This window comes from Solanum stenotomum, chromosome 11 (assembly GCF_019186545.1).
Source record: "Solanum stenotomum isolate F172 chromosome 11, ASM1918654v1, whole genome shotgun sequence".
Taxonomy (NCBI): Eukaryota; Viridiplantae; Streptophyta; class Magnoliopsida; order Solanales; family Solanaceae; genus Solanum; species Solanum stenotomum.
The window spans coordinates 40,968,197-41,096,403 of record NC_064292.1 but is presented as its reverse complement, the minus strand read 5'-3'; the positions used below and the strand labels follow the sequence as shown (position 1 = coordinate 41,096,403).

At 32.9% G+C, this 128,207-nt stretch overlaps 8 protein-coding genes across 10 annotated transcripts in view; 2 read left to right on the top strand and 6 right to left on the bottom strand.

Moving 5' to 3' along the window:
- Positions 1-13,234, bottom strand: part of LOC125844928 (tRNA nucleotidyltransferase cca2) — a 20,908-nt gene extending 7,674 nt beyond the window's left edge. Inside the window, 9 exon segments of the mRNA XM_049524295.1 lie at positions 4,119-4,246; positions 4,396-4,505; positions 7,195-7,293; positions 7,401-7,450; positions 7,908-7,960; positions 8,639-8,709; positions 8,712-8,743; positions 10,688-10,818; positions 12,871-13,234. Coding sequence (XP_049380252.1) covers positions 4,119-4,246; positions 4,396-4,505; positions 7,195-7,293; positions 7,401-7,450; positions 7,908-7,960; positions 8,639-8,709; positions 8,712-8,743; positions 10,688-10,818; positions 12,871-13,221 — 1,025 coding nt within the window. The 5' untranslated portion in view covers positions 13,222-13,234.
- Positions 13,235-24,865: 11,631 nt separating this feature from the next.
- Positions 24,866-25,705, top strand: LOC125845924 (uncharacterized). The gene is made up of 3 exons (XM_049525410.1): positions 24,866-24,935; positions 25,028-25,135; positions 25,229-25,705. Exons 1-3 carry the CDS (start codon positions 24,888-24,890, stop codon positions 25,703-25,705), a joined length of 633 nt encoding a protein of 210 aa, XP_049381367.1. The 5' UTR covers positions 24,866-24,887.
- An 8,918-nt stretch (positions 25,706-34,623) lies between these two features.
- LOC125845300 (pectinesterase inhibitor 4-like) lies at positions 34,624-35,364 on the bottom strand. Its single transcript, XM_049524785.1, has one exon. The coding sequence runs from the start codon at positions 35,298-35,300 to the stop codon at positions 34,710-34,712; it is 591 nt and encodes a 196-aa protein (XP_049380742.1). The 5' UTR covers positions 35,301-35,364; the 3' UTR covers positions 34,624-34,709.
- Positions 35,365-62,888: 27,524 nt separating this feature from the next.
- On the top strand, positions 62,889-70,725 carry LOC125845409 (protein disulfide-isomerase 5-2-like). Its single transcript, XM_049524908.1, has 5 exons — positions 62,889-63,199; positions 64,895-64,998; positions 68,359-68,729; positions 69,028-69,335; positions 70,306-70,725. The coding sequence occupies exons 1-5, from the start codon at positions 62,987-62,989 to the stop codon at positions 70,603-70,605; spliced, it is 1,296 nt and encodes a 431-aa protein (XP_049380865.1). The 5' UTR covers positions 62,889-62,986; the 3' UTR covers positions 70,606-70,725.
- A 2,264-nt stretch (positions 70,726-72,989) lies between these two features.
- LOC125844403 (receptor homology region, transmembrane domain- and RING domain-containing protein 2-like) lies at positions 72,990-85,073 on the bottom strand. Its single transcript, XM_049523719.1, has 4 exons — positions 84,588-85,073; positions 80,494-80,727; positions 78,069-78,473; positions 72,990-74,098 (listed from the first exon to the last, which is right to left on the bottom strand). Exons 1-4 carry the CDS (start codon positions 84,712-84,714, stop codon positions 73,527-73,529), a joined length of 1,338 nt encoding a protein of 445 aa, XP_049379676.1. The 5' UTR covers positions 84,715-85,073; the 3' UTR covers positions 72,990-73,526.
- A 4,815-nt stretch (positions 85,074-89,888) lies between these two features.
- LOC125844916 (long chain base biosynthesis protein 1-like) lies at positions 89,889-96,437 on the bottom strand. Its single transcript, XM_049524281.1, has 13 exons — positions 96,229-96,437; positions 95,346-95,484; positions 95,169-95,263; positions 93,816-93,907; positions 92,913-93,006; positions 92,742-92,814; positions 92,497-92,629; positions 91,650-91,824; positions 90,907-91,047; positions 90,732-90,827; positions 90,449-90,590; positions 90,211-90,338; positions 89,889-90,111 (listed from the first exon to the last, which is right to left on the bottom strand). Exons 2-13 carry the CDS (start codon positions 95,458-95,460, stop codon positions 89,935-89,937), a joined length of 1,461 nt encoding a protein of 486 aa, XP_049380238.1. The 5' UTR covers positions 95,461-95,484; positions 96,229-96,437; the 3' UTR covers positions 89,889-89,934.
- A 4,993-nt stretch (positions 96,438-101,430) lies between these two features.
- On the bottom strand, positions 101,431-114,775 carry LOC125844603 (uncharacterized). Of its 2 annotated transcripts, none has more exons than XM_049523918.1 (13): positions 114,233-114,775; positions 111,906-111,983; positions 110,709-110,866; positions 109,924-109,999; positions 109,009-109,076; positions 105,332-105,587; positions 104,972-105,076; positions 104,748-104,854; positions 104,586-104,639; positions 104,397-104,480; positions 104,097-104,260; positions 102,830-102,979; positions 101,431-101,840 (listed from the first exon to the last, which is right to left on the bottom strand). In XM_049523918.1, exons 1-12 carry the CDS (start codon positions 114,561-114,563, stop codon positions 102,832-102,834), a joined length of 1,629 nt encoding a protein of 542 aa, XP_049379875.1. In that variant the 5' UTR covers positions 114,564-114,775; the 3' UTR covers positions 101,431-101,840; positions 102,830-102,831. The 2 variants fall into 2 exon arrangements, with proteins under 2 accessions (XP_049379875.1, XP_049379876.1); XM_049523919.1 differs by having other exon boundaries at positions 104,972-105,073; positions 114,233-114,731.
- Positions 114,776-120,500: 5,725 nt separating this feature from the next.
- Positions 120,501-125,499, bottom strand: LOC125845289 (protein WHAT'S THIS FACTOR 9, mitochondrial). 2 transcript variants are annotated; one of them, XM_049524773.1, is made up of 4 exons: positions 123,697-125,499; positions 121,779-121,832; positions 121,006-121,148; positions 120,501-120,885 (listed from the first exon to the last, which is right to left on the bottom strand). In XM_049524773.1, exon 1 carries the CDS (start codon positions 125,403-125,405, stop codon positions 124,161-124,163), a length of 1,245 nt encoding a protein of 414 aa, XP_049380730.1. In that variant the 5' UTR covers positions 125,406-125,499; the 3' UTR covers positions 120,501-120,885; positions 121,006-121,148; positions 121,779-121,832; positions 123,697-124,160. The 2 variants fall into 2 exon arrangements, with proteins under 2 accessions (XP_049380730.1, XP_049380729.1); XM_049524772.1 differs by lacking the exon at positions 121,779-121,832.
- Between the last annotated feature and the right edge of the window lie 2,708 nt (positions 125,500-128,207).

Below are 128,207 nucleotides of genomic sequence, written 5' to 3'. Positions count from 1 at the left end.
ACTCGTGCCACATTTTCACGTGGTACTGAGGGTCGTTCAGAGTCTATTTTTTCATTAGTTCATTCTGATGTTTGGGGTCCTAGTAGAGTCAGTTCCACCTTAGGATTTCGTTATTTTGTTAGTTTCATTGATGATTATTCGAGATGTACTTGGGTTTTCTTAATGAAAGATCGTTCTGAGTTATTTTCTATATTCAAAAGTTTCTTTGCTGAAATAAAAAATCAGTTTGGTGTTTCTATTCGTACTTTTCGTAGTGATAATGCCTTAGAATACTTATCATCCCAGTTTCAGGAGTTTATGTCTCACCAAGGAATTATTCACCAAACATCTTGCCCATACACTCCTCAACAAAATGGTGTAGCGGAAAGAAAGAATAGACATCTCATTGAGACTGCTCGCACTCTCCTCATTGAATCCCATGTTCCGTTGCGTTTTTGGGGTGATGCAGTCCTTTCATCTTGCTATTTAATTAATAGAATGCCCTCATCTTCTATTTCGAATCAGGTTCCACATTCCATACTATATCCACAGTCACATCTCTATTCTATCCCTCCTCGTGTATTTGGGAGCACATGCTTTGTTCATAACTTAGCCCCAGGAAAAGATAAATTAGCCCCTCGTGCTCTAAAATGTGTCTTTCTTGGTTACTCTCGAGTTCAAAAAGGGTATCGTTGCTATTCACATGATCTCCGCCGATATTTTATGTCTGCCGATGTAACATTCTTTGAATCTCAACCTTACTACACATCTTCTGATCATCTTGATATCTCTGAGGTCTTACCCATACCTCAGGTCTTACCTGTATTGACTTTTGAGGGACCTACGGTATCTTCTCCATCTCCAGTTATAGTGCCACCACTCCTAACTTATCATCGACGTCCTCGTCCAACAATAGTCTCAAATGATTCATGTCATGCGCCGGACCCTGCTCCTACTGTGGCCTTGCCCCTTGCTAGCCAATCGATTGCACTTCAAAAAGGTATACGATCTACTCGAAATACTAATCCCCATTATACTTTCTTGAGTTATCATCGTTTATCTTCACCCCATTATGCCTTTGTATCATCTTTGTCCTCTATTTCCATCCCTAAGACTACAGGAAAAGCACTTTCTCATTCTGGATGGAGGCAGGCTATGATTGATGAGATGTCTGCTTTACATTCGAGTGGTACTTGGGAGCTTGTCTCCCTTCCTACAGGTAAGTCTACTGTTGGTTGTCGTTGGGTTTATGCGGTCAAAATTGGTCCAGGTGGTCAAGTCGATCGGCTTAAGGCTCGCCTTGTTGCTAAAAGGTATACTCAGATATTTGGGCTAGATTATAGTGACACTTTCGCTCTAGTGGCCAAAATAGCATCAGTCCGTCTTTTTCTATCTATGGCGGCCGTTCGTCATTGGCCTCTTCATCAGTTGGACATTAAGAATGCTTTTCTGCATGGTGATCTTGAGGAAGAAGTCTATATGGAGCAACCACCTGGTTTTGTTGCTCAGGGGGAGTCTAGAAGCCTTGTATGTCGATTGCGTCGGTCACTATATGGTCTAAAGCAGTCTCCTCGAGCTTGGTTTGGAAAGTTCAGCACAGTAATTCAGAAGTTTGGCATGACTCATAGTGGCGTTGATCACTCTGTGTTTTATCGGCATTCAGCACCAAATCTGTGTATTTATTTGGTTGTTTACGTTGATGATATTGTTATCACCGGCAATGATCAAGTTGGTATCGCTAATTTGAAGCAGTATCTCTTTCAGCATTTCCAAACTAAAGACCTTGGCAGATTGAAGTATTTTCTTGGTATTGAGGTTGCTCAGTCTAGATCAGGTATTGTTATTTCTCAACGCAAGTATGCTTTAGACATTCTTGAGGAGACAGGAATGATGGGATGTAAACCCATTGGCACTCCTATGGATCCGAATGTTAAACTCCTTCTAGGACAGGGGGAGCAACTCAGTAATCCTGAAAGGTATAGACGGTTGGTTGGAAAGTTGAATTACCTCACTGTGACTAGACCGAACATCTCTTTTCCTGTGAGTGTTGTAAGTCAGTTTATGACTTCTCCTTGTGATAGTCATTGGGATGCAGTTGTTCGTATTCTGCGATATATAAAGTCAGCTCCTGGTAAAGGACTACTCTTCGAGGATCAAGGCCATGAGCATATCACCGGATATACAGACGCTGATTAGGCAGGATCACCCTTTGATAGACGTTCTACATCCGGATATTGTGTCTTAGTTGGAGGTAATTTGGTGTCATGGAAGAGTAAGAAACAAAGTGTGGTTGCTCGATCCAGTGCAGAAGCAGAATATCGAGCAATGGCTGTAGCAACTTGTGAGCTAGTTTGGATCAAACAGTTGCTTGGAGAACTGAAGTTTGGAGAAACCGGTCATATGGAACTTGTGTGTGATAATCAAGCGGCCCTTCATATCACATCAAATCCAGTGTTTCATGAGAGGACTAAGCACATGGAGATTGATTGTCACTTTGTAAGAGAAAAGATACTCTTAGGAGATATTGTTACCAAATTTGTGAAGTCAAATGATCAACTTGCAGATATCTTCACCAAGTCTCTTACCGGTCCTCGTATTAATTACATTTGTAACAAGTTAGGTACATATAATTTGTATGCACCAGCTTGAGGGGGAGTGTTAGAATAGAATAGGAAAACACAATCCTACACAAACTAGGAATAGTTTATAGTCTCCTATTTGGTAAGGAATTGTATTATATAGTGTCTATAAATAGGGTTCTCTATGTAATTATTAGAACAACAATTCAATAATATTTTTCCCATATATATTTCTCACACTTAGATGAATGATGAATGATTGGGAGATTTCTAGACAAGTTGAACTCTACAAACACCTGGAATCCTTCAACGGTTGCAACGAGTAAACTGTTTGTAGTTGACTGGTAATATAAAGGGCCTTTACATGGTGAATGCAGGATATAAGATCATGAATTTGCCAAAGCCTCAAATCTCTAACTGGCCATGGAAACATATCTAGAGGGTCAAGATACCTTACAAGGTTGCTTGTTTCACATGGTTGTTAGCCAATGAGGCTGTGTTGACATATGAATGTGCGATAAAGAGAGGAATCTCTTTATGCTCAAGGTGTTTTTTATGTGAGAATGAAGTTGAGATTGTATGCCACTTATTCCTACGTTGCAGAGTCAAAGATCAGTTGTGGAAGATTTTTATCAATCTCAGAGGTATCTTGAACAATACCGAAGTAAGAGACATAAACAATTGGAGGATCATTCCTGCATGTATATGGTGGACCATCTGGGAAGAAGGAAATGCCAGATGTTTTGAGGATAGAAGTAACACAATATAGGAGATCAAACCCAACTGTTTACTGTTATTTTATTTTGGTGTACAAAGTTCCTACTTGAAAGATGCAAAGACAATCCTAGAAGAGTTTTTGTTTCCCGTTAGAATTGCATTTTCTTTAGTTTTTGTTTTTGTCCTTTTTACTTCTCTAGTAAATTGGGATTTTCAAGAACTGGTCACTAAAACAAACTTTGTTACTTGCTCAAAAACAAAATATGATCATGTGTTTCCAACAAAACTAAAAATGAGAACACCCCAGAGATGACACTGCTAAAAGCAATTAGAAATAATCTAGCTCACCAACTAGTGGATTTAGAGCAGACAAACCATCACATAGGGGAACGTTCAGAACTTCTTCCTGTTAGGGTTTCCACATATCTAGCTCCAAGCAATCAAATCCATATTTCCATCACCAAAAGCAAACAAGATCATGTCTTACGTCTACTACCACCCTTCTCCCTAGAAAATAACGTCCAGTTTAGGCGATGCTCCTTCTATCCTACCTCTAGTACCGAGCAATCGGGTTTATCCTTCTATCCTACCTCTAGTACCGAGCAATAGGGTTTAATATTTCTCTCTCCAAGGGCAAACAAGTCATCCCTTTTACTCCTACTACACCTTCTCACTAGACAATAACATACAGTGTAAGGAACAGTGAATGAACTAGGCTTGTCGGATATTTGGTCCGTGAAGAACACAGCAATATACACATTTTCTTTGTAAGGAAAATCTCTACAAGCACACAGCTAATGATTTCTCGAAAATAAAGAAGATGTGGAAGAGAGTAAGCAATACCTATCACATCCATCAGGAATTGATGGCTCAAAATCAGAAGGAAGACTAAATACAGCTGAAAATAACTTCAAGTCAGCAATATAAGTCATTGCTTTGACTGGTTGATCGCCAGACATCATAAGATCAATCTATAAAATAAAGTGAAATGAAGATTAGAAGCAGACAACAACCTTTTGCAAGGGGCATTTACAGATTTCCTTCTACGAGACAAGACCATCTAGAGCTCCAAATTAATTTCAATCACGTAAAATTTCACTTAGAGATAAGATAAACATACTTCATGTCCTATGCGTTCTCTGCTAATTTTATCAGCAATAGCAACCCTCACATCCTCATCTGCAGCTGCCTTCTTTAGTTCTTCATCTAATATAAACCCAAACCTTGCACCTAAAATCACCAAATCATATGGAGAACATGAGTGTCATCTAGCTAACAGCACAACAAAGTTATGTCCCAACCAACTTTATTGGAACCTAAAGTGATTGAAGGAGATACAAAGAAGTTAACCATTACATTTGACTTAAGTCTACTCAAAAGACATGTACACACATAAAATATGCAACCTCTTCCGTTAGCTGGATTTGAACCAGTTCTGGGAGCAAAAGAATTGCTAACTTCGTGCTAGATCACGTTAAAGGTAATGCAAGAGTCCCCTGCAGTAGATCCAGCCCCTTTTGCTTCATTTGTTCCACTAGCACCAAAGATCAAGAATTCAAGACAAAACAAAGATTGGTTGGTACAGGTACTTCTGAGTAAAAGGAATAAGAGATCCTTTGAGGGGTAGAAAATGATAGGTTCACAGAGCAGTCTCTTGCAACCAATTCTAGACCAATAGTCGAAGCATATGGACAGGGAGCCACTTGCAGCCATGTTGATCAAAATGACTTGAGTTTAATGACTTGACCTTGGTACAGGTAGGGCTTGTTTCTGATTCTCATCAAATTTTGGTGTGCTCTTTGTAGAGAACAATATACTAGTGTAGTCTCTCTGCTGCATGTACACCGCTTGTATAGCGGAACATAAACCTATCCTTATCCAGCCAGCCATCAACACAATTTAGTTCTCTCTGTGAAATTCCTCATCTTAAGTTTTACTTCTACAAATAATTTTGAAGGGTGAGGATAGAACTCCTAAAAAAGAACTAATCCTAATTTAGATGCCCCACTTAGCTCAATCTCAAAATGTTTAGAAATATTCAATTTGCTTATGACTTTGAAGAAATACCTCCAAATCAATCATACATGTTGATTTGGGTGATAATCACATATTGAATCTAACAGTATCAAAATCCCTAATACTGTATACACCAAGACCAAATCCTTGGAGAAGATCTCAATCTTGAATTTGACTAGGATGGCTATAGTCGTTCTAATATTCGCACCTCAGCTCTATGTAGAAAGAGCTCCATCTGTCCTGTTTAAAGTTTTACCTATAACTCAATGGATTATAAATTCATGCTTGAAACTTCACAGGCTGCAAATCATCCAATATAATGTTAACAGCAGTGTTGTCAAAGGCACGTTTAAGCCCTAAAGCGAGGCTTAAAGTGTGTTGAGCACCTCACCGCGCTTAATGTGCACTTCAGTGTCGTCATCAAGGTCCTAAGACATACTCTTACTTGCCAATGAGCCTCTTCTGAAGAGGTGCCACTAAACAATTGATATTTCACTTTATTGTAATTGTTTTCATTCTCTTTGTTCATATACTTTTCACTCGTGCTTCTTCACAGTGCAGTGGCCAAGGTTCTATGGAATATGTTCTACGGCATTTTTGGCTTACACTGGGTCATGCCACAAAATGTGAAAGAAGCCTTCGCAAGTTGGAATACATGGAGTTGATAAGTCCATCAAGAAAGTCTGGCTAATGATCCCTGGAGTTATTTTTTAGTGTTTATGGACTGAAAGGAACCGTAGATGTTTTAATGGGATCTCAACTCCAAACCACTCTCTTAAAGTTAGATGTTTACTTATGCTGTTCAGTTGGGTTCATTTAACCCCTGTAAATTTACCACTAAACAATTTCTTGACTTTGTTAGCTCTAGTGCTAGTTTGAAGATTGTAAAGGAGCTAACAACTTTTATGCTCACTGTGAGCCCTTTTGTCTATTGTGTAATTCTGCATCTGTTTAATGCTTTTTTTTTTATAATAGTAACTATCTGTTTAATGCTTTTAATGCTAGTTTGAAGATGTATTTTTTTGTGAGCAACAGGCAGAGACAATCAACCATCTGTTTCTTCATTGCAAGGTGGTTAGACAACTGTGGCACTTATTTACCAGCTTCAGGGGCACAAACTGGACCATGCCACAAAGGGCAAGTCAGGCTATAGAAAGCTGGAACAATGAAGGCAGTGGCAGTATAGACCAAAGCAGATGGAGGATTGTCCCAGCAGTGATTTGGTGGACCATATGGAAGGAGAGAAATATGAGATGCTTTGAGAGTATTAGTAGTCCTTTACACAGGATTAAAATGAACTGCATAATCACATTTTGCTATTGGTGCAGTTCGGAGTATGTAGATGATCCTATAGCGGTTAGAGATANAGAGAAATATGAGATGCTTTAAGAGTAGTAGTAGTCCTTTACACAGGATTAAAATGAATTGCATAATCACTTTTTGCTATTGGTGCAGTTCGGAGTATGTAGATGATCCTATAGCGGTTAGAGATATCCTTGGTCCTTTGTAAGATGAAGTAGGATCTAGTTTAGTTTTGTTTTAAGTACACGCAACTGTATGTACCTCCATGATGTAAATTTGGGATCCCAGCCTTTAGTGCTAAAGATTAATACACAAAACTTTTACCTTTGTCAAAAAAAATAAAATTGTTGCTCATGCTTATAATTATTAGCCTTGGACTAAACATATATATTTGTATTGTATCTTCCTTTGCGCGTTTTTTCATTAAAGTCCATGCTATATTAGCACTTAAAGCCCCAATGGACCTTAGAGCTTTTATGCGTTTTTTGCTTTTCAAAACACTGGTCAACTGTAACACTCGACATCCATGCCACATATAGGATAAACAAGGCTGTCATATAAAGAGGGAGGGAGGCAAATCAGAGATCATCTAATGCATTACCAAAACGAATAGCTCGAAGAACTCTTAGGGGATCATCCAAAAAGGTCTGTTTTGGAGGTAGAGGGGTGACAATTTTTCCAGACTTCAGATCTGCAATGCCTGAGAAACATGAAATCAATTAATTAGTCAGAGACACTTGTAGTTTAACCCATCTTTATTGGTATGCTTAACTGAATCTGGGCAAAAGAAACAGAGGTCATACTAACCTCTTTCTGTAAGATCTTCAACTGATCTGTTGTTAATGTTGTAAAACAAGCTGTAAACATAATCTTTAGTGAAGGATTAACTGATTAAACAAAGAAAATCATGTTCTACCTTTTGGAAACAAAAAGCTAACTTAAAATAAAGTTGGATTAATACATTAATGCATCCAAAGGCAAGATTCTACAAACTAAATGAAATTATATGAAAACACCCTCACCCCTCTCTGAGAGAAAAAAATAAAACAAACCAAAAAGATGCAGAGAAAATGAATAAATATATTAGAAAAAAAGGAAGAAGAAAAAGAAACTAAAAGCTCCACTAGAGTTTGTGCTCTTACACTGACATGATCAAGGTGCTTTTGTTTCCTCATTTACTCTTTTTTGTTGTTTGGGACTTTGGGCTGGGATCAAGGGGAAATAAATATCAACTAAACCAAGTTGCTGCCTACAGTGTGAAGGTGTGGCAAAAATAAAAATAAGGTGCCAGAAAGTAAAGGTATAACAAAGTACCTATTAATGGTCAAATCCCTGCGATCTGCATCCTGTTTTGCTGTGCCAAATTTCTAAGGAACAACAGATGAGAAAGAGTTTAATGAAGAAACTAGCGTACACGGTACACTGAACACACACGCTTGAGTCTCGAAACTTTGACATTTTAGTTTTTTGATATAACAGTTAGGATGACAACATTAAATTAATGGAAAGGAATTTAATCATAACAGATATCAATGGTAAATATATGAAGACTTCATACTATTGCAACAATGGCTGATTAATTTCATGAATAAAGGTCCTACTTTTAAAAAAATGTTTAAAAGAAATTAGATCTTGGTAATTAAACTATTCCAACGTATTAAATAGGAGACTTTCATTGATCGTGAGCAAGCGGTGGACTGAAACTGGTAACATGATTCAGCATTCTCATTCAGTAAATAGCCACCCCAATTGTGCTCACTTAGTAACCTCATTTTCTGAGGACTAGGTCATTCTTAATTGAAAGGATGAAACTAAGCATTGCACTCTCTTAACTGAGGTCTTTGGTACCGAATGCATTAAAGGACACTCATGCAAAGGTTCTAGATTTACTTATTCCTTCCTTTTACTCCTTTTTGTTAATTTTTCATTGCTAGGTTTGGTGGAATCTACTTGGCCTTCATCCCTCGCATTTACAGTAAAAAACACAACAAATTTAAACACCAAAGAGAAAATTTACATTTGATTACCAATTCACATTTACATACCATTGTGGGAATACGACTGTTCTCACTGTAGTCTTCTGCTCTTAAGTTGACGAAATCAATCCATGCATCCTTGCTGTTTCCAAGTGCTTTGACTGATCGGGATTGCTGTAAAAATTGAAAAACAGTATTTAGTTAGTGACAAATTACTCAACAACAAAAATAAGAAAGTGGTATATCACAATCAAAATAGATAGTCGTAAGATCTTAAAGTACTCCTAATAGGATAGAACATAAAACATTTGGGAGTCATTTGGTGTGAGTATAAGGTATAATAATCCCGGGGAAAAAATGCAGGACTTTTATCCCGCATTTGGTTGGAAGTATTAGGCAGTCCTAGGATTAATCCCACCATTTAAACCTTAGTGATGGGGTAAGTTATCCCATATACAGGGTGGAATAACTTGTTCCCAACCAAATGACCCTGTATAGCTAGAAATGGGCATGGTACAGTACATATCGAATACCATATCAAAACTAATTTATACCACAATTTCAGAATTATGGTATTTGGTATTCAATAAGGTATTGGGTATTTATAATAAAAATATCGAAATACCAAATACCACACCAATAGTTACATCTAAATTCATCTATATCATAATGCTGGCAAATATATAAAATAGTATTTAATACAAAATTAATTATTTAGACATTGGAACTTTGACTACTCTATCTTGATTGAAATGTCATTTTGGGGAGATTGATTAATGAAGGAAATTGTTTGAACTTTTATTTAAATATTTCTACAAGTGTAAGGTGTATGTATGATCTAAACCAAACTTCAAATACCAAACCATATCAAATTAATTTGGTATGGTAACGGTACAGCATTTTTAAAAACCGACAAAAAATTCAATATTGTATCATACCCACCCCTACTTATAGCAGAGCAAATTATAATTTACTTCTTTTTCCTTTTTTAGCACCAAAACTAAGAACTTGCATCTTTTTAATATGTAGGAAAACCAATATCCCCCCCCCCCCCAAGTCCCAAACTCCACTCGAACGGCACAGACCTGCAAAAAGAGTTGTATTTTATGCCCAGCTACAAAAAAGAATTGTACTTCACGCCCAGATAATTTTTAGCTAGTTCTTTATTAAGACTCTTACACTATACACAAATGAGGACTACAAAAAAGTAACCCAACTGAACTAGAGTTAAACATATCTTCTCAAGTCATGGTTCAATTAATTGATACCTTATCAATAACCTCTCTACCCCACAAAGGTAGGGTTAGGTTTGCATACATCCTACCTTCCCCAGACCCCACTAGCAGGATTACATTGGGTATGTTGTTGTCATTGACAACTTGGCAATTGTTCTCAATAACACAATGCACGTCCTACACTACATTATTATTATTTTAATAACACTGGTTTTCGAGCTACCTAGCCTCCACTTCAACTATTCCATTCCCACCAGTACAAGTACAAGATAACTCTGGCCACCAAGATTTAGACAAATGGGAAGAAACCACCTAGTGTTTTATATTTTTGTTGGGATCTGAAGAATACTTATTTCCAAACTAAGAAATCTACTAGAGCAAAGAGTAGAAATAATTGTGCCTACATTAAATGAGGGACAACACAGCTTCACTTCCCACTTCAGAGAAACAAAAATTTAACCACTAGCTAGTTCATGGTTCTGCCATCTGTGCAAATAACTAGTCTTCCCAATTCATTCATAGATATAAAGTTTATTTCATTAGAAGTATTGCCTTGCAATGAGACAATATAGCCTGAATCCCCATTTTAGTGAGACAAAGAATTTACTAATATGCTTGTTCATCATTTGTCATTTGTGCCAATTACTTTCACCAGATTTACCCATCCTCCCTCGAAATCAAAGACAGACCAACTTTTACGTCTATTTGGTTGCTTAACATCTGTGATCTGCCAAAACCAAGACTGATAGTCCAATGTACCCGTGGGAGTTTTCCACCATAGATGTGGGTTTGAATAATTGATTCTCATTGTCCCCCCTTCCCTTAATGTGATAGGAAAAAATTGGAAACAGACATCTCACGAGGAAAGAATACAGGAACATACCACTGGATAACGCCAACTCCTTGGGTTTCCTCACCTGATGCTGATAAGTACTCGTTCACTTTCTCACAGAATTCTCGTCCATACATGTTGTCAAGAGCAATATCAATATCATAGCACTCTTTACCTAGAAGCTACAGTAATAGAACTCCAGATTAGCCAAAGGAAAAAAGGTCATAGAAAGACAAATCACTTATATTAAACAACAAAATCTAATTTCTTGACTATTAAATACTTTGGCCACATAAAAAGTCATCAAGATACATGTAGAAGGCAATTCTAGAAAACTTCCACAGGAAAGAAAGTTAGTAGTCAACTGAAGCACAAATCGAACTAGTTTAGGCTAATAGGTTCAGGTTACATAGTTTTGCATGTTGCTATTAACAAGATAAAAGAGGAAAAAAATCTAGAAATGGTTGTACATCCCCAATGATGTGCATTATTTCTGTTTATTTGTAAGAGCTAAATGATGTATCAAACTTCATGTTACTAGAAAAGGATACAAGGCTTATACAATGGACAGTGAATAAAAGATGATGTTGCTAGCTTTAGTATGTGAGGCACATGCATACGTATATCTATAGAATATTTCCCCAGTGTGGACTGTGGAGAAAAAAATAAAAATATTCAGATTCTTGCATCCCATCAGAAAATGACAAGAATATGTGTTTTTTTTCTTTGGGTCAATTATTTGGAACAAAAATAATTAATGCTAAATCAAACGCTCTACTATAGGTAAGTTTACAGAAAAAACATGCATTAATCAAAATTTTGTTGTCTGCCCTTTCTATACTAGTCATTAACGTTTTATATGACCTCTTATAAAGTAAGGAACACCATCAGTTCAGAAATCAAATTTGTGTGCACAAGAATTATTTCCATGGCAGTTAACCTGCTGTAACCTTCCTCCTTCATTCCAGTCTGCTATTCTTTGCTCACACAAGCAGTGTTCCATAGTTTAAGTTGAAACTAGAAAACCTAATTGATGAAAAACTTATTTGGTTGAGAGTATACACTGTCACATCTGGATATACCCCCCATGATTAAAAGAAGACAAGAAAATATGATCGTGAAAATAAAGGTTCATCAAAAGACTGCTTACTTCTCTGGTTCTCCCTATATTAAGCTTTAAACTTGTGACTAAATCTGTTCTGAGTAATTCAAAAAGCAAATGAATGGGACCTGATTCTCTTTTCAATCTATCGATGCGTTGAAGACCTCGAGTCTCACTTATCTTGTACTCTCTCCCACTTCTCTGAATAACACTTTCATGCAGTTTGTTTACTAACTTCCACATTGTGAAAATCCTCTATCCCACTTTCAGTGACCTAAGATGATTGTGAGGTCGACTTGACATCTAAACACATTTTATAGTGTCCTTTGACATAATATTTCAAATTTTAGAGCGTAGCACTCACTAAAGTTCCATGAAAATACTACTCCCTTCATGTTTCCGTACAGAAGGATTAGTGTCTCGTGTACTACCCTAGCACCAACTTGATGCTAAGTTGTTGCATTTTCGATACATAATCTACTTACCTTCTCAAGAAAAAAATGCTACTCCATCCACAAGGGTATATTTTTCTGGACACATGTATACGTGTTACATTCATTACATATATCATACTCTCTCCTTTTCACTCTCCTTTTCAATTTGATTATCTGGTTTTGACTTGATGCTGAGTTTAAGAAAATAAAGAAACTTTTGAGTCTTGTGGTCTTTAATCAATATGTGAAATATACTAAAATGTCCTTTACTCTCATGATTTTAAACATGTCATATGAAAAGTCGAAATTAAAGAGTTGTCAAAAAAGAAAAAAAGACATTCTTTTTTTTAAAGTAAGACAATCAAATTGAAACGGAAGGAGTAATTATCAGTGACAGTACAGAAAAGATGGGTGCAAAAAAAGAAATAAGAAAATATGTTAAAACCTGAAATCCTGAATAGTTAAATATTTGTGAACTAAGGTTGTGAAAGGTGTATGTGGGACGTCGAGTATTCGTATAAGTTGAAAGAGACTCTCAATGATGGAATTAAGTTTTAGCTCCACAATACATAGTAGTAATTTGATTGTAAAATTTCATAACAGTTTAGGTTGGTACAGGTAAACGAAGTCTGCAGCAAAATCTCAATAAAATTATAACAAAGAGAATCAAATGGGATAATTATGAATAGAACCAAAACCTTATCGCGAACCCAACCACCAGCAACACGAAGCTGTGTTCCCATATTATAATGCTCGACAACTTGAAGAAGACGGTTGAATATCTGCTCCTCTTTTGGCGTTAAATCAATATGGTCCTTCACTTGAACTGACAACGGCTGAAATGCTGAGCCCTCCCCCATTGTTGTAACTCCGGCGTAAAACCCTAACGCCGGCGGCAATTGTTGAACGGAGAAGATAGAAAATCTCTTGAATTTGAAGGCTGGAAGAAGGAGAGAAGAAGAAGTAGAAGGGTTTGGGAAAGTGAAGAGACGAGGGCGAGTTGTATTGAATGTTGAAAAAGCTGCTACGGCTATACTCAAAGCCTTCATTTCTTCTCTTCTTTCTAACGGACAAGTGATGACCCGCTATCATAAGCATGGGAAACGAGTCGGGTCAGCCCAACTACATTTTTCATGCCACTAGTCATTGTGACACCCCTCTATATGTGATACAATCACTCAATTAACCATCAAATTGTCTATTTTTTTCCTTTTCAAAAGTCATTTTACTCTTACCTATTTTTATCTTAAGATAAATTGATATGGCAAGTTTTTTTTATTTATTTATATTTAAAAAAGAAATAGTTAAAGTCAAAACAGGAATATAAAGAGATATGTAGTTTCAAATAAGAGTTACGTAACTAAGCAAATATCTATTAGTGAATTACTTAACACGTTATAATTTGTAGTTAGTGTTCCATTCGGATGGCTATGAATGTCTAGCTCACACTCCCTCCATTTGTATCCAACTATGACTCTCCTCTCTCTTGCCTTTCTTCCTTTACATACAAATTAACATTCTCTCTCATCTTACACCGTACTAATTTTTCTCCTAAATTCACTCTATTATATCAATTTTTTAAATTTAAAAGATATTATTCCTCCCTCCTAATCGTATTTCCCCAATTTCATAAGATTTAAAAAATCTTTTAAGTTTTGTACCAATTAGTTAAAATCAGACAAATAAATTGAGTTTTTATTTACATAATGAATCCAGTACTATTTCATTTGTGCTAATTTCTATCTATTTTGTCGATAGAATCATATAGTTTCTGGGCAACAATTTTATAATCCTACAATGAAGCACATATAAAATAACACACAGTTTAAAGCTCCTAAAAACACAGATCACCCATAAAACTTTATCCAACCTACCATTTTCTATACTCTCAGGCAACCATCTTGTCACTCTTTGAGCCAAATCCATCACCTCATTTCCTAGATAAAATGTCACGCCCTTAAAATATCATGGAGAAGATAAAACAAGAATAAGTTTGCTGAAGAGAAATGACAATTATATAAATTACTTTTTTTGAATTGAGGTATTTGTATAAATTATTTTTGTGATTTATATTTCTATCAATACATTTCACATACACTTCTATAGATTTAGGTATCAATGTTTATGGTGGGATTTTTTTACATTTTTAGACTTTATTTATACATTTTCAACAATTATATACAATTACTTCTTTTGTATTTGTATATTATCAGCAAGTATACGTTTCAACTACTATTGTGTAATTCATCATTTGTATACATTTACTTATTTGTATTTTTATCAATTGTGTATTTGTTTATATATATATACTAGCAATTCTCATTTGTATATCTGATGCAACTATATTTGTTAATGATGTTTATATACATTTGATTTGTATATGTATTAAGTCATTTTTGACATGTTTATTTAGGAAATTAAATTTATGTTTCTTTACTTTGCAGAAGTCAAATTATAATCAAATACAATAACCATGATTTGTGCGATTATTTTCTATTTTAATAACCTAAATTACCCCTTTATTAATTAAGTTAAGAGTCCAAATTGTATAAAAATTAAATTTTCAGTGAGATATACAAAAAGAGAAAGGCATAGGTACTGAAATTATAGCTATGCTACGTAATTAGGCAAATTGTACCTAAGGAGGCTCATTATGTTTCAACTCTTAGCTATTTATGAAATTCCCTCTTCAAATAAATACAACAAAGTAATTAGCTTACAACAAATATAATCATGTTTTATTTACATAAAAATAGTAAAGATCATAGAAAATATACAACGACTATACAATATAGCTAGCCAAAAGTCATAGAAAGTATACAATGATTGTACAATATAGTTTACCTATACATGAGCTATAAACTGACTATAAATTATGATACACTCAAAAGACTAAATATAATTTAACTATACATGAAATATATATTGAGTATACTTGAAGTATACAAAACTATTTAATCTCGATCAACTTAAAATCTTCTCTAAACAGTCTCAAAATTTAGATATAAAATCATCTCGATGTTTTGAGTCTTTTGATATATAATTCGCTTGAAACGATGGGGTATATCAAATTTTTAAGAAGATGAAGAGGAAGAGGAAGAACGGAAAAAAGAGGAAGAGGAAGAACGGAAAGAAGAAGAAGAAGAAGAGGAAGAAGAAGAAGAAGAAGAAGAAAATGATGATGAAACAATGGGGTATATCAAATTTTTAAGAAGAAGAAGAAGAAGAAGAAGAGGAAGAAGAAGAAGAAGGGGAAAAAGAGGAAGAAGAAGAGGAAGAGGGAGAGGAAGAAGGAGAGGAAGAGGAAGAGGAAGAAGAAAAAGAAGAAGAAGAACGGAAAGAAGAGGAAGGGGAAGAGGAAGAGGAAGAAGAAGAAGAAGAGGAAGAGGAAGAGGAAGAAAAAGAAGAAGAAGAAGAAGAAGAAAGAAGAAAGAAGAGGAAGAGAAAGAAGAAGAGGAAGAAGAAGAAGAAAAAGAAGAAGGAAGAAGAGGAAGAGGAAGAAGAAGAAGAAGAAGAAGAAGAAGGAGGAGGAGGAGGAGTAGAAGAAGAAGAAGAGGAAGAGGAAGAGGGAAGAAGGAAGAGGAAGAGGAAGAGGAAGAGGAAGAGGAAGAAGAAGGAAGAAAGAAGAAAGAAGAAAGAAGAAAGAAGAAAGAAGAAAAAAGAAGAAGAAGAAGAAGAAGAAGAAGAAGAAGAAGAAGCAGAAGGAAGAAGGAAGAAGGAAGAGGAAGAGGAAGAGGAAGAGGAAGAAGAAGAAAGAAGAGGAAGAAGAAGAAAGAAGAAAGAAGAAAGAAGAAGAAGAAGAAGAAGAAGAAAGGAAAATCACCTCACACATCTATTTAAGGCTTAATATTACAATCTTTAGATGTACTTTTCACCTCACACATCTATTTAAGGCTTAATATTACAACCTTTAGATGTACTTTTTTTACATTACTACTTATAACATTTTAATTACAAGTATTAACATATTAGTTTTAATCTAAAATTTATTTTATTTTATTTTATTAATTAGTTATTATTTTTACAAAATTAATAAGAGAAATAACTTTAAATTAGAGAATCAATTGTCATTATCTCTTACACTATTTTAAGGATTTTTTTTCAGTTTTCACACAGCAACCCCCCCCCCCCCCAACCCACCCACACCTTCCTCTTTTACCCACAAACAAACCCCAAACCACCCCTACCCACACCTTTCTCTTTTACCCACACGCAAACCCCAAACCCCATCCACACCTTCTTCTTTTACCCACATGCAACCCCCAAATCCCCACCCCTACCTTCCTCTTTTACAGAGAACTAACTTTTTCTCTCTAACTATCTTCAACATTCGTCTTTTTCATTCAAAAAGAAAATCGACAAAACTCTTCCACATGTATATGATTCAATGATGGGAGGAGATCTACACATGAAGAATATGAAGAAAGCAGTTGATAAACTTGCCACAATTATACCATTGTTTTTTGCTAGCACAAGATTTTATGGTAAAAGGTTGGAGCTCTATTCCAATAAACTACCTGCATATGTTGACAAAGATTTATAAAGAATGTGCCTCTACAAGATCCAAGCTCAAAGTATGTATTCTTATCTTATTGTGTTTTGTTCATAATAAGTAATTCACTTTCCTTCTCAATTTTTTTCTTCAAGATTATTTCAGTGATTGTGCATTATATGTATGTCTCTTTGCTAAATATATTAGCAATGGAGTTTTTGATATGAGTCTCATTCACATTGATACAAAGTACCACCGTAAAAGGTACATCACAATCATGTGACAGTATGAAAGAAGCAAGAACGTTGATGGCACAATTAGTGAGAGTGAAGTAGCTGGAATTGTTGCTAGCAAATTTGGTGGACTCTGCATAGCAAACGAACGTGGTTCGGATACTATCAATTATCCTACACCAAGACCAAGGAAATGAACTTTGAAATAGTTGATTGCAGTTTAGACTTTTAATTATTACATGTTTTGATTTTTGGATGATGTATACTTCTTTTGCTACAGTTTTTGACAACAATATATAATAAACATTGTCTTACATTGCCAGATTTATACTAATTGGTTACCAATTTCATACATATTTATTTTTAGTTTTTGTTCTAAAATTTTAAGTTGGATACCAAGTGTATATAAATTGAATATCAATTGGATACAACATTAACTTGTTTTAGATTGTCTAATTTGGTTAAAATATCAATTACATTTTGTTTTTTCCATTTTTCAGTGGGATAATCTCTTGGATACCAATCGGATACAACATTAACTTGTTTTAGGTTGTCTAATTTGGTTGAAATCTCAATTACCTGTTGGTTTTTCAATTTTTCCAATGGGATATTAGTTGGATATCAATGTATACCAATTGAATACAACATTAACTTGTTTTAGGTTGACTATATTTTAGTTAGGGGTGTGCAAAAATTGAACCGATAAAAGTGTTATTTGTTTATTGTTATTGGGGTATTGGGTTAACAATTTTTTAATGGTTGTATAAAAAAAAATATTGGGTTATTGGTTCGATATTGATTTCTAATATTGGGTTATTGGGTAAACCGATAACCCATCAAGACTAGTAATTTACTACTTTTACTTTTACATAAATATTATATATTAATCTCAATATCTTACTAGTTACTGTCTTTGTCCTTTAGCCTTCAATCCACACTTCACAATGACTTTGAGTTCATAATTTCACATTCTACAAAATGGCAAAATCTAAAGTAAGAATCCTATTCTTCTTAATTTCTCTTTGTGTTACACTTGTATAGTCCTTTTCATGTTTGTTCTTATTGTTTCTATTTTATGAGCATTTGTAAGTTACATTATTGTGTTTTCGCATCAAATTTGTCAGAAAAGTCATATATTTGTTTTATAAGTATTTTCTTATTGGTTAAACTGAAAACCGAACCATTAAGGACCAAAATCGATAAACCGAAAACTGATAAAAAATATCTTATTGGTTTGGTTATTGGTTTAACATATTTAAAAGCCGAAAACCGATAGACCGAACCAATAATACATAAAATCGAACCGACCGATGCACACCCCTAATTTTAGTTGAAATCTCAATTGCATGTTGATTTTTCAATTTTTCCAATGGGATATTAGTTGGATACCAAATGTATACCAATTGGATACAAAATTAACTTGTTTTAGGTTGACTAATTTAGTTGAAATCTCAATTACATGTTGTTTTTTCAATTTTTCTAATTGGATATCAGTTTGATACCAAATGTATACCATTTGGGTACAAAATTAACTAGTTTTAGGCTGACTAATTTAGTTGAAATCTCAATTACATATTTTTTCAATTGGATATCAATTAGATATCAAATGTATACCAATTGGGTACAACATTAACTAGTTTTAGGTTGGTTAATTCAGTTGAAATCTTAATTACATGTTTTTTCAGTTTTTCAATGGGATATTAGTTCATACCAAATGTATACAAAATGGATACAATATTAACTAGTTTTAGGTTGGCTATTTCGGTTGAAATCTCAATTACATGTTGTTTTTTCAATTTTACCACTGGGACTACATCAGTTGGATACCAAATGTATACCAATTTCATACTAAGATTTGACTTAATTTTTCCAGTCGATATCAATTACATGCCAGCATTACCTAGTTTTTTACAATACATTTAAAAACACCGAATACACAAATGATTAATTAATACACATAATAAATGTTATGAAATTATAAACCATTAACTTAAAAGACAAAACAAATCAAAACATGAGTTTGTGACAATAAAACAACAAAATCAGAATAAACATAAATCATGTCTTTCTTTTAGTAGGGTAATTTGAGCATATCTTCCTATTGGGTCCCTTCCGACGACATGTACTACACGTAACCTTAGACCTCTTGAATTTCACATCAACAAACCCTTTCCAGCGTTCAAGTTGTGGTCTCCCTACAACCTTTTTGAACCAAGCAACAATAATTTATGCTCCGACACTTTTTGAATTGCATATTTTCTTATTCCATCATAAATTATTGTGTCGGTATTACAAGATACAAAAGTACAAATAACTTGTATACATATGTTATATCAATATACGAATTTTGTACCATTTTATGCATACTTTCTATACCTATTTCATGCTAAAAGTAAAACATTTATTCATACCAGATTCATGCCAAAAAGAAAATAAAATCATACAATTTATAACTAGTAATTGTCTTTTATTAAATAAATAGTATACCAATTTCATCCCACTATTATGCACAATTTAATACCAATATAATGCCAAAAATAAAAATTGAATCATACAAGATTCATGCCATAAAAATTATAAATTTTCATACAAATTTGATTTTACTATTATACCAATTTCATATAAATTTACGTCAATTTTTATACCAGATTTAGTATACGAATTTCATACAATTCTTATTTACACATTTCATACCTACTTCATGTCAAAAGTCATCAATTATTCATACTAGAATCACGCCACTAGAATACCAAAATAATTCCAACTTATAAATATTAATTGTCATTTCTTAAATAAACAATATACTAAATTCATTACATTATTATTCCCAAAATCCATTCCAATATAATGCCAAAAAATCCAATCAAACCAGAAATCGTACCGAAAAACATTATCGATTGCCATACATGTTTGGTATTAGTAGTATACAAATTCTAAAAAAAATTATCTAATTTTTTTAACCAAAAACATACCAAAAAATAAAAAATGGATCAGACAAATAATGAACAAATTCAATGTTCATACCAAAATATAACATTATACATTTGAAAAAAAAATGCCATAATTAAAATTATTATACACAACAAAAAATTTGAAATCAGTATACAAATACAATTTTTATGCACACTTTTCATACCTATTTCATGCCATAAGTAGTCACTTTTTCACAGGAAAATCATGCCACTATAATACCAAAGTAATACCACTTCTAATTGTCAATTGTCATTTATTAGATAAACAATATATGAAATTAATTCCAATATAATGTCAAAATCGTACTAACATGATATAACCAATATACTAATTTCAAATAAATTTTATGTAATTTTTTAAACAAGAAACATAAAAAAAAAATGAATGTTCATACCAAAATCTGTACCAATTTCAAACAAATTTTATGTAATTCCAAAAAATGAATGTTCATACCAAACACGTCATAGTTAAAACTATTAGACACAAACGAAATCAAAATATATTTTTTCCAGTATCACTGTTCATATTTTTTTTTTTATGTTTGGTTTGTATACCAATACAAATAAAAAATCACAAAGAATACTAACCTGAAGGATCCCATCTACCACCATGCTTTATTAATACTGATAAGAAGCTGTCTATTACAAGAAAATGAAGATTATTGAATAAAACGAATAGGAATTAGATGAGAGTGACGACTAACAAGAGAAAATATTGAGAAGAGAGATAAACGTTCGAACAAAAGAAAAGAAATCTGTCAGAATGAATTTTAACTGCTTTGAGCTAAACAAGGAAAACAAATATTCCTTTTTTTTTTTTATGAATCTCCTATTTTTATGCCTCCTATTAATTATCATTAATTTTTTCAAATTATTTACTACTAATATATCCGTTTTCACCTTATTTATTTTTCACACTAATTAATTTTTACTGTTATTTTAAATTATTTTTTATTTTACTAAAATGTTAAAATCTGCAATTTTTTATTGTTATAACTTGAAAGATAAAATATAATGTCATAATTTATAATTATTAGTCCTATATATGTCAATTATGAAATTTTCAAACAAAAAAAAACCTAGAAGTGGAAGAAACTGGTAGTAGAAGACGACAATGAAGGTAGAGAAAAAATTGGTCATTTTTTTTTGTAATCAAATTGACCTAATGGTGATTTGATGTAATTATTCCTTGAGAATTTTCTTTATTTCAAGTATACCAATATCATATCATATCAAATGCCTCTATTTATACTAGTACGTAGAGGGTGAATGTAAAATTCACTACAAAAAATAAGTCATAAATCGGTGTATGAAACCGATGAAGCTGAATGGTCGGTTTTTCCAATAAGAAAATTGACGACATGCATTGGTTATCTAATTTTTTATTTTATAATAATAATTATTATTTAAAATTGACGATTGTTGACTTTTTTTGTGGATGCTTGCAAAAACTACGTATAGAAGTTTAATTGACTTTTACATGAGTAGTGGACAGTGGCGGAATCATGAATTTCGTCAAGGGTGTTCAAACTATAAAAGAGTCATAAAAAAAAAAATTTGCGGAGTGTGCACAAATAGTTTTTTTTAATGATAAGTTGGTGCACCCAAATTTAAAAATTAAATTACATATCACTAAAAAACTAAATCATACGAGAAGTATTTTTTAAATACGAAAACTTAAAATTATGAAGCTATCAATGGTATAAATCAAAACTAATGGAGAAAGGTCAACAAAAACAATTTTAGCTACTAATTGAATATACTCCCTCTAGTTCATATTAAGTGAATTGTTGAGACTTTTTCATGATCCAAAATAACTGAATATTTCAAATTTCAAGAGAATTGTTGAAACTTTTTTCCCCATATTTACCTTTTATTTTACTAACATTCTTAACTACTTTACGTTTTCTAAAAGAATAGTTTATAAATAATCGAAAATATAATAGTGGATAATAATCTTTAATTTTATCTTTAAAAAAATAATTTCTTGAGAGTGTGTTATACCTAATAATTCACTTAATATAGATCGAAACAATAAAATCTTAATTATTAGGTTAATCAAATTTTAAGGTTAATTATTAGGTTAATCAAAATTTAAGGCTAGAAATGTAAAGAAGTTATGGGGGTGGCTATTTCTATTTTAAAAAATAATGTGTTAAAAATGCAACTAATGAGGATTGAACCACCGACCTAAAAGACCTAAATTAGCACTGTTAAAATGTTGTGTTAAAAAAAACTAGTGAGTATCAAACCGAAAACCTAAAGGACCTAAACTAGCACGCTTACCGCTAGGCTACAATCTGTGTTGTGTAAAAACGTGTTCAAATTATTATATATCTAGATATTAGACAATATTTTACCTATATACACGATATAATTTTTCGACGAAAGGTGTTCGGATGACCACCCTTACTAGGTTGTAGCTCCGCCCCTAGTTGTGGAAGGGCCGGAATAGACATTAGACATATCCAATATTTCAAAGAAGGCTGATCATGCAAGGAAAACTAGAAGATCCAAGAAGAGTGTTTAATGACCCGGTTGGTTCTTTTGGAAATATTTATAAAATTATTATTTTTTCCTCCTGATATTGACCCCGAGTTATCCTTGATTGAATTTTGAAAATTGGTATCAAGCTTTAAAGTAAAAAAAGTGAGAATTTGTATAAGTTTTGATTTTGAAAGACTTTAGTTGCTAAAAAGTGAATTTTGATGTCATTTGGAGTTTTGAGTGTCGAAATAGAATTATGTCGATTACATCAGTCCCGTAACATGGAAATTGGTCTAAGATAGTTGTTGGTTCAAATTTGGAGTCGTTTTGAGGATTTGAGGTCCCAAGTTGAAAATTATTGAGATTTTAGCCTTTGGGTTAACTTTGGTCAGCATTCAGGGTTTGGGTACTCGAATCAAAATTTCAAGAGTTTGTTTGGTCTTTTTAGGCGTTATATTCATTTCTTGTGACTCTCCTAGGTTTCGGGTCAAAGAGACCTCATATTCGTGTTTCAATGGTTCTATTGTGTCTGGAACATCGAGTATAGTCAATTTACATATATAATTTGTGTGTACGGGATTTGAAACGAATCCTGAGGGTCCAGTCTTAGACTTAGACATTTGTTAATTTTTGTTGTATATGTTGCTGGTGCCTACTCTCCGTGATCGCAGGGCTTGTGACTGTGTCTGCATAGAGGATTTATGGAGGGCTCCGTGTGCACGAAGGCTAGATCGTTGTCATGGTTATGGACCTCCGTATTTGCGGAAGCTCTACCGTGTTCGCGGAAGGCCAGTTCATTAAATTCCTCGTTCGCGGGCAAGGGTTCGCGTTCGCGGAGGACTCTTGTACAGAATATTTTCCAAAAATTGGTGTTTCAACCTCATTTCACCATTTTTGAGTTTTGGAAGCTAAGTAAAATGATTTTTTAGAAGAAATATTTGGTTCCTAACCTTAAATCTTCAATTACCCATTATTATTTATGAATTTAACTATTCAAATCAAGGTTTTGAAATGGAAAGTTGACGTTTATCTTCAAGAGCCCAAGAGCTTAGTAAAATGATGATTTTAACTCATTTTTCTAAATGGTTTTCACCAATGAGTTCCAAATGCTTTGGGTAATATTATCAAGTAAAGATTTTTGAATTTAAACCTCAATTTTGGAATTGGGTTTTTGAGTTAATTGACCCATTTGTCTAAATTGTTTGAGTTGGGTAGTGGTGATTCTGGAATCTTATTGTGATTACTTGATTGAACTAGATTGTGAGGCTTTGGATATCGTTCGGAAGGAGAAGACCCAAGTGTTGGGTTGAATATTTGATCGAATTGAAGCAAGTGATTTCCAAAACTTCTTAAATCTAGTTGATTTGTGTATTTTCCCTTCATTACATGTGTTGGGGTGTAATGGGAATGAGGAAGGGTTCATTGTTTCACTTGCTTAATCTTAATGAATAAAGAAAGGGTTAAATAAAAGGCAACATGTTGATCAAGATACTTTGTGAATTTGTCTTGTGAGCCATAATGCGCTGATTGATGAAATGCTTTGATGGCATTATTGTGGACCCGAATTGTTTGAGTTATTGTCTCTTCCTTATGGTGTGAGATTGCTTATTTGCATTGATTTCTGTGCACCATGATGAGACATTTGATGGTTATTGATGCCGTGATCATTTTCGGTAAGTGTTATTGATGCCTAGGTCATTTCCAGTAAGTGTTATGATGCTGAGTCATCTTCGGAAAGTGATATGATGTCGAGGTCATTTTCGGCAAGTGTTAAGATGCCGATGTCATTTCTGGCGAGTGCTATAGTGATTTCGAGGTCATTTCTAGCAAGTGTTATTGATTTTGAGATCATTACCGGCGAGTTCATGAACTATGGACAGTTCCTATGAGTTTCGATTGAAATTGTGCATGATAAACCTTGAAATTTGGTGCTCCCTATACTTGGTTAATGTGCTTTGATGAACTTGATATTTGTGATTGATTTACTTTACACTTGTGATTGTCATACTTGTTACTTGATGATTGTTAATTAGACTGTGACTATTGGACTGTGATTATGAGAACTTGTGAACTGTTAGGTAAGACTGATTTCTATGTCGGTTGTAGTTTGAGGAGGTTCGGTTAAGATGAAAAGAGTACTAATTTCACTACAAGAAAATGTACATACGGCGACATTAATTTAGTGACATTTGAAACAAATGTCGGAAAATAAAGAATTTTACGATATTTAGGAACAAAATGTCATAAAACAATGACATTTGATGTCAAATGTCGTAAAAATAATGACGTTTGGTATTAAATATCGTAAAAATAATGACATTTGGTCCAAAATGTCACTATGATAATGACATTTATTGCAATATGTCGTTGTTTTTAGCGACATTTAGCAAAAACGTCATTTAAATGAATATAATATGACATTTACTACAAAATGTCATTGGTTTTAGTGACATTTAGAAAAAATATTGCTTAAATAGTGACATTTAATATAAAAGAGTGAGAAAAGCAAAGAAAGTCGAAAAAAATTGACTATGCCACACACATCAGGGAGAAAAAGTCATTCTCAAATTATAGACGATGTACGAAGTAATCATTATTTATTTTCTATAATTTATATATTAAATAATACTTATCGTGAATATTTAACGGCAATCTCTTACTATTCAAACAGATGACAAAGATGAATAATGGTGTAAAGCCAACTCGTATTGAGGTGTTAAAAAAAACTCACATTAGAGCGAATAAACAACCAGTAAATGAGATAGCTGGTGAAGTTATGGTAAACTCTTAATCTTTAAAAATATATAGGTATCTTCTTTCTATTACAATTTTTTTTAAAGACTTCTCATTACTTTACCTTTCTTTCAAAAAGAAACAAATGGATGATCTTGCCGAGGTGTATCCTGAGTTGAATGTCCCTGGAAGTGCTCCTAATGATGTGTACTCCCAAGTAATGGGATCAGACACTCATGGAATTGTCCGAACTCTAGGAAAAGGAGCATCTCTTAGCTTAGTATATGGCCCCGTATATAAACGATCTCAGGCTGAAAAAAGAGATTTTGATTCAAGGGTTGAGATGGAAGTTCAAAAAGCTACCTCAGCTAGGAAAATTGAGATGACAGAGAAGATGCATGAAGCAAAAAAAGAGATGGAAGTGATGGATAAAAATTTGTTAGAAGCAAAAGAGGAAGCAAAAGAGAATAACGAAGTGATGGAGAGAAAATTATCAGAAGCAAAAATGGATATGGAAGAAATTATAGCGGATAAAGTGAAGGAAGGAATACAAGCATATGTAGAGTCTTTGGGAATTAATATTGATGCAAATTTAAAATCAGAGCAGGTGAAATAATTGTCTTGCTCACAAAAAAAATACTTTTTTTAGATGAAAACTTAGTTTCTCTTAATTATAATAGTGTTCCTCTTTTGCAATAGGTTCTTGATAACCCATTTGAAGATTGTCAATAACCATCATCACTTGTTCCAGGTGTTCACACAAGAAAGGTTAGAGAAAATTTCATTAAAATTTTGAATTTTATTTTAATTGCGTAAATTCTAACATTTATATGATCACGAGATCAACTAATTCCTCTTTCTTATTTAATATGGATTAATCGACAAATTGTTAATTGTGCGTCATGTACACATAAACAGTCTAAGTGATCATCTTTTTCTTTTGGTTCTTGTTGTTGTTATTGTTTTCCAGTNTATGGATTAATCGACAAATTGTTAATTGTGCGTCATGTACACATAAACAGTCTAAGTGATCATCTTTTTCTTTTGGTTCTTGTTGTTGTTGTTGTTTTCCAGTTGGTATAGTGAAACTATAAACTGTGTTAATTTATCATATTATTTCTAGTTTTCACCACAAAAGCTAAAACGCCTAATCGTACACACTCCAAACAGAAGCCTCGAAACCCGAACCAAACATCACACTAAACCAAAAGGACCCATTCGTAGCTGATGAAACTGACGGAATTTTGATCCGACATCAGAATCTTCGGATGTTGACATAAGCCAACTCTTCCATGCATTAAGCCTCCAAAATTGAAAAACTTACACCAAAGACTGTGTGTCCTGATCATACTCATCCTCAAAATGCATCATTTCATAATCTGTATTTCTGGTGTTGCTATGTTCATTTTGACCAACTTGAACCTGTACCTCTTGCTCCTTATTCTCTTCTGTCTTTGCTGCTTGTTGTTGCCTTCTTTTGATGGCATCTCTCTTCTTTTTGCTTAGTTTGCCCTAAGATTTGTTGTTGATAGTTTGCCCTTGGTTTGTGCCCCCACTATCTTGTATGTTTTGTTCCTATTCTCTCTAATGAAAATTCTTTTTTCTGACTCTTTTTCTGAGTGTTATGAGAAGTATTAAAATTACCCTGTTAATCATTTTGTTTACTGTGTCCCTGACCAGAAACCTTTTCCTGATGGATGAGCTGATTGTGCTAGTTCTATTTTGTGGTCTGATGAGAAGTAGTAGCAGAATCTCTAGGGTCTTTCTTAGGGTCAGTGTGTAAATTCTCGTGTACATCATGATGCAGAACCCCCCCCCCCCCTTGGATACCCCTTCCTGGAAGTTAGTAATGATCTCCTTTAACCCTCCATCCAACACTCCAACAGCTTCCACAGAGTTAAACAATTATCTAAATGGGTGAGGGGTAATAGGAGCATTAAGTCAATACCTGTGATCATAGAGGGGTTTGTATTTCCTTCTTTGTCCATACCTATAAGTACATTAGGCATAGAGGGAGGATTTTGGGATATAGGGGTTGGTAACACATAATCGGTTGAAAAGGTAGGCACCAGATAAGAACCATTTATTATTGTAGTGATGAAGTGCTTTCCTGACTTTGCCAACTCCCATGTCATACAGGCAGTTGCACAACACTAATACAGTAAGGATAAATGAAGGAAAAACACATTAGGACATTGGAATTCATAGGCAAAGATGTAAGAGATGCTAATTTATCAAGGAGACACTAGAAATGTATCCGATATTAAAATTGTAGGCACAACACAAAATGGAAAAGAACTATGATATTATACAGCCTCAACATATCCAAAATCATTAGAGCAGTACTTCTAGAACACAGGTCATTTCCTCAATTTTATAAATACAAAAAAATCAAAATGATAGAATCAACAGATCACCACACGAAAATAAAGGTTGAGTAACTGGTGCAAATAGTTTAGAGTACTAAACTACTAATAGAGCATAAAAAGAAGTACAAAGTCTAAACCAGGTAGAGAAGTCCACTTCCTTCCTTATATAGGACCGCAGTCAAGTAAAAAAGATTGAAAATTTCACTTTCTTCCTGGTCAAGGGATAGAGATGTAGACTTTTTCAAGAATTTCACTTGTTTGCCTGAGTTTTCCCAGCAGTTGCCTTGTCTTCATGATGATTTTTGCCTGTACCTGGACTGTTGGGCAGATCTGGTTCAGCAAGATCAATAAAAGAGTTATGAGTAATAATATTTTTACTTATATGACTGTGACTTTCCTGGGAATTGCTTGTACAACTTCAGTTAAGTTTGTTTATTATTCCTGTGCTTAACTCTAGTTAGTTAAACATGAGTCTAATATATGTTAGGAGACCTAACCAACAGTTACTGAGAATGTACTTACCAAGTTGGTTTTATCCTTAAAGAGTACCAATTTGGTGAAGTACTTTGCATCAGGCTATTTCAATTGTTATATTTAAGAACCAGATATTAGTTGTTGCTACAACATTTCTGATGCAAAATACCTTGTCTGAATTTCCAAACCAATTACAAATCGAAGTTGCAGATGCCAGATAGTTGCTTGTGCTTTACATAGAGCTTTACTTAGGGTCTATTACAATTCTTTGATTTACTTTTGTTGTCCTTTGCCTACTCTCTTTTTGATTCTTTGACTTAGCTACACCGGTATTCCTCAAAATTATAGATCATTTGTACTTCTGGTTGTCTTTTTCCTGATCAAAACCAATCTCTGAGACAATTTCCATGTTTTTTTAGATGTAAGAAATGTAGAGCTATTATTGTTTGAGAGCTTGTAGTCCCAAGTACAACCATGAGATAACATCCATTGTTTCCCTTGAACCCATCCAGATTATTTTTTTTCCTGTCCAGGAAATTAGTCGAAGCAAATAGAGCATGGTTCCTCCGTATTTGTTTATTATCAGATAATTCTGGATGTAGTTTTGTTCAAATACTTCTAGGTTTGTGTTTTGGTGTTTGAATAGATCCAGCCTGAATATTGATTTATTTATAATGTGCAGCAACGAAAATGTGACACTGAACTCTCTAAATGTTTGAATCTGTTGTTGTCAAGTTATCACTGGAACGAATTATAGATATGTTTGTGCAGTTTGGAATATCTATTCAGTCCTATGAACTTGTTGTATGCGACTGAAAGAGGTGGTTAGTTCTAGAGATTACACATGCATGTGGATTTTGTGCTCCTACTTTTCCTCTTTCTCTATTTGTTCTTTCTTGAAGTGGTCCATTGAGTTAAAGTTCATTGTAGGGGATTGTGATTCACACTACTGCTTTACCTTGTGACTACTCTTTCACATTTTAGTAATATATATGAAGTGATTATCTCTTAATTTCTACTATCCCTTCTCCCTTCCTCCTTTATATTCTAGAAAAGAACATATATTTGTGGATGATGACTAATTCATGGGTTGGGGGGAGCTGGCCTTTAGGGTCACTTCCTTCTGGAAAAGGAAATAATTTAACTAAATATGTAAATTTGGTAAGGTCTTATATTGTTTATTGTGTGTTATATAATCTGTGTGCTGGAGTTTTTAGCTTATTATAAGATGAGTTCTTACAATAAATAACAACATACACAATGTGAATGTATATTAATGCTATCACACTGTTAGTTGCATTATAATATGTTTGTATCAAGCACATCTAATCTTTGGTTCCAGCCTATATTTTGTGGTGCTTATGGACGGAGAGGAACAAAAGATGTTTTGATGGCACCCTAACTCCCATCTCTACCTTTGAAGAAAGTTGTTTGATTACTCTTTTTGGCTGGGTTAATCTCTCTCCTGTACGTAGTGTCGATTCTTCCCTAGAATTTATCAGCTTCATAGATCTCTGTTGTTAGTTGTTTAGATAGCTTTTTTTGCCTTTGGGAGCTGATATTTCTTTCTTTTGTAATCTGTGCATCTGCTTGATGCTTTGTTAATGACATTCTTCTTACTTTATCAAAAAGAGTTTGTATCTTTGTCCCAACACCATATGTTAGCTGTTTAGATAGCTTATATTGCCTTTTTGGGAGCTGATATTTCTTTCTTTTGTAATCTGTGCATCTGCTTGATGCTTTGTTAATAACATTCTTCTTTCTTCATCAAAAAAGATGTTTGTATCTTTGTCCCAGCACCATATGTTAGCTGTTTAGATAGCTTTTTTTGCCTTTTTGGGAGCTGATATTTCTTTCTTTTGTAATCTGTGCATCTGCTTGATGCTTTGTTAATGACATTCTTCTTACTTTATCAAAAAAGATGTTTGTATCTTTGTCCCAACACCATGTGTTTGTTTTGTTGAAGCAATCATGTATCTTTATTTTTTTTTATTTTCCTTCTGGAAAAATTGGTACACTTATGTATTCAATGGAATGTTAAGTTTTGTATTTCTTAAAGTATCAAAATAATTAATTTAATGTTTTTTCTCAGGCTAACATGATCAAGAAGACTGGAATAACCGTAGTTGGCACAAATAAAAAGAAGTGGGTATGTTTGAAAAAAACTACAAGATCTTTCATTTCTTTCAAAAGGAGGAAAATTTCATGTATATAATTACTGCTTTTGCATCAATTCCTTAATATTTTTGTTTTTAGAAAAATTCAATTAGTCATTTTTGATATCCCAAATTGTTCTAGTTAATGGGGATCTAATTTCTATTATTATGTAGTTATAAATTTTCTTATGTGCATTTCTTGTGCATAATTTTTAAGGAAATTGAGGTCAAGTATCGACTTCAACATGCTCGACTTTTGGATTGATGATTTCATAAAGATTTATTGCAAATTTATTGGAGATTTTAATTCCATTTGAATTAGGAGTTAATTAGTTGGCTTTATGTTGAGATTATTACATTTAGTTAGATCTCAATTTTACTTGAGATAGAAAAGATAATTTATTTTGACATTGTTTAGTTTCACAGAAAACTTATTATATTGCTATTTTGTTATTTGATTATAATATTAGAAAATATTTGCTTTATATAATATTTCTTGCTTATCATGAAGAAGATAGTTTTGAATGCACGGATTGTTTGTATGTATTTGTGTCTTGAAAAAACTATATATAGATTTTTTCGGGATGTTTAAAGAAATTTGATAGCGACATTAGATTATTAATATGACATTTAGCAAAATATAAATTAATGTCACCCATTTTTATGACATTCAATAATAGCATTTGTTGACATTAACTAAAGTGTAAGAAATTTCAATGTGACATTTTATAAATGTCACATTGTAAGTGTCTTGAAATTTGTTTTACCAACATTTAATCTAAATGTCAGAAAGTTTAAGTGACATTTCATAAATGTCGAAAAAATAAATGTCATATATCTCATATCGACATTTACTTAAATGTAAAAAATAAATGTCATATATTTCATACCGGCATTTACGTAAATGTCAAAAATAAATGTCATATATCTCATATCGACATTTACTTAAATGTCAAAAATAAATGTCATATATATCTCATACCGACATTTACCTAAATGTCGATAATAAATGTCATATATCTCATACTGACATTTACCTAAATGTTGAAAATAAATGTCATATATCTCATACTAACATTCACCTAAATGTCAAAAATAAATGCCATATATTTCTTATCGACATTCACATAAATGTCAAAAAATAAATGTCGTAATAATCTTACCAACATTTACATATATGTTGCAAAGTAAATGACACAAATTCTTTTCAACATTTACCTAAATGTCACAAAATAAATGTCACAAATTCTTCCCGATAATTACCTAAATGTTGGAAAAATTCCTGACACTAAAATTTACGACATTTGGTCCAAATATAAAATAAATGTCGGTAAACAAATTTGTGACATTTAAACATCATAATACAACATTTAGAAAATGTCGTTGTATCTCCACTTTCTTGTAGTGTTTATTTCTAGTTTTGTTTAGTTGGTTGCTTGCTGAGTACCGTATTATTGGTACTCACTCCTTGCGTCTACAATTGTGTTGGTTCCGAGGCCAGACCTGTGTGATCCTCATTCTTCTCCTATTTTTGAGGCTTGCTGAGGATACGTCGAGAGGTAGTTGATCATCCCAACGAACTCTCTTGTTCCTTTTACTTTATCTTTGTTCTATTTGAGAAACAAAAAACTTAAAACTTGTAATTATCTTTCATTTCCACACTTTATGCTTTAGTGGCATGTACATGTGATAATTAGGTTTTGGGGTTATTCTTTAGAATGAATAAGTTTTCCACTCTTATCTTATCCTTGCTTTACTTTCCGCATTTCTTTCATTTCGTTGGGTTGAGGTTGACTTGTCTTGGTGGAAATAGACAAGTGTCATCACGTCCATTTTTGGATTGTGATAGAGTGGTTCAATATATCATGGGGATATTGTCAGGTTGAGGACAAAGAGGAGTCTGGGAAGTAATATATTAAGTGTCCGGTCCGTTTAAATTAACTTATTTTTAGGTGCTTTTGACTTTTAAGCATTTTTTTTAGTTTTGAAGGTGTTTGGAAAGGTTTAAAATTGTTTTTAAGCATTTACTTTTAGGCTAAAAACATTAAGAATAAGTCAAAAGCCAAAAGTAGGGTATCATCTACTTATGACTTTTAACTTTTGACTTATAAGTTACTTTTTATAAGTCTATCGAAACACGCGCTCTTAGAATATTATTTTGTCTACTATATTCAATTTAATGTAATTAAGTAGTTTATTTTATTTGCGGGGAAATTATATGGACATAAGAAAAAAAATTAGTATGAGTAGGATCCAGATCAATGAGTGGAGTAACTGACTGAGATACCTATGTAAGTGATCTAGATGTAGAAATAACTCAACCTCAAATTTAAACCTAAAAAAATTGGTGTCTTTAATTTTATGTAAGGATATTTTGGTTTTTTGATTTTTCTAATGGATGTGATTTTGATGAGTATCTTAACCCGGGATTAGAAAAAACTATAGATGGTGTGGCAATGAATAACTTTTAGTGTGGTGAAGGATCCGTAGCAGCACATTTTCAAAACTTAGCAACGTGATTCGAAATGGGCTAGCTATTCAAATATCATCAGCAACTTCGAAAGTCGGCTTTATCGCAACAAGATTTCATATCAGAGATCATAGACAATTATTAGCACATGAAAGCTTGGCGATATTGAGGTTATTTAGAGATTAGATCAAATGATGAATGAAGAAACTATGAGCTACCAAAATTAATTTCCCGTCAAGAAGACAAATAACAAACATCATTGTCAATTCAGAAAAGGATCATATTTACCCTTGTACTCTTAGAAAAGGATCATATTTACCCTTCGTTATACCTTTTTGATATATTTACCCTTGTCATCCAACTTTAAGGCATATTTACCCTCCATCCGTTAAATCTCCATATTTTCACATAATATTATTTATATTGTGCCTATGTGAATTTTATTTTTATCTAATTAAATCTAAACATTATTAAAATCATTTTAATTTGCTCCATACATTGAAAAATGTATTCGAAACCGAAATGCATGTGATTATCGACACGTTTTGGAAGGTTTGATAATTGTTGACTTTTGCTGATGAAATACTATATATCTGAAAGTATCTAAAATTTCTTTTTGGGTATAGAAATTATTGCAAGTCTTCAACATCTTTTTACTTTTTCAACACTGTTTTTTTCCTCAAAAAGTAAAAAAAGCTTTTAACATCAACAAAAGAATTACCATAAAATCAGGTTAGATCTGTTGTGTCATTTTCAATTATGCAGTATCACATGCCATAGATAAATATATGTGTGGATCCAAGAGGTTTTTGGGGTCCATTATCTTCACAACTTAAACAACTGATTTTATGCTTGAATTAATTACAATCTTAAAGAACCTAAAAGTAGCTATTTGTCCCCCATCCCCATGGAAAAGTAATTAACTTAATTATGACTAATTTGACCCTGTAAAAATTTGAAAATAATGTTTGCAACAATGGCAAATTGTAAAATGAGAATATATATCACTTAACATTCATAGTTAAAGCGATAGAAGTTTATTATATACACGATATATACCTATCTTACATACATTTGTTTGATACAAACTTCGGCGAATCATTTTGTAATTCTAAATTTTTCTATTACCTTAAACAACTTTCAAAATTGCCTTGAATTTCACCAAAACTCAGACTATAGTGTCTTTTACTCCCTCCGTCCACAATTATTTGTCAGGGTAAGGTCATGCACATCCCTCAAGAAAAATTTAATACAAGGTGTAATTTGACTAATATAATCCTACTATATTAAGAATACCAAAAGTCCACATAACTTTTCAATTGAACTACACAATCATTAATGGCAGAATTGGAAAAAAGTGACTAATTATTTCTTGATTGTTTAAATTGACAATTAATCTTGATAATCTATTTTTAGTATACCTGCCAAACAATTGTGGACAAAGGGAGTACTAATCAGAAAGAGTACTTTTAGATACTTCTATATATACTCCCTACATACATCTTTACTTGTCCGCTATACTAAAAATAGTTGTCCAACAATATTTATTCAGGTTGAAAAATCACGAGATAATTTGCCCCTTTGTGTCTATTTTAATCTTGGTATTAAATATCATTCAATATATAATACATTTTCCAAAACATAAATTTAATAAATTCAAAGAATAATACATTAACATTGCCCCTATTATTTATTACTATTTCTTAAGGTGAATGTCAAAATAATAGTAGACAACTATCGTTGGACAAAAGAAATAATATTTAACAAGAAAAGGTGGAGTACATAAGAGCAGGGTGGAGCTAAATTTATTAATTTTGGTCTAAACCTTGTAGTTATATTTAAAAAGTTATTGAATACAAAATATCAATTTAGAATTAGTAATTTTAAAAAATTCAAATATTGAATTCATAAACTTCAAATCCTGACTTTGGACTCAACCTATAAGAGCTCAAAGTTTAGATGTACACAATGTTCCAATATATCTCCTAAAGGAAGAAAAAAGGTAACGAGAGTAAACATTCACATTTCAAAATTTTGTTCACACAAGAAAAAGAAGAAAAATATCTTCAAGTTTCAAGCAACAAATTAAATTAAAATACAAGTTCATCTACAACACACACACACACATATATATATATGTTAATATATATATTAATAAAGGTGATTTATGAAAGCCAAAGCATTACTAGCAAGTTTAGTAACATAAGAAATAGCATCACTAATCTTAGCTTTGACATCAGGATTTACTTTCCTATCAGAGAAACCATCCAAGCAAGAATTTGCATCACTTATAACAGCACTTGCATAAGTCTTGGCATTATCCCATTGAAAATCTTTGTCTGTATCATTAAGATGATTCATAGCACCAAGTGTTTCTTTCAACTCATACACTGCATCTTTCAAGTCACCAATACAATCTTTAATAGCAGCCGTCTCGTATTTAGTTATCCCTTTATTTTTTCCAAGCTCTGATACCATGTGAGAAGTGTTTTTCGCGCTATCTATGGCTATGTCAAGGGCAGTGTCACATAGCTTGATGGGGTTTGTTTGGACATAAGAGGCATATGGGAGAAGGGTTTTTAGGCAAAGTGAAGGGTATGTTGTGATGTTGCATTTGGATTTGATGTAGTTGGAATTTGTGTTGCCTTGTGCTTGGGAGATTGTGGATAATAACAGAAGAAGAAGAATTGGTAAGAGGGTCTTGGTTAGTTTTTTGGAATTATAAGGACTACAATTTCCCATTGCTATATCTTTGGGATATTGGAATTGGAAATGGAATGTTGAATGTTTTGGAGTTTTACACAAAAGTGTAGATATATATATAGAGAGAGTTCAATGTCGGGTGAATTCAATTTCTTTAAATTATACTGGTGTTTGAGTTAACTTGCGTGTATCTCAACTATTCCACCTAATATCTGTTACTCCCTCTATTCATCTTTACCTGTCCACCATATTAAAAATAGTAATTTAATAATAGTTGTCCAGTTTGGAAAATCAAGAGATAATTTATCATTTTGTGTCTATTTTACCCTTGCTATTAAATACTACTAATATATTTTCCAAAATATTAAATTTAATATATTCAAAGGCTAATGTAATATTTCTTCTATTATTTATTATTTTTTTAAAATGTGTGTCAAGTCAATAGTAGACAATTATTGTTGGACGGAAGGAGTATTGACTAGGGAAATAAATCCATATTTGGTTTACCATCCTAATTAACCCGTTCATACTAAACTTGTATTCAACCTCCCTATTTGCTAACCAATTTTCAACCTGCAATAAAATGGATGAAAAATGGGTTAGATGTGGGTTGACCGAAGAACCCACCCATTTGTTCCCACTTACGCTATTGAAAATTTTGATTTTAATGTTTAAACATATTATATCATTATCATTTTTCGAACAAAGAAAATGATTATAGGATCAATTTCGTTTTTCAAGAAACTGATCGTCTCATACATTTTGGTTGTCTAAGGTCAAGTAGACGAATGATTGTACAAGCAAGTTGCCCCAATTGATATGGTATTTGTAAATTTGGTTTCAATATTTATGATATGATAAATCGGTAATCATAGTCTTAGATGTTGACTTACGTATATGTAAGACGATATCTAACAAACTATGATTACTCATATAATAGAGAATTATGACATTTGACTTTTCAAGAAGCATCTCAATTATATCATACTTATGACTTCAATTTTAAGAAACATCTTAATTATATCGTACTTATGACTTCGGCTTTTAAAGAAACATCTCAATTATATCATACCTACACCTTATACATGTAAAAATATTCAAAAGAAAGTACAAGTAATTTCATTATCAATCACACAAAAAGATATTTAAATCAAGATAAAATAGTTAAGTCTCAACGTCAAAACAATTAGTTTTGTACTNTCAAGAAGCATCTCAATTATATCATACTTATGACTTCAATTTTAAGAAACATCTTAATTATATCGTACTTATGACTTCGGCTTTTAAAGAAACATCTCAATTATGTCATACCTACACCTTATACATGTAAAAATATTCAAAAAAAAGTACAAGTTATTTCATTATCAATCACACAAAACGATATTTAAATCAAGATAAAATAGTTAAAGTCTCAACGTCAAAACAATTAGTTTTGTACTATATACTAATTAATTAATATATATATATATATTACATTTTATATACTTCTATATAATATTTGATATTTCGATAATATTTTTCAATACCATATCTATTTTTTAAAAAATAAAATGCATATCAAAACTACTTTCACTGACACAAGTTAATCAATAACTGTCTATCGATATATACTTAAAACAAATTGTGAAAACCCTTACTTATTGTGCGTTTTTTTTATTGCTTCTAGGAATTAAAATTAATTTCTTATAACATTCGATCACTTTATTAATCACTAGATTACATTCCGAATACTCCCTCCATCCCATTTTATGTGGCATTATTTTCTTTTTGGTTAGTCCCAAAAAGAATGTCACATTTCCTTATATGACAAGTATTTAAATGTATAATTTCTCTTTTACTCTTATTGGTCCACTTAATCTTAAAGATAGTACTCTAATACATTTATGAGGAGAGAGAAAAGTGAGTCTATTTTTAAAGGGCAATTTCGTAAATATTTCAAAGTCTTCATTTATTTCTTAAACTCGTGCCCGGTCAAATGTTGCCACATAAAATGGGACGGAGGGAGTATCATTTAATATAAGAGCCATGATTGGTGATGCATATATATATATATATATATGAACATATTGCCCAATACCATACTAAATTATTGGACTTGTGGTTATAATAAAGTATATATATATGTACAAAATGTGAGTTGTGAAAGACAAATGTGAACAAAATTTGTTGCTGGCCTGTCATATATGGCAGCTAGCAATCACATGAACTAAGATAAACAGTTCATTCAATAATTGTACTGAAAAAAAATCATATCTAAAGTAGTTAGAAAGGAATGAATTTGGCATATATAATAACATTAAATCCTGATTAAAATAAGAGGAAATCTAATCAAATGGAATTTCTTAGTTGGAATGAGTATATTTCTACCTGCATTTGATGATTCATGAAGTTTTCCCTAATAATGTGTAACTACTACTTGGGAGAATAAATTTGGAAGGTACCGTATGATCGAAATTTCAGGAACACATTTTTTTTATTGTATCCTATTAATTTCTAAATCATTTTGAAGTGTAATAAATATATCCTTTTGTGCTGAGGTGACATAGAGAGTGTGTCCACTCTCATAGAAATAAGTGAGAGGCGAAAAATATGAGAAAAATCCTATCAATATTGGACATATGTTCTTTATTAATTGGACATTTTAGTTAGTTCACATAATTATTAACATTAAGACTTATATATATTTAGTTATTTTACTTTCTTTCTTTGTGAAATATTTATTTTTCATCTCACTTAAACGTAAACAACCAAAATACAAATGTATCCAGAGGCGTTAACAAAAGAAATTGTTATTTAATTTTTCTCTTTTTAGAATGTTGGCATCTGATCAATTGTACAAAGTGATTAGATGGTAACAATGTCACAGTGGATAGTATTTCCTAATTACTACTCCCTCCATCTATTTTTAATTATCATGATTTCCTTTTTTAGTGTCAAATTATAAGAATTTTGACTAACATTTTATGATGTATTTTTTTTATCATATTAATATGCAAAAAATTGCAATTTATAGTACTTTTTGTATAATTTTTGAATATCTAATTTTTTTTGTTTAAAGTATCAAATTAATGTAATCTAATTTAATTTTAAAAATGAATCAAATTAACTTTCGAAAAATACAATATGACTAATAAAAATGGACGGAGAGTGTACTACATAGCACTGCATTTGACCACAAAACATTAGAATCTGAAAAGATTAGGTACAAATGTTTCGATAATAACAATTCATCTTGGTTGTCCATTTGTGTTTGAGGCGCATTGATGTCTAATTCTTGGCATAAATGTATTTTAGTTATATCAATTTATTTTTTTATTTATTAATTTTTTATTATATCGTGTTTTTGTATAAAATAATAAAAATAATTAGAGCAATGATATTAACTTTATAATATAGTTGATTCCAACTTTAATACGACATTATCAAATATTATATCGAATTAAAGTTTAATTTACCAATTATCAAATTATTGCACTACAATTTATAATTTTGATATTTATATTTACTTTTAACTATCGATTACCAAATTATCGTACTAAAATTTATAATTTAATATTTATATTTACTTTTAACTATCGATTACCAAATTATCGTACTAAAATTTATATTTAATATTTATATTTACTTTTAACTATCGATTATCAAATTATGGAAGTCAAAATTTATAAATTCCTAACCAAATACTGAACATTCATTCCTACCTATTATTTTGGAGTCATTAGAACTCTTTGGGGATATTTTCCTGATCACTTTTTTTAGATTTATAACTTTTCTCACCATCGGAGTCCGCTTTCTACCGCTACGATAGTCGATAGCCCCAATCTCCTTTTGTTTCGAATTATTGATTCTTAATGGGTTGAGTTAAGAACCTAATAGTAAATTAAATAATAATAACTATATCATTTATTTCGGTAAATAAAGTACTTGATTTAAGATTTAATTTAGTTTTACACTTTCATTTCTAACTGTCTCAAATTCTCGATTATTCTACAAGGTGTCAGTGTTTATTTTTGAGCAATATGCCATCTGTCAACTCATGTGCATTATTCATTTGGTTTGTCACCTTATATCTAATAAGTGATTTTAATAAAAACAATTGTGTGAAATTGAAATCTTAATGGTTAAATTGATAACCGAAGCAATAACGTTCAATAATTATAAATTAATAACCAATAAATTGATATGTTAATAATTCTATAACGATTCAACATGCCTACAAATCGATAACTAATATGTCAAATTGAATTACTTTAAAATTAAATCGAATCGATTAATACACAGCCCAGAACATGGAGAGTAATGAATTCATATTATCACTCAACTCTTTATTTGTTATCCTTAATAATAATGAGAAAGCAAAAATAGTGTTTTCAAGATTTTCAAAAGTAAATTCTTTAAAGTTTCAAACAGTTGACTATCTGCATATAAAAAGTCAGTTGAAATATAAGTCTTTGGTTCCCTGCTTTATTCTTTTACTAACTTCCCTCTTTCACACAAACACAATGTTTTTGGGTCAACTTGAATACCCTTTTTCACATTTTGAATGCTTGCTAATAACTTTTTCTTTTAGAAGTGCTAAATGAAAAATGCCTCTTCTTTGTGTTTTTATACTATTGATTAATCATTTTTTAAAAAATATAATTTAATCATATTTAAATTTAATTTTGGTAACTAATTACATTGACCTTTCAAAACTGAACTTTAAAATAAGCTAATAAAGAACATGCCACCTCAAAGTTTTTAACCTTTCGAAATACTTGGTTCTTTTTGTTGAACGCTTCAAAAACCATAAATTAACAATACAATATTCACCATCAAGGTTATGGTGAGACTGATATAATTTTTCTATCTTTATCAAAAGTCTCCAACTTCGAGAATGAAATCTTTTTAGTAGATAGTATGTTTTCGTTTAATAAGTATTAACCTGACGAATTTAACGTATCACTCACTCTTTCGTCAAATATTTTTTATATTGGGGTGGGGGGTTAAAGCCCATGTGCTTTGCCACAATGAGGGCTATTGCTGCATGCCTACAACTACAAGTCAATAACCTATGGAGGCACATGATTGCATGGACTTTTGGTTGATTGTAACGTGCCATCCCAAAAATAAGTAATTTGATAACATCATCACTTTGGATAGGGCATAAGTATAGGCGATGTTTGCGGACAACATTCGTTACATATTATTGAGTGATAAAACCTATTTTATGACAAATTGAGCATCATATTCTAATGTGAAACATGGTAGGTTTATATATATGATGTTGTTATATGTGTTTAGACTTTTTTGTTGAGATATTCATCAATGGATGTTAGTTGTTTGTACTAAATGATGTATTTGCCTTGTTAATTTAAGTGCATTTTACGTAAATGTACCGCCGCCAAAATTTTCAACAAAAATGGTCGAATGTATACGTAATGTATCAATATTGTATAAATAGTGTGTAACTTTGTATATATATATATATATATGATGTATATCTATGTAAAAGAGATATATATATATACATCCATATATACTGCTTTACAATATTTATACATTGCAACAGTTCATCTTCCTCAACGAGCTAAATTTTCTTTCCCAATCCTGACAAGCTCAAACTCTTTGAAACAACTCATAATGATTCACGTTTGTGGGAGGTTGAATTTTAAAATTGAGCTTCAAAGCTCTTCAATGACAGATTTCAATAAACATCAACTTAAATCTTACTCTAAACAACTCAAAATCTTAGATATGAGTCCCTCTCAATTCTTTTGATATATAATTCACTCAAAACGATTCACATTTACGGTAAATGATAAAAGAAAAAATGGCCGTTTATTCCTCTTCAAGGATATTATCATGTGTATCTTATAATCATGCTCACGTGTGCAACTTTACTTACTATGAATTAAATAGGCAAGCTAGGAAATCGTTTTGTTCTATAAAATAGGAATTTCAAAAGATAATATATCCAATTACCATATATTTTTTATTTTAATATAATAGAAATAAAAGATTGGCTCTTTAAAATAGAGGCGGTATATTGGTGCAAATTAAAGTGTTGAATGACCAATTAAGGCAATAAATATTAGTTAGGCTAATTTGGAAAACGGAAAAGGGTTGTCCATGTACTCTCTGAAAAGGGTTATATTTACCCTTCGTTATACTTTTTGAATATATTTATCTTTACCATCCAACTTTATGTGCATATTTGCCCTTGGACCGTTAAATCTCATTTCCCTCCTTTACCCACGATTTTATTGTTTTATTTTTGCTCATTTGTTTGTTTTTTCTTTTCAGAATTTTGATATTTAATTTTGTTAAAATAATCATGTTTGATATTTTTTGTCAGCATAATATATTCTTGAAAAATAAGGTGATTTTTTGCTTGTGAATTAGTCTTGGCCCATAGAGTTATCCAATATGTGTGTCGGTAGAAGATCTCAATCTGGGTCGCTTGATTGAACACAATACTTGTGGTTGAAAGGCAAATCTTTTGAACCTCCCTGCCAGATAATAATAAAATTATTCTTTTTTTTTTAATAAAGATAAACTCTTAATCACTTACATATACCTCAATAGTTTATCTGGTACCCGTTATATTTCATTGATAAAAGTATAAAATAACTTTGTCTATTGAACTCAGACTTAGAAACACATACACAAAGTACTTGATATTTTTCACCTTTGTACTTTGGGCTCTCATGGTCCGTTCATGTCACAATCCAATTATTATAATAAATCAATACTGATTTGCCTGATGGACGAATCATATCTTACCAATCAAACTATTATATATATACCTAATTCTTTTAATATAATTATAAGCACTAAGATATGAAATAAGAGTTTCAAAATTAGTAAATGAAAGAAAGTAAGGAATCTAACAACTATTACACTTTCCAAAATTGGCTAGTCACCATAAAAGTACTTTAACAAATAATGTCGAAGAATAGCGCAAAAATAAACAAGTAAAATAATGTCTGAAGAAATTGATTTATGAGAAGATCCGTGTTTGCCCGGTTAGGAGTAGCTCGCCCTCATATAAAAAAAATATTGTTTCGTTAGATATGAGGTCGCGTGAAAGATTCTGGATCACAATCTGCACTCAAAGAAACATACATGAATAGCATAAACACAAATATTATGTACTATTAGACAGCATAGACCGACTCAAATTAGTAACTAATTTATTCTATAAAGTATAATACCTTGAAAATTAGAAATTCAAAAGAAAAGGGAAAGTTCTGATTTTGGGCATTAAGGCAGGTTCTACGAGTCTAACCTACACACTATAGGAAGTCCTACGAACCGTAGGAAGGAATTCGTATGCCTGGAGATAAGTTTTTGGAATTTCAAGTTTCTGAAGCTTGGCTTACGAATGAACATGACGAACCGTAAGAGTTTTAATGGGCTGTAGATGACACTCGTAAGATGGAACTAGTGATTTGATTTAGGACCTCAGGTCTACAGAAGGTTTTGATGGTTCGTCATTGGTTCTACGGGTCGTAGGGTGTCCTCGCAGAATGGTCCCAGACTTGGAATTTTTTTGGATTTTAAGTTGAGTTCTATGGATGGGGTCTACGAACTATAAACCGGACGACGAACCGTAGGAATTAGGTCTCATGGGAAATGATTGAATTTTGGGTTTCTGAAGTTGGTTCTATGGTTGACAAGACGGGCCGTAGGAATTCCTACGAGCCATAGGTCACAACTATAGGAACCATCCGACAATTATTTTTTAGGCTATTTTGGTCTTTTCCTATGCATCTAGTATCTATATTATGTCGTTTTGACCCTAAGACCTATACCTACCCTAATACCCCCAAAACTTCCCCAATTATCTCATTCACTCCAACTCTCTCTCAAGGCCAAGAAGAAGATGCTAGGGTATCCAAGTCAAGTCTCCTTTTCACCATTGCTTTTGGGCTTTGAATAGCAAGGTATGTAGAGTTTCATCAATGGATTTCATTCACTCATTGAGCTCCAAGGTTTTTCAAATCTTCAAGTTTAAATTCATCAAAATTGATTAGGTTTTCATTTAATTCTTTATGAGTTCTAATTATGTTGATTCATTCTTTTAATTTTGATCTTATTATGATTTTGACTCAATTACATACTTTTCAATTGTTTTCACATGAACCCATGCATTGATCTTGTTGACTATGAACCTTGGAAGCCATGAATTTATGAAGAAATTATGAATCTACGAATGATGTATTCATGAAGTTATGCATGACTTATGAAAAGAAATGTTTTACGACTAGGTTGCTCTACGATGACCATCAATGAAATTGTGAAAGGATTTTTCACATATTAAGAATCATGGTTTGGTGAAAGGTTTTCTCACATATGTATAATTCAAGATTTAATGAGCTACTATATTATATTTTAAGCTTGGATTAGTAACTTAATTGTGATTTTCCATGTATGATGATATGCTTATGTTTATGACTATTCTGTTGGGATTTAACTTAGCACCAAGGGAACTTTGAGGTGGAGGCTCAAATATGATAGTGTCTAGTAGCAACCTCTAGTTTCAAATTACGTTCCCCAATAGGTTTGCCTTAAATGGCCTAGCTAGTGGATCCACATATAACATATGATATGANTGGTTTGGTGAAAGGTTTTCTCACACGTCTGATTCAAGATTTAATGAGCTACTATATTATATTTTAAGCTTGGATTAGTAACTTAATTGTGATTTTCCATGTATGATGATATGCTTATGTTTATGACTATTCTGTTGGGATTTAACTTAGCACCAAGAGAACTTTGAGGTGGAGGCTCAAATATGATAGTGTCTAGTAGCAACCTCTAGTTTTAAATTACGTTCCCCAATAGGCCTAACTAGTGGATCCACATATAACATATGATATGATACTAGGTTCTACCTTGGTAAGTAGATTCTCGTTTCTCGTTATTGTTGTTGTTGACACCCAATTTTGACCCTTCTTTTTCTATAATTCATTATTTTTGAGCTTCTAAATTAATAGCATATTAAAATGATCTTTTTAAATTTTAAATTTTAGTTTTTATATTTCTTTTTCTTAAATAATGGATTTATCATCACTTCATTTAAAAGTTTCGTACTTATTTAATTAATTATAAATTCATATTTTTTGTATCTATAATTTATATTAATATAAAGTCGTAATATTGATATTTTCAATTTATAAATTATCATCTTATAAGATAGGAAAAATTACCTAACTACACATCCTTTTTTTTAGGGAAAATTAGCAATTAAGTCATAATACCTAACATAATTAGTCAAAATAACAACACTTTAAAATATTTATTTAAAATGGCAGAATGACAATATTTTTATAAAATAATATGTATTCAGATTTTAGTATTTTAAATTAATTTTATTTATGGAAAGAGTCCTATATTGGACCAAATTATATACCAATAACCGTTTAAAGTGAAAAAAAATAAAATTAAACCTATACCATTAACTTTTTTCATCACCATACACGTTTCTTGCCCACCTTTCACATTTCAAGTTTATCTTTCTTCAAGGTGCTAAATTGTTGTTCATCAAGAAATTTTCTTTATTGTTAAACGAAATCTCTTTATTAATTCAAGCAGATTTCTCGGTTGGCAAGGTAATTTCCATTATCAATTTTGATTAGTTATTTTGATTTCTTTTGATTTGTTTTTAATATCACCGTTTATGGTTTATATTTCACATTGTACATATAACGGATTTTTCGTCAATTTTTTCGATGTTTATGCAACATATTCATCTAATATTTATGTATTTCAATTAGTTATTTAGATTTCTTTTGATTTATTTTCAATATCACCGTTTATGATTTATATTTCGCATTGTACATATTACGAATTTTCCGTTAATTTTTTCGATTGTTATGCAAGTTTGTTTACATGTTCATGTAAAATTTATGTATTTTAGATTTTTAGTTGATTAAACAATTTTTTTTAAATTTTTTTCTGATTTCGTTTAATATTTCAGATTTACTAGAATCTACAAATTCATTCATATGTTTATTTTGTTTGNTATTTAGTATAAATACAATACTTATCAATGTTTAAGCAATGACCAAGCTAAGGTAGTTGTTGCCAATTACAGACTCAAATGGTAAATAAGTAATGGATATACAAAAATTCACTTAGAACTGGATTCGCTAGTCATTGTAAACATGCTTAGGAACAAAGACACAAGGAACCTCATCTTCAACTGTGTACAACTTTTTGAAATGGGAATGAGGGGTCAAGCCAGACCAAGAACACCTATGGTGATGGCAATTCATAAAAACAAAATAAAAAAATACATAAATAATAAAATGCTAAGTAACAAAGATATTCATGATGTATCTTCTCAAAATTTTTGACGATCTTCAATAAATTAGGAGAAGAATTTTGAGTCTCAAAATTGAAAGAATCTTCGATGAACTGGAAGAAGAAAGAATCTTGAATCTCAATTTTTTTGATAATCTTGAATCAAAATTGAAAGGATATTCGATGAATTTGAAGATTCAAAAGGAAATCGTTTGTCCAACAACAATTTTCACTTTTGTTTCCTTCATAACTCACTTCGCTTACCCAAAATTTTGACAAAAATTTTTGAATCAAATCTGAAAGGTTTCTTTTTTGAACGGGGGGAGCAATTTGAAATTTTGAATTTCTGCATTTTGTTAGGATTTGGTATGATTGAGAGTAAGAAGAAACGTAAATGTAATTTATGGGATTTAATTAAATTTCATATTTTATTCCCTTTTTAGAGCAACAAAAAGATTCTTCTTGTATTGGAATTAATATCCGGATGGTGACTAAAGAGTTGGGATAAGATGTAATTTACTTTTTACACTATGAGATTTATGTAAGTTATACAAGATATTGCATAAGTTATAGAAGCCCAAATTTAAAAAAGGAAAGAAAAGAAAATAATTTTTTAGCCCAATTAATATCCCTCAATTAAATGGCCTAAGAAGAAGCCCATTTCTATAGTCCACTCTTACACTCTCCCTCCATATAAGCGCCATGCAAGCAGCCACGTTGACACCAACATTTCATAACACAGGCCTCCCATACTCTTCTCACATAAAAGACCAAACACGCCTTCCACGTGTCACTCTCCTATTGGTTGATCAATTCAAGATTAAAACTCTAAGACTCAAATACATTGAACTACCTATTCTACCTTCATTTAATCCATCTAAAGTAACCTAAACACCCTCAAAACCCATCAGTCGCATATCTCCCCTTTGTATCAGCAGAAGATGAGTTTGGCATCTTCTCCAATGACTTCAAATTCTTCTTTTACGAGCAAAAGACCTGTAAGGTTATTTCGAGTAACTATTTATGGAGAATCGTCGAGAAATCCTGAGGTTTTGACCAATGATGTCTTCAAGCTCCGTTATTAGTATTCAAAGTTTTCTCTTTTATTGGGTTCCTCGATCTTAAGAGATTTTAGGTAAAGTTTGTCTTATTTCCCTCTCTTTTTTTCGATCAGATTTGTGAAAAGATAGAGCACTCAACGTTCATATCTTAGAACTCATAGACTTGAGTTTTGAAATTTCAATCCCGTCCAAAACCTTAGCTTTTCTCTATAAATACCAACCTTTTGCATTCGTTTTGGGACATGTTTCAAAATCATTTTAAGTCTCCATAACTCATTCAAAAACTATTGTTAAGATAGCCACATTTTCATCTACACGAACATTCTTTGTTGTTTCTGCTTGCTCCCAATTTTTCTCAAATCTTTTACATTTCATGATTTACTTAAATTTATTATAAATATATATTCTCTCCTATCAATAAAAGGTTTCTTAACAAAAATAAAACTCTCTTTCTATTCATTCTGGTTGACTGTCAATCATGGATACCAATAATTATTCAATTCTAATTCAACATAAAGGACGTTGGGACGCATTAGGTATTAATGATAATTCAATATTTAATTGATGTTTTTTTAAGTGATTCGTCTAATTGAAAAAACATGATTGTTATGTTGTAGTATACTATGTTTGATATGTGTTTTTGTGTTACAATCGCAAGAAAACGTTAAAAATTACTTTAATAAAATTAAATTTTGTCTATGATGAGTCATTTAATTAATGATGTAAAATAGGTTGTTGTTGTTATTCACCAATTTCGTGTTTTGACTTTTTTTTATTAATTCTTTGGTTTGTTTTGTAGGATTTTGAGATTCGGAATAGAAAGAATATTTAGTGATTATTTGTTTTGGTAATTGATTTGGTGAAATTGATCATTTTAATTAGAGACATAATGGACTGCATGTTTGGCGTACTTTTGATTTTTTTTGGTGTCATTCATATTTTTTTTTTTTGTACATGATGATAGTGTACATATTGATTATATTTTGGTACATAAAGATGGTGTAAACACAATATTTAAGTTAAAAATTATCATGTCAGCAAAAAAACATTCTTTAAAACATAATATATAATTGAATACATTGAACTGATCATTCTATTTGACGAGATGTACTACGAATAAGTTTTGGTCTGTAACAGGTAGATACATTGATTACAATATTGAAGGAGTGATATATGATGCAAACACCAAATATGAAGGCTGAATTACCACTATTACTTCCCAATTAGGTGTGGACATGACAATACATAAATAAACATCGCGAAAATTATTGTTCAACCTATTATAGTAATAAGAATTTTCAAGTTACTTATGCAATTCCAATAGAGCCATTGCCTTGCGAAAACACTTGGAATATTCCATCACATATTTTGGAAGAGGTACTACTACCACCAATTACAAGAAAACAACCCAACAGACCACCAAGTAACGAACGTAAGAAGGGATTCAACGAAGGAAAATACAAGAGGAGTAAAGTCACTTGTAGTAAATGTGGTACATCTGGGCATACAAAAAAACTTGCCCCAAATTTGCTTATCAGAATTAACAATAATGTATACTTTTTTTTATTGTTGTTTTCTTGCTTCTTGCAAAACTTTTGAAATTTTTTAAGAATGATAAATGCAGTTTTATCCAACTTTGGTTACTCTTGATTAGTGTATTCGTATTATTGGTGATTTAATTTACATGTCGTTGGTATTTGTCGTGTTTGGCTAAAATGTTGGTATTAAATACCAACCTTGAATATTGAAAATAAACAACTACTTAGATTAATTTAAACCAAAATTAATACACAGTTTTCAGTTAAATTTTTTGATATAATGTTTGAGTAATACCAAAAAATGTTAACCAACAATAATGTTTGTTATAATGGCGAGCACGTACATGTTTGATTTACTTGTGGTGAAATAAGCATAAATAATGTTCAAATTGGAGGTATATATTGATTGATATTTTGGTATTACATACGAATCTGAAACATTAAATACGAAAACATCTAGTTAAAGTGAAGAATTTGATTTCAATTGAAAGCAGAATTAATACACATTGTTCATATAAAAAATTTGATATAATACTAAATGTCCTGTTAATAATAATGGTTGTATCTCAAAACTAGCAAGTACACAATTGATATACTTGTGGTGGAGTAAACACAAACAATGGTAGAAATGTGGAAGTAAATATTGACTAATAATCTATCATTTTGAATATAGAAACCACTTAAACATTGCATATGAAAACCAATACTTAACGTAAAATATTTTGATTTGAAATCATATTTAACACACATTTTAAACGTAAAAATATTGGTATACTATTGGAGTAATACAACAAAATTTTGTCATATTAATGGTTATATATAGTGACTTAAATGTTGCTATTATATACCAACAACATACATTGAAACTCACACTTTGAAATTATATACCAATCTCACGCATTGTTGTATTAAAAATCAAACTCGCACTATTAAGTTATGACAAGAAATTAACCAAAATAATGAACCAAATAAAATTAGTTAAACTTCGAAATGAACACAATATCAACAATAGTATTCAAAAACACCAAAACATAACTAAACACAACTAGAGTACTATCTAGAAGTATAACAAAATATTAAAATCGAACAAGAAAATTCATGAAATTATCTTAATGAAAATGCAAATTTTTAATCCTTCTTCCCCCTCCAGATTAACTGACCACATTTCCTAGAATCTTTATTTTCACTATCAGTGTCAGTAACAATTTTCCTCTTTCCGTAATTTCACAACAGTGCTCCATATCGCAAACGAAAATTTTCAGAATCAAACACTGACATTGATATGTCCATATCTCCTCGACAAACATATTCAGCGAAAGAACATGTATACAAACCACAATCACTACAAAGATTAATACCATATGTCAGAATTATAACATTATATGGTACTAAACAGATAAAAAAAACAATATACTTACATTGAATCATCAACTTGTTGTGGGATGTTTTCACGCTTCACGTAAGCCAGAGGATCCCCAACTGTTTTTTTAGAATAATGTACATCTGTATTCCAGTCAAAAATTATAATATAAACTAAGAAAATATTTACATAAAACAATAAAATAATCAAAACAATAATAATGAACGAAATTAATAAATTTCCTTTAGAGGTTGTGTCGACTTTTTCTTTTTCTTAATAATTGAACTAGCCCCTTTTGGATTAAAACCCTTTGGACTTTTGCTCCCTGAACCACCAACAACTTTCTATGGCAGCAAAATTTTTTTAATGAATATTACAAATATCTTTCTGATAGAACAAAATTCATAACTTGAATGTCACAAAAATAACAGAATCATAATCAAATATAAATAAATACCTTTAAACACTGATCATTATTTACTCTTAATCTTTTAGAAAGGGGGATTTCATCCTCAAAATCACTGTTATGAGATTAATTATCTACGATCAATTTTTCTTTATCCTTCAACTTTGTATCAACAACAAAATAATTTTTTTGTTGAACTTTGAAGGATGATGATGAATTAATAAGAATACACTCATTGATTCTATTAGAGATTTATTTGTCATCTTTAATACCTATGTAGTCAGTGATGAGTGAATATATTCAACTCATAAAATGGACTTGAACATATGATCGGCGAGTTGTCAATCACTACAACAAATTTGTTAAACCTAGAGCTTTTACACAAAGTCTTTTCCATCAAACAATGGTGAAATTTTGGTTAATTTGATGGTAAATCAATGAACTGAAGTAGATGGAAGGTTTAAGAGATATGGACGAAGAATATGGAAGGGTTAACACGTTTGAGTGCTGAAAAGAAGATTGTTTAGATTTCTAGGATATATCTCACGTATTGATAACTACACCAACTTTATAGGTAACAAAAAGTTTTATTAGAAAAGAAAAAATAATATATGATCCCAATAAATGTCCACTAAACGTAAAAAAAAGAAAATAACAAAATTAATGAAACGTGTATATATGGGTCTGTATTAGGAGAGATAAAATTTAATACCCTAATTATACTCCATATAAAAAGGCACAAAATACTAAGAGTATGAGAGAGAAAAATCGAGATTGTTTTTTAACTTAAATACAAAAGTTAAATGTTTTGTTAGGTATATAATTTAAAAACTAAGTTTGTAATTAAATATAAGTATATTGATATTTTGTTAATTCAAGTCTTAAGTAGTATACTTTTGTAATTGTCTTTATTTCAAGTTTGGTAATCCTCTTTTGTTTTGGTTCATTTTTTTAGTTTTCTTTCGATTAGTTTTCAATTGGTTAATCATGATACTTTTTAAAACTAGATATTTCAAGATTCTCCTTTACCGTATAGTTCACTTAGCCTTCCTTTCTATATATATCACGCTTAAATTTTTCCGAATCTAAGTTTAAATCAGGAGTTCATAAGCATAGAAATCTGTTTTCTTTCTTTCTTAAAAAAAATAAAATCAAAATAAGTCGCCTTGCCCATTTAACTTTCCTACTAGATTCACATATTTTGAGTTTGTGCCTTAAATTAGAATATATTTATTCAACTTTTTTTTTTGAATTTTTTTCTTATTAATAAAGAGCTATACTAAAGTTCATTTCTATTACTTTAGATTTGATTTAGTTAACTCTTATTTTTATTCATTTTTATGACTTTAGTATTATTCTTTTTATAAACAAAATAGCAAAGATATTTATTTATTTATTATACTTGCATTTAGTCCATGAAAGTATCTTATTTAATTAACCTAAGTTTGGTCGGTAATCAATTTTAAACTGATCTTAAAGGATGTCTTATACCTTCCCTTTAAGATAAATTAGAATCCTTACCTAGAATCTCTGTAAGTTAAGAAGACCTTTTAATTGGATTTAATTTTTGTATTACTTAGTTTATAATTATATGTGTCCTAATTAACCTTTTAAAAATAATTAGGTGGTAACTCCTAAAGTTAATTATTTATGAATCACCAATATATTGTACACTATTTGACGTGAGGTATAACAGCTTGGCGACTCCGCTAGGGACTTTAGGTTCTAAACCATAACAAAGTTAGGTTAATAATTAAGGTTTTTAGTATTTGCTTGTTTCATTTTATTTGCTTTCTTTATTTTAGTTGTTTAATGCCTTATCTATCATGTTTATGTGATATAAACTTCATATTTGTTTTTGTTCATCTGAAATGTTTATTTGTTACCGCTTTATATAAAAGGTGAAATAGTCTGGTGAACCCTTATACTTGTATCAGTTTATATTCTGAACCCTTCTACTTATCCCTTTGTCATCTGGACCCTTAAACTCAATTAAAATGAGACTTTTAAGCCCCTTCAACCATGTGTGTAGCTCACTCTCCTTTATATAATTGACATGTCATATCCACGTAAGATATGTTAATATCATATCATAATTATTTCATAACTATTTTATAAAATTATTTAATAACAGGTAAAATAATAACAGTTTAATTTGTTTTTGGCATTTTAAAAAAAAGTGATTCCATACATCCAATTCTCCCTATTTTCACCGTTTCACGACCAAAATTGACCGGAGAAAGCCATCGTCGCTATCGTCACCATTTTTGCCGATGAAATCACATATACTTTCTCCCTCACCCGTCTTCATCTCTGCCGCACACCATCACCATTTTTCTTTCAACCTTCAACCTCCACAAAAACAACAACCTAAGCCAGCCACCGCACCACCAGATCTGGCTGAAAAACGACCGCACCCTCACCGACCTCGTTCTCCTCTCCACTAGCTAGTGTCGCCTCTCTCTCGCACTCTACTGCAAAATAGTGGTGGCGTGCACCATCAGCGCCACTTCTCTCTCTCACTCCCTTGCGATTCAGTGGTCTCCGACGAGCGCTGGTCCACTTTCTCCCTCCGCAGTGAATCAGTGGCCAAGATCTGCTAATTAATTAGATATTAAGAAATTGTGGAGAAGAAAAAAAAGTTTGGTTAGGCAATAAAAATGGCCAAAAAAGAGGGGGTAATGGGTGAAGAAAAAAGGACTTTTTAATTAATTATTTTTTTAAAAATATTTCTTCTATAATTTTAATATTTTTTAATCTAAAAAAGTTACTCACTCGCCTTAAGTTGCATGAATTCACACACTTTCGCCAACTCAACCATCTTAAAGACATATAAGTTTGGTCAATGGTCAAAGAGATTTGTTAAATTGTGTTTTATTGAGTTTAAGTAGAAGGGTTCAAAATACAAACTAATACAAGTATAAGGATCCACCAGACCATTTGTTACTGCTTTATAAACTGCCATTCTGTTCATACTTCCTTCAAATCTGGAAAATTTACACAATCACACATACACGCGAGGTGTATTTTGCGCACCCACAAATTTCTTTTAAAATTCCAAAAGTTAGAAGAGTTGGCGTATGCGTGGGGTGTCCGAATCTTTTCCGTGTGACCGCCTAGCCTTCTCACTCGAGTTGTCCACTCGATAACATTGTGTCTAGTAAGACAAATCTTAGAAAACATATGATAGAGCTAAGCCACCCCTTTAATTTTAGTCATGTATGCATATACCTTAGGTGGATCGATCCTGGGTATCGACTCCACATATAAGAAATCCACTCTTCCGTCGACGGGTTTTACGACCCAACGACCAACAATCATATTTTGTGCAACGTGATAATGATAGATGGATCTAAGCCAATTATGACATAATGAGTTTGGAAAATTATGTAACAACCCTAAAAATAAATTAGGTAAGCTAGAGCCTCTCATGTGTGTTGTTGATTGGTTATGTGGTTTTTAGTGGTTAAAATCAGTTTGTATGGTAGTTAGGCAGTGTGTAATGTTAGTTTAGTGTATTTGGAAGTCAAACGTTAAGAGACGTCCATGACGTTCGGAGACTAGCCTAGTATTGGTGCTTGTGTGTGCTTAATGTGTTGTCATAATTTGGAGTGATGTTTGTTGTTTTGTTTGAAGTTTAGGTTAGTGGAAGTGACCCTAATGTCTAGATGAGCATGTCTAGGGTCAAAACACCTGGGTACGACTCCCCAAGGACCATCCTAAGGGCCCTTGAAGAGGACCCAAACGCTGACCTAAAAGCTGTCAAAACCAGCAGTCATCCATGAGCCCCATTGTCGGGGCGTAGATTGGCTTCGTGAGTTGAGATTTAGTCTCCTAACCAAAGCCTCCCCAACACCCTCTCTGACCCTTTTGACGAGTAGCCAGGACATGCCGTTAATCTATCCACGGTCCGTGGATGGTGGCCGTCAATTGGCACTGTGTTGCTATCAAAAATCTGCCAAGCCAAGGGTGGTTTGGTAAATTCCACCCTTCGCCAATTAAATGCATGGACGATTGTTTTAACTTTTTTAAAAAGGTATTTTTGGAATTCATTCTTCAAATTAGAACTCCCAAATACTTTTTCTCTCTAAAGTTCTCTCAAGTTCAAGGAAGAAGAAGGTGGAGAGCTAGGGTTTCTAATTGAGGGTTTCTTCCGCCAAATTTCGTTGGGATTTCATCATTGAGGTATGGTGGTTCTTCATCTAGGACTCATCTTCATCCTAGAGCCAATTTCAAAGGATTTTATAATGTTTTCTAAAATTGACTAAAAGCTTGTTTTTGAATTCTATCAAGGGTTCTTGCATGAAAATGATTTGAAACGTTTGGATATGGATTAATTGATGTTTGTTTGTGGTTTTTGAATGAAATATTCCATGAACCCTTGTCTTCTACAAAACTTTAAAATTTGCTATGAAGTGGGTCTATTCTATAAATTCAAAGTTGATGGAATTATGTGTAAAGTGAATTGCATTGATATCTCTTGTGTTGTTTAATTTTTATTCATGATTAATTGTTGATAATGGGTGAATTAAGGATGGTAAGTCTTATGGGTGAAGTATTGGTGATTGCTTGCATTTTGGTGATTTTGGCTATGGCTTTGGATTATGGTAAGAAAGCTTGAACTCTCTTTATTGAATTGATTGTTGTTGGTAGGTTGAATCCACCTTTGGTGGAAGTGTTATATCTTATTCTTGTGTGGTATTATTGTGAATTGTAGCCATGAAGGCATTGGTGAAGTTGTTGTTTAATGTTGGAATATTGTATTATTGTGAATTGAGGCCATGAAGGGCATTATATGAGTGTTATTATATTGTTGTATTATTATACACATATGAGGCTATATGTAAAGTCCTATATGAAGCTATATGTAAAGTTTGTGTGAAGCTATAATGTGAAGATGTTCTAATGGTATTAATGTGATATTGTATAAAGTGTTATTATGCTAATGTGAAAGAACGTTTCTCTTGAAATGGTGATATGTGGTGATGGTGGGCTATGACGAGTCTTTATAAGATGATGTTGTAGCTCATATGCTAGACTTGAGTATCTTGTCTTGTGTCTTGAAAGCTTGATTATATATATCTGAATGTTTGGTTGGGCTATGACTTAATAATGGAACTCTTCCTATAAATGCTAAAAGAGGAATTCTAGGCCAAGACTTGAATTGGTAGACTTAAGCATAGTGCCTTTTTCATGAGTCTAGCTTTCCTAAGTAAATGTATAACCTTGAAGGATGGGCCTTAGGGTGATGTTCCACTCTTGAGTGAAATGATAGACTTAGATATGGATGGAGCCGGAACGACATGAGAAACCTTATCTAAGAAATTCAAATGAGCTATCCTTATGAACCTAGATTGGCTATGACTAAGAAATGGGGCATTTCTTGGGAAGAGGTACTATGAGTTGGTTGAACTAGAAAAGGAACCCTCTCTAGTACATATGTGATTGAATACTCTATGGAAACCAAGGCTAAGCACTGAGTGGATGTGGTTAGGATGGTGGCCTAGTTGAGCATGAGATTAGGCACAATGAACATCCTTGGACATCTCTTAAATCATGTGACAACATGGGTTGCTTTTAATTCTACCCTTGGCAAGTAGAACAACCTCCATGGAGTAGGATAGACTTTAGATTTCATACCTTGCTAGTGTGGTCTACGTCGGTTAAGGCCTATTTTCATCAAATGGGATGTGCACTCTAGTATTGGATAAGTTCTACAACATATAGGTAGTAGTATGGGATGTTATCTACACATGGCACGAGTAGGCTTAGAAAATGCTAAAGTGAGTTCCCTAAGCCNTGTGATTGTCCCCTATATGATTGTGTGTCTCTTAAATGGTTTTATAAAGAATGTTGACTTAGTATGTTATAATGTAATGATAAAACCCTTGTCTATGGTAACTCTTAAGAACACTTAGGTGTATATGAAGAGGTTGTATGGGCGGTCACTTCATTATTCACTTAAGTGTGGCTTAGGGTGACTTGAGATAGAGGCTTAAATGGTAATGAAGAAATTACTTTGCTATTTTGTTTAAGTATTGTACACTTGTGTTAATTGAATTGTAAATGATGTGAATATGGTCTTAATTGTGAATGGTGACTTGAAATGTGAGTTTATGCTTGTGGTTTTAAAGGTTTGTTAAAGAAGGTCTTAAAAACATACATTCCTTGTAAATGTCCGTTGTGCATGTTTTCTTGCATGGTCATCATACTTAGTACTTATTGTACTAATTCCATAATTCTCTATTGTTACAAGTGTAGGTGGTGGAAAGTAAGGAGATCTTTTGAGGAAGCTTGGGATATTGACTCTTTTCAAGAAGCTTGGTATGTCCTCATATATTCGAGGACATAGTTGTTATCTTTCTAGTATTTCCATTTAGACACTGTATAAGACTTATATTTTCTATTGTTGTAAAGGGCCGTGTCCCTAAGATGTTCTATTCGTGTCTAAGATGGTACATGAGACTTAGAAATTCTACTTCTTTACATTTGAAAGATTTTATGAGTATTATGGATTTGTTTTAAAAAGTGTTTTTATTCCTTACGGTTTTTATTACCGAATGCGATGATTGATTGCTAAAGGCTAGTATTAGACCTCCAAGAGGTCGAGTACGCATGTTACGACTTGGGGGTGCTCTCGGGTCGTGACAAATTATGTGTTCATTTTATTTTGATTTGTATAGTAGGATGAATTCAGTCACTCAAGTGCCCAAAATTAGGATGGTCAAGGGTATCGCGCACAAATTGAAGACATGGTGAAAAATTTTAATCCTAGTGAAAAACTAGCGATTGCAAGAAGGTTGGGGTTCCTCCTTATGCTATTCAAAATCACCCCTAAGAAACATGTGATTAGAGCATTAATCCAGTTTTGGGATCCAAACCGTCTTGTGTTCGCATTTAAAGACTTTGAACTAACACCTACATTGGAGAAAATCCGCTATTTCACCAGTTTGAAGTATCAAGGAAGATGTCAAATTATTCCATACAGTTAATTAGGAAAGAAATTCCTTCACTACTTGGGATTAAATAATGATAAGAAACTTTGATGCTTCAAACATAATTGGGTTTCTTTGCATTTACTTATATGAAAGGTATGGACGCTCAGATAGTTACAAATTATTCAGGAAAAAATTCTCTTGCACTTATGTTCATTGGCAAGCTAGACGTCCTATCGCATTTGCTGTGACTTTACTAGGAACTTTAATGTTTCCACAAGAACATGAACATATTAGCACTTGCATATGTTCTGTGGCTCGAGTACTTTTTGAAATAGTTAATGGCGAAGAACTCACCTTGGTTCCCATGATTTTAGCAGAAATATTTTGAGCTCATGGAAAATGTAAAAGAAGAGACGCAAACTTCTTTGAAGGTTGCAATCTTCTTTTACAAATGTGGGCAATGGAACATTTTTACCAACATGAAAATTTGGAGGACATATGCTTTAGTAACACAAATCAGATTAACAAGTTTTATGACATGATGAGACGGTTTGTGTCTCCGATTGGTACTGAGGATTAATATGAGTTCTTGACTTCCCTCACTAGTGACCAAATTCAGCGAAAATATCCATTACTTTCACGTTCCACTACCTATATAAGCTGTAGAAGGTTTTACTATATCGAGCTTATTAGGTTGAGAGGTCTCCAACCATATTGTGTATATGTATTTCAAGTGGCTTGTGTAGGGCCGCTTGGAGTCCTATACGCTATGTCTCATCTATGATGTTCTATGGGTCGTGACATAAAGGTTGTAAAGCAATTGAATATATATATACAATAATATATGATCGATTAACTCTACAATTCGACAGTCAATATAAGCCAAATGGATAACTTCATTTCCAACATATCACATTGTAAAAATCAGTCATTCACAACTACTAATGAAGGATTCCTCGAAAAGTTATCACACAATCATTGAACATGAAAGTCACCAAGTGGATATAGTAGTCATCAAGATAATCTATAATCAACAAGTAGTCACACACAATAGGTGGTTGTGAAGTTCCAGCGAAGGGGATTTCAATTATTACTATAAGCTTTGTGGGGTATACCGATGACGAATCTAAAAGTATCGATACAAAAAATAGAAGCTGAAATGGTTAGGGTGTCGGTGTTGCCGTCGATGTCATGAGTCTGATGACGAGAGGAGGAATGCGGCCGAATTTATCGGTGGCGTGTCAAACATTATGTAATGTACTGAAATACAAAAAAGAAATGAAATCGAACAAATTGGAGAATTTTATTGATATGGGGAAAAGACAACAACCACTAATTATTTCTTAACCAAAATGTAATCCTAACAATGACGATCCGTAGTAATCTAAAAGAGATAATAAATATGGATCAAAAGAGAAAGATGGAAGAAGAGAATTTAGAAAGAGAATATTCGTGAGCCTTTGGATAGTGTGAAAATGAACCATATGAATCAGAATTAATTTTTAATGTTAGTTAATTATTTGTAATAATTGATTATAAAAATGTCCAATAATAAAGTTGGTTATGAAAACAGTGACGTGACGCTCTCTAAGGGCTAATTCTTATTTATCTTTTTTATGATTTTTTTTTTTGGCATTTTTCTCTAATTTCTTTCAATTATTTTATTTTCTTACCTCTTCAATTACATAAATTTTACTCTTAATAAATATTAATAATGTTCATAACTCCTAACCTTTCATATTCATAACCCTCAAATAATTTAATATACATATTCATGACATCTCAAAATCATACTTATAAAAACCTATTTTGAGACATATGTAATGATTTATTTATTTATTTACATTTTTCCTTATTCTTCATCTTTTATCTCTTTTGTTGGTTAATTTTTTGTCTTCTTTTATCTGATTTTGCGGGAGAAAGATCTATAATGAAGATTGTTAGACATTTTTGTGAAGTTTTACAACATAAAATTATTTGATGTGCCTAATATAGCTATCACTTTTTCACTGTTGCAATTATACATTCAATATTATTATTTTTGAATTCATGATAATATGAATCACAACTTTTTTTAGAAAAAAATGTTTGATTTTTTCTCTTTGCTTCTCTTTGTAGCTTATGGAGAATTTTTTTTTCTTCCTTTTGTAGTTTTTGGAGCATTAAGTTATGTTATGTTGATAAATAGATCCTTCCTTTATTTTTAACTCATAATTAAATATTCTTTAAAGTTTTATTTGATTAGTTAGCTTCATTTTTATATTATTTTTTTTTGTTGTTGTATGGTTAGCTTATTTTATTTTCATGTCAGGATATTTTTGAAAGTAGAAGCTGGAAAAAAAAATCAACACATACATGTATGCTACTCAATAAAGCATGTATATATAATTTTGTAGTCATGGAAATCAACTTTTAATCACTATTATGGTAAAACATGAGAATGTTAAAGGGAATTCATAATTTTTAAAATATTGTATAATTTATAAAAAGATGTTTATTGATATGGAACTTTGCAGTCTTCATATTTTTAGTTTTTTTTTTTAATTATTAATATTTGAAGTTCTCAAGTTTTTGAGATTTTCAGAGATATTTGGCCAAGAATCTTAATTATCTTTTTATTTTCTCAATTTTTTTTGATGATTTTTCTGATTATTTATTTCTTAATATTGAACAAAATGAATGTATCAATTACTACTCTTTCATTGATTCATATTTTTAATATAAAAATTTAAGTATCTTTATTTTCCGTACTTTAATGACTTTTGATGATCATAACTCCTAAATTATATTAATAATCATGTTTATGATAGCATTTGATATTGTAAATTATCAAAAAATGATCAAATTTATATATATAGTAAAATTAGGAATTATATATATATATATATATATATATATATATATATATATAAACTAAAAAAATAATTTCCTTTAACTCTCTTCTTCTTTTTTTGAGAAAAACTTTAAATTCCATCATTTAATTTTTTCAATAACAAATTATGTTAAAAGTGTTAAGAAAGATCATATATATAAATTAATTTTCTTCTTAACAATATAATGGTGTATAAATACGGGTAATAAGAGTCGTATTTTTTTCTTTTTTCTTTTTACCATAATAAATGTGAATATATATTAAAGTGTATTAAATTTATTATTATTGAAAGTAAATAAAAGTTTATTTTATTTTTTTGACATTAAAGAAGGAGTTATTTACTCCAAATTATTTATAATAATTACATCGATAATATTTTAATAATAGAAATAATTGTATTTATGTTGTCAAACTTTTTATTGTCCTATCTTCAACATTATATTGTATACACGTATTATTTTTAAAAATCATTTCTTTGTCACTCTTTGATAATCTCTATATAATTGAATTAGGTAAGTATCACACCAAGTCACTAAATGATATCATGACTTATCTTTTATATCTCATTTTACGTTATGTGTTTAACTTTTTTATTTTTTATTATAAAAAATAACCTCAACCGTAATGTTGCACTATCGCAACTTAATTCTCTCTTCTCGCAATGCCTCTACAAGAATGAGAGTTTAAATACAAAAAAATTAATATTAATGGATTTTATGAGACACAAATTGCATTAGATGAGTGTTGGTACGAATATCGAATAAAAAAATATATCTCTAACTTTTGAATTTCGTGCATAACTATGTTAGAATTCAATACAAGTGTTTCTTTCTCACCATGATTTACCACAAAAGTATTTTTATTATTCTGTCATTTATACAAAAAGAAAGTCACGTAAATTATGATCGAGTAGATCTAATATTGTTGATTGAACCAATAATGTTGCAATAAGAATCATTGAATTTAGTATGAAACTGTAATAATTAGATTGTCAATTAACTGAAGCTTTTCATATCAACGTTTATATTTTCAACTTTTTATCAGTATGAAAATTTTATTTTAGCAATTTTTATGAATAAGTAATATCAAAGTTGTATTTTAATTTGTGTGTCTTTCATTTATTATATTATTTATTAAATCAAATAGTGAAATTAATTATGTAAAAATATATTTAAGTTTTTCTTATAACCGCACGAAGTGCGGACAAGTACACTAGTTAAAAATAAACACATATTCATACTAATCAGTTCTTAATACTTCTTTTTTATCGTTCACCTGCTTTCAAGAGAGTGAACATATTCATTATGTAACCTCAACATCGAAAAGTATATTTATTACATTTAAAATAATTTAAGATCATATATAATTAAGGTGTGTATTGAAATTTATGAGTTTTTGGCTAAAAACATCCTTAAATTATACCCCCAATTTAAACTACATCCTTAAATTATCCTTCTTAACAAAAACACCCTCCAAGTATTTAAAATCTAACAACTTTCATCCCTCTATTTAAATTTATCAGAAAATTAGCGAATTCCACACAAAAACATATGCAATTCATACTATTCTCATATAAAAAATCTATAATATTATTACCGATTGAAAAAGCATCCAAAAAGAATTAAAAAAATTGACTCTTGTTTGTTGTTAAAGAAACAATGTTAGTACGATTTGAGTCTACGAGGAGATATGATCTTCTCTTCCCCTTTACCAACTAAATGNAAGAAAGTCGCGTAATATATGATCGAGTAGATCTAATATTGTTGATTGAACCAATAATGTTGCAATAAGAATCATTGAATTTAGTATGAAACTGTAATAATTAGATTGTCAATTAACTGAAGCTTTTCATATTAACGTTTATATTTTCAACTTTTTATCAGTATGAAAATTTTATTTTAGCAATTTTTATGAATAAGTAATATCAAAGTTGTATTTTAATTTGTGTGTCTTTCATTTATTATATTATTTATTAAATCAAATAGTGAAATTAATTATGTAAAAATATATTTAAGTTTTTCTTATAACCGCACGAAGTGCGGACAAGTACACTAGTTAAAAATAAACACATATTCATACTAATCAGTTCTTAATACTTCTTTTTTATCGTTCACCTGCTTTCAAGAGAGTGAACATATTCATTATGTAACCTCAACATCGAAAAGTATATTTATTACATTTAAAATAATTTAAGATGATATATAATTAAGGTGTGTATTGAAATTTCTGAGTTTTTGGCTAAAAACATCCTTAAATTACACCCCCAATTTAAATTACATCCTTAAATTATCCTTCTTAACAAAAACATCCTCCAAGTATTTAAAACTTAACAACTTTCATCCCTCTATTTAAATTTATCAAAAAATTAGCGAATTTCAGACAAAAACATATGCAATTTATACTACTCTCATAAAAAAAATCTATAATATTATTAGCGATTGAAAAAAGCATTCAAAAAGAATAAAAAAAATTGACTCTTGTTTGTTGTTAAAAAAACAATGTTAGGACGATTTGAGTCTACGAGGAGATATGATCTTCTCTTCCCCTTTACCAACTAAATGAAGTTGGAGCTTAATTTCACACCATCTTCACCATTTTAAAGTCAAAATGTCGTTAGATCAATAATTTTGGGGCAAATTGATAATTGAGGTGATCAAGATTCAGCTAATTTTGATCTCTAGTATTCAAGTTTCATTTTCCATTATTAGAAGTAAAAGTCTTCGATGGACACCACTTTTTGCAGATTCAATGAAAAGAAAACATTTCCATTGATAATTCTTTGATATCAAATCAAATGAAAAGTAAATAAAAATAAAATTGCTAATTAAAAGGAAGCTAATGCAAAACGTTATTACTAAAGAAATTTATAATATTATTTTAGATGTATGTAGAATGAACAGAATTGGTTTATTGGAGTGATTTAGGGAGTTTAATTTGTTGAGAGTAGTGTACACCGTACATGTTGTTGTGAAGAATTTGTTAGTTTTTGACAAATTTTAACAAAAGGAAAGTTGTCAAATTTTAAATAATTGAGGGAAGAAAAATAATTTATGAATATAGTTTAAATTGAGGTATAATTTAAGGATGTTTTTTGCCAAAAACTCGAAATTTCTCGTATAGTTAAAAGGAATACTTGTGCCTTCTCCGTTGAAAGAAAAAATAAAAAAAATCCTCCAATTAGAAAGGAGGGGTGAACTATAAAAACGAAAGGAAAAGGAAAGGCAGATCCACTTGTACAATTTCATTCAGTGAACACAACAATGGTTCCTCTTCGCTCCATTTCGATCTTCACCTTCGGCTTCCTTCTCCTCTTCCTATGTTCCTCGTTGGCGGAGCAGCAACAGTTTGCCGTTGATGGGAAAGTATTGGAACTTGATGAATCCAACTTCGAAGCCGCAATTTCCACCTTTGATTATATGTTTGTCGATTTCTATGCTCCTTGGTGTGGTCACTGCAAACGTCTTTCTCCTGAGGTATTACTTCCTATCCTTTTCTTTGCTTGATTTGCTTCTTCTTCATTTTTTTAAAAAAGGTTTGGATTTGTTTATACTTCAATGCTGTATTGTTAGTGTGAAATTAAGGATGATTTACATTGAATTACGTAATAAATAACAGATATATACTCATTGCTGTAGTTTCCAGGAAGTAATCTTCCACCAAATTTTAAAGATGTATTAGAATGGGAAAATATTCAACTTGGAGTAGTTTTAGTGAAGCTTCTAAATGTATAAATTTTATTTTCAAAAAGTAGACGAAAATCGGTCACATTGTCCCTCAGACATTGGCCTTGATAAAACAAAACTATAGGATATAAAGTAATATCATCTTAAAGTTTATTCTTTTCTTAAGGTTTTGTTTCGAAATTTTAATTATTGATTAATTATATATGGAAGTTTAATACCTACTAATGTAAAATGATGGTTTGGTACAAGAATCAACTCTGCCTCAGCTGCTAGTGTATATATGTTTGCACTCTCTTATGGTACCTAATAAGGTGTTGATAGTGTTATATTTGACTCTTGTGAAATTCTTATAAAAAGAAATAGGCACTTGAGAAATAGATGTTTATGATCTAACCTGATTTGAAACTATAGAGGGTTGGAGGGCTTATCAACGGTCATGTAATTAAACTCATGTGAAAAGGAAGCTCTCCTTCATGCTACGAAAGAAAATAGAATGATTTCATTTACAGTGAAAAAAGATTTTGGATGCTGCCCATTTAACTTAATATATGTTCACATCCATGATACATGAACTGCCAGAAAGAAGCTGTGTTTCATGAACAACAAAGTTCAAGAGGCTGAGGAAAACACTGCTGGAGGCTGATCTTAGCTGCTGGATTAGCTTGTTTATGGTCACTAGTGAGGAATTACTCATTTCGTAACTTGTTGTGACATTTTTCCCTCTTGTGGTACCGGTCAAATGCCTCCTCACAAGAATTTGTAAGGTTCATATGCAAAGTCAAATATCCAATCAGGAGACTTCTAAAAAATAAAAAAAAATTCCTTCTCAAAAAAAAGAAATCCAATCGGGAGAGGAAAAAAGGGGTCAGCGATGACGATACCTTGGAAAGCAATTCATTCCTCCAGTACAAAAAGCGGAGAAGAAGATGGGAGCAATAGAGGATATTGAGATCAAAAAAGGATATTTGATTAAATGTAAAAGGCTTAAAGTAATCTTGCAAAGGAAGTTCATTGATATCAGACAAGATCATGATATGCCATGTAAGAACTAAAGAAGTGATTGTTACCACCTGTTAATAGACTGATAGGCATAGTTGTGTGTCCTTCTAGTCTTATCAGTTGTTCCCTGTCTTCTAAGAGAAAATTTCTCCCTTTAATAGGAGTGCCTCTATTTTGGGTGGTTAAGTGTGTTGCTTGTGATCACTGAAACTGCTTGAGAGATGAGGTTGAATTGTTTCTTTCTAAAGTTTGATGATATTGATATGTTCTTCAATAGAAGGTGTTATCAAGCTTTTTACTTGAGTTCACTAAGCTTCATACTCTGCATTCTATGTTAGAATTCTTCGTCAACTAAGGGACAGTTATTTTGTTTTCTTCCCCATACAAGTTTAGACATGTGAGCAGTATTTCATTTGATTTTTTTATTGGATAATAGATACTTTTGAATGTGACATCACGAAACACTCTGACAAAAGTTCCTTGCAGTTGGACAAAGCGTCTGTCAATCTTGCTGTATTGAAGCAGCCCGTTGTAATTGCAAAAGTAGATGCTGACAAATACAGTCGTCTTGCTTCTAAATATGAAATTGAGTATGTCTGCTTTACACATTAGTTATTACTACAATTATTTTTTGTTAATTCATTTTCACAATGTGCAACTTGCTTTTTGGTTAATCAAGTGGCTCGAACCAAAAGAAGAGAAAACGCTATTCTTTAGTTTGGTAAACATATTTATTAGCATTAGTAGATTCACGACATATTTATTAGCATTATTAGATTCACAGTTTGTTATCTTAATCAATTTGTTAGTCTTCTATAGATCGCCAAAGACTGTAGATGCAGATGCTTTCCTTAAGAAAAGTAAGGGTATTAAAAAGGAAACAAGCACCGAGAAGGTACTGTTAAAACGTATTTACAGAGAATCCTAAGATGAATTCATTTTTATTCTGAGAAGATTCTATAAGATTTATCATTGCTCAGCTTCATTTAAAAAGTTCTGTTTACACCAAAAGTAAAACAAAAGTATACAGTTCATCATTATCCTCTGATTAGAGTTATCCTTGTCTTCAAAGCATCTGTCATTTCTTTCTCTCCAAATATTCCACCATATACATGCAGGAATAGTATACCACCATTTCTTCTGCTTTGTACATCTTCCTTTATTATTCCAGCACTTTGAAGTTCACATGTATCTCTGCGCGGTCCATTTAAGCCCCATCATGTTAAGGAACAAGTAACAACTGATAATGCAAAAATAGATGATTGACATTGTCAGATTCTTTTTTACATATGTAACTGTTTAAGCACAACATGATTCCTCCTCTGTAGATTTTCATCTGTCAAGCAAGCCTTTCTAACCACCAACCAGGTGACCCATTCCACTTCATAAGGGACATTTATTTTCCAGATTTTTCCTCAAGGCCAACATCCTCCTTGCTCTCCAACAGATTTTTTTTTGGGAACAGGTAACATTTTTATGTATTAATAACACACTACACAAAGGGTGTGTAGTCCCCCATATTTAAATCCAGATGGGCAAAAAACTAAGCTCCTAGTCCTTAATCTTCTCATAAGGAACTAGTACATCATAAATTGATTCTAATTCTTCCATTATGCTATGTTTACACCAAAAAAGAAAACCCCCAAACATTTCATCTTTAGTTTCTGTATACTAATGGCTTTGTCTTCAAAACAAGATTTTACTGTAAAGGCACCCGTTCTATGAGGTTTCCGGATTAGTTTATCTTATCCTTCAGTCAAACCTTTGAAAAGTTCGAGTACTTTCAAGAAATCAGCCATTATGCCTGATTCCCAATCATTTAAATGTCCCTGAAGTTAAAATTTCATCCTTGTTTCCTCCTCAGAATAGCCAAACTAGCATCAGGTAGAACAGTACATCTGAATAGATCAGGGAATACATCTTTGAGGGATATTACCTAATCCAGTTATCATCCCAAAAAAAGAAATCATTCTTCCATCACTCGCTACAAACCCAATATTACCAACAATGTTTTGCCAAAGAGCTCTAATACTCCTCCATAAACTTGCTCCATATGGTGAAGTCACTACTTTGTAGTCCAAAAACCTTGAGACCCATACTTCACACTTTTTACTTCTTTCCATAGTGCATGTTCTTCTAAAGTGAATCTTCACAACCATTTCATCAGTAAGCTGCAGTTGTGTTGCCTCAAAATTCTAATGACTAAACCCCTTCTCTTCTTGTTTTTTTAATGACAAGGGAAACTGCAGTCACTACCCTTTGGGTGCGCACAGGGTAAAACTCCTCCTATGTAATAGCTCGCAAACCACACTGGAGAGGTAACTCGCACTAGGCAAGCCCGATGCGACGAGCTCGACCCAGTAGGCAAACCCCTTGCTTTCGCTGGCAAGGGGTTTCGAATATGAGACCTCCAACATGGAAGTCCCAAGCCCAAACCACTGGGCCACCCCAAAGGGTAACCCCTTCTTTTCTTGTTAAGTGTAAGTGAACTCCATCTAACTAAATGGAAAGTTCTCTTATCTCTATTGCCCTGCCAAAGAGAATCCCTTCATAGTTTGTCTAACCTCTTCTCCACTTTGACCGGTAATAAAGACATCACCTACGTGGGAAGGGCATCAATGACACTATTTATCAACATCAATCTTCCCCCAGTGTTGCTAACCTCTCTAAAACTCCCTACCCAATGTATAAAGCTTTCTTCCTATTGAGAATATTATTAAATAATAAAAGTGTGCTCTTTTTAATAACTTAAGTTTTTTGATGAGATGATCAACACCCTTCAACATAGTATCAGAGTGGGTAGAGGTCCTGAGATCGAATCGCACCGTCACCCATATCAAAAGGAATTTCCACGTGCTTGGCTCATGAAAAAAAATCAGGCTTGCATGTGAGGGGGCGTGTTGAGAATATTATTGCATAATAAAGTTTTCTCACTCTAACAACTTACTCTTTTAGAAGAGATGGTCACACTTCAACAGTTCCTTGATCCCAGTGGCAATCCCATCCTGATCCATTATTCATCCCTATATGAAACCATTTTTGGATTGCAACAGACAAAAAATCGAAGGAGGATACTGGTTAAATCACATAGGTTATCACACACGCACGCAAAAACATGGAACTTAGCTTGAGCATCCTGCCCGAGCCTCTTTGCTGTCTCACTACACCTAACAGCTTCCACCACCATCCACTGCTCTGCACCTCTCCCGAACCTCTTTGGAGGGCCTCCTTAATCTTACCTTCCATATCCCAATTCAGAACATGATCTCAATTTGCCTTCTCTTCCAGACTCTCCCATATCTAAGTAGTTCCGACATTTTTGGAATTTCCTTGCACATAGCCGCATCTAATGTTGCGTTCTGATGTAGGATGCTCATTTTATTTGGCAAGTCCTCGTCAGAGGCAGATTATCTTGGTCAGATAAGCAGAGGAATGTGCTGCTGGTTAGAAGATAATGCAAGGGGGAATGAGAACATGATGTTGTGTTGTGGACTTTGTGGCCCAAGGATTTGGAATTGGGGTCTTATTTAATCAGTGGATGATGTTTTCTATAGAGTCCCCATGAGGCTGAATCAGCTAACAGCAATTTTTTTCAATCTCCTTTTTCACCATAGTATAAACATTGGCTGAAGTCCACAAACATTTTTTCCTTTTTGGGGGAGGATGAAAACGGAAGAGACTTTGGACTCAAGGTTCCTATATGCTCTTCATGCGACAATTAATATAAAAAAGACAGACTATACCCAACCCAATATGTTTTGAATTGAGGCATCGTTGTTGTAAATGTTTTAGAATTTTGGATAATTTTTCACTAGTAAATGAAAATTAATGCTGGAAACATGGTCAATGAAGATTCATATACCCGACCCAATAATTGAGGCGTAGTTATTGTAAATGTTTGCAGTTATTAGGTAAAATAACAGTGAAATGTTTCTTTTGTTGCAATGCAGTGGATTTCCAACTTTGAAGATATTCATGCATGGAGTTCCGACGGATTATTATGGACCAAGAAAGGCAGATGTACTTGTGAGATTCTTGAAGAAGTTTGTCGCTCCTGATGTGTCCGTACTCAATTCTGACTCTGCTATTAGTGAATTTATTGAAGAAGCTGGCAAAAACTTTCCTATATTCATAGGCTTTGGTTTGAATGAGTCTGTCATATCACATTTGGCGGTGAAATACAAGAAAAGTGCATGGTTTTCTGTGGCAAAAGATTTCTCAGATAAAACAATGGAATTCTATGATTTTGACAAAGTACCTGCATTGGTTGCCCTTCATCTGACCTACAATGAACAGAGCATATTTTATGGCCCTTTTGAAGGTCAGTAAGTTCTTGAAATTTTGGTGTAGTCACAACCCATTGTGTTGGCTTTATTCCCTTTACATATGGAACACACAATTGTCAAATACTGGGATATGTTTATTCTTGAGAGATTTCAGCTTATATGCTTAGTAGCTGCCCTAGTTCCATGGCTATGAGCTTTATACAGTGTTTTTCATTTTAATTGCTTGGTTCTGCATATTAAAGAACAACTGATAACTATTTTCAGCTGAGATTGTGCCTTGAAAATTTTGTTACAAACAGTGGCTGAATCTAATCTTTCCTGCTATGGTTGCAGAAAAGTTCCTTGAGGACTATATCAAACAGAGCTTGCTCCCTCTGGTTTTACCTATTAATCAAGACACTCTGAAATCGTTGAAAGACGACAAGAGGAAAATTGTTCTAACAATTGTGGAAGATGAGGATGATGAGAGGTCAAAAGGACTAGTAAAACTCTTGAAAGCTGCTGCATCTGCGAACCGTGACTTGGTGTTTGCTTTTGTTGGGTTCAAGCAGTGGCAAGACTTTGCCGAGTCATTTGAAGTATCTAAAAAAATTAAACTACCGAAGATGATTGTGTGGGATGGAGACGTGGAGTATTTTTCAGTAAGCTTGAAACCTTCTTTTCCTCTCCCTCTCTTTCTCTCTCTCTCTCTCTCTTCAAGTGTAGTTTTGCCTAGCAATGTTTTACAGCTCTAAACAAGATTTTGCTTGTGTGCTCCTTCACCATGTTAAGTTAGCGACCAGCATGACCTTGCGCATTCTATAATTTCTCATTTAAGTATTAGAGTGACATGAATCTGTTGTTAGCCTACTTTCTGTTTGGACTTCCTCCTTTTTTGCCACTTTCCTTATATAGTAATTAACCAGCTGGTAAAGGAAGTACAAACATTAATTATTCATGTATTATAAACTTGTTTTAGAGGTTCAGATTTCCACAAGTGATCTTGAACTATGGATGACCTGATGACTTTAGTAGACATCGCCTAGGTCATGTAAGTACTAAAATAAAAAGAGAAACAAGGAACATAAAGCCCAAACACATGAAATAACGTTGTAAATGCTCAGTTGGATTTTTTCTCCTCTCCAGCTAATAGATGCCACCAGAAGTTTCAGGGTGACAAATATTGCAGGACTATGGCAATTTTAAAACCATTGGACATGGTCTTATTCTTGACTTTAATTGTACGTAAATTTGGAAATTTAGTCTTTGTTTATCTATGAGTGTTTATTTTGCTTCATGAGGAGTATGAGTCACTTTTGACTTTTAGATTTGATGCCTGCTTAGGTTTTTTAATAAACTAATAAAGCTCTGCATAAAAAACTTAAGCTGATTTTATCTTGAATTCTTATTAGTTACCTAGTCCATACATATTTGCTTAGGTTTTATAATTATATGCTTCTCTTCTCTGGGAAGAATCGATGCTGGATGCATATTGTGAAGCCATAGGGGAAAATTTTGAGTGTTGTATCTATTTGACTGGCATTTGAATCTTGAGATGACCTTGTAATGTATTGCATTTTGAGGTAGTAATTGACTTTTTTTACTGATGTTGAGCTTTTACACAAACAATAGGTCATCGGCTCAGACAGTGTTGAAGATGAAGATCAGGGGTCCCAAATTACGCGGTTTCTTAAAGGGTACAGAGAAGGAAGTGTTATACAGAAACACATCATTTCAGATGATTACAAGGCTTTCAGAAACTCAATGTTTCTGATCGGAGCACTTATCCTTGTTCTCGTTGTGATACTGGTGTCGATGATGATGCAGTCTGTTAAAGAGGAACCCTCAAGAGAACAGGTTGATCATTCCACATCTCTATCAGAAGCCAGAGAAGCACTTCGTTCTGGCGATAAACAAGACAAGATAGATTAAGTTTACACTTTTTGGAACATTAATTTCAATCTAACAGAAATAAGTAGCTTGATAAATTTTTTACAAGATGAGCAATTTGACATGGCAGCCTCACAAAAATGTTTTAAGTCATAATTTATCATAAACGAATACACCAACAGCTATACTTGTAGAATTGGGGAAAATGCACAAGTACCTGTCCAGCCTATGCCCAAAATCCTTGAGACACACCTAACATTTACTAAGGTCCTATTACCCCCGAACTTATTTTATATATAATTTTCTACCCCTTTTCGGCCTACGTGGCATTATCTTGTAGGTTCAGCGCGTGTTGACAATTTTTTCAAGGATAGTGCCACGTAGGCCGAAAAAGGGTAGAAAATTAATTAAAAAATAAGTTCAGGGGGTAATAGGACCTTAGTAAAGGTTAGGTGTGTCTCAGGGATTTTGGGCATAGGCTGGGGGTACTTATGCATTTTCCCTGTAGAATTGCTTTAGTGAAAGGATTGGTGATTTATTCATGAGAAAATAGCCAACTGCCCCCTCAACCTATTATCGAATTTTCAACTACATACTTATGTTTCACGGGAGTCCTATCATCCCCCCCCCCCCCCNNNCCCCCCCCCCCCCCCCCTAGACTATTTTAAAATGAAATAATTACATCCTTATATGCTGACATGGCACAGAGANNCCCCCCCCCCCCCCCCCCTAGACTATTTTAAAACGAAATAATTACATTCTTAGATGCTGACATGGCACAGAGAGAGTCCTCACTCTCTTAGAGGCACGTGGAAGTAAGAAGAATTGATAAATAATGTTTTTAATTTGACTTTTTGTTAAATATATATTTTTTACTCTTCTCTTCAAGTTTTTTGTTTCTTTTTCTTTTTTTCCCTCTCTTTCTCATTACTCAACATGCACCCCACCATTTCCTCCACCTTGAACCACCATCACTACATTAACCACATCTTTTTATCCATCTTCTAATTATTTTTTTCTTACAATTTGTTTCACTATTTTCTACAACTAACACTGCAAATTATCAAATAATTATTAAAATTGTTACTCATATTGCCGGAAAAATCAAATTGTCCTTAATCTCACTATTCCAAAAAAAAATATTCACAAAGTAAAGACCAACAAAAAAAAAAAACAGAAGAAGAAAGATAGGAGAAACAAAACCTAAAAAAAGAATAGAATTATTAAACACCTTCCATCATAAAAATTCATTCTATTATTGAATTTTTTTTTTAATTATTGGAGATATCCAGTGAATTAAAACAATTATGACTATAAAATAACTTTTTTACATGAGTTTTGGGTATTGATCTAGGTTATCCATCTTTTTTCATTTTTATCAATCTCAAATTAGTTCAAAATATCGACACCATTAATCTACCTTTTCACCGATTTTAGGCCAGTAACATACATCAACCATCAGACTTTATCTTCAATCTCTATTGTTGTTTGGTGAAGACCCAAGAATTTAACCATCAACAATCCGTAAATAAAATATTACAAATTTGGTGTCCTGGAGACAAAGAAATAACATAATAAAAAAATTCAAAAAAAGAAAAGAGATGAGTAATCAAGCTCGTCAAGGTGCCTAAAGGATGATATAAAGTGATGAAAAAATGCTAATAAAAATAGCTTCGATTTTTTTCGTGAATGACTAATTTGGAAGAAGTGAATGAAAAACAAAAGAGAAAAGAAGGAGGAATAAAAAGAGTAAAGATCTTTTTGTAATTAATGAAAAAGGAGATCCGAAGGAAAAAATAACACATAACAGTTGGCAGCGAGTGAGCATCACTACATGTTGAGAATGTGGTTGTCTAATTTTAGGGTGGTATATATTTTATTTTTGAAAAATTCAGGAGGGTAATAGGACCCCCACAAAGTATATGTGTGTAGTTGATAATTCGATAATAAGTTAGGTAGACATTTGTCTATTTTCTCTTTATTTATTATTGAAGTTGTGGAGAAAGTGGGCTCAAATATTATTTTGTGTTGTGTATAATGAGTTAAAAAACAAAAACAAGAATGCTCTTGTTTTGTTCTTGTACATAATATGTTGTTAAATCCCGCAGCTTGTTGAAATCAGAAGAAGATAACTCATGTATTTAACTCTAGAATTAAAAAAAATGTGATCGACATTACAATCCAGACCAATTTGATACTACTAATTTTACATTTTCATTATTGCAAAATCAGTAATGATGGCTGGAAAATTGCTATTCTTTGGTGAAGATCTTGTATCCAAATTGAGAGGAAAGATGAAAACCATCAACCCCATATTTACATGGGCCAAATAAACAGAAACCATTGGCCAAATGTCAAGATTTGTGTGTGTGGGGGGTGGGGGAAACCAATTTAAATAAGAAAATATGATCAGTAAAGATTCATATAACCAACTCCAATTGATTCGGGACCGAGGCATCATCCTTATTGTGAAACGTTAAACCTGTTCATCCTCTGATTACAACTGACCCAATACATTCAAACTAGAAGCTTCAGTCATCTGTGTCAATACTCAATACATACAAGCTCAAACCCTAAGCAAAAGGTTTCAACTAAAAAGACCTAAACCATCTTGCAAATGGAGACTGCTAACATCCATAGCACTAAACAAGAAGGGTACGTAAAAGAGGGCTACTGCATACAGCATGAACACCCATCGCTTTGCGCGTGCACTCGTAAAAACCTCAAAATAAAAATAGTAAAAACCTCAATATAGAAACCAAATCTATAACATTAGTGTCACACTAATAATATACAAATCCAGGGCTTCCTGTCATTTTCCTGTCTGCCCATATGCCAGAGCTGCATCTCCAAAGCTGTTGCATTGTCTTTAGGTGTTATTTGAGGTGAAGATGACCCAAACTCATTGATCTTTGTTAAAAGGGTAGCGCAAACTTGAATCCAGATTTTCCAGAACCAACACATCACGACTCACATCCCGGAAGAGACTGAGCTGAAGCAAATGGCGAAAAGCTAGTGGTTGACTCACTATGACGCAGTGGATTGGGATGCCGACTTGAGGAGCCAATATAACTGGACGAGGCATTTCCTGGACTAGGAATATATGGTGACATGTATCTTGAATTAAGAGGAGATAGAGAAGGATAGCCCAACGAGTGAGGCGAAATCAAATAAGATGCACGAGATCTCTGGGAAGACGCATTCTGAAGGTCAAGTGAACTGCGGCTTATACTAAGATGAGTCGACTGATGGTAGGACTGAAGTGACTGGTGGTTATAAGGAGTACTAGAAATTGATAGAGGACGAGAAACTGAAGGGGATCGGGATGCTCCTTGGCCTATTTGTATTGCTGATGATGAAGCTACTGACGATCTTAGGGATGACAACGAAGATAAAGAAGCTAGACTAGAAGAAAGCAATGGTGTAGATTCTGATGCTGGTGGCTCACCATTGCTAGTTCTTGCATCACGTTTACAGACGGGACAAAACGTTCTCCATGATGTGAGCCACGCATCAACGCACATAGCATGAAATTCTGCAAAAATTCCGAGGAGATCCATTACTGAAAAATGACATCTACTCCAGTAGACAAGAAATCTGATGAGAACAAACAGTATATGACATGTATCAACAAATTACTGCCCAGATTGGGAAAGTATTCATATTAACTAAAAACTAAATCCCATAGATATACCAAATTAGCACATTCACAATGAGATATAGCAGCAGGGACGAGGGTAATATTCTGACCACACTTTAACTGTAGCTTTGAGGTTTTACCATAGTTTGCTGCCTAGAATCTTGACAATGACTATTGCAGAACTAATGTTCATAGATATGGATCCAGAATATAATTATTGAATATTACTCAATATTTTTAGAAGTGGAAAGTGCAAAAGAGCAACAACTCCTGGAAGTTTTAACAAAAACATCACGTGTAATCCTTAAATGTAAAGTGCATTATTCACAGAAAATACAAACTTATCGAATTTCAACCAACATTATCAATCTCAATATCAAATCTATAAAAATAATCAGCATGTTCCGTTGTTCCGTTCTATAAAATAATCTACATGTACCCTTGAACAGCATTCTCTTCATGTTGTTCTTTTTACATCAATAAAACACCTACTTTACCAATAAAAGAATAAATTACACCTCTGCAATAAAACATGAGAGCTAAAATGCTTAGGGTTTTCAGAAATAGTTGACAGTAATCAAACCCAGCACGTGTACTAAGCTCTGCAACAGTAGCCATGACATGCTCATGAACTAAAATTCTCTTGGCTGTCTTAGCTGTGAACTCTGAGATACCCAGAGCTTAGGAACTTCTGATCCCCCTGAAGAAATTAACTCCACTTCTACAATATTACTTCGCTAACAAGGTTTCAGGGCAGGATTTATGCAAGGGCTTTAGACTAAGGTTTCTGATCTCTTTGACAACATTAATTCCAATTCACTCCTCAAGCAATGGTACAAATCTGAATTTCTGCTCTAAAAACAACATCCATCTAGATCTGCATAGATTTCAAAAAGACCATGCAATGGATATGCTGAAACACATACGACACCTTCAATCAAAAGTTCTGGTAGAATATGAGGAGTAATGTGTCTATTTCTGAGAACCCATTCAGCTTCAAGCTGGGGCGATCGACAATGGAAGCCATTCACCTTCTAAGGAGATTGTATAGGGAGAGGAATAGAGGTGTACATATAGTGTTCATTGACCTAGAAAAGGCATAGGACAGTCCCAAGGGAGGTTTTATGGAAATGCTTGGAATCTAGAGGTGTACCTATTGCGTACATTAGAGTGATCAAGTACATGTACAATGGATCCAAGACCCGAGTGAGGACAGGAGATTCGAAACACACAGTTGAGATGGGATTGCACCAAGGATTAGCTCTCGGCCCGTTTTTATTTGCCTTGGTGATGAATGAATTGTCATAGTATTGATCTCGTCCATGGTATTGATCGACAAGTCACATGGCGTAGTTGATAACAATTGGAGACAGACCCTAGAGCTCGTTAAGCAAGACTAAACCAGAGTACATGGAGTGTCAGTTCAGTGACGAACCACAGGAGACAGATGGGAAAGTAAGGATTGATACACAAGTCATCCTCAAGAGAGGAAGCTTCAAGTATCTTGGATCAATAATCCAAAAAAATGGGGATGGCACATCATATTTTAGCAGGATGGATGAAATGGAGGCTCGATTGGTGACCTATGTGATAAAAATGTGTCACCAAGACTTAAAAGGTAAGTTCTATAGAATGGTAGTTAGACCGGCTATGCTGCATGGATTGAATGTTGGTCCGTCAAGAACTCTTACGTTCAGATTTCCGAAGAGGAAGATAGCAAAACTAAGGATGTATGAGCAGACTAGGAGAGACAAGATTAGAAACGAGGATATACTGGACAAGGTGGGAGTGACCTTTGTAGCAAACAAGATGAGAGAAGTGAGGTTGAGATAGTTCATGCATGTGAAGAGGAGAAGCACAGATGCCCAATGAGGAGGTGCAAGAGGCTGGTAGTGATAGGTCTAAGGAGATGTAGGAGTATATTGAGGAAAGATTGGGAAGAGGTGATTAGACATGTGAGTCCGGAGCCAAAAGGGCAAAAATTTGAGTGAAATTTCCAAAAGGGCAACATAAAATAAGGTTGAAACCAAAAGGGCAACATTTAGATGGAAGGGTGACGCCATAAAATTTTATGGAGGAAGGCGTAGTTTCCCATGTGCCATACGCACAAGGCGACATGGTACTGGTAAGTCGCAGGTCTGCTTGCGCCTTGTAAGGCGCATGGGATCCTGCGCCTTACTCTTTAGCATAAAAAAAAAAAGTTTAGTCACTCCAGAAAAAACCGTTTACGCCTTGGATTAATGTATACTACTTACTGTCAGAATCATATATAATCAGATTCGTATTTTATCTTTATGAAATAGTCAAAAGATTTCCACTGGACTATGTTTAACGTGCAATAGTTTTACTATGAAAAATGACAAATATAATCCATTTTTTTAATGTTATGGTAGTGCTAGTTGTAATATTGTATTCTCAGATCTCCTGCAATATTATTGAAGGGTTGAAGCTATATATTAAAAAACAAAAAGAAAAAAATGTTTTTGCCCTGGTTACGTTTTTTTCTATAGTGACTAAACTTTTTTTTTATGGTAAGGAGTAAGGCGCAGGCTCCCATGCGCATTACAAAGTGCAAGCAAACCTGCAACTTACAAGTACCATGTCGCCTTGCGCCTTGTAAGGCGCATGGGAGACTGTGCCTTCCTCCATAAAATTTCACGGCGTCACCCTTCCGTTTAAATGTTGCCCATTTGGTTTCAACCTTATTTTTTGTTGCCCTTTTGGAAATTTCACTCAATTGTTTTGCCCTTTTGGCTCCGGACTCTTAGACATGTCATGACTCATCTTCAGCTCACTAAGGACATGACCCGAGATAAGAGAGCATGGAGGTCGAGGATTAGGATAGACGGTTAGTAGTAGTCGAGCAACTTCTCTCTCCCTAGTGATAAGCGCATGGTTCTAGACGGGAGCACCTATCTGCTCCCTTACAATAGTAGTTTTTTTTTTTTGGTAAAAACCAATAGTAGTTTATTTTGTTAGCATTAGCCTATTCTTCAGTTATTACTACGGTTGTTACTTATAATTTGGCTATCTTTACAATTTAGTTGTCAGTAATTTCTTTTCTTTCCCTGATAGTTCATCATAGCTTATTTACTCTTTCTTTTTCTCAAACTTATTTTGAAAAACGATTTTTATGAGCCTAGGATCTTTCAGAAAGAGTCTCTTTACACCACAAAGGTAAGAGTAAGGTCTGTGTGCACCCTACCCTCCCCAGACCTCACTTGTGGGACCACACTGAGTGTGTTGTTGTGTTTGTAAGTAATATTATGATATAGAGTTGAAAATTTGCAAAATTTCATCTCAAAAGTGCATGCATGTTATAGTGATTACATCAGAGTTTTTACCCAATAGAGGGATGGGGTAACCTTTTGACAGACGGAAAGACATGAACAGAAGTACACAGTTCGCCAAACAAGTAGCAATAATGCGACCGGATAATAGAGTGTCCTTCGTCCAGAAAGTGAAAACATTCTTTAAGCAAGCACAGAATCCATCATGCTGCCTGAGATGTGGTTGCGCTAGGCCATAAGTCAGAGATGAAGGGAAGCCAGAAGTGCCACTTCTAAATTCCCTGAGGAAGTCCTAAAATATGTAATAAACCCTGAAATCTACCAATAGTGCATATCACCAACCCCGACGTAAGCTATGTCAAGCAATTTTAGAAACCAATCACCAGGGTGTAACTCGAAAAACACAATAGGAAAACCTTGTCAAGTGACAACAACTCAAAGAATGCACTTCTCCCAAGGAAGGAACCAACCCTAAGGAATTAGTGCATTCATTGCTTTTATCTAAGTGCCAAACAGAACCTTTATATATGAACAAGCTGAAAATCACAATACCTCAGGAAGAGAGAAAAACTTACTGTGCCGGCAAGGAAGAATTCTAAGCTTGTCTCCCACAATATAGTCTTCAAGACAGATAGCACATGTTACTGATGTACAATTATCCTCCAAAACTGATGTAAATATCAAGCTTGGCATAGCTTTCACCAAACGACTACTCATTCCATGAAATTCACGAACACGTGAGGCCCGAGGCCGGTCTCTTCGTATCCGATGTCTACGGACAAAGAAGCAAGTAGCAAGCACTGCTGACATAGCTAGTAACGAAATGAATGATATAGCCATGATGGACCAGGCAGAGTTCTCAAAACTTGGGATTATCCATATTTCAACATCAATGTCACCAGCATACTTTGTCAGTCTTTCCCCTGAAACTCTAGAAACAAACACCGCGGGAATCTGTACACCAGCAGAGTTTCCTGCCACTGTATCATGTGACTAGTTAAACACTTGGATGTTCAAAATTCAACAGTTTTAAATACTTGAGCAACAGGAAGCAAGAGTTAAAAGTGGTTTTGCTTCTTTCAGACAATTTCTTGGTTCTCTTTTTTTGTTTCCCCTCTCACAGGGAAAATGGTCAGTGACATAGTTGTCTCCTAGTTTCTCAGTTTTCGAGCATGAAAATTCCTGATGCATTACATTCAGAAACCAGAGGCTAAAACCAAGCCTAGAAGATGTATATCGAATTGTGACAAATAGAACAATTGCCAGCAAAATAAGACTTGTTTGTTTGAGCTTGCTATAAAATGAGCAAGCTGACTTCACATATTTTTAAAGCTGCTTTTTTAAGTAGAAGATGGTCTCCACTTGCAACAAACATAGGTGGAAAAACCCAGCGAATATGACTTGAGTATGAATCTCATTATTAAGTCAGCTATATGCTAAGACACCGTCTTCCCCATGAGAGAGAGAGAAGAGAAGGAACTTCTAGAAAAGCTCTTGATATATCAACAAAGGATGCTACTTCGATGAATGATCAGAAGTCACCCACATATAGAGCACTGTTGCATAATGATGTCATTTTGTCTTTCTGACCGGGTAGTAATCAAAGAGAACCACATTTACGTGTACGCTGTCTAGTTTTTATGCACCATTTAAATACCAGGACTTAAATCCCAGAATGTCAGTAAACGATTACATCAAATATAAGATCAGGATAGCAAAAAGCAATAGACATTGTTAGTGAAAATGTGTTATTTCTTAACAATTTTCCTCAATCACCTTTCACCCAGTTATCAGTGCTGAAGCAGTTTTCAGCTGAAAACAGTCATGACTTATAAACATACTTGTATAACTGTCACTTATCAAGAGAATAAAAAGAGAACTTGTACAACTGTTATCCAGGGACCAGGATAACTTACAAAAACGACATTTGAATTGTGCTCGAGGTGCTTTTTCTGTGGATCAAGTTCAGAGAGCATAGATCATTTGTTTTTACACTGCTACATCACTGATCAATTATGGTAACTGTTCCCTCAATGGTAGGACTTAAATGGTGCATGCTCAGAGACAACTGAGCTGTTGAAGTGCTGGAACATCAAGGGTAGGAACAAGTAGCAAAGGGAATGGGGGTGCACTATACCTTCATGTATTTGGTGGTCCATTTGGCGTGAAAGGAATCTGAGGTGCTTTGAAGATGAAGAAAGCTCTATTAAAAAGATCAAATCTTCCATTGTGTTAAACATTTTAGAGCAAAGTCGAGCAGTTTTGGTAATGAGATTGCCTAATGTGACATAGCTGGTTCTACCGAGTTTGTGGAGTCAGTAGTGAGTCCTATGTAAACGTGAGTAGTAAAATCCATTTGCCTTTTCAAAACACCACCTTCTACCCCAATAAATCAAGATTATGGAGTATTAGCTGACAGGATACAAGACTTCAATCAGTTACAGTGATATCCGCTTAAAATTAATCCATAAGCCATTTATGACCTCTTGCTACATACATAACCAAGTATCAAGTAAGACAGACCACTTCAGGTCTTCAACCTTCATTCTAGAACCCAAAACCCTAGTTCGAGCTGAATCAAATATTTTAACAAACATCTGACATTGCCAATACATTGTAACTAGTAACTACATAATGCACTAATCAATAAATTCAAGAGGAAGAGTTTATTGAAATCTGTTTACTTTTTAGAACACCACCTTACTTTCTACCTCAATAAATCAAGATTAGTGGAGTATTGGCCGCCGCCGCCTGGCGGGATACGAGACTTCGATCAGTTTCAGTGATATTTCGCTTTGAAAAAAAATCAATAAGCCATTTTATGACCTCTTGCCACTTACATAACTAAGCATCAAGTAAGTCCATTTCAAGCTTTATTCTGGAACCCAGAACCAGAGAGTTTGAGCTGAATCAGATATTTAACTAGAATCTAAGTTTGCCATCAAGTTGTAACCTCAGAATGCACTAAATCAATAATTTTCAAGTGGAAGAGTTCATTACTTGCAACTAGATCACCATATTCATCGTTGTAGATAATGGCTGCCTTGAAACCTGCGGCCTGGGCTTGTCTGACTTTATCTTCAAAACTACATCCACCACCCCTTATTATCAGCAAGAATAGATCATGGGTGCTATTTTTAACTGGTTCATCCTTGTTAGTCAAAGTCAAGCAGGCATCTAAAGGCTCTGCCACATACAATGTCCCACATTTGCCTGATCCCCTCACTGAGGGAGCTGATATTTGAAAAAGATACATTTAGTACAAATTACAACAGCATCAAAGAAAGTAAATAACATGCCAAAAAGAAGTTTTAGGAAAACAAGATTAAGTTTCAATGAAAAAGCAACAGTAGCAGCAGTAAAATATCATGAATCAAATTATACTACATCCACAATTTCTTACTGTTAGAGATAAAGTTCAATCACTATAAGTTAGGATAGTGATTTCTATAAGTTAGGATAGATAAGTTTTGTTAGCTACAGTTTGGGATATATAGCTAAGTGTTAGCTATATTATCTTCGTATTCTTCTGTAGTTTCTTGTAAACAACTGTGTATATATTCAGCAATTCTACTCAATAGAAAACACACTGAATTCTCTCAATATCTGATTGTGTAACATGGTACCAGAGCCTACAATGGAATCATCAACTCTCAACTTTCAGATTCCACCTCTACAACAACAACCTTAAGCACTCCAAGTCTTTTTGCTACTTTACCCCATGCTCAACTTTCTTTTTCTATAAAACTCAAACCAACAAACTACCTTGACTTGGAAAACACAAATTGTTCCTATCATCAAATGTTACAATCTTATTCAATCATATCAATGGTACACCAGCACCTCCCTCCACCATCATCAACACCACAACAAGTCAATCAAACCCAAATTCTGAGTATCTAAAGTGGTTACAAGAAGACCAACTCTTACTAAGTTGGATCTTATCATCTTTAACCAAGGAAATTTTTCCTTTTGTGACTGGTTTAGATACTGCCTTTGAAGCTTGCACCACTCTCTCAAATGCATTTGGCATAAGCAACAGCCCTAGAAGAGTCCAATCACACATCACCTTGCAAAACATTACACTTGGTGACAAACTACTGGATCAATTTCTTCGCGAAGCTAAGGCTATCACTGACGAGCTTGTCGCGGCAGGCACACGTGTCTCCTGATGAATTCAATGCCACCATTTTCCAATTACTTCCTTCTGATTATCATCCTGTCATTGCCACATTTTCTGATCTTTCTGGTAGACTTATGGTTCATGAGATCCTCTTGCAGAACTCTCGCAAACCAATCTTTGTTGTTGCCGTTGTTGCTCGACAACACACTACATCTGCACGTCAATTCCATCAGAGCTCCCAGAAAAACAATAATGCATCCTCTAAAGGAAACAAGACATGGTTTCATAATCCTTGTCAGATCTGTGGACTCAATAATTATCAAGCTAAGTGATGTCGCAAACGTTATGATCCTCCTAATAATATCACTGCCAATGCCGCCAATGTTAATGCTTCTTCCAATGATTGGTTTCCTAAACCTGTTGCTTCTCATCACATGACTCCTGATTTATCTGCACTTGAGATTCTCAGAGGAGTACAAAGGGCCTGACACAGTCACTATAGGCAATGGACATGGTTTGCACATTAAAAACATTGGTCACACTACATTATCTTCTAGTAATAATCAGTTTCATTTGAAAAATGTTTTACATGTGCCTGACATACAACAATTGTTGTCTGTTAATAAATTTGCTGAATACACTCAATGCTCTTTGAAATTTGACTGATGAGTTTACTGTGAAACAATCAACCAATAAAAAGGTGTTGTTGAAGGGACTAATTGAGGACAGAAATTACAGGGTTCCTATTGCTACATTAGAGGACATTACAAGGCAGAGCAAGCCTTTTAAATCAGTATGGACTGCTGCACCTGATTGGCATGCTTGGATTGGTCACCAACAGTCTCCTTTAATGTTAATATAGGCTTTGTTTGCCTAGTAACTCGATAAAATCCTCAGGCCTATGTCAAGTTTGTTTTTTAGGCAAACATAGTCAGACTTCTTTACCTGTCACTGCCTCTATTGATGTAAGCCATTGGAATTGATTCAAGGAGATGTATGGGGACCAACTCCCAACTATCTTTTTTAATGGAAACAAGTATTTTATTCTATTTGTGGATGATTTCTCTCGTTATTATTGGTTATTCACAATTAAACAAAAAAATGAGGTTCTTTCTACTTTTGTTGAATTCCACAAATTGGTTTGAAAACAGTTTCAAACCAAAATCATTAATTTCCAATCAGATTGGGATGGTGAATTTCGTACTGTCAATACTTATTTGAAGGAACCTGGTATTCAACATCACATTACTTGTCGTCATACACATCAGCAAAATGGTCAAGTTGAAAGGAAAATCAGACACCTAGTGGATACATGCCTCACCCTGCTCACTTATTCTGCAGTTCCATGTAGATTTTGTAAGTTCGCTGTGCACGCCATTGCATACTTAGTTAACAGGATCCCTACTCAAGTGTTTCAACATGTCTCACTATTTGAAAAGCTTCAGGACACTTCACCAGATTATGAATTGAGTCGTGTCTTTAGCAGCTTGTGTTTTTCTCGGTTACGCCAAGGACCATCATGGGTATGTCTGCTTCAATCCTCATGATAGTAAAATTTATCTTAGTAGACATGTTCATATTGATGAAACCTGTTCTCTATATAAGGAGAAAAAGTTGTTTGATTCCTATGTCCTAGGCACTCCTCCGGGGAAATTTATTTCCACTCATTGGCTCACATTAATCGCGTCAATATAGCAACCTAACTCAATTGTACCATCATCTTTGAAACTTCCACATAATTCAGTAGATTCTTCTAACAACAACAATTCTGGCTTTAGCTTCTCATCTTCTAGTGCTTCTCCAGATCACATTAATTTCCCTTCGGAGCAGAAAATGGATATCCTTCCAACTCCTACGGAGCCATCACAACCACCTGGACGCACTTATCCAATGGTTCTAAGACAAAATACTAAGAAGAAGTTTCTGGTTTTCGTCTGTTTCGGATGATAAAAGTTAAATCTTCCTCTGTTACTCTTTCGAAACCAACATGCTACACAAAAGTACTCAAAGGTCCATCATGGAGAAAAGCTATGAGCTCTAAAATAACTGCTTTGATACAACATCAAACATGGGAACTTGATCCTAAACCATCACATTCCAATATTATGGGTTGCAAATGAGTTTTCCGACTCAAACACCATCCTGATGGCACCATCAAGCGGTGCAATGATCGCTTGGTAGTCAAAGGATCAAGTTGAGGGAATAGATTATGATGCCACTTTCAGTCCGGTTATCAAGCCTACAACAGTCCGAGTTGTTCTTTCCTTGGCAATCTCCAACAGATGGACTCTTCAGCAATTGGACATTTTCAATGCATTTCTCAAAGGAAACTTGGAAGCGGATGTGTATACGTCTCAATCTCCAGCTTTATTGATCAATGATGTCCTGATTAAGTGTAAATTGAGGATATCAATCTATGGCCTTAAACAAGCCCTACAGGCTTGGTTAACTATTTATCATTACCCAATTTGCGAAACCAAATTAGTATACAAAAAAAGAAGATCAATTCCATTGCCAATAACAGAACGTCATGAGCCCTGAATGCAAGTTCTTTCAGTTCCTTCTGGACTAATCTTTCACAATGCAAATAAAGATCTGTTGATTCCTTTTCGTACAACAAAGGAAACAGTAGAAAAAGGGTAAAATTGCTTAACAAGAGTGAAGTTTCTTCTGTACAGAATGGTAGATAACTTCTATTTCCCAACAATGACCTATCGACAACTCCAAATTGCCAAAAACTAGATTGCAAATAGGATTTAGTTTACCATGTAACAGAGGCAGGTAAAATTAAACAAAAAACTTCAGTATACATAAGCTACTAAACTTTTAAACAAACTCACCTACCAATTTCCATTCAATATCACTCCCAAACCATTCCAGTTTACAGCATAATACAAACTAGAACAAAGATCAATATACTAAATACAAAACAAATAAGGGCATAGCAAAGTAAAAGTAAGATTTAACTCACCAAAATTAGCTTCAATGTCTTCAAACGATAAAGTTTCATTCTTTCCTACCAAAACCACATTACCAAGAACTTTACAACCCGAAAGACAAACAACACTCAAGTACCAAAATACCCACAAATTCATCATCTCTAACAAACCCTTTCTGCCAATTATCAAGAAAATATGAAGAAACCCAAAAACCCACAAAAACAAAAAGTATCAATTCAATTCACCATGTTCGACTCCACAAGCACATCTCAAATCTCACAAAACCCCACAACACTTTACGCTAATTTTTAAGAAAATCCCACAAAAAGGTAATCTTTTTTTTACTTTGTTGAAAGAATAGAAACATCAGCTTCCATTCTCTATCCAACAAGAAGGAAACATTCGCTTAGTGATAATTTTAGTCCTTTTTTTTTTCTTTCCTTTTTCCCTTTTGGGTGTTTTAAGAGAGGAGGAGAAAAAAAGAAGTTTTTGGAAGGATTTGTGAATTTTTGGTGACAAAGTACATTTAAGAAAGGGAAAACAATAAAAAAAAAAATTGCTATTTTTATATAAGATTTGATGGTTTATACAGTGTGTGCTCCTCACTGTTGTGTGATGATTATCTCAAGCTAAAAATACATGAAGATAGGAAAAAAGAGTTAAATTATTGAAAGTTGAAGAAAAGCTAAAAAGGTTGAATGGCTTTGATTATAGATTATACATGCACAAAATGACCATAATAACCCCACTCTGTTGGAATATACCTCAGGGATCGTTGGATATAGGATATAAGAATAGTGTTAGTTAAACTTATATTAGTTATGTTTATTTTTTATGCGATGTTTGATTTGGTGTATCTAAGCAATATGCATTGCATAATATATATATACTCTAATGATCTCTTAGTGAGTTTTATTTTCGTTAACCCTTTTGTCCCTTTTCCTAGTAATGATTTTTTTCCCCGAAAAATAAACATAAATCATCGTTCATCAAAATAATAGTAGGAATTGATTGATTTTGATTTGTAGCTAATGAATATAATTATTTTTGGCTAATCTATCGAACATGTAACTGGCCCCAAAATATTTAAGAAGAAAAAAAATTGTGAAAATTTTGATAAGTTTTTCAGTAGAAACTTTAGAAATTATAGTGATTTTCTTTTTGGAGATATATTATTCTTCATGTTCTTGGTATTATTATCACTATTTTCTTCTTCAACTGTTATTAATTTTTTCATTCTTGAAATTCAAAGATTACAATTGATTCTAAAAGTTATGTGCACAATGTCTGCCAGATTAGCATTAACTGCATAAGACTTGAATTTTAATTATTATTTTTTTCACTATTCAAAGACCATCAAATTAGGTAGCATTAAATTCATAAATTAAAAATTTTGGTATAAAATTAACTTTCTTAGGTGAATTATTACTTATAACAGTAATAATCCAATCATGGATACAAAAGGATACACTTTTGTTGTGTTTAACCATTTAATCTAGATTCTAAATTTCTCACTTATAATAATATATATCATGCCTTATAGATAAACAAAATCTAAACAAACTAGAATCGTCTAGAATCCAAATAAAATAATTGATAAAGAAATCAATTTTAAAGATAAAATATTTTTTTCTTTTTCATTAATTATACATTATTATAGTACTATTTGTCTAAGAAATTTTCAATATAATAGTAAGCATATGAACATAAATCAACAAATTCATTTTATTATAATTATTTGATTCAAATTTTTTTTAAAAAAAATCTTAAATTAAATATTATGAAAACATGTAAAAGATTTCTAAAATGACTCACATTTTTTTCTCATTCATAATAATTTATAGGTATAGTTCTTTTAATTAATATTGATGCAACAACAATAATGATATGTATAATATAGTCCCATGAATAAAGTTTGGAATGTAGATTTTCAAGAACTTAATGATTTTTGCTCAAATGTTATATTTATATTGTGCAATTCTTTAAAGATATCAAAAGTTGGAGCTGAAACTCAATATCAAAATACTATCTCTGTTTATCGCACAAAAAAGAGTAAGTTGAAACTCAACTCACGTTCTTAGGGATCAAATCCTCTTTGGTCACTTCGTTTTAAAATTTGTCTTTTGTCTTGAATTCAAAACTTAAATGACTTGTGAAAATAAAAAAGTGATCAAAATAACATATGAAAAGAAATTATTAAAAAAAGGGAAAAGGGTAAAAAAAAATGTCATTAAACTATGTGAAAGGAACAAAAATGTCCTTCGTTTATAGTTTGGTTCAAAAATACCCTTACCGTCAATACTTTGATTCAAAAATGCCCTAAGATATATTAATAATCTCCCTAAGATAATATTCTCTTCATGTCCTGACTTGGGCCAATGAAAAAAATCACTCATTTCGATAAAATAATAAGATAATATATTTTCAGAAAAACTCTATAAATATATGGTCCCATCACTATTATAAATTAATAATTCTTTAAAAGTACAAATATATCTAAAACAATTTAGTGAATTATGACTATTGTGTTTTTTTTGTTAAAATTTAAATCTAGTTGAAGTTCATTTTTAACTTTTGCATCGAAAAGTTCCGGTGTTGTCTTTTCGAACTGCACCATAAATTTATGAAGAGTTCTAGATGCGATAGGTGTTTTCTTATGTGTAACTGGTTGAAAAGGTATTGTATCATCTTCAACTTCATCATCAACATTGTTTTTCCAGGTATCCACAATTTTTTTTAAGTAATGGCTAATGGACCTCTAAACATGTATCATTTTCATCCGGGTAATTCAAAAGGTTATTGACGTCAATTTATTTGTGGTAACTGGGATCATTAGTCATGACCTCACGTTCATAAATGACGTTTTTTACAAAATACATAATTTATCGATTAAGTAATACCTCTATAAAATAATAATATTTCGTGATCCCACCTATATTAATTTAGTGAGATTTTACTCTAATAATTTAAATATTGATCCATAATTATCATGCACCTCATAGAGGGTACTGGATTAATCTAGTCACAACTGTCCTTTTTATTTTATAAAATGATTAATTTGTATGATGAAGTAGTTATTTTATTTATTTATGGAAAAGTAGTTGTAAAGGGGTGAGGAGGGAGTAGTTAGGGGGTGGTTGGGTTCACACTTCACATGATTGATTTACTTTGATTATAATGGAGACCTAATGAGTCAACAAGCAAAGAATGACAAGAAAATAAAGGATTTTAAGTGCAAAATGATAAGATTGTATTTGTTTATTTAGGTCGTCCAACATTGTTTTTTCCTATTCCTTTTCATTTTTTTTGAATTATTTTATTATAATATGAGAAAATATTCAACACGAATTTTATGTAAGATCTTTCTTTTATGACGTTTTAAATATAAGGCCTCTATTTCATAAAAATAGACTAAATTTTCCTCTTAAATATTGTATTTCTTTTGTGTTAACAATATAATTGAAAATAATTATCAATTTTTATCTTGAATTATTTAAGTAACAATTATTTTGAAATAATTTTTTTGAGCTAAAACGATAATGATAAGAGAGAAACTGATTATTAGCTTTTGTTTTGTATCTTCCAGTGCATTCTAGTAGGAGTTTGTTATATGGATTTGAAAGTCCAGAATTGTTTTGTCTATTTTTAAAAAAGATAACAGTGAAAGAAAATTACATACATTTAGTTTCTATATAGGCTAAATAAAAAATGGAAGTCTTAATGCATAGTTTGGATTCTGAAATTGATTTACAATTAAATCATTTAATTAGTTGGAGTGTATATGTAGTATTTGAATCATAAATACTAGTTAAAAAGAGATTTATATGGGGTACAATATAAATTTTCTTTTAAGCAAATGTGTCATCTATTTAAGCAAGTAGGACGTCTAAGCACGTAGCACGTAGCACGTAGCACGTAGCACGTTTAAGAAAATAGTACATATAAACAAGTAAATGAAGCACGTGGATAAAGCAAGTAGGTGAAGCACCCAAAATGGAAAGAGAACAAACTAATGGATTAACGGACTAATTAACACCCTTTACGAATGAACTCAACCTAATAATTATTTCCAACACTATCAAATTTCTTAATCAATTTCATATAAACATGGTGGTTATACATACAAAAAAAAAATTGAACACAAATGAGTAACTTATGGAAAACTAATTAGGCAATGACATGAAACCATAAAGTCAATCAAATAAAATGAAATTAAGACATCTTCCTTCAAAACAAAGACAACACACACATATATATATATAGAGATATTAAGAAGACACGTTTACACATTAGACTAAAATCGACAAAACATAGTTTAGTAGACGATATAATTAATTTGACAAAGTACAAACTGTTCTTTCAAAAATATTTGTACGAAATCTAGAAAAACACAATGGGTGTAGGGGTGAGGAGGAGACCGTGATTTTGGAATGCCACTCGTGGAATTTGATTTTCCACATCAATTAGAGGATTTTTAAATTTTTTTTGAATAAACTTGTTTTCCCAGAGAACATACTTTTTAAAATAATTTGACCACTCAAAGATGAGAATATTCAAAAGCATGCCAAACACAACAACATACCCGTGGAATCTCAAAGTGAAGTTTAGGAAGGATAGAATGTAAGCAGATTTTACCATTACCCTTACCTTTTCCCCTATCTTGAGAGATAAAAGAAGTAATTTTACATGACAAAATAATGTATACCAAACACTAATTAGACATTATTTTCAAGCTGTAATACTCAAAATATCTCATTTAAACACTACCAAATTTGCTAAAACTTATATCAACCTTTTTAAAATGTTTTCCCCAAAAGCTATTTTTCTTTCTCCAACCAAACAACAGAAAGCATTTATCATAAAAATAAGCATTTTCTGGAATTTCTTTTTCTTCAGAAAATAAATGCCATATTATACTTACTCAAATATTTCCAAGATATTATCCCTTTATTTCTTCTATAGGATATAAAACATAACATAGTTAATCCACATTTGCCCCATATTCAGCTCAAAGCTTAAAATATTGAGATTTGTCACTTTCACACCAATAAGAAATAACATGTCTATACAGTCAACTACAAGATCCCACCATTCTATTTTTCTTTATATAATCAGTAAGGTGAAGAAAAAAAAACAAGATTAACAGAACTACATAAAACACAACATTAATCAAGACAACTGACTTCTCTGGCCTTGCAGCATGGCAAACTCAAGAAGTAAATCTTGATCTATCTAATATAGTTGACATGCAAACACTAATGAACAACAAAAGTAAAAAAAAAAAACTTCAATATTTTTTCCATGTACCTATTGGAACTCCCAGAATGTTTCTGCCCTATTTTCAGGAAAGTTTAAAGATGATGAAACCGCGTCCTTCTGCTAGCTCTGATCTGTCAATAGTGAAGCCGCGACTCTCTTCAATGATTTACTAGCTTTCTCTAGATCAGATTCTGAGTGCCCTGCTGACACAAACAATCGAAGCCCAACTGGCAATTTACATTTATCAAGTGTTGATCTCTTTGAAGTAACAACAAAAACGGAATCTTCCTTCAAGACCTGCAATGACAATATTTGTGGCGTGGAAGATTATTATTAGGATGTGTATGAGAATACAGAATAAGAAGAAATTACAGATACACTACGATGATCACTTACACGATCCGCAATATCTTCTAGCAGTTTTAGGTCACTCTTTGAAGAGCCTGTGGACTTCTTGAGTCTTAGAAAAACTATCGGAGAGAGTGGATCGCTCATTATTTCCATGCCATGAATATCTTGTAGACCTGAAACCATACCAGGTAAAAAAGTTGATATCTTTTCACAACCATTGACATGGGCTTGAAGCCTTCAAGGAGAGGGGGTAAGGAAGGCACTTGGTCTAGAGCAAATATACCTTTAAACAGTATATTTATGTTTTCCCTCAATTTTGTGATAAGATCAGGATTTTCTTCCAAGATATCAAAAGCTTTGACTGCGGCACTTGCCAGATAAGGAGGCAAAGAAGCAGAAAACACATAACCAGAGCTACTGAGACGCTGCCAAACAAAGAATATCATCAAGAAGGCTTAATTGGAAAAAGTGAACAGGAGATAGTGACAAGATTATTAAGATTAAACATGTTTTTTTGTTGTTGAAAGGAGACTACAGTCTGGTGGCAACCTATCACACTTCAATACCTGGTGTTCAATGACTCTTGTACTCCCGGTGCAAAATCCTCCTTCTGTGGCCAATGCATGACCCATGGCAGCAGTAATGATATCTATCTTGTCAACCTGCAACAGGATTACCTGTTTAGGATATACAGAAAATACAATCCATAATAATAGAAGATAGAGGCCATCATTAACATACCGGAACATTGTAATACTCTGTTAGACCTTTACCAGAACTGCCAAGCACACCCAAGGAATTGCTTTCATCCAACAATACCCGGAATCTGTACTTTTCTTTCAGTTTGATGATTTCATCCAATGGAGCTATTTGACCAGAATTCTAGAAGTTGTAGAAACAAATGAAATTAAAGAATATTCCTCTCAGAGATACTGGGTGCTTGGCAATTAACAAGTTAAACAACAAACAGAAACCTGCACATTTTCTTGTCATTTTTTTTCCCTTTCCGTTTTCTTATTTACAAGATAAATGCAACCTTATCCCAATTTAAGAAACAGCCAAGCCAATTCTGACACTTCCTCCACTAAGGAAGGGCTAAGATATGGGGTGGGGGGATGGGAGAGTTTGCATTAAATTGAGAAGTGAATTTTAGTCCATGCTCCTATAGACTAATCTCTTGAAATGGCAAACAAAACCAAAACCCAGTCACTGGTTTCAGAACTTTCTGGATCATAACAAGTCACCACGGCCCTTGCAAAAAGTTGAAGTGTCATATACAGTTAATCAACCTTTGCTTACATCTTTAAAGTTTAATCCCGGTCAAATTTTGAGTCTCTCTGCAAGCCTAAATTGGATTCAACTTATTGCAAGCTTATGAAATCCTCACTTCCTTCATCCACTGAAGAGATGATCATGGTCCAGGCAATGCTATGACATACAGCTTTGACAATTAAATAAAACCCTGTTAATAAAACAGAAGATACCTGATATACTGCTTCAACAATAATATATCGCCTAAGTTTTTTAGCTAGCTTGTTTTCTTGAGTGATTTTCTCCAATGTATTTCTCAAGGACTCCATATCATTGTGCTTGAAGTATATGATTGTACTTCTAGAGAGCTGAAGTCCATTTTGTATTCCCCAATGGACACCTTCATCCCTATGCACACAAAAGATAAGGTCGAAAATGAGAACTAATTCATGAAACTCTAATATGTTTATAGAAGCTATTTACAACTGAAAAACCTTATGGATGCAATACCTATTTATGGGTATAATTTGTTTATTACAGTGGACAAAAAAATTATCAGGAGACGTATTGGGGAGAAGCTTATTAATATAATCCAACTTCTGATACTAAACATAGCACAAAGAAATCTGATTACAGAAGTGGTGTAAAATTCTTAATGAATTTCATCTACGAACATCAGCTTAAGTTTTTTTTTTTTTTTTTTCACTTTATAAGTCTNATTTATGGGTATAATTTGTTTATTACAGTGGACAAAAAAATTATCAGGAGACGTATTGGGGAGAAGCTTATTAATATAATCCAACTTCTGATACTAAACATAGCACAAAGAAATCTGATTACAGAAGTGGTGTAAAATTCTTAATGAATTTCATCTACGAACATCAGCTTAAGTTTTTTTTTTTTTTTTTTTCATTTTATAAGTCTTAACAATACTACAGCCATTTTAATTTTTTTATTCTACAGCCTGGTTCCTTCATAATCCCTTCCTCCTACCCCAAGAAAAGATACTTGTTCTACAGCCTGGTTCAAATTTTTAAGAATGATATCAACACTCAACGAGCAAAGAATGAATAAACTTACGCAACAATGACATCTCCCTTCTTGCAAAATGCTGGAATTGCACTGAACATGGTAGAAAGTCCATAAGAGTAGAGTATAGAATCGGGAGTTCCAAGAAACTTAGCTATCCTGGCCTCACAATCAAGGTGAACATCTGCATGAAATAAAGAATGATAAGGTTGGGCCTCCCAAAAGAGAAAGTGGAAGTTGGCGAGTACAGCAGAAGAAAATTAACTAACTCCCTAATGATGAATATCATATTATACCAATTGTTCCATAGAATCCACGAGGACCACAAGAACCTACACCATATTTCTCCAATGCCCTGGTGCATGCCTCCTGATATATGACATTAGGTAATGATAAATTTGACAATTAAGCACCAACATGCAAATATAGGTTGACAATTCAAAATATTCAAGCGAAGGGTTTCTTACAAGTAACTTTTCATTTCCTAATAACCCGAGGTAATTAGCTGAAGTAAAATTTATTACTTCCTTGCCATTAACAGTTGTATGAGGACCTGCAGCGCTGCATTAATAAAACTTGTAAGCAATTAGACAAATGAGAGAACTCAAGTAAATAGAAAACAACCTCAGAAATATGGAGGGTTTCTTTGAAGCAAGCTATACTGTTGGTACTTGGTATAATTTATTAAAGTAGTTCATTGGAGGGAAGGAAAAGCATTTGGGGGGTGGGGGGTGGTCATGATCTTCACAACTTGACTTACAAATTTTATAGCCTGAGTAAGCTAGAGTATAAGAGGCAACACCAAGCAAATCTTGACGACTGTCGGGTTAACAAGCCAAACTTGCAGATATTTTCTTTTTTTTATTTCTTCAACCCAAAAAGGGAATAGGTAGCTGTGTTACGCAGTTAGCACTTATCTAGATTTTTCTTCTCTTATGAGCTGCATGTTCAGTGGCTTTTTTTAGTGTCAATAGCTTTTAAAATCCCAATCAACTCATTGAGTCCCATCCCTTGTTACCCCATCGAGCCTCATCTTCTTTAACCTAAAATGTTTGAGCCCAAATCCTTAAATCAATTCTAATTCCTCTTGGAAGTTCTAACGTACTTGCAAGGCTCAGTTCAGGATCATCAGACCATAAGAAAAAGAGATTAGATAGGTAGCCACTAGAGGCTCTATAGGTGGTTCCCACAGTATACAACAGTATGGCATTTGAATTAGTTCCTTGGCTGGTTCTCCCCTTGAGTGAGAATAAAATCTTACAGTGGTAAAAGCATAATTAGAAAAATGAGGGAAAAAATGCAGAATAGTAATAATAGAATCTAACTAGGAGGTATATGCTTTCACATTTCAAATGAATGAGTATTTCCACCTTTCAAGTACTGGAGGCTCCGATTTCATCTCATCTGTAATGGTGGGAATAAGAGGTTCTGGGACCCATTCCTCACACAATTCATCTATTTCCTAAAAAGCAGAGCACACACGTTCATCAGCTTGAATGTATTCAAGCAGCATGCTGCATAGAAGATAGACAACTTTGCTACTTACAAACATATGCTGACAAGTTACAAACAACATTTCTCTTTATCTTAACAATTACCAAAGCAAATAATATCCATAGCTCCTCCATTTATTAAATGCTCCCCCCGTCCCAATTTATGTGGCACCGTTTGACTTGGCATAAAGTTTAAGAAAGAGAGGAAGTTTTTTGAAATTTGTGGTCTAAGAACTCGACAATTTGTGAGATTATAAATCATTACATGAAGGGTAAATGGATAATTTTAAGCAAAGGAGACATTCTTTCTGGGAGGAATTAAAAAGGAAAGTGTGTCACATAAATTGGGACAAAGGGAGTACATAAAGTACAAAAGGCCCCAACATTGATAATAATGTACATGATGCCAAGGAAAGACTTCTATGCTTATAAATAAGAAGCCTACCTCCTAGCTATGAACATCAAATAGTCGAAAATATATTAGCACCAGATGGCACCAATCACTATACAAAGGTCAAGATAATGATTTTCAAAAACAAACAGAAAGTTGGAGCTCTTTAATTTACAAGTTCACAGCTCATTTTCCCAACCACCTTGCAGTTTAGAGAACAGGATATGGAGGAATCTACAGTATACTTGAAAAAGAAAAGTTTGACATCTTTAAGTAGGAAGATCTCTACTTTGAGAAGTGTTAAATGCAGCAGCTTTTAAAAATATTATGCTATTCTTCTAAGAATGTAAGTTCTTTTAAGTTACTTCTTTTATTATCTTTTGTGGCATAGGGCATAGGACTTTTGCAACTTTAAAGAGGAGCCAGCTAAAAGCTGTGTCTTCTGAATATTAATCAGAAAGTTCCGGTCTTCAAATTTGGATCCCTGCCTTGATCACTTTCCGATAAGATAATCATTTAACTCCACAAAACAAAAACTGGAAGATGGGAGTGTATTGTAATACAATAATTTTCTCTCCCACTCTCTTTTCCTTTTAAGTATATCATTTTGGAAATGAGGAAGAACAATTCACTAGGATGAAATACAGATTGGACCTTGAACATGGAGTGTTCAAAGAATGAGAAAATCAACCAAACAACAATAATCATGCCTCAGTCCCAAACAATATGAGAAAATTACAAAGTGAGGAAGAACAAAAGATGGACTAACAGAATAAAGCAAGAAACAAACATAGAACCGGTGGATAATTTAGGTGTGACAAAGGAAGATTCAGACAAACCTTCTTTGTCAATGGTCTTTTAGGTGGTTTATAACTTTTCTGCGATAGTAGGAAAAGGATGACCACCAGGAGAAGACCCTCCACAAATAGATGCCCTGCAGGAGAGGCAAAAGAGTATGTGTTCTCAGAGGTCATCTAGTTTAACAACTATAGCTGTTTTATGAATAGGAAAAATACCTCCAATGTTAACTCCAAACACCACAGCTCTTGCAAAAGGAGCCTCGGATATCCATGTGACCCAATCGGATGCATCTCTCAGCTTATTTGTAAGAACTGATATTGTTGTATCCATTATATATGCCACTGGCAGACAGGGCTGCCAACAGAAACCACATGGAAATGAAGTTTGTTACACTCGGGGTCTATCACATAATGATTGGTATGAAACCTGAATGCTCAGAAGCTAGAAAATGATGCTCCAAAACAACTCAAAATTCTCAATTGATTCAGGAGAAAATAAATTAAACCAGAAGTATCTTTGAGGATCATCAAATACGTTTTCTGCCGGATACCCTTCTCCCCCCCTCTCTCTCTCTCTCAAAACACGCATACGCACAATATTAACTCCCGAGTTAGACTTCATCCCATGGCTAAGCTATATCATTGTACCAACCGGATGAACCCTTGCTCTCCAAGATACTTCTCCTATCTAATTTTAGTACCCTTTTCTTTTGGACAGTAATATTAACCAATTACAGACTTGAACTGACATTTATTAACACATTTTGTGAAAGAAATATGGGGCATAGTGACTAGTTGAAACGAAACTCTCTAAATCCCATTTCATCATTTGAATAAAACTATAAAATGGAAATCTGAATGAAAAATGAGTTAAATCCAAGAACAATATTCCTACTTGATCTCTTCCATGAAACCATAATTCAGATCGAATTTCTCAAACAAGATCACAAATTGATCCAAACCCACCCTAGATTTGTCCATCAAAATCCTCTGAAGCTATATTTTTGCACATAATTAATCACCAATTTTTTTTTTTGAATAAAACATAGATTTGAAGAATACCCACGTAAAATTTTACATCTTTATAGGAGAAACTGACCTGAAAGAGTGATTCTTGAAGCTTCAATGGAGACTTCAAAGACAGCCTTATTACCCAATTCAAGATTTTGAATGGAGTATTTGGTGATTCTTGGTTTTGAAATAGAGATTTTGAATTGAATATATAAATATAAATATAATGAGCATTGATTGCAGGAAAAGGAAAAAATACAGATTGGCTTTACAGGGATGAAGTGAGATGGGGCCAGCAGGCGTAATGTCAATACAACTTTCTGAATTTTCATCTTTGGTCAAATCATATTGATTATTTTATTTTATTTTTTGTTATAATTTTTTCATCTTACATAAATAGTAGTACAATTTTTATTGCTACGTTCTTCATAAATTGTATTAATTACTCTACTGTGTTTTATCTATCTGTCTTCTATATATATACTAATAACTTAAAAAGATTAACTCAACTCCTAAATTGATGCTAAATTACTATAATACCCCTAATTAAAAATACTTTATTTATTTTATTTATTAATTTAATTATTTGTATTATATTAAAAGTAGATACTCTTTCATATTAAAGAGTTGTGACTTTTCCAAATTGTTGTGATTTTTTTGACGGGTTTTAACATTTTCGATGAGCTTTGACTTTTTTGAAAGGTTGTGATTTTTTCAAAGGGTTGTGACTTTTCCAAAGGGTTGTGCCTTTTCCGATGAGTTGTGACTTTTGCAAAAAGTTATGACTTTTCCGATGAGCAGTGATTTTTTTGAAAGGTTGTAACTTTTCTGATAAGACACAATTAACACCTATTCATACTATTATTTGTTAGCTATAAATAGAGGAGTTTCCTCTCACTTTTAAACTATGATTTTTTAAAAGCTTTCTACTCTTCTTCTTAAATAATCTCAGGGTTATTTACAAGAGTTGATTAAGTTCAAAGTTCAACAAAATTTGAAATACCACATAAGAAAGAGTTGGTGAACAAAGTGTAGCAAATCATTCATAAATTCACACTCGTATTTTTTCTTACAATTTTCATGAGNTATTGCTACGTTCTTCATAAATTGGAGTATTAATTACTCTACTGTGTTTTATCTATCTGTCTTCTATATATATACTAATAACTTAAAAAGCATTAACTCCTAAATTGATGCTAAATTATTATAATATCCCTAATTAAAAATATTTTATTTATTTTATTTATTAATTTAATTATTTGTATTATATTAAAAGTAGATACCCTTTCATATTAAAGAGTTGTGAATTTTCCAAATTGTTGTGATTTTTTTGACGGGTTTTAACATTTTCAATGAGTTTTGACTTTTCTGAAAGGTTGTGATTTTTTCAAAGGGTTGTGACTTTTCCAAAGGATTGTACCTTTTCCGATGAGTTGTGACTTTTGCAAAAAGTTATGACTTTTCCGATGAGCAGTGACTTTTTTGAAAGGTTGTAACTTTTCTGATAAGACACAATTAACACCTATTCATACTACTATTTGTTAGCTATAAATAGAGGGGCTTCCTCTCACTTTTAAACTATGATTTTTTAAAAGTTTTCTACTCTTCTTCTTAAATAATCTCAGGGTTATTTGCAAGAGTTGATTAAGTTCAAAGTTCAACAAAATTTGAAATACCACATAAGAAAGAGTTGGTGAACAAAGTGTAGCAAATCATTCATAAATTCACACTCGTATTTTTTCTTACAATTTTCATGAGTTAATAGTGATGAAAAGTTGTGGGAAAGACAATAATAATAAACAAATATAAAAATAGTCACATGATTTGGGTAAGATATTTCTTCTTTGTTTTTTTTTTAATTATGTTTTTACCCTCCAATGAAGGAGTTTCTTTCTAATTTTGCTAAAACAACGGGCATCAATGTAGTCTATTGAATCATTAGTTTTGATGTTAATTCTACTATTTCAAAAATAGATTTTTCACTTTTACTTATAATATGATAATAATTATTTTTTAATAGATATGTAAGTAAAAATGAATGGAGAAAGTAAAGTGGTGGTGGCAAGAGATTTTAATCAAATGGAACACTATAGTGAATATAGCATGATCATATATTTTCGGCTTCCTTCTTCATTGGCTATGTATCGTTCCATATATTTTTTTTTAATATTTATATTGAGTACGAAATTTTTTAAGTATGAATTTCCTGTTATTTTGTGTTCATTTTAATTTGCGAAATGGTCTGTCACAATGATTGATCATAAAATAATCTTAAATCAAATTAAAGATTCTATAAACAATCCTTTAAATTTTATTCATCTATTAATTTTTATTATTTAAAAAAATTAATATTTTATATCACGATACAACTTCTATAAGATACTAGATACTTTCATTAGACAACAAGTAAAAGATAGATTGTGTATAAAGATAAAATATTGAAATATTTATGGTAATCCTTATTAGTGTCATGCACCTACTAGATTTCAAGTATGAATATTTAAGAGAAAAAATATACTTAAATGGTGTCCATAATTTATGTTCATGACCTCAAGAGGAAAAACTATTGGTGACATTTTTGTATTGATATTTTTTTAAAATTTTGTTGGTTAGATTTACTTACAAAATTTAGTAAAGTAAAAAATAGTACTACTAAAGAAATGTCACTTTCTCCCCATATTTAAACTTTGAATGTATTTTGAAATGTTTCAATGATATCTGGTCATTTTGATCTCAAAATACAAGTAACTCTATGACAATTTGTATTAATCATTTAAAAGCACTTGTCCTATGTTCTTTAAACTATAATTATTTACTAAAAAAAATTAATTTAGTAATATTAATTCTATTTTACAACATCGTATACTATATATACATATACACGTGCAACACGTACTATGAAACTAGTTATATAATAAAGAAGAAGTAAGTAGACAGACTGTTTGAGGGTATTTTGGTCATTTTTTGTTTAAGTTCTATGAAATGTTTGTTTGTAATGAGATGAATGTGTGGGCATAGTGAGAGATGATTTTCGTGGTAGATAAAATGAGGAAATCGAGATTGAGATGGTTTGAACATGTGGGATGAATGCATACGCTCTAGTGAGGGGGTGCGAGAGGTTGACTATAGTAGGTATGAGGAGAGGTAGAGATATGCTGAAGAAGTATTAAGGAAGGTGATTAGACAGGATACGATACAATTTTAGATTTTGTACCAAAAACAAGATCGTGTGGAGGATGCAAACTAGGGTAGAATTTTAGTAGATAGTGGAGGATCGTTTTGCTTTCTAAGGGTTTATGCTTGTTGGTGTTTGTTTGTCCATCGTTGTACTAGCCGTATTATTGTAGTTTTGCTTTTGATATCTATCATTGTTTGTTGTTGACTGTATTTCCCCCTATTGTACTTGCTCCTTTCTTGTAGATTTTGTATTGCTTTCCTTGTTAGTTATTATGTATTCTATGTTATTTTCTTCTTCTTTATACTTGCTTGGTGTACTTGAGCTGAGAGACTTTAAAAAATAATCTATTTACTAGCTTTCACAAGATAATAATAAAATTTATGTACATCCTATTATTTTTATATCACACATGTTCCATTGCTTTTTTCATACTATACTCTCATTTCATTTAAATCTTGTGAAGTTATTAAGTCATCCATCCATGTTCTGTCACCTCTATCATACTCTATTTGAATTTCCTTTGTGAATATCTTGTGACAGGTATTGAGTTGGCATCAATCCATCATTGAAATGTTAATTTTTATTATTATTATTAATATGAGTAATATTTCATGGACTTGAACTTTTAAGTTAATTAAAGGTAGTTGAATATCAAATTTTGGTATTTGATATACTTAACTAAAGCTAAAACATGTAAAAGGAAATATAAGAAGTTTGACATCTCTTTTTTTTTTTTTGTATTTGAATTTATTTTTTTATATTCAAGGCTCGAACCTATGACCTGTGATTAAGGGAGAAATAGCCCTTCTACTACACAACATACGTTGGTAATAAGTTAATATCTTCTTTTCCTTCAAACCTTGTCATTTTCTTTATTTTATTGGTTAGTTAGGTACTAATAAGTAAAATTAAAATGATACTTCAATCAACCCTATTTCAATTCGATCCACACACCCATATATTTAGTCTCTTTTAGAAAGAATTACTATAACTTTCTAAATTTTAAAATAATTTAATTTAAACTTTTTATTTTACTTTTAGTGATGACTTTTACAACATCACGATATAATTGCATTTTCAACAATAAAACAGCTTCAAAAGTCATATAACTATACAAATGTTATTATATGTTTAAAATTAAAATTTTAAAAATCTCTCAATTTTAAATTATGTGTCCAATTAAATAGGATCACGTAAATTAAAATAGAAAAAATATACAATTTCACTAATTAAGTGATAAACAATATATGGCATAAAGAATTCATGAGAAAAGAAATAAATATAAAAAATTAGCATTATAAATTATAATTCGAATTTAAAGGAAGGTTGAATGAAATAAAGAGACTATATGTAGACAATTAAAAACTTAAAACTGGTAAATTATGATTATTCTTTTTTTTAAAAAAAATACTTGACAGTGCTGTTGAAATCTTTAACAGTTTATTGATGTTTTTTTGCTCTATCTCTATAGTACAGCTTATTTAAGGTTTAAGCGAAAAGAAAGTTATTCTAATTCAGCGATTTGTATAAATCTTCAATTTAGAATTATTACTTACCAAAAACTCAATAATATTAAAAAGGAATCTTAATCTTTTTAGACTATCTAACTATAGTAATCTTTTATAATTTAATGTAAATATCTGATGCAGATAAGTATTTATTCAATTGTTCTCTTTTATTGAGATAATTCTTTTTACATTCATAGCATAATACGATTTACCAAACTGATTTGAGTATATAGACACAAAACTCGAGTTGATATTATATATAGATAAATTTGAAGTTTCTTTCAGTTATTTCTTTTGTTTTAATCAGATATTTTGTGATAATCAGGAATAAACAGTTTGTTACAACTTTTATATATATTTAAATTGATCTATCCAATTTAACTTACAAAAATAATCAAATTGACTCTGGATAAGTGAAAAAGGGAGTAATACATTCTATTTTGTATTCCCTTCACTTGCATGTCATAGTAAAACACCTTGTTTCACAACTCAGAGTTGCAACATTGATGAACATTTTCTCTTTAAAACAAGTAACGACTATGACTAAAGATTGTGACGGGATGATAAGTACTCTTCCATCCATTATGTTAACAAAATGTATTCTAACATCACATTGCTTATTAATCCATGAATGAAAAATATAAGTGTATTTCCAATATTATCATACCTCACTAGACGTTTCTAATCATATACATAATGACAATTCAACGTAACGATCTCCAAAACAAAATGTTCTCTATAAAAAAAAAACAAAAATAGAGAAAGGCAAAATACATTTTTCATCTTATAAAAGATAATATAAGAGAAAACATGACACAACGCCAAAGATTGGAAGGGGAAATATCGACTGATGGCTAAAATACAATAATACTGAAACACAGTTACTACTCATCCTTTCTGAAATCAGGACCTGGAAGACCCGCGGGTGGGCAAGCTCCAGGGGTTGCCGGTGAGATATCTCAACAGTAATGGAGCCAAGCATTTTAACTTTTCGCAATGTGTATACCTACAAGACTGCAAGGTAGAAGCGTTTTAACGTTAATTGATTGTAGAAGATATGAGCAAAATATGGCTAAACTTAATCAAGTGAATCCCACATTCTCCAGATCTAATATAACGTTACTTTCTCTAACGAGATCAGTAAACAAATGCTTTCTTCTAATGAAGTGTTTGTTCAACTGTGCGACCTATAATGTTATAAGTGGAGAGAGATAGAGAGAAATCATTCGGCGTATTCTCATTTCCTTCTTTTTTTATAAATGTGTATTTGTCACTTGATTCAAATGCACTGGCCTATATATGTTAGGTGTCAAATGCACAAAGAAAGTGTGAACACAATAAATAGAAGATGATGGTGCATTTATTGCACCACTGGAATAGTTATTATGTTATCACCGAAGACCTTGACCTCTTAAAAAAATCAAGTTGACTTGAAGGAAACAAGGTGCTAAAAATAGGAGAGTCAAATAACGGGTAAAAACTTCCTTTGAGGATTGGATTTCGAGATTTACAAAAAATATGTATTTTACCTCACCTGTCAAAAATAAAGGGAAAGGATATAAAATGCACATAGGTCTTTAAAAAATAAAACTCAGATCAATGACCTGAAAAATATTCCCCACCATATATTCAAAATTCTTACTGACATTCCAATCAAAATGACACCACCATTCAGAAGTTAAAACATTACTTGTGCCAAGCAAGATAGAGGAGCTAACTGCTACTTTTCTCAAGTTTCAGGGCAACTAGTACAATATTTCTTTAAATGGCAGACAGCAATCAGCTTAATTGCTACATGAAACAAGTATATTATTTTATCAAGAAAACTATGACTAGATTGATATCTTAAAGTTGTAAAACAAGTAGAGTTTTTTCTTTCCAAGTGAATATGAGGCGATGCATACATCAAAGAATGTTAAAGAGAAACCTAGAACATCTTCTCACAAAGTGCAAACCAATCACAAGTTAAAATAGCTAGATTAGAAGATGAGAGTTCCATTTACCTTTATGTATGGACCCATAGTGGTTCCAAAGAGAATGACCTGTCATTTCTTGTCTGAGCTGCAGGAGCTCCTCCTGGAGGTGCATGCACAGTTATTGGAAGTACCCACTCACATTTCTCTCTACCCTCTACCAAAAGAGGATGTTCATATCTGATACATCATGTATGAAGTATTTCAGAAACAAAGAGGGATAAATTCGTGAATTTAGTCAATTTGAGGAAGAAAATACCAAATTATAAAGGAAAATCTACAAACAGAATCAGATAGATGAATCAGGACATGGAGAACAAATTGAGGGGAGAAAAGAGCATCAAGATTACAATTATGGTGCATTTGATAAGAGACCATAAAGTTCCTTCCCTTACCATATTTTCTTTACAATTGAATCGATATATCTAAGTGAAGCAATTCAAGGGCATTCTTCAACCTTCCATGATTCACTGGAAATAATTATGTCAAGAGAGTTCCACTTTAAAGTAGAGATTGGAAGTTCAATCATGACAAATCTCAAGGTGTCTTTTAATTTTCCACTTTGATGGAAGTGGTACCAACAGCAAAAAATAGATATTGATAGCGAGAGAGTATTTCCTGTTAAAGGTTTCTAGCGCAAGAGTCATCATAACAATGCTGAGTATCCTAGTTTATTGTGAGAAGATGGAGAGCATCATCATTATTATTAGGACAGTGGTTCATGATGCATTGCCCAAATTATTTTAGAAGAAGAGGCAAAAGATTGTCGGTCAGAGCTACTTAAGTTTGAACGAACAAGTGATAGAATCTTCTTCTCCATGTGAGTTTCCGAGCACATTTGGTATCTGTTTATTCCGAAGGGTTATAAGCCATGTAGAGGTGAGCCTTTAGCCTCTTGATGATTTACCTGGACTAAAATGGAGATACGTAATTAATGGGCTGCAATTTTGTTCAACAGCTTACATAATATTCATGGATTCGCAGGCATGAGGAATTGAAAGGTTGAATCAGAAAAAAATTGTGCACAAGATCACTGTCAAAATTTCTGAAATCCCTTGTATTTGGTGGGAATAAAGAAGTACTGAAGTAGCTGAAGAGCTGATATACTTCTAAATCCTTTTGATCTGGTGATCTTTTTCAGCTTTTAAGTTAGTCTGCAAGCGTCTTTTGTATGATACTTTTCCCTGTAATGTGCTTTACCCTCTCTTTTTTGCACCCTCTTAATGGAAACTCCAAAGTCTTTGATCAATGAATTATGCAACAACAAAATATTCTTGTTACATGAGCAAGTACATACCTTGACCAGTCAGCATTCTTGGGAGTGGTAAAGAATTCAAATCGAAGAGCCCATTGTACGGAGACATAGTGAGTGGAAAAAGACATAGGACCATCCATCGGAATGGAAAAAAGGAAGCTTGTCTGAACTAAATCAGCAACCACCTCATGATGATCACTATGAACCTGAATAAATCAAAATGCCTTGGTGACTAATCACCAAATGAAGGGGCTCAAGTGTTTATCTCTTCTAAATAAATCCGCCAAAACACTTTTGTCAAATGCAAAGAGTTGTAAAGAATCATCAACAGGTAAAGAATACCTTAGTAATAGAAGGAGCATGTCTCCGTGAAGGATGTACATAGCGTCGGCTGATAGTTTCTGTCATCTCCAGTGTAATTGAAAGCTAGAAGGCAACAAAAGGATCAGTAAACACCAGAAAGCATAAACTAATAAATAAACCACATGTTTAAGGCTTATTACAAGCATGAATTTTGATGTATAGGACTACCTCAAGGCATCTTCTAGAACCCTCTTCATGAAAAAAAGTCAGGGTTCCACCTATCTGTTGCCAACGAATAAATTGAAGTTACAAGTTTCCAACCAGTCAGGTGCAAATAGGCATTGGTAATAGCACTAATGGAAAGACCAATACACTGAATAATACAACTACCATATCACTGAAGTAATATGTTGACTCAGAATTTTTTGGAGAAAATCTTAGAAGCACTTGGTCATCCAGTCTAATGTTGTAAGATCTCCCTCGAATAAACCCTTCTGCTGCAGAAAATGTTGGCGACCGATTATCATGAAAGATCTTTCGTTAACAAACATCATCAGGAGTATATGGAAGGAACAAATACTAATAAGATATCTATAAGTGCAAGCTCGATTTACATGCTCCAGATTCACCCATGCCTGAGACAGAAGGTACCATCGAATCATCATATTTGGAGAAGGCCTTGGTACTTTTCAGCTGTTGACTTGGGGACAAAGCATCTGCTGAAAGAATAAAGTAAAACCCTCAGCTCTTGTTAGGTTAAAATAAAATAAAAGCCAGCTTGATTAGAGGCATTGCAACATTTCCATTGGAAAATAAAAGAGCATAGAGACAAAGAAAACCTGTTTGGTCAAAGACATTAATCCATTGAACCATGAAAACAGATACACGTTTTCTGAGCTTAGTCTTATTCTCTTAAATTATTTCAGTGATAACGCCGTGTCATATGTATGTAGACATGTTTTTGTTCGTCTTACCCCCATTAGAATCATACAAGACATCAGCCACAGCTATCTGTGGAAGTGCCAGTTGTGAAGATATGCTTGACCGTCCTTCAAGATGTGGAAGATCTTTGCTTGAAGTCCTTGCCAAGGAAGACCGCAAGGATAATGAGCTTCCGAATGTCCGGTGTATATTATCTTTCATGGGATTATAGGAGGAAACTGATGAAACTTCATCCCTTGAACTTTCATATCCTTCCTCTACACCATCAAAAGTTTCATTTATTTTAGCCTGCAAGCACACAAAATCACATCAACAACTCAACATGTTCTCTCCAGGTACGCTCTCTGTTCTGTCAGCTTTTGATTATTCTACAATAAACTATTAACTAAAGTTACTGCATTGGCATAACCAGATCCCGCCAGGGAACAAGAAACAGATAACATGTAATGACCCGGTAGGCCATTTTTGGAAATTTTTGTAAAATTAACGTTTTACCCCTCCCGATAATTTCCCCGAGTCATTTCTGATCAGTCAATGAAGTTGGTTTGCGAATTTTGAACTATTTGTTAACTACGAATATTTAGTCGACAGGTAGTCTTTTTAAAATAATTAAATTAGTTGGTCTATAAGTTATTTAATACCCGCCCATGTGTTGAAATAAGTTAGTGGGAGTTGATATTTTTAGATCATAATTTGAGAAAGAGAAATGGGTACGCCGCATTGAAGACAACAGCGCAGGTACTACAAACCCTTCCATAACCTTTCCAATTATTTTCTTTTCCTCTTCTTATCAATTAATGATGACCACTATACAAATAACAAGCCAATGATTAGTAATGATTGGATATTGATTAATAATGAAATCATAACAATTTAATTTTTGAGAAAGTTATTGTTGTTTTCAGTCATAGGTTGAAGCGTGTCAGTGGGTATTCTCAATGGGAAATTAATGGTATTTATGGGACAATGATTATGGGCTAATCATAGGGAGTAAATTGAGGATTCTGTAGATTGTAGTTTCCAGTGAATTGGCGCACTAGTTTGTAACTTCGCTTCAATATCTTTATTCCAGATTTTCTTGTACTAATTACTTTTTGATTCAAGTCTTGATAAAATTAGTATAGGTAATTAAATATTAGGCGTATTGTATTATATGAATTACCATTAGAGTTATGTTATTCGGAGGAATTAAGACTTAACCCTAGGCATGGAACTTAGGAACTTGATTATAGATTTGAGTGAATTTTTGGGTATAGGCTAGACGTATAGTAATATGAGTGCCTACAAAGTTGGTTGCTTACGAATATTGTACATTTGAACAGATTGCATTGATTTGGAAGCCCAACGAAAGGGGAAAGCTCAAGTCCTGGAGTGATTGTTTGATTATTTGAGGCAAGTGGGCTTCTTGGCCCTTTTTAAGTGTATAGAATCGTGTATTTCCTTGTTGTATGTGTTGGGGAGTAATGAGAATTGGTGATGGGTTGACTTGTTCATATTGGATGATCCTAATGATGAAAAAGGTGTAATAAAATGCAACTTGATTAATTATTGAAGGTGTTGAGAATGATTTGAAAGGTTTATCGATTCATTGTTGATGTTGTATCACGATTGTGTTGTTGTGAATTGTGCATTGATATGATAATGGTCATCTACTCATTATTTGTGTGAACATGCCTATTTGCATTGGTTCTGAGACACGGCGGTAACGAGTGTTGTGTGAATTGAGGAAGAATAAGGAATTAAAGAGGATGTACCATTTCGGAGGACATGTCGCACGCTACGACGGATATTATGATCCGAGGGACGTGTCACACGCCGCGACAAATTCTATTATCGAGGGGTCGTGTCGCATGTCGCGACGGATGCATGGACTGATAAGTCCCCATGGGTCCCAGACTTAGAGACAACGGGTGTGTATCACTAGGTCAGATATGCATCAATATACTTGGCATTGCATATCTTTATCGTTTGTGAACTTGTGACTGTCTTTTTGTGGAACTTGAGATTGATGACTATTGTACTTGTTGTTGAGGATCCGTAATTTTGTTAGTGTTGTTATTGAGCCATGTGCTTTGTAAATTGTGACCTGTTAGGTTAGGTTGGATTTATGCAGGCTGTAGTTGTGGAAGTTTGGTTGGAGTGTTAGGAGTACCCATATTCTATATTACTTGACTTTGTGTTTAGGAGTTTGCTTGTTGAGTACCGTGTTGTTTGGTACTCACCCTTTGCTGCTACACTTGTATAGGTTTCAAGCCCGGATCTTCGTGATACTCCCTCTTCTCTTCCTGTCTGAGGCTTCTTACGGAGATTTGTCAGGTAGTTGTTTGTCATCCCAGCGGACCGCTTACTCTTATTTATTGTCTTGTTCTACTTTGGAGACAATGTCATTTGAGACCTGTGTTTTTCTTTCAAATCGTAATACATTAGAGGCTTGTGCATGAACAACCAAGTTTTGAGGGTTTTAATTAAGTTAACTTTGTAATTCGCATTATTACCTGTTGTTAATATTTCAGTCTTATTTTACTTCTGCAATTATCGTTATATTTGGGTTTAGCCTAACTTGTCTTGGTGGGATAAGAAAAGTTTCATCACATCTATTTTTGGGTCGTGACATAACAAGAAGTGGCAGAAGAAAATAAAGAGAGGGAATAGACAAAGAGAGGAAGAAATTAAAGAGGGTTCTGCTAGTCTAGAATCTTAACATTGTTTTCTCTTGGCAAGTACAAATTGAAGATAGATTCTCCTTTCTCTTCTGCCTGAGATCCCGAAGTCTCCAAGAAATTGGAAGCCACAAACATGATTGATACAATCTTTCATTTTTCTTCTTACGTTTCTTGCAATGTCAGACATTGCTCCATTCCTAAATGGGGATGGCTAACGAAAGCTAAGTGATTCTACTTCTAGAGTGTTAATGCTAGGTTTGTTGAATTACGTTGGGGCATTTATGCTGAAAAAAGCAGGTCTTAGTTATCCTCCTATATTGAATTCTCATGGTGAAAAACGTTTTAGTCGGATCAATCATTTCTAGGAGAGCCCATGGCATCGTGGGGTTCTAGTCCAGAAAATTTGGTTGACGTTTAGACAGTGCAAGAAAATTTGATAAAAGCTCACAATCAAATAACAATACCGCAGAGCTCCATATAAGTAATTTATTTCTTCTAGACTGACACAGTCCTTGGCTCTGTATTCATAATCAATTTTCATAGAGATTCAATTTCATTTTTAAAGATAAAAAGAAAAGGAGAAGAACTGTGAAATCCTCTTCTTCACTCACAGGCCTCTGCCTTAGGAAAATAGAAGGGTATTTTGGTCTTTCAACATTTGGAATTGGAAAGTTACACCAGAAGTAAGCATTTGCCTTAGGTTGTGGCCAGAAATAGTGTGGGGGAAGGTATTAGGCTTTTCAAGTTTAGTTTTCATATTTTTTTTTTGAAATTGGTAACTAGTTTAGTTTTCATATTAGAAAGGAGAAATAATAATAAAAAAGGATGAAAATATTCAGATCTACTATTCCCCGGAAACAGTTTGGAATTGAGTTGCAGTTGTTGTCGTTGTAATAGTCACTAGAATATCATCTTTTATTAATCGAACCATCTTTCATGATTTTGTTCTTTCAAATTCTAGTGAATCTTAATACAGTCAATAATTTTTTCTTTTACCACAAGAAGCATACTGAATAATAAGTAAAACTGGTAACAGAATGGTTTACCCAGTCAGTATCTGCATCCATCTCTTTCCAGTAAACATCCAAAAGCAGAGTTGAAGCAGGAACAATCCCTGTTACATTGAAAAACTCAATATGAGCATGCCAAGTATTTCCGTAAAAAACAAAATTAGGATGGAATTGTCAGAACTGAGAAGCAAAGAAAGAAAAGAACAAAAAAACAGATACATATTGCCATTTAAAAGAGATCAGTTCACCGTATCATATTAGGTAATGCAAAGTAATTGTAATTGTACATCATTTGACTTGTCAGCACTGTAGGAATAGCTATGACTGCTCACAGGAAAAGATAGTTCCGCCAGATAAAAGGATTTCTGAGAAGTCATATAACACAAGTAGTAAAACAATGTTTTTTTCTTGAAGGAGGTTGTAGGTATTTTACAACTTCCATATAATGTGGCAACCATATATACAACAATGAACAACAACATACCCAATGTGATCCCACAAGTGGGGTCTGGGGAGAATAGAGTGTACGGAGAGCTTACCCCTACCTTGAGAGACTGTTTCCGATAGACCCTCGGCTCAAGAAAAACATTTCAAAACAGGTTTGAGAAATACACGGTGAAAGAAGCTCTGATGAAAGTACTAAGAAAAGAGAAATATTGAAAGCAAAAATAGCAAGATAACCGAAGCAAAAGAACAATAGAAGTGATAAAATATATATGCAAGAATACATGAGTACAGTGTGGCTCCTCAAAAGAACCAAATTTTCCGAATTCGTTTTCTTGTCACTATCTTTGCCGCCACCCCCAACCCCTAGTATTCCTACGTTATTGAAGATATCTTCCAAAAAAAAACAATGACCTGACTTGAAACTTTTCATGAAAAGTTCAACCGCTAAATCATGAACCAGAGAACAGAGAATGAGTTTAAAGATTTAAAAGAACAAAATAGTACCACTACTGCGCCCTTCTTCACTTTGAAGGCCATTACTCTTCTGAGTTACCCATAATTGCAGTGGAATTCTTGTTTCCTGCGTGGATTGAGATAGAAAAACTATTAGAATCCAAAAGCAGGAAAAAAAACTTGCGCATTTGTACTACCTCTAAAACCTCAAGCCTTGGTATCTTTAGCGAGAAGGCTATAGCTTTATCGTGTCCCTCTTTTTCATCAGAAAAAGAAGAATGAGAGTAAAGGTGGGAGCTGCAGTGTTTTTCTCTTCATAGAATAGTCAAAGGATACATTGTAAGGAATCAATTTTCATATAAAATGATTATATCTATTATTTGTATTTCAGGTGGGCAGTAGTTACTTTTTCTTTTTTCGTGATGGAACAGGAATTTTCTAGTCATTGATTTGCATACAGATGAATAGAAACATAAAGGTAAGAGCACCTTCTCTTAATTCCATTCTTAATTACCAAAAGTAAAAGAGACTGAACACAATGCACAATGACCACCAAAGAAAACAGTAGCATAGTTGCATTCTTAACAAATCCAAGATTGACAAGTTGCTGCTTAATAGAATAATATGGGTATCGGAGATGTCAGAAATGCTAAAATAAAGCACATGACCAAATAGCACTCTGGATATTGACAACGATACCGAAAAATCAGACATGCAATCACAAGAGCATGTCACCAAAGAAGCAGGGCAACTCTTGAAAGCAGCCAAAATATGAATCAAATCGAACAAAGATGATAAAAGATAAATGAAAGATAACAGAACAGCAAGGAACTAACCAGCTCCGCAAGATCTCGTATAGATTCTTCGCTGAAGTGACCATTTTCCATTATCAAGTATTGTCCAGATAAAATACTTCTAACATAGTAAAGGTAACGAATGGTTGCACCCCTGTATGATGGTGGTATGGTGCTTGGTAGAATTGTTCGCACCATAACTGCAAAATAAAAATAGAGCCTTTCTTTATCCATGTCAAAACAAATTGAATACCTTTAAAGCAGCACTGTTAAAACATTTGTAATGTTGAAACACTTTGTTCGGGTTAATTGAACACATTTGTGATGTTGAACACTGAGTTATTAGATAAGTAGAATTTAATCAGGTATTAACCAATGTTTAATGGACTTGTGTAAGGGTACTAACCAATATAGCATGTGTAAAAGTCTGGTACACATACGTCTAGTTTTTTTCAAGTTCTTAGAACATTTGAAGAATTATTAGAAAGTACTAACACCATGTTAGACTCTTGAAATGAGTACATACTACATACGAACAAAAGAAGGATCCGGGCAACATTTCTTTTTATTACAAGATTCTAGTTGCTTTAGGACTTAATTTATGCTAATTCTTTCCTTTCCATTACTTTCTCATTGACAAGAATTAGGAATCTTAAAGAGTTTGTGATTAGGGCTCTCAAAGTCCTCTTCTTATAAACAAAATTAGATTCAGCTATGTGATTTATTCAAATGACTAATTGGATTTTTCCTTGTGGTTGTCATGTTCATTTCAAGAATTTATAGTTTTGCTAAATTAAGTCCCTTCCTACACATTTCCCTTGATTTCCCCGCAATGTAGTTGGGATTTAAAATAATTCCAAGTAAAGTCCTTCTTACCATGACCAGTTTCATCACTCAAATCAAACTACAAAGCTCAATGAAATTGTCATCATCTTAGACCAAACGCTTCAAATTTTACTGAATTTTTAAATTTCCCGATCCTGATATCAAACACTAACAAACAAAACAAAATATATATATCATTCTTTTGAATTACTGCCACTTAACCAAGTACCCTAATTTTATTTCTATTGTATTACCTAGTATAGTACCGCGTTGACACCCTTTGTTGCTTATGTTTAGGCAAAATCTCTTCGCACGTTTGTCAATTAAAAGAAACAACACAGAACTAAATAAATGTCATGTATTTAGAATGAGCAAGAAACATGAGGGTAATGTAAAGCTAAAGGTCAAACTTACATTTTCTGGAGCTACCAGCAGAGACAATCTGATTTGATATTAATGCAGGAGTCAAGTTATCCATAAAAACATACTCTCCTGGAAGAGTAAAAACATTAAATCTCAAAGAATCACAAAAATCATAACAAGATATATGAACCATATATCTTGAGTAACAACAAATGCAGAGCCAAAGTAGACATGTTTTCTTAAAAGATCAATGGTTTCTGCCTATTGGCCATAAGAAAATCCCGATAATTTCGAAAATCCATTTATCCAATGTAGCATATTACTTTTAGGCCTTTATAAATTTGGATTGTGCCCTCTCAGCTGGTGAAGATCTTAAAAATCTCACATATTCGATAGTAGTTGCACCATAATGGATGAAACATGAGCACAACCATTTGGACTTGTTAATAGATGCATCTCACGTCCATGTTTAGTAATTTTAGTACTAACTATGCATGTCAATTGTTGAAAGGCAAGAAAATCACCAAAACTCTGTAGAGTATTCCTAATAATGATATTATTGCGTTAAGAAAATTATCAAGAAATTGGTTTAAAATATTCTCAATGATTATGCCATCATAATTTGGGGATTCCAGCAATTAGAAAACTTCCATTATTCCATCTAATTAGGGACTTCTCCATGAAGAGTTCTCTTATATATCGTTAACTACCAATGTCACTAGACGTTTACTCATTTTTTTCTGAAAGTTTAAGCAATATGTATAAAGTAAGACAAATCAGCTTTAGTACAAAGATGGTGCCAATGAATTAACCCTTCTGCACAAAAATAAAAGGACGGCTTCCTGATCCAGATATTCCTGTTTTCGTAAAGACACTATGAAATCTAGCATACTATATTCATCCTCTACATCCTGTAAATTATACCAAAAAGTCAAATGGCATAAATAGTTGTATTTGAACTTCTGTAGATAATCAATCACATCTAGCATTTCTTTCCTTCCATATACCACATCAAACACAAGCAGGGATTGTACTTCAAATCTTCCTTAATTCTATACTGATTCGCCTAGGGCTCCAGTTGACTAGTAGATCTTACACTGTAAGGCACAAGAGTGGTCACCCTGCAAAGATTTAAGTAAAAAAGACTAAATCTGACTAGCCACAGGGAAATGAAGCAATCAGTGACTGCCACTTTCCACCTCACTGCTACAAAAGAAATACCTATTATATATAATCATACTCTGTCTCTGAAGGTTGCTATGCATGAGACATGCATTACTTGCTACCAACCACATAAAGCAATGGACTTTATAAGATGCCTTGGACTTCCATAGTTGTTTCCATGGCCAATTTATAAGAGTTGTCCCCCACACTAATGAGTATCTTGTAGCATGACTTAACAGAGAGGTGCCCATCCAGTTTTCTTGTCCAAACAATGCAGTCCTCAACATCCTCATTATGTGAAATTTGTTCTAGGTCCTTCAAGAACCCAAATGATACTTCCCCTGTGATTTCCGAATCTGTTGGATTGTCATCTCCTTATGGCTGTAAGCTTTGTAGATGTTTGGAAATGTGAGTCTAAATATATTGTCCTGCTACCTTTGCCCCCCAAAACTAACATTACTCCTGTCTCTTATCCAAAGGGCTCTTCTGGTAGGAGGAATAAGGGATAACTAATCCTGGGATTAATTTTGTGATGAGTTTGTTCCATGTTTGATTGGGATTAAATCACGGGATAACTTATCCCGGGAATGTAGTGTTATTTTATCCCACATTGAGGGTGGATAACAATCTTGATAACTTGTTCCCAACCAAACGAACCCTAAAAAGTTATATTTACTTCTCCATAGTGAGTGCACCTCTATTCCAAATCTCCATAGCCACTTCCCTAGCAATTCTTTAATAAAGACCTGAAGACCATTTACCACGAGCCCTTCTCTCCATTCTTTCGAGACGTAACATTCCAACTAACTAGGTGATTTTTCCTTGCTCCATCAACCATATCCTATAGAAAATTTCTTAGTCTTTCTATCTTGCTTATCATGCTAGCCGAAGCTAGTGATAAGGACAAGAAGTAGATGGGAACGCTACTCTACTTGTGATTAATACTTCCTTTCCCCCTTTTAACAAGTACCTCATCTACTGACCTACAAGCCTTCTCTTGACCTTTTCTACTACCGAATTCCATATTGCACTGTCCTTTTAGGAAGTACCCAAAGGCAGACCAAGGAAACAGGGTAAGGAGAACTATAACATGTCAAGAGTAACATTTTCAACTCTTTTCTTCATGATTATATCAACTAAGACGATAAAAAGGGGATTGAGTAAATAAAATACAGAAAGACACAGCTAAATATGCATTGAGAATCAGAAAGAACCTCTGCGTTGCTTAAAATCAGGAGAAGGTTTAGTAGTAGAGAACCACTGAGTATCCAATTTCTCGATCCCTTTCATTTCAAAACTAAGTTTTTCAATAAGCAAAGAAGAAGAAGTCGTTGGGTTCTTGATTTCAATAGTAATGGTTATCGGATCACCCGGTCTATACACTTCTCTATCCGGTTCCAGCTTCAGCTGGGGTTGTGGTAGATGATCCGTCGCATTGGATCGTCTTCCACTGACACTGCCTCCGCCGCCGCCTCCACCGCCGCCGATGCCGGCAGTGATGTTAAAGAAGGAGAAAACACGGGAAGGTTTATTAGGGGCTGACATTTGGAAACCAAAAATTGGAAATTTGTTGAAAAGATCAAAAGGGTTGAAACATTAGGGGAATTCAAGAAAGGGTTTGTTGGATTTTGCTAAGAAAATGTAAGCTCAGTGAAGGTTTTTGGTGATGGAGAGTGAGATCTTTCTCTGATGATGGAGAAAATTATTTGTCTACTCTGAAAATTTGCATTATGGTACTTTGTGTTTTCAGTAGTGTCTTTTTTGGCCTTGCAATTTGCATCATATCATAATTCAAATTTTAAACATAATCTCATATATATATTTAAAACACATATATATTACGTAAAAATATTATCTCGTTATAACCCTTGTGTTTATCATTATACATACTATTGCTAATGCTGAAAAGTAGAAATATTTAGATTATTGGAGCTCTTTTCACTTTTGAATACTTATGTTATATACTGTTGGATCAACAATGGAACTTGACCCACTGGAGACGATACTATCAAAGAAGAAGAATAGAGTCTCAAGTTCTACCATGGAAGAAGGTCATCTCNAAAAATTGGAAATTTGTTGAAAAGATCAAAAGGGTTGAAACATTAGGGGAATTCAAGAAAGGGTTTGTTGGATTTTGCTAAGAAAATGTAAGCTCAGTGAAGGTTTTTGGTGATGGAGAGTGAGATCTTTCTCTGATGATGGAGAAAATTATTTGTCTACTCTGAAAATTTGCATTATGGTACTTTGTGTTTTCAGTAGTGTCTTTTTTGGCCTTGCAATTTGCATCATATCATAATTCAAATTTTAAACATAATCTCATATATATATTTAAAACACATATATATTACGTAAAAATATTATCTCGTTATAACCCTTGTGTTTATCATTATACATACTATTGCTAATGCTGAAAAGTAGAAATATTTAGATTATTGGAGCTCTTTTCACTTTTGAATACTTATGTTATATACGACAGACCACGTGAAAAAGAATGTGATTGAGAATAGGACTACATAATCAATCGGTTCAATTTGATTTTGAAATTTATCAGTTTTACTTAACAATTATCGATTTGTATGTATGTTAAATCGTTATGGAACCATTTAGATATCGATTCAGTTATTGATATAATCGTTAAGATTTTACTTTAAAAAAATGAAAAGGGTCAAAATTACCCTCAAACTATTTGAAATAGCTCATATATACCCTTCATTTATGTTTGGGATCAAAAATACCCTTGTCGTCTATGTTTTGAACCACAATACCCTTAAAACGTTATCTTTGACATATGTGCTGACATGACAGTCCAACATGACAAAAATCTCTTCCTCTCAATTATGTTGTTCTTCCTTGTTCATCTCTATTACAAAATAAGTTTTTAAGAAAACATCAATAATAATTTTTTTCATTGTTCTTGTTTGAGTTATTGTTCGAACTTTGAAATTCCAATTTTAAAGTATTCTTTTGAGATAGTAGTTGTGTGTTGAATGACCGAGCTCATTGTTTGGGTTTTGATGTCATCGAATCAGAGATTGAAAATATAATTCTCAAGGTTGAAAGATGTTGAAAAACTCTTGAAGTCATTCTTATTGTGTTGAAACTCGAAAATAACTATTCATTTGAAAGCTTGTTGGTGAGAAAATTCTAGCCTTTATTGGGTTTTTGAAGTGCAAAAATTTGAAGAGATTTAATTGAATGTTACTAAAAATTGTTTGAATATTCCAATTGAGCCTGCAAATTGACATTTAACAGATGATTTTTTAGTTTGAAGATTTGAATTGAAATCCCAAAAAATATATGAAAAAGTTCTTGAAAGCTTGAAAAATCTAAAAATCGATTTTGTGAATCTATGACCCCAAATCTCAAACAATGAACTCGATCCTTCAACACGCAATAACAACCTCAAGCAAACTTTAGCACACTTTAAAATTGGAGTTCCAAAGTTTGAACAACAACTGATCAAACAAGAACAATGAAATAATTATATTTGATTTTCTTTTTGTGGTAGGGAAGAACAAGGAAGAACAACATTATTGAGAGGAAGGTATTTTTGCCATGTTCGACTGCTTGGGTGGACTATCGTGCCAACTCTTATGGCAAAGATAACGTTTAACGGTATTTGTGGTCCAAAACATAGACGGCTAGGGTAGTTTTTTTTATCCCAAATATAATTAAAGGATATATATGAGCTATTTTAAATAGTTTGAGGATAATTTTGACCCTTTTTCATTTAAAAAATCATGTAAAATCACTTATTAGAGATGAGGTAACAACCAAATGATTTATGCGCGTGATTTGTCAAATTGCATTCTTGCTCAAAATTCAAAAGCAAACAGTGTTGGCACATTGTAGGATATTCGGGAGCTTGAGACAAACGGTCAAAAATGAAAGTATGAAACTAAACCCTAACTCAAGAACTTTATATATGTGCCGACTGGTACAATATAATTTATTAATTTCCTATTGGTTATCAATTAATCTGCCAAGAAATAACCTCAAACCATTATAAACATATAATTCGATATGAATTCAAAGTAACAATCAAAACAATACAATACAATCATCCAAACAAAGTGTAAGGAATGAAAGTGTGAATTAATAACTTTAAAGTAAATAGATATTTTGGGCTCCCAACTTCTAGAAGATAAAAACAAATAGAAGCTTGACAAATATTTTAGCAGAAAATGTGACAGCAAATACAAACAGTAAGCACTAATTTGATATAGAACTGTTAAAAAGATTTGAATCATTTCAAGTTGATTCATATGAGACATGTTTCCTCGACCAATCCAGTCTGTTTCAAGTTGATTCATGTGACTTGTGACGCCTGTTTAACCATAAGAACTTGTTTTCTTTGACGAATATCCTTCGTCTCCACTGAAATTGTTTGCAACAAATTTTAAAGTGATAAAAAATTAATTGTAATGACAAATAAATAAAATGAAAAAACATAATTTTATTGATAAAATAAAGTGAATACAAATATGTTTGTACCATTGATTCTTCTCTTTCAATTTTCTCCGTGATCCAAGGGTTGTTGGTAGCGTATCATTCAAATTATGATGATTTGGATTTCCTGAGATTTAATTGATTTCCATGAAAGAATTTTATGGATCTTCTTGAAGTATTTGATTGTCAAGAAGACCGCATCTTGGTGTGATTTTTATGAATATCCCTAGAGTTTATGGGATATTAAAGATCTTGATTTTTATGAATATCCCAGATTTATGGAATATTCGAGATCTTGATCTTTATACCCAAAAGCTGAAGGGATATTTGAGATGCGGAATATAATATCATTTATATAGACTTAAGCTAGAGTTTAGTGTAGATAACTAGCCTCTAAGAATTCTAGTAAAATCAAACACGTATTGTAGAGTTCCACAAAATTTTAATGTCTACAAATGTCCCTACTTCAAGGGTTGTCGGAGTGTAGATTTGATGAAACTCAAAGACGAGGTTTGAAGTACTCATTCCTCCACCTTTACGATTTTGTGACTTCATATTTGCAAATTTGATTTGTGAAAGAAGATGAAGAACAAATTTGATCCCACTGAACATGTCAGAATTTGTAGACATATATAGAGCATAATCATAATTCTCATTTTATTGTTACGAGGACAAAAATAATAGTGAAATCTAAAAGTGCTACTGGGATTATAGAATAACAAATAGAAAATGCATTTATGTTCCTAGAGAGAAACTAGAAATAGAGCATCAAAACACAAATAAAAATCAAGAACGGGGTTTTGAAAAAAAAAAATGTATGAAAAGCCTAAAAGAATTGTAAGACCACATTAGTGGAAGAGACTGAACCAGGCTGTTAATAGGCTTCTGCTTAAACTTAAATTTCTTGGTCACTCTGGATAATCCTTCTAACTTTCCATCCATTCTCCTCATGAGTATTGTTACGATCCAAATTCACCGAATCATGCGATCACCTATTCTAACATCTAGCTAGTAACATCTAGCTAGTAGAACTTTATTATCCAATTTAAAACTGAAAATGCAGAAATAAACAACTTTGTAATATATTAACTCATTTAGTGCCTAGGAACTAGTCTAAATAGGTACAAGAGCATCTAAAGAGTACCATTTATGAAAGAATAAGACACAACTCTCACCATAAGGAAAAAAAATTAGAAATTGTCGGAGATCATTATCGTCTTCATTTATGAAACATCACTGAATCCTACAACTAGACCATGCCAAGTGGCATAGCAAGAGTAGTGTCAGTACAAACAACACTTACTGGTAGGCATCATTGATCGACCTGAACCCACCACATAATATCATGCAAATAATCAAAGAAACATGCAACTTGAAAATAAAATTAAGGTTCCGATCCATCCATTTCACCACTCTTACTACAAGTAGTATTACCTTGGAACTCATACGCTCTATCTCAAGTCACCTCGCCTCCTTCCGTTGTCAACTCCACCATCTAGGCCATTCCACCCTCATATCAAATCATAACCTAACCCTTCTATCACAGAGAGATTTTCTGAATACAAGACCGCTACTAACCCTGTAAACCAAACTACTATTCTCCCTCAAGTTCTCATGCCAGCACCCTGACCCTTGACCCATTTTAGTAGACCACCTACAAGACTCTTACTAAACCATCTTAACAAATTCCCCTTTATCGGATTTGTTCCGAACACTACACAACTATAACTAATTCCAACATTTAAAATACACCACTCTCGATCATCAACTTGACTTAGTAACCATAACTTAGCAAAACAGATACCATACAATTATAATCACAAGTATAAATATAACCCGTACTCCAGGTCTCACCCTGAGTTGATATGCATGATAAATATGAACAACCTCATCATAACAAGCCAAACCTAATTCATCACACCTTTGAAGTAACCCAAACCATCAAAGATAAGTGTATTAGAGAAATACTCATCTATTCAAGACTTTGAAATCAGCCAAATCACTTAAAGTTCATACATCAATTCAAGGCCCCTTGCAGTAACTTTTAGGTAAGTGTATAAAACACTTCAATTCTAATTTGCAAAATTCACCTCGAATAAAACTTAAAACGCAATAATGTGATAATGAGCAAATTGTGCTCAATTTTAGGCCCAAAAGCATTTTCAAAAGCTAAGATTCCACCACTAACCTAGCGTTTGGGAGTATATTTTAAAAAATTATCTTCAAATTTTTATTTGACCATGAAATTTGATTAGATTATGATCTTCGAATATTTTCTAGTTCCCAATGACTTAAAATAGTTTTCAGTTTTTGGGACTTCAAGTCACAAACTTCAATTCTTTTCCAAGTAAAATACAAGTTCAAACACAACTTCAAATTCCAAAAATCATAACTTTTGAAAAACACAAATTTTCAAGGTTTCAACTTCAAAATCTATGACTAAACGAAAGCTTAAAACAAATGTTTGCAAACACCTCAATAATTGGGGAAATTGATGACTTTTTTGTTTTTGATGAATCAGCAAAGCCCTGTCCCTCCTTTGTTCTCTCAACTGATTCCATCATCCGGAAACACTCTTCACAATGGAATCTTTTTGTTTTTTGATTTTGGTTTCCCACTCGGCGTCTGAAGCCTGTATTGAAGTCCCAATTAAATTTGGATTGCGCACTACAAGTTGGCCCATTCAGGGGTGGTGCTCCCAACATAATTTTCTTCATACCCGAAGCTCAAACTCGAGACCTCTGATTAAAGGTGAAACAATCCCACCACAAAAGAATCTTTCTTTGTGAATAGCTGTTATGCAGCCTTTATTATAACCCCTCTCCGACCATGTTTTCTTGGCCTTGGAAGATTTTATGAAAGAATCAAATGTTTCTCTTGGATCGTAGCTCATGGAAAATGCCTCACCAATGTATAGATTGATTATCGTCAACAAATATTGTTGCTATGCAATAAGAAAACGGGATAAGCTATAGTAATATTATCAAACTAATCTTCTTTTTTTTTTATAAATACATAAAAGTTCCAAAAGTACAAATACTACCATATATGTCGACAGAAAAGTTTCACTCTACTTCTGTTCACCATATTTTAAAAGTGTCCTACTGAACTTTTATCAGATTTACACAACTATATACATTCTGCCTTCCTTGTCATAAAGATATCAAAGATTTCCTTCTCCTTTGTGACGCCCATGTTTTTCCGATATTAACAGTAACTACTTGGCTGAATTTGATATCATTACTTTAATATTGAACAAGTCCAAACATGTCCCAAAGCTCCAAAGCCACCTTAGTCCACAAACAGGTGGTTGTTTCCTTTCATATCTTCTTCACACATGTAACCCAGTGCATAAGTTGAGGCCTCTTTTTCTCTTTTTGTAAAAAAAATATAACAATGGGAAACAGGCTACGAGTATCTACAATGTTTTCGAGTGTGCATCAACAAAAGTTGTCTATGAAACGAATACTTCAATAAGTTTTGTACACAATTAACAGAAGAGGTAAAAAAAAATTGAGTAGATATCGGAATAAATTACCAGCAATGGTGCAAAGAAGCCAAGAGGGACTGAAGCTTCTCCGGTTGGTATGATTTGAAGAAGCCCCTGAAACAAGACTTAGGGGTTCATCACCTTTTTCCCCGTCTTCACTTTTACTTTCATATCATCAGGCAAAATAGGGCCTACGTAATCAAAAGGACCTTCACATCAGAGAATAATTTCCACTTTCATCAATTAATGATAACCACATACTATTGCATAGAGAAACTGAGGCTATGCTGTGATAGAAATGTACAGTACACTTAATGAACAACTTAAGGTATCTTATGAAAAAAGAACAGATTAGAAAAGAATAGAAGCAACATAAATAAAAGTATAGAAGCTCAAGAATATGTACGACTCAGGTCTCTCGCTATAAGAAGCAACGAAATGTATTGGGTTTTCAAGATATGGGATACACCTTACCTGAACTTCCCTCCTCAGATAAATTCTTTTGCCTGTTTTGAGTCTTTGGAGCCAGGTCCCAAGGTTTATTCAACAGAAACAAACAACAAAATCATCCCTAGTTCTAATGTATAAGAAAATCTCCTTTTTATGAAAGCTCACTTCGAGAGCATTAATAAGGTATGGTCAGTCCTCGGTAGTATTAAAAAACTACTTTTAATTTTAGAACCTATTATATGAAACACACAATGAGCAACAACTCCCATACAAACTTTCTGTTGTAAAACATACAGAGGTAAGCACATGAAGGGTTAATTGGCTTAGGTTTATGACCCTTTAAGTACAAGAGTTTAAGTATACAGTTTTACCTTACTGAGATAGTTGATAATGAAGTTGTCTCTGGTTGTGCTCGCCTTGGATTGCTGAAGCAGAAATTATATACAGATAGAAGAAAAACAAAAAACCTCCCCAAAAATAGAGTCGAAGAATAAGGGAAAGAATAGTGAGAAAGGAGTCGGCAACAATACTTCCGGTAAAGAACACTGGCAATGGTTTACCCGGGAGCAAAGCAAGGTCAAAGGGTAAATGACCAAGAAAGGCGAAGAATGGAGTAAAACATATTTTATTGGTTACTTAGCTTTGGGAAGTACAGAAACTCCATAAATCAAGAAGTTAAAAAAAGAAAATAAGGAAAACAAACAGATTGAAATCACTAAAAGCTAGACCCAAAGAGCATTAATTCCCATCATCAACCTATGTTGCTCGGACTCTTCAAAAAAGTCAACGGGTGCGTGTCGGATTCGCCAAATGTAGTGTATTTTTGGAGAATCCGACACGGGTGCGGCATCAAAAGTGAAGAGTCCGTGCAACTAAGTCATCAACTGCTATACAGCCCATTCATAAAATTCAAATCTGAAATGAATCAATAATCCGACAATAAGGGGAAAATGGAAAGATTTAGCCGAAGAAGAGAAATTCAGATCAGATTAAGACAGCTTAAAAACATCAGTCAGAAAGCATCATATAATACGATAAAGATATTAATTTTTGCCTAAAACTAGAAGAGTAGCTAACCTGAAAACCATATAAGGTATGAAGAAACTAAAATAAAGGGGAAGTTAGTTATCAACATATCCAATCTAGCAAGAACTTGATCTAAATGAAAATGAGCATCGATACTAGAGCTCACACATAGATGCATAAGAAAGACTTAAGCCTAACATTTTCTTCCTGCAAGCACTTGTTCTTCAGTCAATCCAAATGCTATTTTCAGATCATCTCTCGATGAATATATATATATTTGAACTTATTTATCTTGTACAGGTAAAATATCACTTGTTTAGTATTTCTTTTAGGGTTATTGATACAAACGGACAGCTACTAGTTTCAATGTCAGTGTCCCATCTAGGCATAATATTTATAAGACAAACGAATCCTCAATATCTTACATAAAGAATGTGGCGCAAAGCTAAAAGTATATGACTACAAAAAATTATTCAGAAAATGTATAAAGATAATTCTGGTAATGATAGGATATAGTCAAGTAATGCATATGGATACACTTGCTTTCATTTGATTTTGGAACAACATTTATCAGGAATATTCCATGCTAGATATCTGCAAGCACTCAAACTCGTTGCCAAATATTCCTTCTTTCAGGAAACTTCTTGTATATATAGTGATAGAAGTTCAAAATATTTGGTTCAAGATGAATGTGAAAGTGACCTTGGTGAAGTGATATTTCTTTCTCTGAGAGATGTCTGCCAAAGCCAAGTTGTTCAGCAGAAAATAATGTGCGAGCTTTAGTGCAGCTTCTGAATTAAGAAAATTTATAATTTATAGATATATATAATAGCTTTAGTGCAGCTTCTGGTAATCTATGTTTTTTCTAACAAAATAGAAAACCTCATAACCTGATTTAGTGCCACCAGCAATTTTGAGTCTAAAGCATTCTAAATATTTTGCGTCCACTTCAGAGACATCTTAAAAGGTATTTTGTTTTCACATTTGCTCAGATTCATTCATGGGACCTGAAAATCTAAATTAATGAAAAAATGAATGATTTGTCACAGAGATAACTTGTTGACAATAGAGAAAGGAATAAATGATGTATCATGGAGATAACTTGGTGACAACACTGACATAAACTATCACATACACTGTCTCATAGGATTCTCAAAGAACAACATGAGCATACTATCTGACAGAATCTCAAAGCCTCCATCCAGCCTTTAGAAACTAACATTAGATAAATGAACTTCCTCACTAAAGGTAAACAATCCTTACCATCACATTTAGGTGACACCACAGAGTCAGCTGCTGCGAGAGTTCCAGCTGAATACTTCTTACAGAACAGAAGTCCATCAATAATACTCATTGAGACATACTAAAGGGGTGGTTCTCTGAAATAATGCCATGAAGGGAGTAATTCACACTCTCAGCTCATCTTTCAATCACATTAGTTAATTCCCTCTCTTCTTGGAATAAAATGGCTGTCTTATTTGATTTGCTACGAGTAACTAAGATAAGGACCAGATCATAAGCAAAGATTGGGGAGAACTTCCTCAACATTATGAAGAACTTCTCCGCAAATTTAGATGAAGAATGAGAATCTCAAAGTTACAGCTAATCACCTCTCAGCTTTTATCTTCAACATTACTTCTTTCATATACTAAGAGCATATGCAAACTACTTCCACATGTTTCTAAGAGCCTCAAGTAGTCAGTCCAATCACCTCTCAGCTTATAACTTCAACATTCTTGAAGGACCTTTATCTTCTTTGCTTCATGTTCTAAACCCATACCTGAATCTGAGACTATATCAGAGTAATATCTAGTTCCACAGGTCTCACCAACAAAACTACTTGTCAGTGACTCCTCTTCTTCTGGACCTTGGTTATTGTCTTTATATAGCCCTCTACTACGATCTAGAAAACCTTGTTTCATCATGTTTGCGAATTTCTCCCTTATATGAACAAGGGGATGCTTCTCAATCAGTTGATTGCGCTCATAAGCCTCTCTAAGGACGATTGTCTGCGTGTCACCCTTCATAGAAATGTAAAAAATCCCTGGATGCCGCTCAAAGACCTTTGTGAACTTCTGAGGCAATTCCAATGGCTTACGAAGATTGCTAACATTGTTCCTCTCTGTTTTCTTTTGTAAGGTGAGGTTCAAAAGCTCATGAAAGACTCCAACTATCCTCTTCTCTGACACATCTGTCCTTGGGTCCAAATGAGAAGCATCTACATAAGGAGAAGTATAAGGCAGTTTTTGCCATTCCTCCAACCATTTCATACATTTTCTCTTTAACCCAAAACCCCTGGTAAATCCAGTAGGAAACATCAAGGTCCCATTTTCCTTTGCAGAATTCGCCTCCAAATGGGAAACAGCTAATTTGTGATCCCATGCTAAAAGCCTCAGACCGACACGACCATCAGGAAGGTCCACCAAACTAAACAGCTTAGGATATTTTATAATCAATGAACTAGCACAATCATGTGGCAAGCCTAAATCCCATTTTAGCTGATCAATTGTCTGAAGAGGAAGCATCCTCTTATTGGTCATCATCAAAACCTTTCTCAACCTATTAACAATATCTGTACTGCACTGGCGGAAAACGTCAACTTGCTCATGATGAAATTCTAAAGTCTCAGGAGTTAATTTGAACCACGGAACAGGAGTACCAGCACTATCACTACAAAAAAACTCCTGAAAAATATTCGGGTATCGCCTAAGGAAAGTGGAAACTTTCAAGTCATGAGGGAGTCCAAGCTGCCTATGCTTTCTTTGGAGATGGTAAATAGGAATACCAGAAGTGGATTGTGAGGCAATGATGGAAACTAGTGTAGTTCCAGCCTTGAGTTGTGTACCTCCAGCTACCACAGAATCCAAGACACTATCTTTAACCCATTTAAGCTTTACATTGACAAGAGTACGCTTCTGATGGAAATTCAATATGGAAATAGTGGAACCTTCTTTTACTAAAATCCTCAACATTTTTCAGGTTAAAGCTATTATTAGAATATAAATATCGAATCGGATTTAGTCTACTCCAATGTGGTTAGCAGACATCGAATAGAAAACCAAAAAATAATATGTATGGAACATTCTAGATTAAAATTTCTTCTCCAAATTAGAATGAATGAATGAAAGGGAGTACCGATTTGGCTCTGGGCACTGGAAATAGTAGGTGGATTTCAGGTAGCAGAGCGACGGAGTTGCAGCAGTTGAGGAAGGGGTTCAATGGCTCCTTAATTTTTGAAATTGGGGAAGACGACTTATAATGTATTTATTACAATATATATACATAGCCCCAGGTGTTTTAAAAGACTAGGCGTTTTCTACGGTATAGGGCGAGACGGAAGCCCCGAGACACAGGGCGTAAGTCACATGAATGACATAATTTTATGTATATTTAATTTTATAATTTTATTACTAATAAAATAAGCAAAAGTAGACCTTTCAGCGATTTTACAAATAATTTTTTTTATAAATAACCTATAATATACTCCCTCTGTCCACAATTGTTTGACAGGTATACTAAAAATAGATGTCTAAGATTAATTGTCAATTTAAATAATCAATCACTTTTTTCCAATACTGCCCTTAATGATAGTGTTAGTTCAATTGAAAAGTTATGTGGACTTTTAGTATTCTTGGTATAGTAGGGTTATATTAGTCAAATTACACCTTGTATTAAATTTTCCTTGAGGGGTGTGCATGATCTTACCTTGACAAACAATTGTGGACGGAGGGAGTATAGAAATTATATTTATTTGACATAAGTATTAATAATAAATAATGACGAAAAAAAGTATTATAATTACTATTTGAGAATATCATTGCACCAATAATAAAAAATATGATTTAAAGCAAAAAAGGTAAAAAAAAATAAATTAAAAACGTTTGGGCCTACGTTTTTACGCCCATGACTTACATTTTTTATGCTCGAGGCATACACCTCAAATTTTAAAATTTACGCCTTATGAATCTACGTCTTTAATTTACGCCCTGAAACATTTTTGATATGCCCCGCCCCGAGACTCGCCCCAAAAACGTTTTTGAAAACACTACATAGCCCTTATTTATGAGTAATATATAATATCATATATTTTATTCTTACACAAATTAGCATTTTATTTTTCTTATAAATAAAAACTCCCTAAATATGTTTTTAGTATAATAACACATAAATTAATTAAAATATTTCAAATTTAGGTTAATATATTTTTAATATTAATAAGAAAAAAATAATTAATGATATATATATATATATATATATAATAAAGCTAAATATAGAATTAGTGATATGACACCTCTCTATGACCATCATTCATATTTATCTTCTTTCTTTTTTTTTTTGATATTTTCCCTAATTTTAAAAAATACTCTAATTTTATCTTGATTATTGAATTTAATAATGGACAATTGAAAGTCAATTCACATAAATGAAAAGAGATTAATGGCAAAATTAAAAATGATAATTAATCCGTAGAATATGGAGGAATGGAAATTGAAAGGGCAAATATTAATTGTGATGAATTCATCAAATAGTGGTCATATAAATATATTATGAATAAAAAGAAGTTATGAGGTAAAAATGATTTGTGTTGTTGGGCATCAATGTTGTGTCCAATGGAATTCGTTCAAAATCAACAAACAATTGAAAGTAGTTGTTGCGTTCAAAAGGAAATTCTGCATATTGAAAGTTGGTATGCATACTCTGATTTCAATGTATTTTTTTTTTTAACGGTGTGTTTTAATGGAATATTAATTTTTGAATTTGGTAAAATAGATGTTGAGATGTATGTCTCCCTTCTATTCTTCATTTATCAATTTACTTGGTACTATATGTCTTGAAAGATTTAAATTTAATAGAAGAAAATTCATGATGCGGATGTTGATGATGTCACCACTCTTGATTTTGCTTTCATAGAATCGATTTATTTGAAATGACAATTATACTTATATGTGAAAGAGAGGTTGTTCAACCAACGCCTAATATATATTTCATCAATGTTAGATTGAATGCATTTCTTCTATTTAATCTTTTTTTTCCATATGTGTATTTGTCTTATATAAATTAATCTTCACATATTTATGTTTTGCTTACTATAATTTTCTTTTGAAATTTTATTCTACTTCTAAGTTGTTTCATAACGTAATATTGTTAACTAATCTATCTATCTAATTATATAAAGTTAGGCATTAGAAATGTGCTACACAATCAATAGCGATATATCAAACTTTATTTATACTTGTATGTTGCAAGCTTGTATTTAGTTACCATGTAAATTCAAATATATTAATTTCACCTTTTTCGGATAAATGCCCTATTTTAAAATTTAAGAATAATTGTATCAATTTCATACCAAATTTTGGTAATTTTTTTTATTATATAACATGTAATTTTATTTTATTTTTTTAAAATGAAGAAAGAAAATGATGTATTAAAAATCAGAATTTGATTTCATAAATAATGGATACATTTAATTGATTTTTTTAAATTCTTTTAGTTTCTTTTTCAAATTTTATCTCTTTATTCTTTTAGTTTTTATTTAAGAGAAATGAAAAAAAAATCATCCTTATAAAACGTTTGTGTCACAATTCATACCAAAAAATAAATACCAAAAAGAGACTTTAGAAAAGAAAAAAAGTGGGTTACATCTCATATCTTTAAATTACCATATATTTTTCATTACTTGTTTATTTTATGTTATTTCTATATTCCAAAGTAAAATTGATTGTTTTAATTTAACATGGAATATTTTTTCACATTCATATCTTTAAAAAAAAAAA

Coding starts and splice junctions, on each gene's coding strand:
- LOC125844403 (XM_049523719.1), bottom strand. CDS start 84,714: ATGATGAATTTGTGGGTATTTTGGTACTTGAGTGTTGTTTGTCTTTCG. Junction 78,474..80,493: donor ATATGGTGATCTAGTTGCAA/GTAATGAACTCT, acceptor CACATGATACAG/TGGCAGGAAACTCTGCTGGT. Junction 74,099..78,068: donor AATTCTTCCTTGCCGGCACA/GTAAGTTTTTCT, acceptor GAATTTTTGCAG/AATTTCATGCTATGTGCGTT.
- LOC125845300 (XM_049524785.1), bottom strand. CDS start 35,300: ATGGGAAATTGTAGTCCTTATAATTCCAAAAAACTAACCAAGACCCTC.
- LOC125845924 (XM_049525410.1), top strand. CDS start 24,888: ATGCCACACACATCAGGGAGAAAAAGTCATTCTCAAATTATAGACGAT. Junction 24,936..25,027: donor ATTCTCAAATTATAGACGAT/GTACGAAGTAAT, acceptor CTATTCAAACAG/ATGACAAAGATGAATAATGG. Junction 25,136..25,228: donor AGATAGCTGGTGAAGTTATG/GTAAACTCTTAA, acceptor TCTTTCAAAAAG/AAACAAATGGATGATCTTGC.
- LOC125844603 (XM_049523918.1), bottom strand. CDS start 114,563: ATGTCAGCCCCTAATAAACCTTCCCGTGTTTTCTCCTTCTTTAACATC. Junction 110,000..110,708: donor TACGAGATCTTGCGGAGCTG/GTTAGTTCCTTG, acceptor CAATCCACGCAG/GAAACAAGAATTCCACTGCA. Junction 104,855..104,971: donor CATGGGTGAATCTGGAGCAT/GTAAATCGAGCT, acceptor CATTTTCTGCAG/CAGAAGGGTTTATTCGAGGG.
- LOC125845289 (XM_049524773.1), bottom strand. CDS start 125,405: ATGTTGAGGATTTTAGTAAAAGAAGGTTCCACTATTTCCATATTGAAT.
- LOC125845409 (XM_049524908.1), top strand. CDS start 62,987: ATGGTTCCTCTTCGCTCCATTTCGATCTTCACCTTCGGCTTCCTTCTC. Junction 64,999..68,358: donor GCTTCTAAATATGAAATTGA/GTATGTCTGCTT, acceptor GTTGCAATGCAG/TGGATTTCCAACTTTGAAGA. Junction 69,336..70,305: donor GAGACGTGGAGTATTTTTCA/GTAAGCTTGAAA, acceptor CACAAACAATAG/GTCATCGGCTCAGACAGTGT.
- LOC125844916 (XM_049524281.1), bottom strand. CDS start 95,460: ATGGATACAACAATATCAGTTCTTACAAATAAGCTGAGAGATGCATCC. Junction 90,828..90,906: donor CAGAGTATTACAATGTTCCG/GTATGTTAATGA, acceptor ATCCTGTTGCAG/GTTGACAAGATAGATATCAT. Junction 90,112..90,210: donor TAGAAGATATTGCGGATCGT/GTAAGTGATCAT, acceptor TTGTCATTGCAG/GTCTTGAAGGAAGATTCCGT.